This window comes from Nicotiana tomentosiformis, chromosome 2, assembly GCF_000390325.3.
Source record: "Nicotiana tomentosiformis chromosome 2, ASM39032v3, whole genome shotgun sequence".
Classification (NCBI taxonomy): Eukaryota; Viridiplantae; Streptophyta; class Magnoliopsida; order Solanales; family Solanaceae; genus Nicotiana; species Nicotiana tomentosiformis.
The window spans coordinates 9877197-10021375 of record NC_090813.1 but is presented as its reverse complement, the minus strand read 5'-3'; the positions used below and the strand labels follow the sequence as shown (position 1 = coordinate 10021375).

The following is a 144179-nucleotide window of genomic DNA, read 5'->3' as shown; positions in this document are numbered from 1 at the left end:
ACTTACTGAGTTTGCTTATAATAATAGCTACCAGTCGAGCATTCAGATGGCTCCATATGAGGTATTATACGAAAAGTGATGCCGATCGCCAATTGGTTGGTTTGAACCGGGAGAGGCTCGGTTGTTGGGCACCGATTTGGTACAGGATGCTTTGGATAAGGTCAAAATTATTCAGGATCGACTTCGTACAGCTCAGTCTAGACAAAAGAGTTATGCCGACCGTAAAGTTCGTGATGTTGCATTCATGGTTGCGGAAAGAATATTGCTCCGGGTTTCACCTATGAAAGGTGTAATGAGATTCAGAAAGAAGGGCAAGTTGAGCCCTAGGTATATTGGACCCTTTGAAATTCTTGAAAGGGTGGGTGAAATGGCCTACATGATTGCATTACCACCTAGTTTATCAGCGGTTCATCCGGTGTTCCATGTGTCTATGCTCCGGAAATATCATGGTGATCCGTCCCATGTTTTAGATTTCAGCTCAGTCCAATTGGACAAAGATTTGACTTATGAGGAGGAGCCGGTAGCTATTCTAGCCCGTCAGGTCCGGCAGTTGAGGTCTAAGAGTTATCCTTCAGTTCGAGTGCAATGGAGAGGTCAGCCGGTAGAGGCATCTACCTGGGAGCTCGAGTCGTACATGCGGAGTAAATATCCACACTTATTCACCAGCTCAGGTACTTTTTCTAACTTCGTTCGAGGACGAACGTTTGTTTTAGAAGTGGAGAATGTGATGGCCTAAAATGTCATCTTTAAATTTAATACTTAATCCTATATTCTAAGACCTCAAAAAATACTATTTATTACTCCTAGACTTGCGTGCGTAGTCCGTAAAATTTTTCAAAAAGTTTTTATGTGAAAAATGGATTAAAATATGAAATAGAGCCTTAAAACTCAACTGAATTGACTTTGGTCAATATTTTGAGCAAACGGACCCGGATCAATATTTTGATAGTCCCGGTAGGTCCGTATCATAATTTGAGACTTGGGCGTATGCCCGGAATTTAATTTGGAGGTGCCTAGCTCAAGTTATGACCATTTAACGGAAACTAGTAATTTAAAGGCTAAAGATTTCCAAGTTTGACCACGGGGTTGACTTTTTGATATTGGAGCCGGAATCCGATTCTAAAAATTTGAATAGCTCCGTTATGTCATTTAGGACTTGTATGCCAAATTTGAAGTCATTTCGGATTCATTTAATATGTTTTGGCACGAGATTTGCAAATTAAAAAGTTTAAAACTCACAGTTCGAATCGAGGTGTGAATTATAATTTCAGCGTTGTTTGACATGATATGAGACCCCGAGTAAGTCCGTATTATATTATGGGAATTGTTGGTATATTCGTACGGGGTCCCGAGTACCCCGAGAGTGATACAGATTGAAATCGGATCAAGAATTGGACTTAGGGAAAAATCTGAAATTTAGCCTTCTAGTGTAATCGCACCTGCGGATTTTTGACCGTAGGTGCGAGCTCACAGAAGTGAGCCTTCCATCGCAGAAGCGGCCTGGGCAAAAGTCTACAGGTGCGGAAACTTGAACGCATCCGCGCATCCGCAAAAGAGGATTCCATGATCGCAGAAGCGGAAAGCAGCGTAGGTGCGCATTTTTCCTCCGCAGATGCGAGGCCTCGCCTCGCAACCCCATTTCGCAGATGCGAGATTTTTCTCGCAAATGAGAGCTCGCAAGTGAGAGCCAAGGCACCGCAGGTGGTGAAATGTCTGGGCAGTGTTAAAAACGAAGGTTTCCGAGATTTTTCTCATTTTGGTCATTTTGAGCTCGGGTAAGGCGAATATTTGGACGATTTTCAGGGGGAAAAATTGGGGTAAATATTCCTTATCCTATATTGATTATATTTTATGATTTCATACTTATTTATATCATGAATCCGTGAATTTATGGAAGAAAAATCAGATTTTTATAAAATCTTTCAAAATCGAAAATTTAAGATTTGAAGGTTCATTTGACATCGAAATTTGATAATTTTTATATGGTTGGACTCGTCTCGGAGTGAGTGTTCATATTTCACAAGTTTTTCAGAGATTTGATATGTGGACCCCACTGTCAATTTTTAAAGTGAATTTCGGATTTTATCCGGAAAATTAGTAAATTCATATGGAATTAATTCCTATGATTCGTATTGAGTATATCGAATTGTTTATGAATAGATTTGACGCTTTTGGAGACAAATTCAAAAGAAAAAGTTGTGGTCGAGTAATTGATTGAAATTGGAAAGCAAGGTAAGTGTCATGGTTAACCTTGACTTTAGGGAATAGATCCCTTAAATTATTTGTTATGTGAAATGCATGTGAACGACGTATAGGCGAGGTGATGAGTGTCTATACGTCGTCAAATTAATTGTTGCATAATTATTTGAAAATCATAAATTGTTCTAAGATACGAATTAATTGTTATAATAATTGTTTCTCTCATATTCTTTGTCAAATATTAATTTTTGAATTTCTGCAATAATTGTTACATGCTATTTGATTTATGTGTCTTGATTGTTATTTGACATTTAACATACTAAATATTAAACTGCCTATTTTTTTCATAATTTTCACAATTAATTGCTAATTGTCATTGTTTGTTCATAAATAAATTATAATTATTGTGTGCCTTGATGCATAATAGTTTTTCATTGGACGTGATATTTATTGGTGTAAGTTTTATTACATTTAGGAGTTATTTAAAGTTATATTGGGGGAACGGGTTGCACGCCGCAACGAAAATAAAAGTAAATATGCATATATTGGGGAAACGGGTTGCACGCCGCAACGTAAATGAAAGTATATATATATATATATATATATATATATATATATATATATATATATATATATATATATATATATATGGGGGATCGGATTGCACGCCGCAATAGACTTATTTAAAAGTCAATATTGGGGGATCGGATTGCACGCCGCAACAAAATTGATTGAATTAATATATATATATATATATATATATATATATATATATATATATATATATATATATATATATATATATATATATATATATATATATATATATATTGGAGGATCGGATTGCACGCCGCAACAGACTTATTTAAAAGTCTAAATTAGGGGATCGGATTGCACGCCGCAACGAAAATTGATTGAATTAATAATTGGTTATGACTGTTGAGTTGGCTTCAACTATTATAAATTAGTTACCTGATTTATTTATATTATTTGCTGTTGTTACTAATATTGCGTACAGGTTAATGTAAGTGCCCTGCCTTAGCCTCGTCACTACTTCATCGAGGTTAGGCTTAGCACTTACCGGTATATGGGGTCGGTTGTACTGATACTACACTCTGCACTTCTTGTGCAGATTTCGGAGTTGGTCCCAGCGGCGTACTATAGAATTGCTCGGATTTCAACTACCTAGAGGAGACTTGAGGTATAATTGCATGGCGTTCGCAGTTCTGAAGTCCCCATCTACTTTGCTTTAGCTGTGTTTGTTTCCATACAGCTTTATTTTATTCAGACCCTTTATTTGTATTATTCTAGAAGCTCGTGCACTTGTGACACCAATTCTGGGATGGTATTTAGATTCCGTTATTTTTATGGATTATTCACTACATTTCAGACCTTACTTCCGCATTTGTTTCTTTGTTATTAATAAATATAAAAATTATTTTAAAATAGATTATATTATTCTAACGTTGGCTTGCCTAACAAATAAAATGTTAGGCGCCATCATAGTCCCGAAGATAAAAATTTCGGGTCGTGAAAGGTAGGGTAGGCGGGGTGGGGTCGGTAGGTGGGGGTTTGAGGGGTGTGGGATGGGTTAGTGGAGGTTGGTAGGGATGGCGAATAGGGTGGGAAGGTTGAAAAAGAGTTTTGGAAAATATTTTCCTTCTGTGGGAAAATATTTTTTCCTCTAATTAGAGGAAAATAAGTTCACGAGAAAAATATTTTCCAAAATATTTAATCCAACCAAACATGAGAAAATTGGAAAATATTTTACGAAAAATATTTTCCTTAGTACCAAACACACCCTATATCTAAAAATTTCCCCTCCCTTACATCCTCTTGTTTCATGATAAGATTAATCTAAATCATTTGATGAGGAAAGAGTAAAACTTTCCCTTCTGAATGCAGAAACAAAGTTGCATATATATATATATATATATATATATATATATATACACACACACACAAAAATTTATCAAAGCCTTAACATAATATAACAATCTGTAAAACGTTTTTGGAATGGAAAAAGATGCATAGATAAATGGGAAGAAATTATTTACCACACGCTGTTTTTTTAAATCTAATTTTGGGATTTCAGCTCTGATCTCTCATAGTTTTTATCCACTTAATTGATTTTATTTTATTTTACTTCCATTAGAAGCTGTATCTCCTCCTTGAAAACTAATCTCAGAATCTTACATTCAAAAATTAAAAAAATAAGAGTAAGTAGGAAATTAAAGGTAGCATGGAAGATGATTTCCGTGGTGGCCTATCACTTGATTCACTTTTGTACTATAAAGTAAGATTTGAGTGAGTTACAACTTACATGCATGTTTGTTTTGAAAAACTTAGGAGAGGAGGACGATATCATAATTAACATTCTTTACTGTTGATGTCAAAATGGTTGATGGGAGGTGTCTAGAATATAGTAATTATTATTCAACAACATAATCTTGACTATATAATAAGATCATGCTGATCTCACCATGAAGTTAATAATATATATTTGTCTCGCCAATATTAATCCTGTTATATCATAAAGTTCAAAAATCACATTAAAATTCATTAATTCCTCCCCGTTTAATCGTAAAAAGAAAAGAAGAAAAAGAATGCGACAAACAGAAATACTAAACACAACTTATTCTCCCCGTCACCAAAAAAGAAAAACAACAACTAAATAAGAAATAATAAAAAAAAAAAGAGAAAGCAAATTAAGAAAGATTAGAAGAAGGAAAGAATTCGATTGCAGTAATTGACCTCCGTGATTTCTACTGATATATGGCTTTGTTTTCAATCTATTTTTTTCACGTATTTAATTAATATCTCCTGTTTCATATGTAATAACTGAATTGTCGATATCAATTACTATTAATGGTTACAAGTTTTGTTTAGTTAAGAGAAATATTTGTTTTTTTATTATCGGGATCTTATGTAAAATCTTCTTGCCATTTGTGCTCTTAAAATTCCGTGACTCTTTGGCTTATATTTGGTATTATCAAAAAGAAATAAAGGTCAATCTTTCATACAAAATCAAGAAATTTTACAGACATCTTCGGGACAAATACCAAAAGAACACGAAAATAAAAAGAGAAAGTCAATGCCAATGTCGAGTGTTATAGAGAGTTCGACACAATTGACTCAGAAATTTTGAAAATTAAAGAGTTGGACAAGATATACTAAACTTTTTAATGACAATGATCTCTAGGCCAGCATATTCGCACTTTAACTATTTTATTGGGAATCTACTACCTTCCATCAGCACGGGTATCGGATCGCTCTGCCTGAGGCTTTTGGACAAGATATATTAATTATGTCAAGATCTTTTTATATAGCATAATATTCTACCAAAACATTAACTCATGGCTTTGGTGTAGTGATAAGAGTGCAACGCATGTCGCCTGATGTGTAGGTTGCGTACGGGTTCGAAACCCTACCATAGACGAACACCTATTTAAGTGCAGAAATGATAAAGAGGCGAGCCCATTATTTACCGAGAGTTCAAACCGGACTCCTCTGACCCTCGGGATTTCAAGTTTATCAAAAATAGTCTACCAAAACACATTAACAATAGCTGCATGAGAGAGGAGCTCTCCAACTTTACATATGTTTTAATCTATTTTCCTCCCTACTAAAAATTCGGGCAAAATTGTCCAAAAAAACCGACCAAAGTGGGCCGGTAATGGCAAAAACCGTCTAAAACGCGACCATTTACGTGTGGACGGTATTTTGAAGGTTGGAAGGGCATACCGACCAAAGTTAGTCGGAAATTACCGACCAACTTTGGTAGGTCAATTAAATTCAAAAAAAAAAATTACCGAAAAAACCTACCAAAGTTGGTCGGTATTTTAATTATGTAATTAAAAAATACACCATCTGGGAATCGAACCGGGGTCTGTACTGTGGCGGGATACTATTCTACCACTAGACCATTGGTGTATTTTGTTTTAAGACTGTCTTTTATTTCATTTATACTCTTTAATTGTATTTTCACACGAAAATAACTGACCAAAGTTGTCGGTTTTATTAAAAAATAAAATTACCGACCGAATTCAGTCGGTTTTTTAAAATGACCGGCCGAATTAACCGACCGATTTTGATCGTTTTTTTTAAAATTAATATTAACTTATTTTAAATGAAAAACCGACCAAAGTTGGTCGGTTTCTTCAAAAAAGAAAAATTGCGGGACTCAAAAATAGTTTCCCGCATTTTTGCGTCAAAGAAAATCGATCAAAGTTGGCCGGTTTCGTAAAAAAAAAATAAAAAAAATATTTTGAAAAACCGACCAACTTTGATCAATTTTTTGATCGATTGTTTGACCGACCAAAATTGATCGATCGATCATGATCGATTTTTGTCGAATTTCTAGTAGTGCATAAATAGTAAAGCATCGGATACAAAGCCTGTACATAGGTCTGCAACAAATGAGAAAATGAACCTTCTTTGTTGGTTTTTTGTTCTTAACCTTCTTCTTTAATTGGTACCCAAAAAAAGTTGTTGGGAGAAGTAAGATGCCAAAGATGAGAACAAATATCCTCTTCCTTTACGGCACTCCTCATAGGACTTGTTTTTACTCATGCATCTACTTTTGGTTCTATGCATTTGTCACATCCTTATCTTCTACCCTTGCCTTTATGGCGTTGAATCCCACCACTTTACATGTTGTGAGAGCTCTACGTCTATTATGGTCCATGGAGTAATTCTTGTTTGAACGACGATGGAGAAAGAAATATACACATTAAATAGAACGTAAATTTGACTTGTGTCTTTTCTTGAACCCAGGATTTATCGAAAATAGCTTTTTTACCTCACAAAAAATTGGAATAAAGTCTACGTAAATCCCACTCTCCCTAGACCGCACTTGCGGGATCGCACTGAATATGTCATTATTGTTATTGTTGTGTAAATTGGACTTGTGTATACATTGGTGGTAGGCCAGCCAGTATGTCAGAAATTCGAGTTCAATGCTATTAAAAAAAAATTAGATCTTGAACCTAGGTAAATTCTCAAAAGTTGAGGGTTTATATATCAAAATACTATGACACCTTTCATCGAACAAATATGGGACACTCTATAACACCCCGCACGTTACAACTGGAGCTTAATAACATAAAATGACGCCCAATATTGGATAAACAAACAATTGGATACATTTGATTTTTGATAACAGGCAAAGAAAATGGATATGTGCCTTAACTCAGTTCAAAAAGCTAATTCAAGATATAAGGATTGCGTAATACCTCATAAAGAGACTACATCTCATTCCTTCAACCAACGTGGAGGACTCTAACAAACACAACTAGTAGGCAGTAGTTCGAGTCACATAAAGATTAGCAAAGAGCACTATGGTCCTTTTGAGTGAGGGTGAGGTAAAAAGAGAAAGAAACTGCAGAAGTATCAGTCTTACTCCGACAATTAAATTACTTTGCGTCTTCTCCATTTTCCTTTAGGATCTGCTCTCCTTTAGTTCATGTATTAATATTTGCGTAAATTATCAATACACCATCTTAGTTCTTTTTTTTTTTTTTTCCCTTTCATGCATGCTAATTTATGACTTTTTGTATACGGGTGAAATCGGACCCATGAGACAGCCCGGTCTCCGATAAAATAAATCGAGTAAGGGACGTGATGACAAAGAGCCGGAATCGAAGTAAGGGACTCATCGAGACAGGTTCCGAGGGCACGACGCCCGCCCTCGAGAATATCGGGGTCGTGACCCCGGTATCAATCCAACTCTTGGAAGACTTCAGAGAGCATTATTAGGTGATCGAACATGATTAACAAGAGGCCGTGATATCCATGACCGGCCGGGTATCGCGGCGTGGATCTTGACACGTACCGGTGAAAATTCGGTGATTAGTTAAATGGAAGATTTTTTTACCTTTTATGGAATTGTACCTAGAGTAGGACTCCCCTACTATATAATGGAGGGGGGGTCTAATTATTCATTGAACATATTGTAACACACATACCACCTATTACTTTTTCTGTTATTCAAACCTCTTACGTTAGTTGATCAGTGTTTCATTATTATAAGCCCCGGATCGAAGACGAATACCTCACTGAGGCTGCCCTCGAGTCCAGAATCATCCCCCTCTTATTATCAAACGGTTTGATAATCTATAACATCTTTTATCTGTTTATTCTAGCATTCTTTACCGTTTGTATTGAATAAGTCCACGTATCCTTAAAACTACTTATAAATTTAATTGTTATTCATTTTTAGGGTAAATAGTTTGGCGCCCACAGTGGGGCTAAGGATAATAGTGGCAATTTGATACAAATTTTCATAATGCACCCTATTTTATACTTGTTCTTTGAAGTGTCTTTAATTTCAGGTCAAAGTTCAAAATGTCGAACTCCCAATCTGCACCTCTAAACGTGGACGTTGAGTCCGGTCACCACGGCGAGAATGACAATATGGTACCTAGTAATGAGGTGCCCCTTATCGATCCCAGCGGAGTTCCGGTCAAGAGCCCGATCGACGCTAACTCACATGTGGCTATCAATGTGAATCTGCCAACCGATCCTGAGAACGGTGTCTGCGGGGGAGTCTGATCGGTAGCCCAAAATACATATGACGGTGAAGGATATGGGATCAACTTGCGAGTGATCTTCGAAATGCTACAGGCCCAACAAACAGCTATAGCCCAGCTGCAGAACCAAAGTTGCGCCCCCAGTAGAGTTGAGCTCGAGCCGTCCCAGAAAATCACTCACAGAAATGAACCAATCACGGAGAGGCCGAGTGAAGTTGAACCCTGGACTAACCCCGAGATCATAAAAATGCCCGAGGAACTGACAAAACGGGTAGAATCGGGAGAAAAAAAAATCGAAGCCAATGACAAAAAGATGGAAACCTACAATTCTAGGGTCGACCAAATCCCAAGAGCACCACCGATATTAAAGGGCTTGGATTCCAAGACGTTTGTTCAAAAACCTTTTTCTCCGAGCGTAGCTCCGAAGCCAATCCCAAAGAAGTTCCGCATGCCCAAAATTCCTAAGTACAACGAAACAACTGACCCAAATAAGCATGTGACCTCCTACACGTGCGCCATCAAAGGGAACGACTTGGAGGATGATGAGATCGAGTCCGTCCTGTTGAAAATATTCGGGGAAACTTTGTCAAAGGGAGCTATGATATGGTATCACAACTTAACCCCTAATTCTATTGACTTGTTTGCTATGTTTGCAGACTCTTTCGTGAAAGCACAAGGTCGGGGCCATCAAGGTCGAGACCAGGAAGTCGGACCTTTTCAAAGTGAAACAGAGAGATAATGAGATGCTAAGGGAATTCGTGTCCCGATTTCAAATTGAACGAATGGACTTGCCTTCGGTCGCGGACGATTGCGTCATTCTGGCCTTCACCCAAGGACTCAATACTCGGAGCTCATTGGCTTCACACCTGTTGAAGCAAAATCTAATTGAATATACGGTTGTAACTTGGGACGGCATACGTAACATGTATCAATCAAAAATTAGGGTCGAAGATGATCAACTTGGGGGCCCTTCCGGGTCCGTTTATCCCGTCAGATCTATTGACACATCCAAAAGAGACATTGATCATGAACCACGATCAAATATGGATTGGTATCAACCATACAATGGAGACCAAAGAATCAATGAGTCTGGGCGAAACTCTGTGATAAGTGAAAGGAGAAGCGATCGAGGTCAAAATAACCGGGGACTCATGAGCAGAAGCAGTTTTGACAGGCCCATCAGACCCAAGGAAGCGCCGAAATTATCGGAGTACAACTTCAACAACGATGTTGCTGCCATCATATCTGCCATGGGGCGCATCAAAGACACCAAGTGGCCTCGACCTTTACAGTCCGATCCAGCCTAAAGGGACCCCAACCTAATGTGCTAATACCATGGCACTCACGGCCACAAAACTGAATGATGTTTTATACTTCAATGCCACACAATAAGGAGGGCAGGGGTGATTTGTGTGGTGTCCAATTTTCGCGTGCACTGATTATAGAAGGACCTGGTTCTTATAAGTGTTCTTTATATTACTGTTGCGGAAATAGTAAATACAAAAAGTAAAGAACACAAGTATTTTTACGTGGAAAACACCCGGCTCAAAAGGTGAAAAAATATACGACTACTACTCAGTAGAATTTTCCCTAACACTTCACTAAATCACTAACCCAAAACAACATTTACAAAAATCTTTGTAAACCTAAGGATTACCTCTAATCTCGCTGTGGCAACCGGCCTTTAACTGTTGCGACAAGTTCAAGTTAACTCTAACTTGAATACTGAGAGTACCTAATACAATTGCCTTTAGATAAAGCTGAAAGGTACAATCTGAAAAGCCCTACTACAATTGAACTAGAATAAAAGACAGACACTTGGAACTGGTTCTTCTATCTGGTTCATCTAGCTTCAGGTTCCCACACTTGAATCACACAAGAATTGTTTGCAAAATGCCTTGCTATTTTGATCTCAACTCACGTTTAACTTCAGCGTTTGTGCGTACATGTAGAATGAGAACATCCTGCAATATATAGAGTTAGTAGAATAAGAAATAACTAGAGATCTAATGCCACTCTTCCTTGGTGGAAGAGTTCTAGTTATCTTCAACTTCTAACCCTACCCTTATCTTGGATAAAGTTCTCTTCGAGTAAGGAGTCCTTCTATTTATCATTTATGCAACCTTTTCGATTAGGAGATATCAAATATAATGACTTAAGCTTATCTCCTTCACGTGCATCCCTTATGCTCGAATCTGCCCGTGTCTGTGTACACTGTGTATGGACCTGGTTCATGCTCGAGATCCTTTGTCAATCATCAAAGCAAACTTCACTTGGGCTAACACTGAAGATTGACGACAACTGAGAGAAGAAATAGCCTGGTTATTTAACAATGGACATCTCTGAGAGTTCCTGAGCGATCGAGCCAAAAGCCATTTCAGGAATAGGGACTCTAATAAGTAGATCGAGCAAGAGGAACCTCAGCACGTCATTAACATGATCATCGGTGGGGTCGAGGTCGCCCAGGGGCCAATGTTAAAATGCACCAAAGTATCCATCACAAGGGAAAAATGGACTCGAGATTACGTGCCAGAGGGAACCTTATCTTTCAATGACGAGGACTCTGAAGGCATCATGCAGCCACACAATTATGCACAGGTAATATCTGTACTCATAAATAAATCTTGAGTTAAACGTGTGCTAATTGATCCAGGTGGCTCGACCAATATCATCAGATTGAGAGTCGTAGAGCAGTTGGGTCTACAAGACCATATTGTGACTGCAGTCCGAGTTCTAAACGGATTCAACATGGCATGTGAGACCACTAAAGGGGAGATAACACTACCGGTGAACACTGTCGGAACCATACAAGAAGCAAAGTTCTACGTGATCAAAGGAGATATGAGATATAATGCTCTGTTCGGGAGGCCATGGATTCACAACATGAGGGTAGTGCCCTCGATGCTGCACCAAGTGTTGAAATTCCCAATGCTAAGAGGGATTAAAATAATTTACGGAGAACAGCCGGTCGCAAAGGAGATGTTCGCGGTCGACGAGGTGGTCCCGGTATCCGCACTTTCGACACCAAAGGGTCCGAGTTCGGTCACCAAGGAAGAGGCCAAATAGCAATCACCGATGCCAGTCCCGAACGAAGTAGAAAGACAAGGGACGGATAAGGATAACGACTACGGAGTTCATAGGTCTTTTATAGCCCCCGACGATTCTGACGCCACCAAATCAATGGTCGAGGAACTGGAGCAAGTCATATTGATCGATCACCTTCTCGATTGCAAGGTATACCTAGGCACGAGGTTAATCCCCAAGCTCAGGAAACAACTCGTTAAGTTCTTTATAGCTAACATAAATTGTTTCACTTGGTCCCACCTTGACATGACAGGGATCCCACCGGAAATAACTACTCACAAGCTGAGCCTGGATCCGATGTTCCACCCGGTCAAACAGAAAAAGAGGCCTCTATCTGAGGTCAGGCATTCATTAATCAGAGACGAGGTATCGAAACTACTTAAAATAGGATCCATTCAGGAGGTTAAGTACCCATATTGATTAGCAAAGGTAGTGGTAGTCCCTAAAAAAGGGAATAAATTAAGAATGTGTGTAGACTGCAAATATTTGAATAAGGCATGCACCAAGGACTCTTTCCCTTTGCCCAACCTCAATTGCATGATCGATGCCACGGCCTGCCACGAGATCCTCAATTTTCTCGATGCCTATTCCTGGTACAACCAAATTCGGATAGACGCGGGCGACTAGGAAAAAATGTCCTTCATCACTAAGTACGACACCTACTGTTATAACGTAATGCCATTCGGACTAAAACATGTCGGTGCCACTTACCAACGGCTAGTAAATTGGATGTGCGAAGAGCAAATAGGAAAATTAATAGAGGTTTACATTGACAATATGTTAGTTAAGTCCCTGCGAGCAGATGACCATTTGAAACATTTGCAGGAAACCTTCAACATATTGAAGAAATACAGTATGAAGCAGATGAACCCGAAGAAATGCGCATTCAGACTCAAGTACGGGATATTTCTCGGATTTATGGTCTCTAAACGGGGAATCAAGATCAATCCCGATAAAATCAAGGTAATAGAGGAAATTATTGTGGTGGACAATGTCAAGGTCGTTCAAAGGTTAACCGGGTGCATAGCCGCTTTGGGAAGATTCATTTCAAGGTCCTCCGATAAGAGCCATCGGTTCTTCTCGTTATTGAAGAAGAAGAAGAATTTCTCATGGACCCCGGAGTGTCAACAAGCCTTGGAAGAACTCAAGTGATACCTTTCGAGCCCGCCTTTGCTTCATACTCCAAAGGCAGATAAACAAATGTACCTGTACTTGGCGGTATCCGAGATAACGATAAGTGGAGTCCTAGTCCGGGAAGAGGAAGGTATGCAATTTCCTATATACTATGTTAGAAGGACTCTAGACGAGGCCGAAACTAGGTATCCTCACCAAGAAAAATTGGCGCTCGCTTTGCTAAGCTCATCCAGGAAGTTAAAACCGTATTTTCAATGCCATCCCATATGTGTCGTGACTGCTTATCCGTTAAGGAACATAATGCATAAGCCCAAGCTCTCGGGGCGATTGGCCACATGGGCCGTGAAAATCAGCAGGTGCGATATCGAATATCGACCCCGAACCGCCATCAAATCTAAACTTTTGGCGGACTTCACACCGGCCCTAATACCCGAGGTCGAGAAAGAGTTGTTGTTGAACTCAGGGACCTTCTCCGAAATCTGGACCCTCTTTACGGAAGGTTCCTCGAATGCAAAGGAGTCCGGACTTAGCATCGCATTGAAGATACCAATGGGTAATATAGTTTGGAAATCTATTAGAACTGTAAAATTGACTAACAACGAGGCCGAGTATTAGGCCATGATTGCAGGTCTCAAATTGGCTAAAAGCCTGGGGGCCGAGGCGATTGAAGCTAAGTGTGATTCCCTTCTTGTGGTGAACCAAGTCAATGGAACATTCGAGGTCAAAGAAGAACGAATGCGAAGGTACCTGGACAAACTATATGTAACGTTACACCGGTTCAAGGAATGGAATTTGCAACATGCACCTCGGGATCAAAGCAGCGAAGCCGATTCTCTTGCTAACTTAGGATCGTCGGTTGACGACGATGAATTCAACTCGGGAACGGTCGTACAACTCATGAAATCGGTAGTGGAAGAAGGCCACGCTGAGATAAACTCAACAAGCTTAACCTAGGATTGAAAAAACAAATATATAGATTACCTGAAGACCAAAAAACTACCATCGGATCCTAAAGAATCGAGAGCTCTGTGCACAAAAGCGGTTAGGTTCAGCTTGTCCTAAGACAACACCCTATACAGGAGAACGTTTGATGGTCCGCTCTCCATATGTCTGGGACTAGGAGATACCAAATATGTTTGAGGGAAGTTCACGAAGGCACTTGTGGGAACCATTCAGGTGTCGAATCATTGGTTCGCAAGATAATCAGAGTCGGCTACTACTGGATCTACATGGAGAAAGACGCAAAAGAGTTCGTGCTAAAATGCGACGGATGTCAGAGACATGCATCAATGATTCATCAGCCCGGGGAGATACTACATTTGGTACTGTCACCCTGGTTGTTCATGAAATGGGGAATGAACATCGTCGGCCCCCTGCCATGGGCACCCGGTAAGGCTCAATTTATATTGTTTATGACTGACTATTTTTCGAAATGGGTCGAAACCTATCCATTTGAGAAAGTTAGGGAGAAAGCAGTTATTGATTTTATTTGGGACCACATAATATGCCGGTTCGGAATGCCGGACGAGATCGTGTGCGACAATGGGAAGCAGTTCATCGGTAGTAAAATGAGTAAATGTTTCGAGGACCATAAGATCAAAAGGATCTTATCGACACCCAATCACCCTAGTGGGAACGGGCAGGCGGAATCTACGAACAAAACCGTACTCCAAAAACCTAAAAAGAGGTTGACCGACGCCAAAGGAAAATGGAAAGAAATTTTGCCTGAAGTCCTGTGGGCATATCGTACCACTTCAAAATCTTGTATCGGGGCCACCCCGTTCTCATTGGTCTATGGTGCCGAAGCACTAATATCGGTCAAAGTAGGAGAACCGAGTCTTAGGTTACAATATGCGACCGAAGAGTCAAATGATGAGGCCTTGAGCACGAGCCTGGAATTGTTGGACGAGAAGTGCGAGGCCGCCCACGTCTGGTTGGATGCCCAAAAATAACGGATCGAAAGGCATTGCAACCGGAGAGCCAACCTCTGAAACTTTAATATCGGGGACTTGGTGTTATGAGAAATGACACAAAACACCCGGAACCCGAACGAAGGTGAGTTGGGACCGAATTGGGAAGGTCCGTATCGAATTATCGAGTTTTACCCAATTTGGCTTTCTCAAGACCAAATGGGTATCACCCAAAACAGTTGATAAGATCTCAAGTCGGGTTATTGCTATATATAGGTTTAACCCTTTAGTTGGTTTAATCAATCTCTCAATTGACCCAATTCCTTATTAGCCTAGTTATCCTAGACCGGGTCCCTCTTTCTCAAGTAGAGACTAAGTCAAATAGGCATGAATTAATGTTTGCAACCAATAATTCTACAATTAAAGCATGAACTAAGCTAAATAATCAACATCCAATCATAAACAAACATTAAATTAGGTATCCATAAGGTTTATACACTAGGATTGTGTCATAACCCTAGTAAAAGTCTACCTATTCATAATGGGGTTTAAAGAAAATAAAGATGAAAAGCTAATTAAACTCATAATGGAAGATTAAAATGATGAAATCTAATGTTAAAATGCTCAAATAAGCTTAAACGTCCTAAAATAGCAAAGAGAAATGGCTACATCAGCTTTCTATGTTCAAAACTTGACCTAATTTTGTGAAACTCGTCTATTTATACATGGCTAAAAATCTCGGACAAAAATGCCCCTCGGGAGGTTTCTACGGCCGCACAATTCCATATGCGATCCGCCGATTTTTCATCTGGCAGGAACTGGAATTTCGCGGCCGCACATTTTAGAACTGCGACCGCGAGGAATTCTTCTGCGGTCGCACATTTCTGGATTATGGCCGTAAGGCCACACTTCTGCGGTCCGTGCAATTAGGACTGCGGTCGCAAGGCACTCTTCTTCGGCCGCACAAAACTTGTGCGGTCCGCAATTCACAAAAGCTCTTGGATTTGGTCTCTTTGCATACTCTTTGATCTTCGACTCTTAATCGAGCTTTGCGGCCACATAATTAATGTGCGGTCCGCACTTTGCGCAAATGTCTGCTATATTTTTCCTCTTTGTTTGCGGCCGCTGATGGAATTCTGCGGTCTGCAATTTTTTCTACGGACCGCACATTTGTGCTTCTACGCCTTTTATTGCGTTTTGCTTCGAACTACTACTTTTGGAGTCAGATTTCATCTCGGGAGACCAACTTTCAGCATTCCTGCAATTTTGCATAATTTCATTAGTTTCGGGAATACAATTCAATGCTTTTAGACTAAAACTAAAGCTAAAAGGCACTAATAAGCAATCATTTCAACGAGTCAAAAGTGAGCCATCCACACATCAGTTGGGACCAATAATTACCCACACTACTCACGTATTATCAACAAGGCGACAAATTAAACATTCATGCACATATAGTTCTAATGTGACATTGGAGCTTCAAGAATTGACTTTACTCATCAAAGACTCTTGCTCTATCATGTAGGTCATGGTGGATTCCAAACTCTTCCTCCTCTACTTTCCATTTTCCTGGCTCACTTAAGAAATTTAGCACTCAATCCAAAGATTTATGAAAGGTTCACTCATCTCTCTCAAGAGAATGTCACAAGTACGGCTTCAAGTACCATAGGCTTGCCCTCTTATGTAGATCGCCACTAATGTAAGCTCACTCGGCTTGAAATCAAGTAGGACTACTTTCGGGATGTAATGAAGGCTTTTGGTTAGGGTTAGATACAATATGGGTGAGTGGTTACACCTTTTCTTAAGCACTCCATTTTTCATTTCTCGGCTCACACTTTGCCAATTCTTTGAGGCACTTTCTTTTCCTTGGGGGAGTAGAGAGACTCATCACTCTTTCTTGATCATTACATTCATTTTCTCATTCTTTGATTTCTCCATGTTTGGTATCATTACCTCCCTTTGAATCCCTTCAACTCTTCCACTTATTCACTTTTTTGCATTTTTCTTTTTGTTCTTTTCTTTTCTTGCCTTTCCTTCTCATCATTTATTTTCTCTTTTTGTGCCTTGATATCTTTTTCAAGTTCCTCGTCCCTCCCCCAAACTTACGTTTTTAGCCATTTATTTCTCAAGAGTGTTAAGGAAAGCTCGGATGCCAAGAGAAGGTCATGACAAAACGGGTAAAGGCTTGTAACATGGTCATCAAATGAGAAAGGCTCGAGGCTCAAAGGGGTTGACTAGGTATAATGACATTGGTTGGCAATAGAAAACTCAAACGGGCCAAGGAGGGCCTACAATCACTTTTCAAACCAAGCAAAACTTAGGATTTCACCTTGAAACACATTCGGGGCAAGTTCTAGACCACTCGCATGGATACTTGGACTAGCAACAATTCATCTCACCCCTCACGCAACCAGATTGTTAAACATGCCAGAGTTGAGGGGCCACAACGACCACATTCAAGTTTAAAAATCACTATGGTTCAGTTAAACGACTCAATGCCAAAGTCAACACAAGAGTCACACAGTCACTAACTAGAGCTATTTCTTTCAAAAACCTTGTTTCTAACCATAAGCACGTAGTTAAGTGTGTTGGTACCAATTGAAGCTGACTGTTCTAGCATGACTTAATTAGGTTTTTTTATTCATTACTACTACTATTATTACCTAAACACAAAAAAAAATGAACCCATTCCCGTAAGAAAGTTGTTACGCCATCTATCGTTGGGACGAGTCACCCGGTTCACACAACAACTATCTTTGGAAAGAACTATGACATTAAGAAAACCAAAGGCTTATTATCTACTAGAACATAAAAAGAAGCTACTAAATCAAACAAAGAAGCTACTAACTCAAACTAAGAACTAACAAAGGAACAAAAATAAAGAAGCTAATAAACAAAATCTACTGAATACACATAATGAGAGAGAAAGGAGAGAATATATATAATAAGAAAGAAAAAAAAATAATATCAAGTTATTACTGTCCAAATGCCTCAGAATGTACCAAATATGATCAATAAACTCCACCCCCTGAATAAAGATAATCATTGTCCCCAATGTTGGTGCCACCAGTGCTGATGGTGTTACAGGATATAGGCCTGAAGGGTATGAGCCAATTAGCATGTCAAAGGAGATATCTCCGGCTGTAACAAGCTTGGTCACCTGTCTCCCGAGCTTGTCCACTAACTTCTTGCTGGCCTGGGACATTCTCATCTTCTTTACTTTTTTTCCCAGCTCTTCGATTACTGACTTGTGCTATACCGAGGTAGCCATGATGGTGTTCTGGTTATCTAGGATCTTCTTCAATGTCTCCTCAACTGTCGGGGTAAACTGAGGTACCTGAACAGTAGATTGTGCTGCAACAGTACTGGATAAGTCAGACAGTTTTGCAGTTGTTGTCTGCATCCAGTTGTTAAGGCTCACCAATGTCTGGGAGACCGCACCGCAGAAAGTGGGGCAGTAGGCATTGGCACCAGCTTCAAAGCCGAGGTGGAAGCTGTGGCAGGAACTGCAGTAGGGAATGAAGATGATGGTGGAGGCATAGCTGTGGCACTAGAGGAAGGATCGACCATAGTGGATGGAACATCAACTGCCTCCACAACTACCACAGCTGGCTCATCATACTGTCCTGTGGTGGTAGACGACTAACCTTTTCTCGTCGGGTTGTTCGCATCCATAGTGATTATTATGAGAAAGGCTTCTTCGGCCTCACCTTTGTATCAAAATTCCTTGGTTCTACCCCCGTATCCGTAAGATACTCTGTAATGGTGTTGGGGTACGGGTAGGAAGAGTCATCTTGCTGGGCGATCACTGAGATGTTGGCCTACATCACAGCACCCACATTGATAGGGTACCCGGCCATAATAAAGGCAACTAGGACTGCCCGAAGAATCGGCAAGTGAGTCTCAATTTGACTCGGGTCCAGTCTGTTGCAGACAAATGATTGCCACCCTTTTGCTTCCAAGCTCAGTGTGCTCCGGTGGATAGGAACCCCAGCAGTGATCCATGGTGGTGGTGGTCCTGGTGTAGCTAGAATCTCCGCTAACCAAGGACGAACTACATCCCCAAGTGCACACTTTTCCAGGTATTCTTTTGGCTCGACATCATCAAAGCCCAAGTATGTGTTCAGTGTGTGGTGATCAAATCGCACTTTGAGGTTTCTCATCTTCTTTACTTTTTTTCCCAGCTCTTCGATCACTGACTTGTGCTATACCGAGGTAGCCATGATGGTGTTCTGGTTATCTAGGATCTTCTTCAATGTCTCCTCAACTGTCGGGGTAAACTGAGGTACCTGAACAGTAGATTGTGCTGCAACAGTACTGGATAAGTCAGACAGTTTTGCAGTTGTTGTCTGCATCCAGTTGTTAAGGCTCACCAATGTCTGGGAGACCGCACCGCAGAAAGTGGGGCAGTAGGCATTGGCACCAGCTTCAAAGCCGAGGTGGAAGCTGTGGTAGGAACTGCAGTAGGGAATGAAGATGATGGTGGAGGCATAGCTGTGGCACTAGAGGAAGGATCGACCATAGTGGATGGAACATCAACTGCCTCCACAACTACCACAGCTGGCTCATCATACTGTCCTGTGGTGGTAGACGGCTAACCTTTTCTCGTCGGGTTGTTCGCATCCATAGTGATTATTATGAGAAAGGCTTCTTCAGCCTCACCTTTGTATTAAAATTCCTTGGTTCCACCCCCGTATCCGTAAGATACTCTGTAATGGGGTTAGGGTACGGGTAGGAAGAGTCATCTTGCTGGGCGATCACTGAGATGTTGGCCTACATCACAGCACCCACATTGATAGGGTACCCAGCCATAATAAAGGCAACTAGGACTGCCCGAAGAATCGGCAAGTGAGTCTTAATTTGACTCGGGTCCAGTCTGTTGCAGACAAATGATTGCCACCCTTTTGCTTCCAAGCTCAGTGTGCTCCGGTGGATAGGAACCCCAGCGGTGATCCATGGTGGTGGTGGTCCTGGTGTAGCTAGAATCTCTGCTAACCAAGGACGAACTGCATCCCCAAGTGCACACTTTTCCAGGTATTCTTTTGGCTCGATATCATCAAAGCCCAAGTATGTGTTCAGTGTGTGGTGATCAAATCGCACTTTGAGGTTTCTCACTTTTGTCACCTTTGTCCCCTTTTTGATATGCGCCACATTGGCGTAGAATTCTCGAACAAGGTATTCCTTAGCATCCACCACACTCTGGGTAAACCATATCTACCCTTTGTGTTCTCTAAACTGCCTCAGTACGGCCGAGTTATACCTCTATAATCTGTCAGTAAGAACTGTCGCTCAAGTGTTAGCAACCTCGCCGGCCACCATGTGCATAACTAATGAAAGTTGCTAGGCTGACAAATTGGTCCTCCCAAACCTCTCTCTTCTTTGTTCTTTCAATCCCAGCAGTTGTGGCATCTCCCCCTCTACCATCATCGGGTATGTCCTGAATGGGTGTATCCTGTGTCATAGGGACTGGTGCTGCTGAACGCTCAGAAGCCTGACTAGCACTTTTCGATCCCTCGAAAGTGTTGTGGGATGAGGATGGCTCATCTCTAAGTTGAAATCTCCCTGGCGGCCTGGACTCTACTGCCGGTTGCTCTTGTATAGAGGCTGAGGTGCCCTGTGATACGTCCCTAGACAGGGCATATGAACTCGTCTAGGAGAGTTCTGCACCTCTCCCTCTCCCAGCTCTTGTCTTTTTTCTGATTTCCTAATGTTGGGCAAGAGGTAAAGCTCTCTTGCCTCGTCCCCGAGAAGGTTCACCCTTCCCTTTGGAAGTGTTGTCTCTGCCTCTAGATCGAACCATTGTTTGTATCAAGCAAAGGCAGTTGTTAGTTGCAATTCAATATTCATGCATACACAAGAGATATGCAAGAATACTCCAGAAAACACAATGAGGGTCACAGACACAGTATGCTTGCATGGTAAGGATCTACGGTCCGCACAATTTTACTGCGGCCACAGATAAGGCCTTGCGGACCGCACAATTTAGCTTTACGGCCGAAAACGTGAAGTGCGGTCCGCACAATTTCACTTGCGGACGCATCTCAAAAACCCAAAATATGCCAACTCTCTAATGACAGAGAATTGACTGATGTGCGACCGCAATATGATTTCTGCGATCCGCACAATTAGACCTGCGGCCGCACATTTGAGTCACAAATTGTAGACTCTCTGATGACAGTGAAAGGGCTGTTCTACGACCGCAATGGGTATTCTGCGGTCCGCACAATTTTCTTGCGGCCGCAGACCCCTTATTCACCAATGAAACCCTAGATCACTTTCTGCGGACCGCACAATTAAACCTGCGGCCGTAAAATTTAAAAAGACACGAACAATCCAGTATTTCTATCTAGGTTTTGCAATTCTTGTGCAAATTTTGACATGGTAACATCATAAAGGCATGATAATACATTGACCCAGTCCCCATAGAACATGTACTAGTTAACCCACTACACATTTACCCCCACATGAATGCACAATTGAATTCTATTGACAAATGGCCTAAACATAATGAAAAAACTACAAATTAAATTAAAAAATGAAAAATTCTAACAAGGAATTTAAGCTTAGTAGATGTGAATGAGTGCAAGGGATGAGTGATCACAATTGTTAGGCGTGTGGGCAGATGATTCACTAAGAAATTTCAATATAGTACAAGTTTTGTGCTCAGAGAGGGAAAAGTGTAACAGTTGCCCTGGCCCTCTATTTATACTAGTGATTTTCTAAGGGAAGGAGGAGCAAGTGAGGCCGCACCATTTCAGTTGCGGTCCGCACTCTGTTACATGGTGAGCTTAAGTTGGTGTCTTGTCTGCGGTCTGCAGAATTTTGCGTGCGACCGCAGATTGACCATTTTTCTGACAGACCAACTTCATAGAGTTGGCATTTTCCACCTTCCATTTGTGCGGTCCGCAAGATAATTGTGCGGTTGCAGAGCACTTTTGCTGCAGCAACTATAAATGTGCGGTCTGCACAATTTAATTATTGTCCGCAAGTGTTGTAACACTTAGGCTAATTTTCGTCCACAATTCCTGTAAGGCACACTCATCCCTGTAGCACACTTCCAATCAAGTTAGCACAAAAATAACACCTAACTACAAAAGAAAAAAGGAAAAGAAACATGGGTTGCCTCTCAAGAAGCGCCTGATTTAATGCCGCAGCACGACGCAGAATACCATCAATTGAAATGAATGACCGCCACGATGTGGCTATCTCCAACTTTTCCGAAATAGTGCTTCACCCGGAGACCATTGACTCGGAATACTTCATTGTTTTTGTTCTTCAAGTCCAATGCACCATAAGGTTTCACACCCACATATTTCAAAAGGACCACTCCATTTAGACTTTAATTTTTCGGGAAACATCCTCAACCTTGAGTTGAACAACAATACGAGATCGCCACCTTGAAATCCTTGTTCCAAATGTATTTGTCATGAAGATATTTCATCTTTTCTTCGTATAAGGACGAACTTGTGTAGGCATGGTACCAGAATTCATCCAATTCATTCAAATATGCAACCCTCAAGTTAGCGGCTACATCCTAATCAAGAATCAACTTCTTTAGAGTCCACATAGCCTTGTGCTCAAGTTCCAGCGGAAGATGACAAGATTTTCCGAACACCAACCGGTACAACGACATTCCGATAAAAGTGTTTTGTAAGCTGTCCGATAAGCCCATAATGCATCATCAAGCGTCTTGGACCAATCCGCCCGGTTAGCATTCACTGTTTTGGAGAAAATACTCTTTATCTCCTAGTTGGATACTTCCACTTGACCGCTAGCTTGTGGATAATAGGGAGTTGTGACTTTGTGAGTTACACCATACTTGATAAGTAAAGTGTCGAAAACCTTGTTGCAAAAATGTGATACCCCATCGCTTATAATAGCCCGCGGAGTACCAAACCTTGTGAAAATATTCTTCTTCAAGAACGCCACCACACTTCTCGCTTCATTGTTGGGTAGAGCAACGGCCTCCACTCATTTGGACACATAATCCACCATGACCAAGATATAAGTATTTCCACAAGAACTCACAAAAGGACCCATGAAGTCAATACCCCACACATCAAAAATATCAATCTCCAAAATGGTGGTGAGGGGCATTTCATTTTTATTTGAGATTCCACCGGCCCTTTGACATTCATCATATCGTTTCACTAAATCACTTACATCCTTGTAAATAGTGGGCCAATAGAAACCACAACTAAGCACTTTGGTTGTCGTTCTCGCTCCACCATGATGACCACCATATGGAGAAGAATGAAAAGCCCCAAGAATTTCACCTTGCTCTTCTTCCGGTACACATATTCTAATCACCCCATCCGTACAAATCTGGAAAAGGTATGGTTCATCCCAATAATAATCTTGACAATCCCGTTTTAGCTTCTTCCTTTGGTTTGAAGAGCACTCATCCGGGATGATACCACACACAAGGAAATTTGCTAGATTTGCGAACGATGGCACCTTTTTTCATTAAAATAGCCAAGATTGCTCATCGGGGAAAAAGTCATTGATTTCAAGGCCATCATGCGGCCTCCCCTCCTCCAAACGAGACAAGTGGCCCGCCATTTGATTTTCACTCCCTTTTCTATCTTGGATGTCAATATCAAACTCTTGCAACAAAAGCACTCATCTCATCAACCAAGCTTTGGAATCTTTCTTGCTCATAAAATAACGAAGCGTCGCATGATCCATGAGAACAATAAATTTTGCACCCATCAAGTACGGGCGAAACTTCTCAATTGCAAACACAATGGCAAGGAGCTCTTTCTCCGTAACGGTATAGTTGACTTGGGCACAAATCAAATGGCATCCTCTTGAAGGCGAAAGTACCATAGGGACATGTAAATGTTGTTTTCTCTTGTTCCTCCGGAGCAATAAGGATTTGGTTGTATCCCGAATACCCATCAAGAAAGCAATAGAAAGCACGACCGGCCAATCTATCAAGTATTTGATCTAAGAATGGAAGTGGGAATGATCCTTCCTTGTGACTTTGTTGAGCTTGTGATAGTCCATACATACTCTCCAACCGGTCACCGTTCTTGTAGGAATCATTTCATCCTTGTCATTGGTGACCACCGTTATGCCCCCGTTCTTTGGGACATATTGAACCGGAGAAGTCCACGAACTATCGGAAATGGGGTAGACAACCCCAACGTCTAACCACTTGATAATCTCCTTGTTGACAACTTCTTGCATAGATTCATTGAGTATCCTTTGATGTTGATGGTTTGGCACCTTCCTCTAAGTTGATCTTATGCATACAAAATGCGGGTCTTATCCCCTGAATATCCGCTGTCCACCCAATAGCCTTCTTCCTCTTTTGTAGCACCGCCAATATAGAATCTACATGCACGTTAGTCAAATAAGAGGAAAGAATAACCGGTAAAGTAGAACAAGGGCCAAGAAATCCATACTGAAGATGTGGAGGCAATGGATTCAAATCCAAGGTAGGAGGCTCTTCAAAGGAAGGCTTTGTAGGAGGCGTTGTCCTGTTTTCAAGATCCAAAGATAGTTTTTGGGGTGCATAATTGTATGACCCTATTCCTTGAAAAGAGTTCACACATTCCATAAAGCCATCCGTCTCGTCATCATAAAAGTTGAGCAAGACGGCCTACAACATATCACCAACATGGATTGTGGTACTTGTATCATCAAAAATAACATCGGTCACCAAGTCCATGAAAGACCACACCTCGTTGCTATTTGGTTTCGACATGGACTTACACACATGGAATACCACTTTTCAATCACCCACCCGGAAGATGAGTTCTCCGGCTTCAACATCACAAAGATCCTTCCCCATAGCAAGGAAAGGTCTTCCAAGGATAATCGGCATCTCATAATCAACTTCACATTCTAGAATGACAAAATCCGCCAGAAGAATGAATTTAACAACACGAACCAAGACATCCTCAATCACTCCCAAGGGTCTCTTCATAGTACGATCGGTCATTTGCAATCTCATAGAGGTGGGTCTTGGTTGCCCAATTCCCAAGGTCTTGAAAACCGAATAGGGCATCAAATTGATACTTGCCCCAAGATCACAAAGAGCTTTAGCAAACTCGACACTTCCAATTATACAAGGAATCATGAAAGCATCGGGATCCTCCAACTTAGGAGCCATTGAATGCACAATTGCACTCACTTGATGAGTGACTTTGATAGTTTCAAAATTCATTGACTGCTTCTTCATCACGAGATCCTTCATAAACTTTGCATAACCGGGCATTTGTTCCAAAGCATAAACTAATGGCACATTGATTGAGAGACTCTTAGTCATTTGATAGAACCTTTTTAATTGATTCTCGCCATTTTGTTTGGCAAATCTTTGAGGGTACGGAGGTGGAGGCTTAGGCAATGGTGCCTTAGCCTTTTGTACTACCGGCTATGGTATGTCAATAATGTGATCCCTAGACGGGTTCACCCCCTCTTGAGTCTCTTCCACACTATCATCAATATCAATCCGAACTTCATCATTTGATTGCACCACATTATTCAGGACCTCTTCTTCTTAAACTACTTGTTCATCATCCACATGTTGCTTTTGACTTGAGGTGGGTGAATTCCCACCTCTTCCACTTCTTGTAGTAACGACCATGGCATGCCCCGTGTTGTTTCCAACCTTTGGGTTTACCACCGTGTCACTTGGTAGTGCCCCCTTAGGATGAGAATTTAGAGCTTGAGAGATTTGCCACATTTGAACTTCTAAGTTGCGGATCGATGTGTTGTGTGAGGGAAGTTGGGCATATGAATCGGCATTCTTTTCCATCATTTTCTTGAACATGTTCTCAATACGCCCCATCTCATTGTTTAAAGAACTTGCTCGGTTGTTGATACATTGGGGGCCTTTGAAAACCCGACCCCCGATTGCCTTGATTATTATTTCATCCGCCTTGATTGTTAAACCCCCCTCCCCCCCTCCCCCCAATTTCCTTGATTATTGACACTCCAATTTCCTTGATTGTTGTTGTTATGTCAATTCCCTTGATTGTTTCCACCACTCAAATTTCCTTGGTTGTTAGAATTCCAATTGCCTTGATTGTTTTGAGGTCGCCATTGTTGTTAGTTTGAGCCTTGAAAGTTGTTTCGTTGCCCTTGAAAGTTGTTCACATATTGCACCTCTTCTTCTTGTTCATTATAAGAATCGTCTTGATCAAAACCACTATCATCTTGCACATAATTCTCCACTCGATGTTGAACTTGTGGACCCTTGGTCCTTCTTTTGTCCACCATCATTTTCACTCCCTCCATGACATTGACTTGCTTAGGAGTTTTCACTTGTTGAAGTTGGGCCTTTGCTAATTGATTCATGCTGGTAGTTAATTCGGCAATGGCTTGCCTATGGTCATGCAACTATTTGTGAAGGTAGATCACGTTGGGATCACCTTGTGGAACATTAGCCCGGGATTGCCATTCCAATGATGTCTCTGCCATTTTATCTAAAATCTCACACGCCTCCGCATAAGGCGTAGTCATGAAGTTCCCATCAGCAAGTTGATTCACTACACATTGGTTGATTGTATTGATCCCACGACAGAAAGTTTGTTGAATCATATTCTCCGTCATATCATTATTTGGGCATTCCTTAACCATTGTTCCATAGCGTCCCCATATCTCGTGTAGTGGTTCATTTGTCTCTTGCTTGAATGCCAAAATCTCATCCCGAAGTGTAGCCATGTGCCCCGGAGAGAACTTAGAAATAAACTTTTCCGCCAACTCATCTCAAATGTGAATGGAATGGTTCAGCAAATGTTCCAACCAATCTAAAGCTTTCCCCCGTAGAGAGAGAGCAAAAAGCCTTAGCCTCAATGCATCCTCGGAGACATTTGTTTGTTTGCTCCCCCAACAATTGTCCACAAACCCCTTCAAATGTTTGTATGCATTTTGACTTGGAGCACCGATGAAGAAACCTCGTTGCTCTAGCAAAGTGAGCATCACATTGGTGATTTGAAAGTTACCCACCCTAATACGGGGAGGGACTATTGCACTAGCATATCCTTCATTGGGTAACATCCGGTGTGGAGCCGCTCGTGGTGAAGGTGGAGGTGGAGCGGGCACATTGTCATGAGGCACTCAGCCTCTTCTATTGGCTTGAGGTTCAAGAGAAACCTCATCAACTTGCTCATCCTTGAAGTCCACATCCCCGAAAGCAATATTTTCTAGCTCTTTGTTTGCCATAGTTGTACCTACTATTTATCAAACAAGTTAGTAACACGGAAGGAAAAAAAGATATTTCAAAAACACACCCAAATATATAGCTAACACCGTTTTTAACTCCCTGACAATGACGCCAAAACTTAATCACGTCCAAAGTACACCTCAAAAGAGATGTGGTACGGTCGTATGCAATAATAGAAACCCAACTAAGAGTCGGAGTCGAATCCACAAGGAGATAAGATGGGAGTTAGGGGTATATATTTAAATTTGAGCAATTGGATTATCAAGATTGCACTTCCACAACAAGGATTTGTTTTGTATTTCTAATGTCACACTAATGATTGCAAAATAAGGAAAGAAGACTAGAGATAATTGTTTTAATATTTTTTCAAATAGATAAAAAGCCTAGGGTTGTGGCCATGACCTAGGTGTTTGCCTAATGGTATAAAGACTTTAATGCTCATTTTGCCAATTAGGGTGTATTATAGCTCTCAACTCTCAATTATCCACTCAATACATCTCGGTCAGAAAGTGGCTTTGCTCAATTTGGCTTTCTCAACACCAAATGGGTATCACCCAAAACAGTTGATAAGAGCTTAAGTCGGGTTATTGCTATCTGTAGGTTGAACCCTTTAATTGAGTTAATTAATCTCTCAATTAATCCAATTCCTTGTTAGCCTAGTTATCCTAAACTAGATCCCTCTTTTTCAAGTAGAGACTGAGTCATATAGGCATGAATGAATGTTTGCAACCAATAATTCTACAATTAAAGCATGAACTAAGCTAAATAATCAACACTCAATCATAAACAAACATTAAATTAGATACCCATAAGGTTTACATACTAGGGTTGGGTCACAACCCTATTAAAAGTCTAGCTACTCATAATGGGATTTAAAGAAAATAAAGATGAAAAGCTAATTAAACTCATAATGGAAGATTAAAATGATGAAATCTAATGTTAAAATACTCAAATAAGCTAAAACTTCCTAAAATAGCAAAGAGAAACAACTACAGCAGCTTTCTATTTTAAAAACTTGACCTAATTTTATGAAACTCGTATACTTATAGAAGGCTAAAAATATCGGACAAAAATGTCCCTCGGGAGGTTCTGCGGCCGCACAATTCCATGTGCGGTCCGCATATTTCTTCATCTAACAGGAACTGGAGTTCTGCGGTTGCACATTTCTGAACTGCGGCCGCGAGGCATTCTTCTGCGGCCGCACATTTCTGGACTGCGGCCGCAAGGCCACACTTTTGCGGTCCGCACAATTAGGACTGCGGCCGCAAGGCACTCTTCTGTGGACGCACAAATCTTGTGCGGTCTGTAATTCATAGAAGCTCCTGGACTTTGTCTTTTTGCATACTCTCTGATCTTCGACTCTTAGCCAAGCTTTGCCGTCGCATAATTCATGTGAGGTCCACACTTTGCACAAATGTTTGCTAGATATTTCCTCTTTGTTTGCGGCCGCAGATGGAATTTTGCGGTCCACAATTTCTTCTGCAACTGCAGAATTCCTTCTGCGGACCGCACATTTGTGCTTCTACGCCTTCGATTGCTTTGTGCCTCGGACTACTCCATTTTGAGTCGGATTTCATCTCGGGAGACCAACGTCCAGCATTCCTGTAATTTTGCATAATTTCATTAGTTTCGGGAACACAATTCAATATTTTTAGACTAAAACTAAAGCTAAAAGGCGCTAATAAGCAATCAAATCCCCACTTATCATTGCGCTTCGTTGAACAAGCATGGCGCATCCACCACGTTCATTTTTGTCTGGTCTTCTTCGGTTACCAGGTACCGGAGGTAGCTAGCTATCGTGTAACGACCCGACCGGTCGTTTTGAGTATTACAACCCCGTTTTCCTATTTACTGCTCAAATTGGGCTTTACAGTTGTTGTGTGACTTGCCGAGGTAATTGGTTCGGGTCCGGTGAGGTTTTGGAATGAATTGGAATACTTAGTTTCAAGGTTTAAAGCTTAAGTTAAAATAGTGACCGGATATCGACATATGTGTAAACGACCTCAGAATTTAATTCTGATGATTCCAATAGCTCCGTATGGTAATTTTGGACTTAGGAGCGTGTCCGCAAAATTATTTGAAGGTCCGTAGTGAAATTAGGCTTGAAATACCGAAAGTTGAATTTTTGAGAAATTTGACCGGGGGGTGACTTTTTGATACCGAGGTCGGAATCCGATTCTGTAAATTAGAATAGCTTCGTTATGTCATTTATGACTTGTGTGCAAAATTTGAAGTCATTCCGGATTGATTTGGTGTATTTCGGCACAAGATATAGAATTTGAAAGTTCAAAGTTCATTAGGCTTGAATTGAGGTGCGATTTGTAGTTTTAGCGTTGTTTAATGTGATTCGAGGCTTCGACTAAGTTCGTATGATGTTTTAGGACTTGTTGGTATATTTGGTTGTGGTCCCGAGGGGCTCAGGTGAGTTTCGGGGTGGTTTCGGACCATATCTAAGCCATTCTTGCTGGTTTTTTGCCATAGAGGTATGCATTGCGATCGCGAACAAATGGTCGCGATCGCGAAGAGCAATTTTGCTGTTTGGGCACTGTGAATCGCGATCGCGGAAGCCGTTTCGCGATCGCGTAGAAGAAAATTCTGCTGCACTGACCCAAATTTAGAAGCTTATATCTCGCAATTTATAAGGAATTTGGAGATGATCCAAAAATGAAAGTTGTAGCCCTTGATGTCTAGTTTTCAAAAAGTTAAACCATTTGTAATTTGGAGTTTTGTACAAAATGTTATGACCATTATACTAGAGGCTGTCTGGAAGAGTTAGGGAGTTTGTTCTTCGCGATCGCGAAGAGCAATTTTGGGGCTGAAAAATTTTGTGCTTCACGATTGCGAAGCATTTTCTGCGATCACGAAGAGTAAATGCCTGGAGGAAAGATATATTTTGAGGTTTCGGCCATTTTAACACATTTGGAGCTATGGAGCTCGGATTGAAGCGATTTTTGAGGCGATTTTCACCATATGGATTGGGGTAAGTGATTCTAATTCGGTTTTGGTTAAATTACACGAATCTATTATTGTTTTTATCAACAAATTAGTGTTTTGGGTTGAAAATAGTAGAAAATGTCATAGACTTTAATTGAGTATTTGAAGGCCGGGTTGTGGTCGGATTTGAGTAATTTTGGTATGGTTGGATTCGTGGTTGAATGGGGCTTCGGATTTTGTGAGTTTTATCGGATTCCGAGATGTGGGCCCCACGGATGATTTTTGGGGTGTAATTTCGGATTTTTGAAAAATATTAGTATTTTGATATGGAATTTATTCCTATAATTTTTGTGAGCTGAATCAAATTAATTGTGACTAGATTCGAGCCGTTTGGAAGTTGATACGCGCATAATGGAATTTCTGGAGCATTGCTTAGCTTGCTCGACATTGGATTTGGCTTGTTCGAGGTAAGTAACTTTTCTAATCTTGGAGTTGAGGGTATGCACCCTTAATATATGTATTTTGTGAATTGTTGGGAGGTGACGCACATGCTAGGTGACGGGCGTGTGGGCGTGCACTATAGAAATTGTGATTTAATTGTTTGTGTGGAATTTTATAGTTAAATTATCTTGGCATTTTCCATGCGGTTTTATGTGTTAAAGAAATTGAGCTGAATAACATATTAAAAATCATGTTGAGGCTATGTGACAGTATTATTGGGACCCACAGAGGTCATATTGCTGTGAATTATTGTGTTAAATTAAAAATTCATACCCAGTCATATTCATTTCATTGCATATCATATCTCGGTCTCTGTTGTTATTTATTGATACAACATATCATCATTTTGGACTATTTTCATGACATTGTGAGCCCGAGAGACTGGAGAGATTGATGACTAGGTGAGGCCGAGGGCCTGATTTGTGAGGATATTTATGGGATCGGGCTGCACGCCGCAGCAGGCCATGTTGGCTTTATATATATTATTATTGCACGTGAGTTGGCCGTGCAGCACGTGAGTTGGCCGTGCGGATCTTTATATTATTATTGCATGTGAGTTGGCCGTGCAGCACGTGAGTTGGCCGTGCGGATCCTTATATTATTATTGCACGTGAGTTGGCCGTGCGGATCCTTATATTATTATTGCACGTGAGTTGGTCGTGCAGCATGTGAGTTGGTCGTGCGGATCCAGATATTTATATTATGACACGTGAGTTGTGCGTGCAGCGCGTGAGTTGGCCGTGCTTATAGTGCTTGTGCTGTAGGAACCCCTCATAAGTCTGTACACCCCAGTGAGCGCAGTCGACTATAAACAGGGATCGGGCTGCACGCCGCAGCAGGTATTGCATAGCGCTGAGTGATTGAGTGTGCTGAGCACAGTGAGAGAGAATACGAGACAATGAGATTGAGTACTCTGAGACTGTGAGTACATGAGTGCAATCTATGAGATACGTTGCATTGGCATGCACACATGACATATATGTATAGAGATGTATTTTCCTCATGCTGTACGGTATCACATTATTCATGATTTTCACACATGTTGACAGATGGGCATAGTGATGCATTTGTTTTACACTGGTTATCTCGGAAAGAAAATGAGATATTTTATTTACTATTGAAATGATTTTTGGAAGAATTACTGTTCTCAAATTATTCATATTTTTGGCAACTTCGGCAAACGATTTGGGTTTTCACTGATGTATTTGAAAGGAAGAACTATTATTTTTGAAATCATGATTCGGCCGAGCATTTTTATCTCTGTGCTTTTTCTGGTACTATTTGTTTTATGTTGTTATGGACTGTTATGGACTAGTAGTTTTGGACCCGACCTTGGTAGAAGCTCGTTACTACTTTCAACCTACGACTAGGTTTGTTACTTACTCGGTACATGGGGTCGGTTGTACTGATACTACACTTCTGCGCATTTCGTGCAGATGTTGGCTACTGTTGTTGATGTGCTCGATGGTTGCGGGATCTGAAGATGTACCTGCGTTCCTGTTGTAGCTGCCTCTTGTTCAGGGTAGCCTTAGATTTATAAAAGCTCTGTTTATATATTATTCAAACAGACTATGTATTTATTTTATTTTCACTTTGTACACTCTATTCTTAGAAGCTCATGTTTTGTACTACCAGTTTTTGGGGAGATGTATTGGTTTTAGATATTTTCTTTTAATTAATTTCATTGGAATTGGATAGATGAAAATTGGCTTACCTAACGGGTTGGGTTAGGTGCCATCACGACTAGTGGGATTTTGGATCGTGACAAGGTGGTATCAGAGCTCTAGGTTCATAGGTTCTACAAATCATGAGCAAGTGTCTAGTAGAGTCTTGTGGATCGGTATGATGACGTCCATACTTATCTTCGAGAGTCTACATAGCATTTAGGATATATACTTCCCATCTTTATTTCCTTATCGTGCGAGATTGATTCAGCTTGAGACATAACTCTTTGAATTCCTTCCACGTATTTGTATGCTCAAATGAGCGCTCGGTATCAGCTATGCATCGCCGACTTGTGATTTCATGAACGAAGTCGAGATGAGTATTCTATGTTTTGGTGATGGGCCAGTCTGGAGGACTTGAGGTCAGGTTTAGACCGCAACTTAAGCTCGGTTGCTTCGGTTGTAACTTGTGCAATTGGACTCATATGTCCGGTGATGACCCTACAGTGGAATTTATGGCTCGATGAGCGGTGGAATGTCGGTATGATGGGTATGATGTGACTGTGGTATGTGTTAAGAAGATTTGAACATAACGAGTAGTGTTTCCTTAAAATGTAAAGGGAAGGCCATTGGGTGCTTGATTTTTAATTTGATGTGACGTACAGTCTCGAGTGTGAATGTTTTGAAAGATCTTTCACGTGTTTAAATTTTGGGACAAATTAAACTCTCATGTCTGGCTAATGAGTTTGGACTCAGATAGACTAAGTGATTGCATAGTAATTGTGACTGCAAAAGGGTATATCAAGATACCAATTTGAGGTTAAGCAGGTGGGTTATTCCTACGGAGTAATCTACGTAGGTGTATTCCTTATGATGTGAGTGGAGAATTTCTTTTCTGCCAGTGGGGCATATGTGTGGAGATTTGAATTTGAATTTGGCTGAGAAAGTTTACTTGAGTGTCAAGAGAATGATTGCGAGCTTAGCGAATGATTTGGGGTATTTTTATGGTTGGCGTTGCATGAGTTTGAGAAGAAGTTTCATTTAATTGACTGTGGCATTATGACAGTAATAGAGTATTGGTATTGTGAGTTATGGAATATTTTAATCTATGGCTTTGAGCCAAGTGGGGGAGCCTACTATTGAAAATTCAATTTCATGATTATATGTAAAGGTTTAGTTTTGGGATGAGGCATACTGGTGGGTTAGTTATGACTTGCAAAAGTTGAGATCGATGATGGCTCGAATAAGGAAATTCCTAGATACGGGTTATATTGCACTTATGAGTATATGAAAATCGTGGGATGAGTGAGTTGTTATGGGTGAATGATGTAGTGCGCACGGAGTATGAATTTGATAGGTGGTGTTAAAGTAGAGTTACTTCTTTGAGTATTGTTGTGCTAATGGGGCACGTGTCTTTTGGCCCATTTGGGCGGTGCAATTAAATTTGAGCAAAGTGGGTGACTCCCGAGAAAATTCTAATGGGTATGAGAATTATATATAGCAATTGAGAAAGTTTCCGGACTTGCGTATGGTTAAAATCTGAGATTTTTGTTTGATGGTGCCTGGACTTGCGGGAATTCTGTATGACTATGGATTCTACAATTTTATATAAGGAAGGTAAGAAGAACAATTTCAAATTCACATAAAGTATTCTCAGAGTAAGGGTTACAGTTGTAGTAGTTTTGAAGGTACTTAAGAAGAGTACAATTGCTTATGGGCCGTAGGGCGTTATGGTTCTATGTTAGGTTGTGGGGTGATTTGTGGTTAAATATCGTGGTGTTTTAGCAAGGAGGAGTATCAATTTGGAGGCAAATTCGGAAGGGACTCGGAGAAATAGGACAATTGGTAGTAGACTGGACCAGTATGGTAATGGTAGGATCGGTCCTTTGGGTAATTACGACGTGGTAAGACTTTACAGATGTTTTGGTGGCAATATTCTTGGGTTTGGTGACCTGCGTGGCTTGGTTGAGTTGGAGAGATTTGGTCCTGATGGCTTGGTTGTGCAAATGGATTCCAAAGTATTCTTGAGGGTTTCTACTGGTGTGGAGAACGTGTTGTGTATTGTGATTTCCTCCTGGAAAGAAGCAAGAAAAAGGTTTCTAACTAAAAGGGTATGTAAATTATTGGTGACTCAAATTTGATAATGGGATTCTTGTGCTTGTCACATGATGGTATAATAGATGTGGTGTGTTGTGTGGGATTAAGGTTGGCGTGTGTAAGGTCATGGTTTGGCTTTGAAAGGGAGGTCATAAATTCTTAGAGGGCATAAACAGTTTTCGATGTTTAGATTAATGCTATAACTATTTGGTATTGAGTGAGTAGAGTGTACATTTCAAAAGGCGCACTATGTTTTGAATTATGGATATTTCATAGGTATTGCGGCATTTTTCTGGTTGATCGACTGCTAATGTTCAAATTTTGCCTTGTGGCACAGAAGAATTTTAGAAATATTCCTCGTGGAATGATCGTGTATGACAGATGTGTTAGACATTCGGGCGGTGGAGATGGGACTAGAAATGGTGGTACGTGTGTTCTATGGATTTGGAGACTAGGAGTTGTGAGGAACAAATTATTTCATGGTTGTGGACTGTGAAGTTGTGGTCGGAGCTAGCCAGATGATAGAATGTATTATGATTCATTCATTATGGATTTTCGGAGGGATTTTTATCTATTTGTGGGTAACCAGAGTGATTTGGGGGTCCATTGATAGGCCCAATTAGGATGTGTATTCTACACCGAGCCGGGATGGTTGGCTCCATACTGTTATTGTTGAGGGACGTGTCATTCAGTTGATGTTGAACTTATTCGTGCTCTGAAATGATCTGTGAGTTACTCTTTTATTCTACAAGAAGTTGTGATTCATTGGTTATGTGTACAGATGGTGCGGTTCTATTTGAGCCTTATAGCGGAATTTGAGCGTGATGAGTATTTGGGTATTGCATGAGCGATAGCGTAATGGTTATGTCCTTTCAGGTTTTGTGTGGCATTTTTGTCATTTGTCTCTCCGTCGTTATTAATTTGGAGCAGGGTGGCTCGGGGTATATAATATGAACCTTGTGTTAGAATCGGGTGATGGTTCTACGGTGTATGATGAATTTTCACCGTTTCGTTGTGGCGGTACTTGTTAATCGGGCGGGGCAGTTCTCTCATTTGAGTCATTTTCCATGACTGGGTACATTTGAATTGTTGCTTATTGGTGCACGGATTGCACGGGTTGTGGCTCTGATTTATATTGGTGCGGCATATTTGTAGAATAGATGTGTTTAGTAAAATAAGGTCATTGGACCTGGAATGGGTACTATTAGGTTTGAAACGGTATATTCGGGAGAAAAATATTGAAATTCGGCTTAGAAAGTGATTATGGTTCTGGTTGGGGCGAGAGAGCTCTATAACTTGTTGATCTGATAAGGGGTCCTGTGATTTCTGCGTGTTTCTTTTATTATCAACAGTGTATGAAGGTTTTGGGATGAAATTTGGTTCGATATGGGGTTTAATACTAGTACTTGGTTGGTTTTGGAGTAGTTACTGTGATCAGGAATGGTGCTACGAGCATGTGAGTTATGTAATATGCTAGGTGATTATATTCGTGGTTATAGTTATAGCTCGATGCAGCTTGTTCGGACTTATACAATGTGTAGATGTGAGATTCAGGTCTTGAAAAAAAATTTGGATGTTAGAAATTTTGCTCCATGGGTTTTGGGCTAAGGTTAAATTAACGATTTTCAGTTATATTGTGTGGTCAGGCCTGTATAGAATAGGGTGACGTGAGATCACCCCGAGTACATGTGTGGTAAGATGGAACAGTGATTTGATGGCTTGGAAACAACTCTTGGCACGTTCGAGGATGAAAGTATGTTTAAGTGGGGGAGAATGTAACGACCCGACCGGTCGTTTTGAGTATTACAACCTTGTTTCCCCATTTACTGCTCAAATTGGGCTTTACAGTTGCTGTGTGACTTGCCGAGGCAATTGGTTCGGGTCCGGTGAGGTTTTGGAATGAATTGGAACACTTAGTTCCAAGGTTTAAAGCTTAAGTTAAAATAATGACCGGATGTCGATTTATGTGTAAACGATCTCGGAATTTAATTTTGATGATTCCAATAGCTCCGTATAGTAATTTTTGACTTAGGAGCGAGTCCGAAAAATTATTTGGAGGTCCGTAGTGAAATTAGGCTTGAAATGCCGAAAGTTGAATTTTTAGGAAGTTTGACCGGGGGGTTGACTTTTTGATATCGAGGTCGGAATCCGATTCACTAAATAAGAATAGCTTCGTTATGTCATTTATGACTTGTGTGTAAAATTTGAAGTCATTCCGGATTGATTTGATATATTTCGGCACAAGATATAGAATTTGAAAGTTCAATGTTCATTAGGCTTGAATTGAGGTGCGATTCGTAGTTTTAGAGTTGTTTGATGTGATTCGAGGCTTCGACTAACTTCGTATGATGTTTTAGGACTTGTTGGTATATTTGGTTGAGGTCCCGAGGGGCTCGGGTGAGTTTCGGACCATTTCTAGGCCAGTTTTAGTTGCTGGTTTTTGGCCACAGAGGTATGCATCGCGATCGCGGACAAATGGTCGCGATCACGAAGAGCAATTTTGCTGTTGGGGCACTGTGGTTCGCGATCTCGGAAGCCTTTTTGCGATCGCGTAGAAGAAAATCTTCCTGCACTGACCCAACTTTGGAAGCTTATATCTCACAATCTATAAGGAATTTGGAGATGATCCAAAAATAAAAGTTGTAGCCCTTGATGTCTAGTTTTCAGAAAGTTAAACCATTTGCAATTTGGAGTTTTGTACATAACGATATGACCATTATACTGGAGGCTGTCCGGAAGAGTTGGGGAGTTTGTTCTTCGCGATCGCGAAGCATTTTCCACGATCGCGAAGAGCAATTTTGGGGCTGAAAAATTTTGTGCTTCGCGATCGCGGAGAGTAAATGCCTGGACAGAAGATATATTTTGAGATTTCGGCCATTTTAACACATTTGGAGCTATGGAGCTCGGATTGAAGCGACTTTTGAGGCGATTTTCACCATATGGATTGGGGTAAGTGATTCTAACTCGGTTTTGATTAAATTACACGAATCTATTATTGTTTTTATCAACAAATTAGTGTTTTGGGTTGAAAAAAGTAGAAAAATTCATAGACTTTAATTGAGTATTTGAAGGCCAAGTTGTGGTCGGATTTGAGTAATTTTGGTATGGTTGGACTCGTGGTTGAATGGGGCTTCGGATTTTTTGAGTTTTATCGTATTCCGAGATGTGGGCCCACGGGTGATTTTTGGGGTGTAATTTCGAATTTTTGGAAAATATTAGTATTTTGATATGGAATTTATTCCTATAATTTTTGTGAACTGAATCAAATTAATTGTGACTAGATTCGAACCGTTTGGAAGTTGATACGAGCATAATGAAATTTCTGGAGCATTGCTTAGCTTGCTCGACATTGGATTTGGCTTGTTCGAGGTAAGTAACTTTTCTAATCTTGGAGTTGAGGGTATGGACCCTTAATATATGTATTTTGTGAATTGTTGGGAGGTGACGCACATGCTAGGTGACGGGCGTGTGGGCGTGCACTATAGAAATTATGACATAATTGTTTCTGTGGAATTTTATAGTTAAATAATCTTGGCATTTTCCATGCGGTTTTATGTGTTAAAGAAATTGAGCTGAAAAGCATATTAAAAATCATGTTGAGGCTATGTGCCAGTATTATTGGGACCTACAGAGGTCATATTGCTGTGAATTATTGTGTTATATTGAAAATTCATACCCAGTCATATTCATTTTATTGCATATCATATCTCGGTCTCTGTTGTTATTTATTGATACAACATATCATCATTTTGGGCTATTTTCATGACATTGTGAGCCCGAGAGACTGGAGAGATTGATGACTGAGTGAGGCCGAGTGCCTGATTTGTCAGGATATTTATGGGATCGGGCTGCACGCCGCAGCAAGCCATGTTGGCTTTATATATATTATTATTGCACGTGAGTTGGCCGTGCAGCACGTGAGTTGGTCGTGCAGCACGTGAGTTGGTCGTGCGGATCCTTATATTATTATTGCACGTGAGTTGGCCGTGCGAATCCTTATATTATTATTGCACGTGAGTTGGCCGTGAAGCACGTGAGTTGGTCGTGCAGATCCAGATATTTATATTATGGCACGTGAGTTGTCCGTGCAGCACGTGAGTTGTCCGTGCTTATAGCGCTTGGGCTGTAGGAGCCCCTCAGGAGTCTGTACACCCCCAGTGAGCGCAGTCGACTATAAACAGGGATCGGGATGCACGCCGCAGCAGGTATTGTATAGCGTTGAGTGATTGAGTATGCTGAGCATAGTGAGAGAGAATGCGAGACAATGAGATTGAGTACTCTGAGACTGTGAGTACAATAGTGCAATCTCTGAGATACATTGCATTGACATGCACACACGACATATATGCATAGAGATGTGTTTTTCTCATGCTGTACGGTATCACATTATTCATGATTTTTCACACATGTTGACAGATGGGCATAGTGATGCATTTGTTTTACACTGGTTATCTGGGAAAGAAAATGAGATATTTTATTTACTATTGAAATGATTTTTGGAAGAATTACTGTTCTCAAATTATTCATATTTTTGGCAACTTCGGCAAACGATTTGGATTTCCACTGATGTATTTGAAAGGAAGAACTATTATTTTTGAAATCATGATTCGGCCGAGCATTTTTATCTCTGTGCTTTTTCTGGTACTATTTGCTTTATGTTGTTGTGGACTAGTGGTTTTGGACCCGACCTTGGTAGAAGCTCGTTACTACTTTCAACCTACGACTAGGTTCGTTACTTACTCGGTACATGGGGTCGGTTGTACTGATACTACACTTCTGCGTATTTCGTGCAGATGTTGGCTACTGTTATTGATGTGCTCGATAGTTGCGGGATCTGAAGATGTACCTGCGTTCCTGTTGTAGCTGCCTCTTGTTCAGGGTAGCCTTAGATTTATAAAAGCTCTGTTTATGTATTATTCAAACAGACTATGTATTTATTTTATTTTCGCTTTGTACACTCTATTCTTAGAAGCTAATGATTTGTACTACCAGTTCTTGGGGTGATATATTGGTTTTAGATATTTTCTTTTAATCAATTTCATTGGAATTGGATAGAAGAAAATTGGCTTACCTAACGGGTTGGGTTAGATGCCATCACGACTAGTGGGATTTAGGGTCGTGACATATCCCGACGGGGGCGGAAAGAACCTGAGCATCCTCTGGGACGGTGATAACTACTGATCCCTTCAGGCCAGGGTCCGTGCTCGGAGCGGGGAACCGGTTGATAAACCTCGGGCTCGAGTTTGGCCTACCGACCTTCGAGGATGGACTTTTCCTCGACACCTCTAAGTCACCCAACCCGGAAAAGTCTTCCAGGACAGTTGAGTCTACGCCATCAAAGAAGCATCGGAGGGGACCGTCCGCTCCATGAGCCCCTTCATTGGATCACTCCTTCGTCGTTCGGGCTTCATCGAACTTGGACTCTGTGAATGAGAGCGATCCCGAAATTTCTATTACACCGGGCGGGGTGGAGCCGACGACTTGAGAGGTCTCGACCCTCACCTCTGTACGAGCTTCGTCAACTTGAGAGGGATTAGCCCCCGTCGTTTCCCCCTCGGCTGCCACTTGTTCCTCAGGAACGGACGGCTCGTGGGCCACAAAAAGGTCATCCTCCTCGGGCTCATCCCTGAGCCGGAAGAGCGAATCTGAGTCAAGCACACAGGAGCTGGAGCTTTCCTTTGGCTTACGGGCCAACCTTCTCCTCGGTTTCTTCTTCTCCGAGCTTGGGGAACTCGGGGTCCTCTTCCTTTTCTTCTCTCCTGTTGTGGTTCCGGGCAGATCCTTGCCCCCTGCTAAGGGCCTAAGCTCGATGGTCTTAGGCAAGCCTGCAAAAAAATAAGAGAAGCAATGAGGGCATAGTATTGAAAAATAATGTCAAGTGCTACTTACTCGGAGAAAGGAATCATACCGTGAGAACGGGCCTCCCAGCAGCCCTTCGAGAGCTCGCGCCACGAGCGTTTGGCATAAGGCATCTGCGAACAAATGCCTCTGATCCACTCCTTGAGCCGAGGAATGGCGTTTGGGACTCGAGCGAGGGTTGCACCGCAGCAAACACCGATGAGCAAAGGGAAGATAAAACATAAAATCAACATGTTAAAGGAGTTGTACTTACGTGATAAGTTCCACTTTTCGGGGAACGGCCTCCACTCAGTAGGTATCAGGTCGGCGATCTTTACCCTGATAAAGCATCCTTGCCAACCCCGATCCCGGTCCTCGTCGATACTTGAAAATAGGGTCGTGCTGGCCCGGCGTACAAGCTTTATCAGTCTTCCACCCGGGAAGATTCGGGGACTGTACAAGCGAAGTAGATGATCGATGGTGAATGTACATGAGTCGATTTTGTTCACGAAGAATCGGAGGAGGATCACGATCCTCCACAGCGATGGGTGGATTTGGCCGAGGCATACATCGTACCTCCTGCAAAAGTCCAAGATGACCGGGTCCACCGGGCCCAATGTAAAAGGATAAGTGGAAACACTCAGATATCCCTCAACATGGGTAGTGATGTATCGTGACACCTCCTCGCATCGGCCTTGAACCGAGGAGGGATTTTCGACCTTGAAGTCATCATTAACCGAACACCCCGGGGGACGAACATTCTCAAGGGGGTTCAGCTGGTGGTTCATCAATTGCCGCACCCGTAGCGGACCTCTCAAGGATGACCACGTCAGGGGCGGTCTCCTCGACCTCAGTGGTCAGCTGCGTAAAAGAAGGAGCATCTTTATGGGGAACGGTCTTGGAAGTCTTTGCCATTTTTTATCTGGATAAAAAGTTTTGAGGTATGAAGGAGAATGAGGAGATGAAGGGTGAGAACTAGCTAAGAAAATCAAGCACACTGGCTTAGGTGAAGGATAAAAGAAAGGTTGTAGTTTGAAGAACGAAGGTAAGAATACTGAAGAATGAAGGAAGGCAGTAATATCTCGAAGGATCGAAGGCAGAAGCTTGGTCCAAAGTAAAAAATGAACAAAAAATGGGGTATTTATAGAGGATTCGCATCGTTTCGCATCCAAGAGCGACCTGCCTACGGCTGAAACGCGTTGGGGGTCATTATGACGCGACTGACGGGACGTTTCGCTTTCTTTGTCATTTTGTGTCGCATCGTGTTGAAGAAGAGATCGGAGAACTCATGTCGTTCCTTGTCGTTTCCGTAAAACTTACTCTCCAAGAAATGAGGGGACTATCTGTATACGGGTGAAACCGGACCCATGAGACGGTCCAGTCTCCGATAAAATAAATCGAGTAAGGGACGTGATGACAAGGAGCCGGAATCGAAGTAAGGGACTCATCGAGACAGGTTCTGAGGGCACGATGCCCGCCCTCGAGAATACCGGGGTCGTGACCCCGGTATCGATCCAACTCTTGGAAGACTTCATAGAGCATTATCAGGCGATCAAACATGATTAACAGGAAGCCGTGATATCCGTGACCGACCGGGTATCACAGCGTGGATCTTGGCACGTACCGGCGAAAATCCAGTGATTAGTTAAACGGAAGATTTATTACCTTTTATGAAATTGTACCTAAAGTAGGACTCCCCTACTATATAAATGGGGTCTGATTATTCATTGAACATATTGTAACACGAATACCAAGGCAATACAGGAGTATTACTTTTTCTGTTATTCAAAGCTCTTACGTTAGTTGATCAGTGTTTCCTTATTATAAGCCCGGGATCGAAGACGGATACCTCACTTCCACATCTTTTATCTGTTTATTCTAACAATCTTACAGTTTGTATTGAATAAATCCACGTATCCTTAAAACCACTTACAAATTTAATTGTTATTCGTTTGTAAGGATAAACACTTCTCTACATCGTTTATGAAAGTTAGCTTCGTAAATGACATATTCAAAACTCTAAAGCGCATAAAATAGTTGAAGAAAATATGGAGTATAACATTGTTATCTTTCTGTAAGTAAAAAAATTATTCATAAATCTTTTCTTAACATAATTTCAGGACTTAAGTGTGAGCAATTCCAAATCCTATTGAACCAAACTTCTGAAGAACTGACATCTCCAAAGTGCACTCTGAAGGCAATAAATGAGCTGTAAACATTCAGAAGAGCAGAGCCATAAACTAGGACTCTTTGTATCTACAACTACCCACAATCGTATACTTCCTCAGCAGGAAACAAATGTTTTGTACAGTTCTTAGGCAAGTTTGAAGAACATGTAAATGCCTCGTGAAATTAACCCCAAGAGCTGACATGCTACAACGTATAATCCTGAGGTCCTACAACATGTTGCAGAGGATAAAGCAATGGCTTGTATTCAACAATTATGATGAATACCACTAGTTTGTACCATCTTACAGACTATTAAGTAATCATTCTACCTAATTACCATAATTCGAATATCACCTACGGGTTCATTGACTCAATAGAAGTTCATTTAAGAAGTTTATTTCAAAAAACATCTAAGACAGTAACATTAAATTGAGTTTGCTCCATAAAGATATAGTAGTTCCTTCACCTTTTCATACTGTTATTGTCTTGCAAATTACCAACCCATGCACGATTATAATTCTATCTTCCACAAAGGTACGTATAATCGTTCTTCTAAGTCCTCCCCTTACTTTGTATGCGACACGAGGGTTCGCACAGTCCTCACCTGGACATGCATGCCAGAGTCAGTATGTTTTACAGCACAAGACGATGATGGTACAGTGGAGTTGGTCCAAAGTGACTTTCATGTCAAAAATGCAATATAGACATGCCAAAGGCATCAGAGATACAAGAAGTTTTAGGCAGTACCGGTGGCTCAGACCTCAAGAAAATGGCAACCACAGAACCAGAAGCCGTCCCAGATCGGTTGCAGATAAAGTCTCCTGCAGCCAATGTAGTCCATTGAGCATGGAAGCAACATCCTCAGTAGTCACATATATCCAGGTTCACCTGAGCATATGGACAACCTCCAAAGCCTGATACAAAGGAACCCACTATGACTCAGCGAAGACAAATACTATTGGCAAATCGACAATTATGTTGTACATCATTTAAGTCTAAAAGCAAATATAAGCATATACTCCGCATCGAAAGATTGTCTTACAAGTTTGAATATGACCTAACATGGATTAACAAGATGTTAACTCATATACGACAATAATATAAATGCAAGATGTGCAAGGATAAAATATCATTGAAAGATTATTTTGCAAAAGCTCTCCAGAAGCACTCCTCATCTCCCTAAACTTCTATTATTACTTGGTGCTGCCTTTGTTTTGGTTTTCTGATTGCATTATTTAGTGTTAGTTTTGTATTTTCGCTTCGGTTGTCAGATTGGTTTGCTTGTTATTGCCCCTCCCTTTTTTCCTTCCTGAGCCGAGGGTCTACCGGAAACAGCCTCTGCCTTCTTAAAGGCAGGAATAAGGTCTGCGTATACTCTACCCTCCTCATACCCCACTTGTGGGAATATTCATACCCTGTATGTTGTTGTTTGTCTCCAGAAGCACTCCATAAACAACAAATTGTTGATTATGCCATTAGCACACACAAAGGTCACTTTCTCAAAACAAGTAGCGTAACAACATGTCACGCTGTATTATCTTTACTTTATCAAAACAGGCTGCAACAGAAACAAGCAATTTTATAAGTTCTTGATTCATTCATTAGGTACAATTTTCTTCTCCTTATTCAGTCCATCTGTTGAACCAACTTCTACTGTTATTCAGGAATCAGAGTTAAATCCCACGAATTGCATTACTATTTATATGCTTCCACATTACTAGGATAGTAATTTGTGGAAATTCAAGGAACTTAAATGACAAGGATTTCAGGAAAGACTATGCCTTCACACAACATAGATCAGCAATTCTACGGATCAAATAAGTCAAGGAACCTAAATACTCCAATATTGACAAACATTAACAAACAGCAGTTACCATGTTTTAACATCCTTTACATGCCATAGCTGCTATAATAACAATTAAGAATACAAAAGAACCACATCTTGTTCGAACAACCCCAAGAGCTTGATTAAAGACCCTCCTTTTTCATCTTTGCCGTAGGAATGCTCCCCCTACAATGTCCTTGTTGTAAGGAAGTATGTCATTATTAGCAAAAAGGGGGGGAGAAAGTTGTATTAATTGACATATTTGATCCCATCACACCCTTCTGTTTTCTCATTTCAGTGACATCCTCACTTAGAAAACACCTCTTGTTTCTTGACGGGGCAACTGTTCATGAACATAATCAGCTTAGGTAAGTTATATATGAATAACTACAGTGAAACACTTAAATATTTGGAACTAACCATTTGTTATATCACACAAAGGAGGACCTCCTTTTTCTTTTTCGATCCCATTCCCTCTGACATATGCGGGATAAACATTCTTCGTAGAATGTCATTTTTTACTATTCTAGCACAAAGTAATGAAAAGTACAAAATAAAGCCAATATAATGAAACATATATATGATAAGTAATATAAAACGACTCTAAACAGAGTCTTGTCTACCATTCTAGTACAAAATAAAGCCAATATAATTTTTGGCTAAAGAAGAATTCGAAGTCCAAGCAACTAATTTAGTGATGAAAGAATGCATCACGATGTGACTTCGAGAAACCTATTTTCTTTAGTCCAAGATAATTATTTGTTAAGAGCTCTAAACATACTCCAAAATTAGTAGTAATTGACATGGTGGCTTATAATCTACGATGATTAGGTCATGGCCTTCGTAAGTAAATCTGCGATACATGGATTGAAACTCCAAAATGTGTATTTTAATTGATTCTTTTTCAACAATGATATATCTACCATAATTATATTATATATAAATAAGGTTAAATACAGCAAAGCTAAAACTACTGATCAAAGTTCATACCATTGTTGTCAAAGAAATTTATAATTCTCTATCCATACTGTCTTTTCAGCAAATAGTCTTTTCATAAACTATCTAATGCAATTCCTTCATAATCTCCAGTAACATTCCAACTCTGTTAGTTCCCAGACATGAAAATTTCTTCTAAACTGAAAATTACAGCAACTACTACCTCAAACATCAGCAATTAGACAACTTCTATGGACTCCTATGCTGTATAAATCAAGAAAGGAAGCAACTAAGGTAGTTTCCCAATACCATATATCTAAACAAAAACTAATTCTTCTAAATCACCAAGTTTTAGCCTGATAAACTCCTAAAAATTACCCCCTGGACTATCAATAAACTTCCTCATAAATTTAGAATAACTTATTATTGCTGATAATTAATTGTAGAATAATTTGTGGGAGTATAATCAACAGAAGACTAAAAGCCACATTCCATACCTGAGCCATGATAGAAGAATCTATCGTATAACCTACTAACCCAATCCATTTTACCATAGCAATTGTAACATTGATTGGAAAAAAAATGGTAAAAGTTTATAGCTTCCTAACCACCAAAATATAAATCAATACATAAAAACTTTTGGATAATTGGCATGTGACTTTGTTGAATGCAAATTGGCATGTGACTTTGTTGAATGCATTAAAATAATCATAAATTGAAAATTAAGTCAACTTCCAATATTGATTACCAGGAGCAACGTTTATGTATTCATCTTCAGTTAAATATGTCTTACTCTTCAACGGTGATTCTCGATGACTATATCAATCATCTTCGTCGTCTTCAGATCGGACGCAACTTTCTGTACAACACCGTAGTAATTCCAGTAGCCAACTCATCAGAAATAGAATAACTACTACGCTAAGAAATTATATGACTGATCCTGGAGGAGTTAGCCTCACGCACACTTCCTAATCTGCATTTATTCATGTTTATATTAGTTATAAAGTGTACAAACTGTACAAATCAGGAAAGGCAACATCTAAGGTAGTTTCCCGATACCATATATTTTATGAAAATCTAATTCTTCTAAATCACCAATATTTAGCCATATAAACTCCTGAAAATCACCCCTAGACTATTAATAAACTTCCTCATAAAATTTAGAACAACTTATTATTGCTGATAATTAATCGTAGAATAATTGGTGGAAGTATAATCAACAGAGGACGAAAAGCCACGGTCCATACTTGAGCCACGATAGAAGAATCTATGGTATCACCTACTATCCCAATCCATTTTATCATAGCAGCTGTAGCATTGATCGATTTTTTTTTTTTTTAAAAGTTTATAGCTTTCTAACCACCGAAATATAAGTCAATCCATAAAAAAAATTGGAAAATAGGCATGTGACTTTGTTGAATTTCAATAAAATAATCATAAAACCTCCAAAACTCTTGAAAATTAAGTCAACTTCCAATATTGATTGCCAGGAGAAAGCAACATTTATGTCGTTCATCTTCAGTTGAATATGTCTTACGCTTCAATAATGATTCTCGATGACTATATCATTCATCTTCATCATCTTCAGATCAGATGCAACTTTTTGCAATTACATGTTTCTGAAGATGGAGTACTCTACCCTTCAATTTCAAACTTTGTGTCTTGAACTAATTTTTGCGGATCTGAATTGCAATATGACCCGATAAGCTCACTATTGCGCAGTTATAGAGTTGTGCTGCCAGAGCGCAAGCAGCACACAGTAGTGGTGTCATTTTCTTCAGAATGGCAACACAATGGTATATCCCAGAAATTAGGATAACCCTCAATAAACATCAGTGATTCAATAAGCCTTTTACCTCAATAGTGGCGTTATTTTCTTCAGAATGAAAGAAATGACACTGCTTTGGCATTTGCAAATCCATGTAGAATACAAATAAATGTTTTCGCCGAGCAAACAAACACATCAACCAGAATTAGCGTGATGGCGAGTGTTTGGAAATGTCAGCAACTCCAAGCATTGAACTATCCATAGAATGTCATTATTAAAACTTTTTCTCAAAAAAAAATTCCATAACATCTTCACTTCCCACTTTTTTATAGGAAGCCTAAATATCTTTCTTCTGTCTAATTAATATAAAAACTTCACTACTTAAAGGTAACAGGTTACAGTTAACAAGCTTCCCAGCGCTTCCAGGTCTCACGTGTCGACAGTTCCTCATTCTAATTTTGAAATAACTCAAAGAACAAGACAACACCCTTGATCCATTAGAAATATTTTTTTTTGGCCACAGTTCTCCATCTCCGGCGTTAATGCCATATTCCTTTTGTTCCTCCTAAATTTTTGTATTTTTATTTTAAAAATCAAAACCAAAGTACCTCTTGAGCTTACTTTGCATTGGGCTATAACCCAAAGTAGAATCAAAGAAGGCAACAACTGCTCCTTCTGGAAGGTTGGCATCAGCGATAAATTTTGCGGCACTACTTGTGTTATATTCCCTGGAGCAACATTACCAATTGATATGCCTGTAGTTTTCAGACCATTTCATCTCTATGAAGACTATTGAACAATTTCTGCTCCTTATTTTCCATGATTTCAGTAGCAGGAAATTCTAGTTCTAGAGTAGCCTTGCATTTTCTATCATTGTCATATGGTTCTTCCTCTTCATCCAAAAATAGCCCTTTCTGAGTAACATATAGATTTAAATGCTTCTATCACCTTGGACGTAAACTGCAAGGAACCAAATTTTAGTTGGTTGTTGTATTTTGATCCTATGGTTTTTAGCATCATTCCTCTTTTCTTAATAATCGACTCAATTGCCTTGTCCTGCATCCTAGCTTGTTCTATAGCATGACTTAATGTAGAAGGTCGAAACAATTTTACGTACAGGTTGTAAGCCCTCTAATGAAACTAGATAAGAAATAAGCTTTATTCAAAGCAGGATTTTTAACCAACATTTGAGCTCTCCGTGTTTCAAATTCCTCTAAGTAATCATCAACTCTTCCCTTCTCAGTCAATTTATTAAAATTCCAAATGCATAGATAGACATTTAAAGTCTCAACATAGGAAATTTCTTGCTGACCTTAAAATTTGACCGTTGCAATACAGGCACCAGAGCACTACTATGCTGAAATTGAAACTAAAGAAAGAATGATTAAGTGCTCATATTCATAAATGTTTCAGATGATTCGTGAGTGAATTTTACAAGAACACTAATATCAGAATAAAAATTACACTACGGCATAATATGTCTATCTCCGTCAACAAAATCTGGGCAAAAGATAAAAGAGGGACGAGGAATACTTTACGCACCTCAAGAAATTTCGTGAAGAGTATCGCCGCCGCCGACCGGCAAAACATTTTTGGCGGCATCGAAGTATCGGCGAAGGAGCCAAAAAAATTTGAACCATTTCTCGATTTGTGCGTGTCATCCTTGCGCAGGGGCCATGCTAATCTTCTCTGTATCGTTCCAATTTTATCGGATGTCCCCGAAGGGACAAACTCCACTGTTGAGCTAGGGTTTTTATTGTGCCGTAAAATTCTTCTCTGTTCGATGAGGGAGAACGAACTACAAGTGTAAATACCGCTTTGAGTCCTAAAGTTAAGGAACTGAACACCTTCGTCCTATTTTAAGAACGTTTATTTCAACATCAACCCCTTATGTATCCATTCACTTGATAAAGTTCCCTCTGCACTTCTGAAGATGTCAAACTTACCCTCTTTTTCATATTATTCTTTAACCCAAGATGTCGAGAGAAGTAATGATTCTGCAGAAGGTCATGAAATAATATTTGATAATGGGTGGTGGCCGAGGGTGAAACTATACTAGTGGAAGTGCGATCAACTAAACTCCCTTCGTCAAAAAATTATATCATATGTATAAGTTAAATATTATTGATTAGGGATATATATAGTATTAAGGTGACAGTTCAATTGAACTCATAACTTTCGATTGAGAACACAAATTAATTTATGTGTAAAAATCTATTAAATTATCATAAGTAGTAGATATTAACTCATACTTCTAAAAGTATAATGAGTTCAATACTAAAAAATTTAAAGGTTAAAATTATAAAATTTAAATTCTGAATCTGTCTCTGCAATTATCTATTAGCTACAGAACATCCTTGACAAAGCTAGTCCAGTAGTGAAGGATGTTCAATATAATTTCAATGTTAAAGATTTGAGTCTCCCAATTTACCATGGCTAAATACCTACATAGCATTTTAAACTTGACACCATTTGTAAACTAAACACTTCAACTTCTTTAACGAACTTTACCTCGAAAAATGTGTTTCTTTTGAACACCTATGCCGACAAAGCCAAGAGTAGGGGTGTACACAGGGGTCGGGTTAGTTCGTATTTTTCAATTATCAAATCAAACCAATAATATCGGGTTTTTAAATTTATAAATCAAACCAACAAAGTCGAGTTTTTCAATCTCGATTTTTCGGGTTTTCGGATTTTTTTCCGATAAAGTCTTCATAGCATAAAATATGTAACTTGTGCTCCAAATATTTCTTAAATCCTAGTAAAATAAAAATATATAATGTGTTTTCCAAGAAACTAACACAATAATATGAGATAAGTCATAGCATTATACTAAAATATTCAATAATAAAGATAAAATAATAAAATTATATAAAACAAATATTGCTAATTAATAAGCCATAATAAAAATTAACATAATCTTAAAATACTATATAGGTCATGCTAAAATAAGTATAGCTAATAAGTACTAATATTAATTACATAACTAAGCACTAAATAAAAAGATAAACTAAGTTATACATTTTCATTATAAACCAATGTAAAACTAAAATAATTATCCAACACTATCGTCATTCCTAGTATTGAATTGAATTTCTTTTGTTAGTATTAGTATTAAATTGAACTTTGTTTGAGTTACTATATTTATGGGATGTAAAATTTATTTACCATTCAAGAATATTAAGTCTAAACTTGAAATAATACGTTAAAAGATAAAATTGTGAAAAAGTTTAAAAAATATTTATAAATTATATTACAATAAATATTTATATATATACAATATTTTTAAACATTATATAAATGTACTATCGGGTTGGTTTGGTTTCGGTTTGATTTTTTTTAGTTAAAACCAAACCAAACCAATTATGGTCGGGTTTTATTTGCCAATACCAAACCATATCGGGTTTTTTTTCCCGATTTGACTCGGATTATCGGTTTGGTATGGTTTATCAGTTTTCTTTGTACACCCCTAGCCAAGAGCATGAAATACACCCCTATTGATGTGTTAAGTGAACCAGTTATTAAATAACATAGTATATTTTGAAAGAAAAAGAATTGATAAGTATAACTAAAAAATATTTAAACAAAATACCACAAAAGAAAAAAAAAAAGAAAAAAAAGACAAACCCCGCCTCCACCCCTAGACTATCTCCACACTCCTATTTCCGTCAACTATATTTGGGCAGAACATAAAAGACGGACGAATTTCATGAGTGAATTTTACAAACATCATCGCCGGCTAAGGGACAAAAAAAATTTGGACCATTTCTCGATTTGTGCGTGTCATTCTTGCATAGGTGTAATGCTAATCTTCTATGTATCGTTCCAATTTTATCGGATGTCCCCGAAGGGACGAACTCTACTGTTGAGCTTCTGGAAAATGGTCTTGTGTTTACTCGCCCTTTTCTAAAAGCCCATGACCAAATGGGCTGGTGGACTATATTACGAATAATCTTTTCTCATGGCAAGTGCTACTTGAAATATATATATTTTTGGGAGAAAAAGTGACATTTTTTGCGTCATGAAAATAGATTTATGGATACTATTACTAACTCTATTTACTATAAAAGTCGAGACACATTTTTCAAGTATGACGTGATTTCTTATGTGATTTTTACCAAATTTATATTCGTTTGATCCATATCCAAGTCTGTTCGAATCCTCTAGTATTTATATGAAGTATTATGATTAGTCTGTCGATAGTAACTCAAAGTTTTTGTTCTGCATCCACAACTTCCATTATTTATTCTTCGCAACAAAATTAAATAAAATTATTGGTTTAATCATATGTCATAATTTAGCTCTCTTTTTTGTGTGTCATGATTTAGTTGCTATAAACTAGTGATGGTATGATTCCGTTGGTTCAACTGTCTAGTAAACACAGATTTTAACCTTGTTAGGATTCCTTGCAACAATGAAAAATAATGATGTTCTGAAAATGAGGTCAGAACATATATGGATTAATTAACTAATTCCGGTTAAATGATAGTAGTAACATTTCATGTAAAAGCAGTGCGAATCTAATTCCTCAAAGAGTTTGAAGAACTTTTTATTTATAAAATAACTATAAATCTAAAATCCGAATCCCATCCAAACTCAGTGTGTTAAAAATTTCTCCATGTTTTCTCAAATATTTAAAATCGCTTGGCAAGTCTCAAATGAAAAGAAGAAATGTCTTGTTTTCCCAGCTTCGAGTACTAAGCACAGAATTGGGGTGATTCACACGAAAAGAATGAATTGAGGACACTGTTTATATTTTATCCCCATTTAAGATTTTTTTTTTAAAAAAAAAATAGCGTTGCTCTATACAACTAGAAGAATGAACAAAATTTTGCTCGTTTAATTGTTTAAAAGTTTTACTGGACAGCCAAAACTTGGTACTATAAATTATTCACAAGTATTACCTCACGATCAAAACTTAATACTATCGATTGACGATTGTTCACGAGTTTTTTAGGACGGTCAAAACTTGGTATTGTTAAATTGTTTGTAAATTTTGCCAAATTGGCAAGTCTTGCATGTGCTATTCAATGGCTCACAGATTTTCCCAGACAACCAAAACTTAATACTGTCTTCCTTTTACTTATCTTGTTAAATTGTTAACAAGTCTTGCCGGATAGGCAAATCTTGTATGTGCTCAATTATTCACAAGTCTTGCCGAATGACCAAATTTTAGTACCATTTTCGTTCTATCTATCTTGTTAAATTATTCAAAAATTTTGTAGAATGGGGCAAATCTTAAATGTATTATTTAAGTATTCACAAGTTTTGCCGTACGGCCAAAACTTACTATCTATTCTACCTATCTTGTAACTTGCATATGTTATTCAATTGTTCACTAAGTTTCATCAGACCTTATTCACATTGTTTTCCAAGCATATTTGCAACTCTTTTACCTGGTATATTTGTAACTCTTTTATCGGGTAGTTTGCGTTTTTCAATTAAAACCAATGTTGGAATTGTATAAAATCTTTTGCCATCAAATAACGTGAATGGAACATGAAACGCCAAGTACTCAGACTAACCAATTGAACAACTTCGTCCAATGAGGACTACCTTTATTTAGTTTAACAATTTAAATCAACCAATAAGCATGAACGAGGAGGATGAGAGATTAAGAGCGTGAAGATGGAAACGAGTCTACTGCTGGGTTATATTTCAATGTTTTTAAGAACGGGGATAAAATATAAAAAGTGGCTTAAACATCCATTTTGGAATAAAATGTTGATATTTTACATGGTTTAATCTGTAACTTTTTAACCTTACAAAAAAAAAAATTAACTTTTACGTCATTCAACTAATAATACAATTTCATGATGAAGCTACACAAACACTTGGCATCGGGGTATCGAAAATCCATTTTGGGATAAAATGTTGAAAACTTGAAATTCCATGAAAAAGAGAAGACTGGCATTCATTCTTTACTTTAAACGTCTCAAACCAGAGCATAACATTTCTTTAGGCAAGAATATCTTCAAACTGTAACTAGATCTCAAGCTACAGCTCACTTCACAAATTGAATGATACATAAAATAGATGGAAGCAGAGCAATTTTTCCTTAACATCTTAATACTCTATCTTTTTACCTTCAGATCCTGTATGATTGTACACTTACGTACAACAGAACAAATTCAATTTTCCCTATAACTAAAGGGATGAGAAAATTGGGACACCTGGTAAAGTAGCTCCAGCTTCTACTATGAAAATGTTTCCTGAAACATATTCTGAAGAATCGTGGATTAAATAACGCACCACTGAAGTCAAAGCCGGGTCTGATGTTCCATGAGTTCTCAAGGGAATGGTTCTCAATGCAATATTGTGGAGCCAGTCCTTTTGCATGAGGCCCTCTGTTATCTCAGATCTGAAAAGTCCTGGTGATATTGAGTTCACTCTGATCTTGTATGGTCCCAATTCAAGGGCCATCATCTGTCATATTGCAAATTAGAAAAAGAAGAAAACATACAAACGTCTAACTAGTATGCAAACAATCTACACTTGACCAGAAACAGACTGCAGGCAGGAAATTTCCACAAAGAAAAGTTGAAATGGATGAGACCTTGTAGGACTTGATAAGATAACAAGAATGACTTTAGATATCATTGGAAAAGTAGACCATCTAGGACTCTAGGTAGGTTGTGTTGTTAACCACTAACAACCATCAAGTATAAGCCAGAATGCCACAAGTATTATCTATGAAGTATACAATGCCCTCTGTAAAAGAATCAAAACCAAATGCTTGATCTGCGTGAGGCATCACATATACTTTTAAGATGATAGTGAAACTTTCATATCTGTCACAATTGGAAATAGAATCTGCTTAGATTTCTCATTGTAGCTTAATGCCTGTTCTAGTTTTTGAATTAATACCTCCATATTAACCATGATCAATTTCACATTTCTGGCTCCAGCATACGTTCACCAGAGAATGGTGTGGCAACTATCCTAGAGGAACTCTTCCTAAGTGCTAATGCACTATCTATCTATCTATATATATATATATATATATATATATATATATATATATATATATATATATATATATGTTTCCAGTGCATTTAAATGCATTCTCTAACAGTATATATGCATTTACCTTCCTTCTTTTCCCTCTTTCTTATTGGAGCTGCCAAAGTTAGAAACGTGATCTCAAGTATTGAATATGCATTTCAAGCTACAAATGAAACTGGTTAGCTTAAAAGAATCATGTATGCTTGTCTTCATATAATTGCATGCAATGTCAATGAAGCTAGGTTAAAAAACCAAGACACTACCTTCATCACAGTGTTAAGAGCAGTCTTTGAAGAAGCATAAGCAAGACCTCCTGGTAATTGCCCACGATTAAGACCAGCAATAGAAGAGATGTTAATAACAGATCCTCCTTGATTAGCATCGCGCATCCGTATACAAACATATTTGGACACCAACCATGCCCCTTTTAGGTTCGTTCTATAGATGTTATCCCATTCCTCCTCTGATAAATCCAGTGGAGAGTGCACGCTGCCTATGAGATACAACTAACAAATTAGACGTCATATAAAGCCAATTACCAAAAGATGAGAAAATTCTTCCATATAAGAATCACTCACAAGTCAAACCAATACCACTTTGACAAACTCATACATGATGTATGATTTTTACATGAAACCAACATTTCAATATACATGTAAATTATTCCATAATCGACTTTGGTTTTCAGATTCTAATCTTGATTTAATACTATGAGCATCACAACCTCCCCCACCCCCCACCCCCCACCCCCCCCCACACACACACAAACAACAAAATTAAAAGAAAAACCTTCTCTTCTGGAAATCAACTGGAAAATCGTAACCTTTCAAAAACTTAAAACTTGCACCAGACAGAAGAATCTTCTTCTTTTAAAACATTAATACCTTTCAATGACAAGCTTGCAGGAAACTATTCTTAAATTATTGTAATTCAAATAGCTTTCTGCTATCTGCCCCAAATTGTTATTCATTAACTCATTAGTTAAGTCTGCGAGCAAATCAAAATATTAATCATGGGAAAGTTCACTTACATAGTGCAATGTTAAAGGGCATCCCACATTCATGCAGGGTCCGGGAAGGGCCGTACCCTAAGAGGTGTGATATAAACAACATACTCTAATGCAAGCATTAGTGGCTGTTTTCACAGTTCGAACCCGTGACCTATAGGTCCAAGACAACTTTACATAGTGCAATGTTAGTTGCATCATTTTTCTTTTTCCGTTTTGCTACATAACCTTTCACCTACGTGATAAACAGTAATATCCACCAGAAGATACAAATGGCTTATTTTTTAGATTATCTTTTGCTCAATTAAACAGTAATATCCACCAGAACAAATAATGTTTAATGTTAAACAACAGTTCAACACAAATCATCTTTTAATTGTTAATTTCTTAGTCACGAGATTCATTAGTTTCCAACATTATGCAATCAATTTTAACCATTTTTTCATAGATTTTGAAAACAAAATCTTCAAATCCCAAAAATAGCTTTAGAGTAGTTTTTGAAGTTTTCTACTCACAAAACTACAAATTCTTTTCGAGTAAAATGCATGTCCAAACACAACTTTCAAAAATCATTTTTCATCTCATCTTCAAAAACTCATATTTTAAAGTTTCAACCATATCTATGTGCAAACGCTAGCTTGGTTTCATCTAATATCACGCAATCAAAGTTTCAAAACGACGCCGTAAAATAGTGAAGAAAATTCGAGAATAATCATGAATCTCACCTCTAACACCGGCGTTATTAACCAAAGCATCAATTCGTCCAAAGGCGTCCCAAGCTTTCTGCACGGCGGCTTCAATGATCGGACCATTGGCGCTAACGTCAAGCTCTATTGCTACGGCTCGTACTTCCTGAGTCAAACTTGACTCGTTCGAGTTTGAACTGAATCCATTGATCTCATCACAGAGAGATTTCAATCGATCAACACGGCGAGCAGCGGCGATGATTCTACAACCAGATCTGGACAAATTGAGGCAGAATTCTCGGCCGATTCCCGATGATGCGCCGGTGATCATCACCACTTTACCGGTGAGTTCTCGCCATGGCTCCAGCTGGCAAGCCACTTTAGCATGGTTCTCCATTAATTATTTTGGTTTGTCGGCACGGAAATATTAGTGAATAGTACCTTAGATATATAGAGAGAATGTAGGTTACAACTTAGAGTCAACATATAGTCGGCCCTTGGAGTTTTTTTAATTCTTATTTAAACATTTTTATTTGACTCATTGACTAGTAGTTACTTACGTGTGATAATGACATAGCTAATGTGACAAAAGTCAATATATTTAACAGAAACGTAGTGTAAATGATAGATACGGTGATAATAAACATAATATTATTTTTATGATATGTAGGTAAAACTGATTAACTTTTTAGTTATAATTTTTTTAAAATTAATTTTCTGTAATACTACTTAGATAAAATTGTTTGACTTTTAAGATGAAAATATTTGAACAACTTTGATACATCAACAACGACGACTCAGTAAAATCCCACTAATGAAGTTTGGGATTTGAAAAACTTTGATACAATAAAATAAAAATTGACAAATGTAAGATTATTATAAAAGAGAGTTTTTGAAGTTGTGTTAAAAAATGATAATTAGAAAACCTGGTTGTTCTCAATTAAAAAATTATAGATTTGATTGAAACTTGAAAAAAGAGTTTTTGAATTTGTGTTTAAAAATAATTTTTGAAAGTTGAAGTTGTATTTGTATATGCATTTTATTTGAAAAAAAGTTGAACTTTTGTGAGTGAAATAAAAAAATTCATCCAAAAATTGCCATAAACTAGTTTTTGGAAACTTAGAAATTTTTTTAAAAATAATTTCCAAAACATGATCATTTTTCATAAACAAATAATATTTTTTGAAATTTTTTTTAAAAAAAATAAACCAAAATCTATGACCAAACGGGGAGTATTCTACTATTTGGAACAGATGCTCGATATTAGGGGGAAAAATAAAAAAACAGATGCTCGAAAAGGTTTAGTCCTAATTAAAAACATGCTCGATTGACACTTGTATTATATTTTACGGACAATATGTCAATATTAAAGAATAGGAGTACTAAACATGTAATGTTGTGACTGGCTTGTTTGAGCTTATTAAATTATATTATTTTAATAAAATTCTTACTACCACATTATTTATCATCTCAAATTCAAATAAGTCTTATCCTTCTACATTTTAGACATAATTCTTTTTCTTTTTTGTTCCTTGCTTGTAAGTTTTGCATTATTTAATAAGTACTTAATATTGTTATATTGTAATGTGATATTTTATTACCCTTTTAATAATTATCAATAAATATTAAAAAATTTATTCTTGAAATTTAATATATTTTTACACTATTATCATCTTACTCGGATCTCTTTCATCATTTAAATCTATTAATAATATTTTTGAGTATTATTTAATTATTAAATTAATTTATTTTTAAATAAATTTAAAAATATAAGTATCCTCGCACTATCTCTATTTTCCTCTACATGTATTCTCTTCCCTGCTAAAAACTTTTAATTATCTTTTTACATAATATCACATTTTATTTTAAAATATAACTTTGAATTAGTCCAAAAGTTAATACATAAGTTCTTTTATAATGTCTCAAATCTATTGAACTTTTTTATAATTACTTTTTGTATTACGTGTATTTATTTTGTTTTCTCTTTTAGTTTCAAGATACAAATTTGGCTTTTAATTTTTATTAGTAAAATTACCTACATGAGATATTTCTTTAGTATATTTAAATTTTATTTAGTATCAAATTTTTATTTTTCTTTATATAGCAAAACATCAATTTTGTGATCATATTCATATTTTGAGCTTCTCTCATCCTAACTTTAAGAACTTTCTAATCTCAAGTTTAAATAGTCTTTTCCTTTTATTTTCAATATAGATTTTTTGAAAATTTTAATTAATTTTCTTACTTTTGCTATAATGTTATCTAATATGTAATATTATCACATTTTTATGTGATTTTTTATTAACTTTCCACTTTATTTAATATTTTTATCCACTACTATTTTTAATATAATATAGATAGATATATGATTTTTTATATTAAATTAAATTATTTTTTTATTTTTAAACTATTGATTTAAATTCTTAAATTGCTTAAATTTATCAATAATATTTTTAAGTATCGTATATTTACCCAACCTGCCACTTGCTCGTCCCTCTCTTATGAAAATGGTCTCTCCTCTCCCGGAGGCTTAGACTCATGTCTATAGATTCCCTACTTTTAAGTAATTCTTAGTATAAATACTCTCACATTATCTCTAATTTATTTTTATTATTCAATATTTTTTATTTTTTATTTTACCTATTGTCACACCTCCTTTTTCCTGGTGATTGTGAAAAAATAGGAGTTTTCTTTAATTTAAGTGATATTATTAAAAAGGGACTAACTTTTTATTTATTTTATAGATTCGCCGCTTGGAATAATTTATTAAGGTGTTTCAAGTCACCGATTATTTTAAAATTCTAATTTAAAGAAAAAATTAACTCTGTTTAAGTCTGCGAAACACAGAAGACCGGGTAAGATATTTTGTTAACCCGGGAGAAGGCGTGACATAGTTTTAGCACGGTCGCTTTACAATTTCACGCATCCTAATTATCTAACTATTACATGTTTTCAAACCTACGTGCCTTTTATCTTTTACCGCTTTTAACTTTATATTTTAAATAATTATAAAGTTTATTTGAAATAAGTGACGAGCGCAAAACATAACACCAAAATTAATGCTCGTTGGCCGAAGATAGTATAGTAAAATTATCGTCTCCACAGATTGAATTTAAATAATGTTCAAATAACTTATGGTTTAACGCTATTCAGGATGATCAACACTTGATTTAAGGTAATTATAAACTACAATTAACTACTAAATTAAGATTACGACTAATTAGACTTTATCATAGAGAGTGGGAGAGTTGAGCTAAAATGGATTGTAAGCAATATGAGAAATAAGGGTTACGACAGGATATGTGTAGGATAACTATTCGGGATCTAACTCTTATTGAGTTCACTTCTAAGGTTCTAATGATTCTCACGAATTCACTCCATAATTAGCTTAAGCGTAAGGTCAAGACTATTCTTTCGATTTAATTTGGACTCTACAGAATAAACCAATATGAAGCACTGTGAAGATATGCAAGAACACGTTAATGGACTAGTCTTTAGAAAAACGTCTCTCGAATATTCTCCTAACTTGATTTAATCAACAATTAAAAAAGCTCTTTCGATTACTTAGAAAAATCACTAAATTAAACCAAACAAAATAACCATCAGTTCTAGTCTGTACAACATAAGTTGCATAGTGAGCACTTGTTGCTTTTGACTATTTTTTACTACTCTAGACTGATATATAGAAATGACAGCTTGAAGGGGTCTATATTCTTCATTCTCCTTTATAGTTGTAGCTTATGATTGCAACTCCTTCAAACAGTTATACTACCTGTTTTACAGTAACCATGCAGCATATCATGTAAAGATGTTGAAAAAAAATATGTAACAATGTGATTATCTTCTTTTTCCTTATTTTTGCTTTTGATAAATATTCACTCTTCCCCATATTTTTCTTCTGACTGTGCTTTGAATTTCTGTAACTACATACTGCTTTGGGTAAAATATTGCTCATGGATTGGGTATCCTCTTTGAGGTAGGATGGACATGATCAATTGATCATACATATCGCATAAGATTGCATGTGATTTATTAATTGTAGTATTTGATCATTGAGTCGATAATAAGGATTGGAGCTTACGTTGTTGCTTGAAAGAAGAAATTGAAGCGAGTTGATATAACCTTTATTAAAGTAGTTTAACTTACAAAAGCACGCATACAAGATGTTTGATAAATTACTTGAAAGGGTTAATATATACTTAATTGGAGCGAGTGAGTACATATTAACTTAGAATTGTTTTAGCTAAATTTTAGATGAATTATTCATGATATATGTGTGTGTATTTTTAGATTTTTATGTTACATTTATATGTCTTTTTTCATGTTGAAAGTTCATGAAGAATAAAGAATCTTTAGAAATATTTTTGAATGTTTATTTCCTGCTTATGCCATGTTTAATACTTAAAGATATCATTATGAGTAGATACAGATTGTTACAGAAAAGATTTAGACTTGAATGGTCAAGAAAGTTGAGAAGTTAATTTAGACCCTAAAGAGGTCACACAAAAAAGTTTATTACTTTAAGGGATTATCCTCTATGAGAAGGGGTCATCGTCTATGCCGAGGGTCCTAACCAAGGCATTGACCTGAAACTTCTTGTGCCAAAATAAGAAGCATTCGAGCCGAGGGTCTCGTTGCTAAGAAACTGTCTAACTAGGCTAAGATATGATACATGAGCGTTGAGAACCATGAAGCGAGTGGCACCTCATGGATTGGACCTATTCGATCAGGTTGGAATCGAACTCATGCCGATCACACAGTGATTAAGACAGAAATAGGTCAGGATAGCTGGAACACCCTAAGCATAGAGTAAAGTATTTGTCAGATAATAAAGAAAGAAAAGAAATTATTTTAGAATATTCTTAACCTATTTGTCTGCAATTATTTTAGAATTGTTCATAGAAGCTTTATGCCTTCCATGCTTTTAGAATATTTTTTTGCATGCATATTTTAGTAACTATAGTTCCCTGCTTTAGTGGGGGGTTGTTGAGACTCCTTGAGTACAGTGGATGATACTGACGTTCTCTTTTGGGAACCTGCATTGGCCTGCAGTACAACGTAGGAACCGATTTTGCAGGCGAGCAGACTACATGTTAGAACTTCCCTCACTTCCAGTGCTATTGGTAAGCTCCGCTTTTGTTCGTGGAGTATTCCTTTGTGTCATCCTTAGCTATTTCCTTTTTTACTTGGAGAATTAGCCAGGAAATCTCATGTCCAGAGCAGTGCACCAGTTTATCAGTAGAGGCTTCATCGACATAGTCAGTGGGTTAAGATTTAGACATTTTGCATAATTAAATTTTTAGCATTCATCAGTTATTACGAATAAAGTTTTGGAGTTGATTTATTTTAGACATACTGATTATTAAAAAGTATTTGATTAAGATATTGTCTTGTTCTATATATAATGTTTGAAGTATAATAGTATTGATAAGCGCAAATGGTTCGCTCGGTCAATTTCAGAGATCGGGTGCCGGTCACGACCTATTTAGAAAATGGGTTGTGACACATACTTTTCTTATTAGTCTATTCCAAAAAGAATGACACATTTTTATATTCGGAAATAATTTAACTTTAAATCTTTTATTTTACTAATTCTATCCTTAATGAGAAGCTTTTATAGACATATAAATGTCATGGCCCGCCCCACACAATGTTTGCCCCTTAAACTTTTAGGACCATATGTTCCAATAGTCTTCTTTTTTCTTAAACTTTGTACCAAGTGGAACTACATCATCTAAATTGAAACAGTGGAAGTAATAAATTTCGTTTCAATATGGCATTCTCTTCATTTTTGTCATATACTGTGCGCAGAGTATAAGTTAATATCCATATTTATGGAGGACACTAAAATTCGTCACATATAAATGATTTTTGACACACTAGACTACTCTAAAACTTAGGCATAGAAAAAGAGTAAAATCTACTTTACCCCCTTAACCTTTAAGTGTTGGGAAACTATACCCCTTCACATTTTGAACGGGAAAAGGAATCCCCTTGTACAATATTTTTTTGGTGAGCATTCTTTTTTAAAATAATTTTTTTTCTCTCTCTATCCTTTCAAAGGTGAAGTATAATATTTTTTTATCAAAACCAATACTGGAATTTCGTCAATCTCGCTTGTAAATTTAAGATAGTTTTCTATTATATTGAAGCCATTATTAAAAATTTGCAATAAAAGAAGAAAAAAAACTTGCATACAAAATTTAAGAAATATGCTGAAGCACATTCACCATGAATATTTTAGCATTTCAATTTAAAGGGAAAAAGATACACTGAAATAGTCAATTCTCTGACATATATATTAGAAGAAAGAATTGCTGCTATATTAAGTTAGTTATGTATTTTCTTTGTAAATTAGATTTATCATACTAATTTTTTTTTAAAGTTTACTTATTTTGAAAATATTTTTATTGAACAGAAATTATAGTTGATAATGTCACATTTGAAAATTTATTATGGAGACATTTTTGCATTATATCATATCTTAAATTATGAAGGAAGAAGGCTAAAGGGGAACTCCATAAATTATATAGATCCTAACTGTTTGTCATATCTTGAGCTTTTGGCTATGATGAAATAACTTGGTTATTCTAAAAATTATCTATTGAAAAAAGAAATGATTTAAAAAAAAATTATTTCACCGGAAAGCTATTGCACAAGAGAGTCTCTTTCCCATTCAAAACACGAGGGGATATTGTTTCAGATCCTTAAAGGTCAAAGGGTAAAGTGGATTTGATCTAAGCAAAGCCCAAACCGAATATTTTAGGTCAAACTCAATTAGAATTCGAAAAAAATAAATGTGAATTTGTTATATCATAAAGATATGTGCAAGTTTCTTGAAAGCCTTAAGGGAAAAGAGAATTGATGGTAATTTTTGAAAAGAGAATGAAAAGGAGAAAAAGTAATATTTATCTTTTAAAAGAAATAAATACTTTTGGTAAATGTTCTTTGTCCCAATCAGAATCTAAAAATTTACAATCAGGTGAAGTAGATTGCTTAGCTTATATGGAGTCATGTTGGTCCCGAAAAGTTATTCTAGTGATTATAAATAGTGAATGTAGCAGCCATAGAAGCAGTCGTCTATGTTGCAGGGAGGGCTTAAACTCAGCTTCAACTAACAGAAATGGAGAACCCCAAGAGCAAAAGAGATCAAAAAACACAGCCAATATATATTTTTTTTTAAAGAGTCTGTCAGACAGCCATTAGACCATCCCATCCCAGCCATTGGATAAAAAATATTATACTTCACCTTTAAAAAGATAGAGAGAGAAAAAAAAATTATTTTAATAAAGAATGCTCACCAAAAAAATATTGCACAGGGGGATTCCTTTTTCCGTTCAAAATGTGGAGGGGGTATAGTTTCCCAACACTTAAAGGTTAAGGGGTTAAAATAGATTTTACTCTTTTTCTACGCCTAAGTTTTAGAGTAGTTCTCTTCTAGTGTGTCAAAAATCATTTATAGGTGACGAATTTTAGTGTCCTCCATAAATATGGATATTAACTTATACTCTGTGCGCAGTATATGACAAAAATGAAGAGAATGCCATATTGAAACAAAATTTATTATTTTCTCTGTTTCAATTTAGATGATTTAGTACCACTTGGCACAAAGTTTAAGGAAAAAAAAAGATTATTGGAACATATGGTCCTAAAAGTTTAAGGGGCAAATATTGTGTGGGGCGGGCCATGACATTTATATGTCTATAAAAGCTTCTAATTAAGGATAAAATTAGTAAAATAAAAAATTTAAAGTTAAATTATTTTCGAATATAGAAATGTGTCATTCTTTTTGAAACAGACTAATAAGAAAAGTATGTGTCACAACCCATTTTCTAAATAGGTCGTGACCGACACCCAATCACTAAAGAAGAATGGCCTTTCTGAACTTTTTAATCTTTCTCTATATCTGCACCCTTGGTAATTGAAAACTTGAAAGATACTATTTATTCCATAATATCATGTGGACATATAATATTTATGGAGCAATTAGAATATCGACATTCAGGAACTAATTAATACCCTTCTCTATGTTCTTGTAGGGAGAGATGCAGTACCTTAAAAGATTAGCGATTGCGGAGCATGCTGCAAAGGCAACTCGAGACGTCTACCAATCTTATTTCTTTCACTTTGTCTGAAGGTCGAAGAAGCACGGACACTCTAAATGTAGGCCGTCCTGAAATGGCTTTTCATCAAGGAAAACAAGATTTCAATCTGGATCGTCCAGGTCCAGTGGCACTAGCTCATCGCTAAATCAAGTAAAGAGCTAATTGGACTGGTCTGATGGCATAGCAGATAAGAGGATAAAGAAAAGCGAATCCAGTACATCGATCAGAATGAAAATGGATTAGTGATGCCCCAGCAGTTCCCAAGGAAATGGACGGAGCTCATAAGTCTAGTTGCAAAAGGGCACTATTCAATTTGTAAAGAACTTTAGCTGATAAGTATTAGTTTCCTTTCTGCGTATATTTGAGAAAAATTGTTCTGAAACATGCTGCAGTCATTTGAGTCTGTGACAGTGGCTCAGGCTTAACTTTTGTTGGCAGAGGTGAATATGGAAATGGGCCATCCCATCCTATATAGTGAATCACCAAAGCACAGTGAACAAAATGGCAGGACAAAAGCTTTAGGAAATTTAAAAAGTGATTATCTGTTTACTCTTTGAAAATCATGTGGAGAGGATGTATAGGCTACTGGTTGAAACCATTTTGCAACTCGTGCTACTATCTATATATTGGCTTCTCTTTTCCATAATCAAATGCATTATCTGCTCAACTAGGTGATTTTAGTATCATATAGATCAAATCTAATTTTGGTTATCAATTGGGTGTCTGTTAAGTAATTTTAGTTCATTGTTAGATATTGTCTGCAATGCCATTTCAATTCTCATCGTTCAAAAATCATAGAAACTTGAGGATCATATATTAGCTCTTTATTTCTATGTCTATACTTCATATATTATGGTTTTATTCAGTTTAAGCATAAAATTGCATAATTAAACATTTACTCTTCAAATTAAAGCACTTTTATTATAATAATAATAATAATAATAATCATTAGGGAAAAGGCCCAAAAATAACCTTGTGGTATTCGAAATGGATCAATTATAACCCCAACTGGATTTTTTTTTAAATGCTTTTAAAAACTGAAAAATATATATTCTGTAAAAACTAGAAAAAGTAAGGAATTTGCAAAATATATATTTTTAAGTCTTTTCAGTTTTTTTAAAGTATTTGTTTTGTAAAAACTGAAAAAAATAAATAAATTAAAAAACTGAAAAAAAAACTCTCCTAAAGCAGTGGACTACATATGCATTAGTTTTAAAAAAAATAAAAATATTTTGCAAAATCTTTTTTTTTTCAATTTGACGGTTCAATATTTTTTCGGTTTATTTTTATAAAATAAAAAATCTACCATAATTATCGGTACAGTTATAGATTTATATAAAAACATACGGTTTTATTAAAAAAAACTTAAAATCGGTTCGGCACGGTACGATTATGTCGGTTTAGTCGGTTTTTAAATATTCATTTACAGTTATATGTCGGTTTTTTTTAAAATAAATTTCCAGTTTTTTAAATTTTTTTCAATAAATTTCTAGTTTTTTTAATTTTTTTTTTCCAGTTTTACAAAACAAATACTTTAAAAAATTGAAAAGACTTAAAAATATATATTTTACAAATTCCTTTTTTTTAGTTTTTACAGAATATATATTTTTCAGTTTTTAAAAGTATTTTTAAAAAAATAAAATTCCAGGGCATTATTGATCCATTTTGAATAACACAAGGGCATTATTAGACCTATTTTATAACGGCAGGGTCATTTTTGGATTCAAATTTAAACGGGGGTTATAATTGATCCATTTCGAATACCACAAGTTCATTTTTGGGCCTTTTTCCTAATCATTATTATTATTATTTATTATTGTTTTTGTATTCAAAAAAAATATAGTCTAATTTTTAATTTCAAAAGAAAGCCAAAAGAATGGCAGCTTCATTGTGAGTGATTGCTCCCACATCGGTGGTTTGAAGGCAAAGGGAAGCGAAAGGCTTAGTATAAGAAATGGGCTGAGAGCACTGAGAAACATACTTACCTGGACGGGGTCAATGGGCGATCAATAAGGCCCATGGCCTAGGTTGGTGACCTCCATTGCACTTAAGGAGGGGTGCCCGCCTAAGGTCGACTCAAGTGGTCGAGCCTACGTCATAATTTGTGGTAGTGGGGGCCTGCGTTCGCGCGGCCCCTACCCAATTCTAGCCCAATATTTTTTGGCCCATTATGTAATATGGTAAAGCTTGTTACTTTATATCGTTACTCTTCATGTTTCTGTAAATTGAGATAAAAATGCTTCATCTGCCGAGCGATTATGACAACTAACGATTTATATCAGCTATAAATCCATCACTTAGAGCTGATAATACAAATTTTAAGAGAATTGAGGTATTCTTCCGTTATATAGAGCACATACTTTTATAGTAGAAAAATGAATGAAAATTATTTTAGATATTGAATAGTAAGTAGTTTCACTTTGTCTTGGGAGTAAGGAGTACTTAATTTGACAAGCACCTTACCACACTTTGAGATGTGTAAGCACCTTACCACACTTGAGATGTGTAGGGATTATGAGCAAACTAGTAAATACAACTCAGTAATTTGATAAAATTCTTAAATTGCAAGAAGCATGTTGAGACAGTAAAATACCTAACATCTGTCTCAAATTATTTGTCATATATTATTTTATACGTTCCTTAAAAAAATATAATAATTAAGAGGTATATTTGACGATTTTACCCTTATTTATGTCTTATTGGTATTTAAATCATCATTATATTACCCTTATATTTGACTATTTTACCCTTATAAGTGTTTGTAGTCTTCAAAAACAATTACTACTAAGGGTAAAATAGGAAACGACAATTAAGTTTGTCTTGAGCTTCTAAAATGACAAATAATTTGAGATAACTATTTTTTAGAAATTATGACAGATAATTTGAGACAAAGAGAGCATATAATTAACAATAACTGGGTAGTTAACACTTTCCTTAATTCCTTTTCAGACTTTGACATTAATTTAATGCGGAAGAAAGTAGAAGATATGAGGAGTGGTGGAACCAGAACTTAAGGGGAATAAAAAAAATACTACATGAATTTAAACTTGTGATCTAAACCAAATTTTGAATCATCATTGTCATTTTTATTAAAATCTTTCCTTATGTTAAAGAATTTTAATAATCTATATATAACCAAAAACCAATTTTGTCCTATTTGTATATTATACAACAACAACAATATACCCAGTATTATCCCACATCGTGAGGTATAGGAAGGATAGTGTGTATGCAGATCTTACCCCTATTTTATGAGGATAGAGAGACTGTTTCCAAATAGATCATCGACTCCCCTATTTGTATATTATAATTTTTTGAAATGAGATTCAATTGAATCCTTGGCTCTACATAGCTATGCGCCTGCATATAACGAGTTGCATTTATTAAGTTGATAGTTGTGCGACCATAAAAATGGAATGATGAAAATATTACTGAATAAACAAGTATCTTGATTTGAAATCTAACTTAAGAAATAGAAATTACATTACAATTGATCACATGTTTTTGTAGCTTGATTTTCACACCCAGTCAAATCTCTGTATAATATCATTATTTTGTTACGATCTTTTAAGCTTTTATAGTGAATGACTGTTATACACTTATAACAATATTCGACATTTAAATACTTTCTGGCTATTATGAACAAAATAATCAAAATTTCTTTCTTTTTCCTTTTTTAATGTTACATATAAAAAATAGAAATTATTCAAATTAAAAATCTCAAAAGATATGCATATTTTATTAGTTAAATATTAAAGAAAGCTAATATGTTATTAATAAATTCATAACTAAACGTATGAATATTGAAACTCTAATGCAGATATTCTAAAGCTACAAGAAAAATAAATTCATTTAAAATTAATGAACGAGCCATGGAAAAGATATGTACAAGTCTCGAATCTTAAACATTATACAAGATGAAAACTTTGTTCAGTGGAAAAGATTATATATGCGGATCTTCAAATATTATACATTATGCTAGATAGAATCTTTTGTGCAATGAAATGAAAATATACAAACATATCTATTAATTGAATTAAATTCAGCCTTTAATTATAAAAGTATGCACTAACATAATATTTTTTGTTGCAAGTGACGCACTAAGGGCTTGTTAGTGCGAGGTATAAGGGATAATTTATCCTGAAATTAAATTTAAAATGAATTTATCTCACGTTTGATTCGAATAAAATTGCGGTATAACTAATCTCGGGATTAGTTGTCTCTAAATTGTAGTGTTATTTTTATTCTTATGTGAGGGTGAGATAACAATCCGAGATAATAATCATGTGATAACTTGTTTCCCAACCAAACGACCTTTAAAGTTTCAAAAATTTGATCAAATTAAGATCTTTAAGCTTATTTTATCGGTAATTTTTGGAATTCTAATGCTAGAAAGATGTTTGTTGCTGTTACAAAATAAAAAATTAATTAAAAAAATATAGTTTTTCTAGTGAATGATTGTTTTATAAAAATACTGTTACAAAGATGTCTATTATTTGCATTTATATTGTTTTGTTAAAAAAGTAAACGACGGTCTTAAAATAAATTGGGGAAAAACAAGGATTTAAACAACTTTAAAACACCGTATTAGCCCCCTCTAAACATCTAGTTTGGGAAAGGGATTAGGAAAACAGTTTGGTTTTTAAATAGAGACCAATTGTTTTCCAACAAACTTGTTTGTTTCTGACTTGCGAAAAATTGATCTCGCTGAGGAACAGAGAAGTCAGAAGAGGCAGGACTTAGCCAAAGTGGTAAAATAGTAAAGGGAAAAAACTCGTTGTAATCGCTGCAAAAATGAACGTTGGCCCATCTGGTTTCAGTACGTCTTAATCCCTCATCAATTTCTATCTATATACACTTTATTTTGATGCATGAATAATAGCAATTGATTTCTAATTCTAATTTTCACTTTGATGTTGTAATTTTGACAATAGACAATGCGCCAGTGACAAGGGCATTAGTAATTGCCTGTACCCTCTTCACCATCATATTTGGTACCCAAGGCCGTGCAAATCAGCTGGGTTGGTCTTATCAGGTACTTTTTACTTTCTGGGTTTCTCTTAATTTCGATTCTTTTTCGTTTTGATAATTTTTCTAGTACTGTGAATTAGGTCTTGTTTTTTTTCTGTGTAATTTTACTGAATGGGGCTAATTATTGAGTTGAATTAAGTTTTAGGGTTTCTAGAACTGTGAAAGAAGAATATAAAGATTGGATCTTTAGTGCATATTGACCCAAAGGTGTGGCCTAGTATCAATGAAGATTCAAATCTCAATGGAGACATAAAACACTAGGTGATTTCTTCGCAACTGTCTAAGCCTTGATGAATAAAATTACCGGCTACCTGTATTGGTGGGAGATAGCAGGCACCTCATGGAATTAGTTTAGGTGCGCGCAAACTGACTCGGGTGCTACCGTCATAAAAAAAACTCTCAAAAACCAGATGGAAATGAACACATCTATAGTGTACACCCAATATGTTTTACTTTTTTTTGTGCATAACTGCAATTGGTCTTGGAGATCTCATAGATTTGTGTTTCAAATGAGAACCACGTCTGATTTGATCTTGTGTTCATGAAAGAGGTTTTCTAGGTTTGACCTTTGTCCAATTATAAGCCTAGTGGATGCTGCTGATTGGTTGTTTAAGGTGTACACATACTTTCTTTTTTTTGAGAGGGGGAGAGGGAAGGGAGGTTGAGTAATTTTGTGGTTGTTGCCGACTTTTAATGTCTAAGAGCATACAAGTGCACCCTGTTTGCTCATCAGGTCATGAATGCTTATGTTAACAACATTTCTGGTCATTTTCCATTCACCAATATTTACGTTTTGAGGCCATGATGAAATAGGTTATATTCTATATTTCTCGAACTTGAGATGGGTTTGTCACTACATGAAGCTACTACGGTTTAGTCCCTGGATAAGATAAATGGCTTGTTTATGAGCATAAACTCCTTCGCCCAACTTGATAGCAGAGGGTAGACCTTGACTAAGCACAATTAGCAGATACAACTTGCTAATTTTGAGTCCACATGTATTAGACTACGTCAATTGATCAAGCTTGAGTACAGGTTTGTCTATGGATCTAACAAGATCACATTCAATTTTTAGTAGCCTTTTAATGTCACTCGAGGGGTCCTTAAAAGTGGTCATACCAATGTCTTATCCACTTGAAAAGAATACATGTAACATTGATATCAAGTGGTTTTATTTGTACCATGTAAGGTGGTGTTAATGCAACCACAATTCGTTTGTGATTATGACACCGACAAGCTATGTTATCCAATAGTAATGCAGATTTTATATGGTTTCCTGATAGGGTTGCTAATCGCCTAATACTCTTTACCGATCGTCCAATAGCAATACTAGATCGTATATGGTCGTATCCTATGTTACTCCAAACATCCGAATCTGAAGGGATATGAGCTCTCCCAATTCCACGTAAAGACATACGTATAACTTTTTTGTAATAGCAAAGGATATCCCACACAACAACTAATGGTTTTAGAAGCACCCAACTCCATCTATGAGTTCCGGAAACTTAAGGGAAAAAGGTTCTAGTATATATTTTCATTTTATAGCTCATCTCTTATGAGTTTTGGAACTTAAGAAATATAGGATTCTCTTTTAACGTAGTACTTATTTCATCTCAGCTCATCCATTCTGAGTTTGAAATTTTGCAGAATATAGGATTCTCTTTTCTCCTAGTTTACATTTTTGTATTATACTCCTCCCTTTTCAGTTTATGTGTCTTAGTTTGACTGGGCACATAGTTTAAGAAAGTAAGGACGGCTTTTAAATCTTATGCTCTTAAACTAAAGATGTATGTAATGTACCAAAAATGTTCTTGAATCTTGTGGTCTTAAATATGCCATATGGAAAGTTGGAGTAAAAGAGTTACTGTCTAAGTTGCTCGGACACGGGTGCGGATCTAGAGGTCGGACCTTTCGAGATGTAAATTCTAAGATTTGGTGACAAGGATCCTAGTATGGATACGGGTGCGGGGATCCGGCTAAAAATAATTCAAAAAAATAAAAATATAAAAATATATCTAAATTGTGAGAAATTTTGTGGAATACTTATGTATAGCTTGTAATGTGTGGATTTCTTTTTTATTCTCTAGATAGGTATGCTATTTTCTTCAAATTTACCCTAGTTTTGGTTCTGATTTCGAGAATCAAATTGTATCTCATCTCGAATTTTCCCGTCCGTCGCGGTCAAAGTACCAAAAATTGTTTGACCAAATCCGGTACGGATCCCGTACCCACACCCATACTAGTGTCGTGTCGACACGGGTACGGCACCTAAACTGCCGTGTCGGAGCAACTTAGGTTACTGTATATAGAAAGAGGGTTTCTTTTTATGACAGACTAAAATGGAAAGTAAGAGACATATTGAAACGGAGGGAGTAGCAGATTTGTTCTCTCTTACTGTCTTATTAGGTATAATCTCATTGTTTCAGTAGGATTTTGGGCATGCTCTTAGTGGATACCTTAAAGAGTATATTAGATATGCTAATTGATGCATCTATTTTTGCTTGTGCCAGGATATTTTCCAGAAGCTTCAAATCTTGAAGCTGATCATCTGTTTTTACCTTTTCATCTACTCCTGAACTATTATTTGGATTATATCTGCTATACTACTTCCGTGTCTTTGAGAGGCAAATCGGTTCGAACAAATATTCTGTAAGTGCTTATTGGGGTAGTAGTTTTTTTTTTTTTGGATAAGTTATTGGGACAGTACTATCTTCAACTTCCTAAATTAGCTAATGGAAAAATAATACAAGCTGCAGGTGTTGAATCAACTACTGGGCAAATAATAAAAGCCACAGTAGATACTGTTTTCATTGTCTTTTCTACCTGTTTTTTCTTTTTCTCTTTTACATTGTGTAGTTTATGTTTTTACCTCTTGTTCTGCAGGTTTTCCTGCTGTTCTCTTTTGTACTCTCTTTATTGCTTGCAGTTCTTGCTCTACAACTTATTAAAGGTATTGGTCATTTCTAATCATCAGATATGAATAGATAGAAAGTGTTTAGAGTTTCTTACTGGGTTATTCATCCTGATGCTTATTTAATAAACCTTCAATCAGTTGAAAGAACTAATAATTGAAAGCAGTTTCAGAGCAATGAGGCTAGATCATACAAAAAGAAAAAGGTTTAACATAGAGAATCGGCTCTTTAGGCTCCCAAACTGGTGGAAGCGGGGGATGAGATGTGGCTAATATGGGAGATAAGAAATTGCTGCGGCGTGCATCCTGATCCCCCCTCACACGTATATATATATATATATATATATATAAAATAACACTCACAACACGACACTCAGGCCCCAACTCAGTCACCAATCTCTCCAGTCTCTCGGGCTCACAACGCTCATACTAAGCAGCCCTAATCAATGATACAAGATGTGACAACATACAATAATAGAGACTGAGATATGATATGAATGATGAATATGACTGAGTACATAACTGCAATTAAGAAAATAACTCAACAACGAAGAACAACCAGTGTGGGTCCCAATAGTGCCAGCATATAGCCTAAACATGATTTCTAACATAAATTACAGCTCAAGTGCTCTAACACATATTGTACGGTAAAAATGTTCAGATAAGATAGCTACACAGTTCCATGGAATCGACTAAATCATAATTAACACGGTGCATCACCGAGCATGCGCGTCACCTCAATATCAATCACATAATACGTAATTCGGGGTTTCATACCCTCAACACCAAGTTTAGAAGTGTTATTTACCTCGAACAAGCTAAATCCAACACCGAGCAAGCCAAGCGATGTTCCAAAAATGTCATCCTGCGCGTACCGACCTCCAAACAGCTCGAAACTAGCCAAAAACAATCCAAATACATCAAATAATACCAAAGGAAACAAACTCAATCGATAAAGGTTGAATCTTTGACCAAAAGCCCAAAATCAACCCAAAAGTCCAACCCGGGCCCGCACTTGGGAACCCGACATAACTCACAAAATTCGATAACCCATTCAATTACGAGTCCAACTGTAACGACCCAACCGGTCGTTTTGACTTTTAGAACCCCGTTACCCTAAATAAAACTTCTCATATGTGCTTTAAATAATTTATGACTTGTGGGGATGTTTGGTTCGGGATTTGGAAGTGTTTGGGTTGAAATCGGAACACTTGGTTCCTTAAGTTGGCTTTAAAAGGCCAAGTTTGACTTTGGTCAACATTTTGAGCAAACAAACTCGGATCAGTGTTTTGACAGTTTCGGTGGGTCCGTATCGTGATTTGGGACATGAGCGTATGCCCATAATCAAATTCTGAGGTCCCTAGCTCGAGATATGAAATTTTGATGAAAAATTAAAATGTTTAAGTTCAAATAGTGACCGGATGTCTAATTATGTGAAAACGACCCCAGAATAGAATTTTGATGATTCCAACAGCTCCGTATGGTGATTTTGGACTTAGGAGCGTGTTTGGAATTTTATTTGGAAGTCCGTAGTTAAATTAGGCTTGAAATGGCTAAAAACAAGAATTTAAGTTTGGAAATTTGACCGATGAGTTGACTTTCCGATACCTGAGTCGGAATCCAGTTCCGAAAATTTTCATAACTCCATTATGTTATTTATGACTTGTGTGTAAAATTTGAGGTCAATCGGAGTTGATTTGATAGGTTTCGACATCGAATGTAGAAGTTGGAAAGTTTAAGTTTCATTAAACTTGAATGGGAGCATAATTTGTGGTTTTAGCGTCGTTTTATATGATTTGAGGTTTCAAATAAGTTCGTATGATGTTTTAGGTCTTGTTGGTATATTTGGTTGAGGTCCCGAGGGCCTCAGGTGAGTTTCGGATGGTTAACGGATCAAAGGTTGGACTTAAAACAGCTGCTGCAATATTTCCTTTCTGCTGGAAATTCTGGCCCAAAATCGAGACCCAAAATTGAGCTCCCAAAAGAAATCGAGCTCCCAAGATCGAGGCCGAGGATCGATGCAGAGGATCGAGGCAGTGGATCGAGGCTGTGGATCGAGGCTATGGATCGAGGCTGCCTGGACAGAATTATAAAAGAGGGCATTCGTCCCATTCGCCATTTTTAACAACTTGGAGTTTGAGTAGAGGCGATTTTTGATAGATTTTCAAGGAAAAGACATTGGGGTAAGTGATTCTAACTTGGATTTGGTCTATAAACATAGATATATCATTGTTTTTGGACAATTTTAGAAATCTTATAGAAACGAATTTTTGAGATTTCGGTATCGATTCGGAGTCGGATTTGAGTGAAACTGGTATGGTTGGACTCGTAATTGAATGGGTTGTCGGATTTCATAACTTTCATCGGATTCTGAGATGTGGGCCCCACAGACGAATTTTTAATTAATTTCGGGATTTTTATTAAAAATGTAGTATTTTCTTATAGAATTGATTCCTATAATTTTTAGTGATTGTATTGGATTATTTTGGCTAGATTCGAGCCAGACAGAGTTGGATAATCGTGGAAAAGGCCTTATAGTGGATTAAATTGGAGCAAGACGAGGTAAGTCTCTTGTCTAATCTTGTGAGGGAAAAATTACCCCATAGGGATTAAATTGAATAATTGTTGCTAATTGCGGGGGCTACGTACGCACGAGGTGACGAGAGTCCGTGCGTAGCTACTATTAATGCTAAAGTGCGGGTAGTTTAGGACTCAAAGCATGAATTACTTGTGTAAATTGTATATATACTCTTATAATAAATATAAGAAATTGTTCTTCCTCCTGAATTTGTCTTATAATAAATATACTCTCCTTCCGGAGGCACATAAGAAAATGTCCTCAATTTCTTGTAGAGCGGGCCGAACGCCTCGGCAGGATAGATGCTTCTATGGATCGTGTCGCACGTCCCTCGGTAGTGTACACGAAAGTCTGGATCGAGCCGTACGACCTCGACAGAAATCGTGCTTAATAATAATAATAATTACACGATACTTGGACAGTTTATTACAGCTTGTAAAGCAATTTGATAAATTGAAAATTTATTGAAATTGAATTGCAGCTTGTAAAGCTATTTGATAAATTGAAATTTTTATTGAAATTGAAGGATTTAATTAATAGATTAGAAATTATTTGAATTGAAGGAATTTAATTAATATATTGAGAATTATTGGAATTGAAGGAATTTAATTACTTCTGCTGGTTCAATAAAATTATTGTTAACTCTGTGAATCACATTGATAGAAATATTTCTATTTTCATGATTATTTAATATTATTGACCCATAGTGAGTGTCATAGGCGGCCATCTCGTCTCTACCTCTTCGAGATTAGGCTTGATACTTACTGGGTACACGTTGTTTTCGTACTCATTCTGCATTTGCTGCACATTTTATTGTGCAGGTACATATATGTATAGCGGCCTTGTGGGCGCAGAGGTGTGGTTAATAATTGTGGGGACATAGATGAGCTGCATTCTATATTACGATCCGCAGCTAACAGAGTCTCCTTCAGAGTTATTATATTTTTCTGTCTAATTTGTATTCTAGACAGATGCTGTATTTTATTTTAATTCCCTAGTAAATGCTCATGCACTTGTGACACCGGGTTTTGGGATGATTATGGGTTGCACTGTATTGAAATTTTTTAAATATATTAGTACGTATTTGGTAAATGTCATCTTCTGCTATTTAATTGAGAGGAACAACTATGACTTCAAAAATATTAAAATGAGAATTTATTTAGTATTTATTGTTGGCTTGTCTGACAGCGGTGTCCGACGCCATCACGACCTATAGGTGAAATTGGGTCGTGACACCAACCATACTAGTTTTACCCAAATCCGACTCCTAATCGATATTCAAAACTCAAAACTCACTCTATAAAACTTTAGGCTAAAATCCTCACCCCTCCCCCCAAATTTCTCTTTAAAATTCATAATCCAAATACCAAAAATGAAGATAGAATCACGAAATATAATCACAAGTGAGTCAAGAATGCTTCCCAAGTCACATGGTGAATTTTCTCTCTAAAGTTGCCCAAACCGAGCTCCAAAATCCCAAAATGTGAAATAAGAACCAAAACTTCGACCCAAACTACTCATGCCCTCAAACTACCGAGCAAAGTGCAAATGCTCGAAATAACCGGTCTGATCGTTACAAAATAAACTTCAACCCAATGGATTATTATGAAAGAGGTGACTTAGTGTTGTATTACCGGATTAAGGGTAGTTTAGACTATTTAACATTAGTTAGTTAGAGGTTAAATATTAGTTAATGAATTGTACAAATATGGTTATTTGTACAGTGTTAGGTGGTAAATAACAAAATATCATTTCTTATTTCCTCTTCTTCAACTCAACTTCTTCTAGCTAGGGTTTGCTCCTCTCGACCCATAGATTTAATATGGTATCAGAGCAATTAGACTAGGAATATTTGGTCTCATTTATCAATCCACACTGCTAATTGTAGAGTAGCCATGGGAGACACTTTTGAAAACATTACGACTAATGTCGCCGCAGATGTAGATGCAGGTTTTGGTAATACTCAAGCTAACGAGGAATTTAGAGTCCATTTGCCTCATTATCACTCATTGTACCTTGGACCTACTGATACGAGTGGAACTCAATTGATCTCATTTCAACTAACATGTATTGATAACTATACTATATGGAATCGATCTATGAGGATAGCTTTGCGATGAAGAACTAAGCTAGGGTTGGTAGAAGGAACATGGAAAAAAGAGAAGTTTCGTGAAAATCTGTGGGAACAATGGGAGAGATGCAATGCAATTGTACTCTTGTGGTTAATGAATGTTGTAACTCCACAACTTGTTAGAGAAGTAGTGTTTGGAGCTAGTGCGCAAGCTGTTTGAGAAAATCTGAGAGAGAAATTTGATAAGGTAGACAGTTCTAGGTCTTTCAACCTACACAAAGAGATTGTAACATTATACCAGGGCACTTCTTCTGTTTCTGTCTTTTACACTAAAATGAAGGATCTCTGGGATGAATTTGAGGCATTAGTACCAGCTCCTTGTGACTGTGAGAAGTTTATGGATTATGTTTCCTTCATGAAGAGATAACTGTGAGAAGTCTATGGATTATGTTTCCTTTAAGAGACAACTGTGAGAAGTCTATGGATTATGTTTCCTTCATGAAGAGACAACTGTGAGAAGTCTATGGATTATGAAAGCTGAGATTGAAGCACTAGAAAACAATCACACCGGGGGCATAGTTCCACTTCGTATAGGGAAGGTTGTAATTGGCTGCAAATGGGTGTATAAAGTCAAATACAAGGCCTCAGGTGAAGTGGAGAGATTCAAAACTAGACTAGTAGCTAAAGGGTATAGCCAAAAAGAGGATATTGATTACCAAGAGACCTTTTCACCTGTAGTAAAAATTGTGACAGTTAGAACTATATTGTCCATAGCTGCAACTCAAAAATGGAACATCCATCAAATGGATATGTACAATACATTTCTTCAGGCTGATCTCTTTGATGAGATCTACATGTAGTTGCCACCAGAATTCAGAAGCCAGGGGGAGTCTCAGCTAGTATGCAGGCTTCTTAAATCCCTGTATGACCTTAAACAGGCCTCTAAGAGCAGTGGAATGAGAAACTCATAGAAGCCTTGTATCATTTTGGTTTTGCTTAGAGTCAATATGACCATTCCTTGTTCATCAAGAAGACAACTAAAGGCACTATGATAGTACTAGTATATGTGAATGACATGCTAGTTACTGACACCACTATGCAGTTTATTGAGGAAACAAAGGCAACTTTACAACAAGCATTCAAAATGAAAGATCTAGGAGAGTTGAAGTGCTTTTTTGGTATAGAATTTGCAAGGTCTTCAGATGGGATTCTCATGCATCAAAGAAAGTATGCTTTAGAGATTATCCGTGAGCTTGGCCTTGGAGCAGCAAAGCATGTAACTACTCCACTTAAAGTTAATGCAAAATTGACAACAAAGGAGTATGATGATCACTTAAGGACCTCAAGTAATACTCTGGATGAACTACTACCAGATCCAGGAGTCTATTAAAGGTTAATAGGAAAGTTATTGTATTTGATTGTGAAAAGACCTGATTTAGCATTCAGTGTGCAAATGCTAAGTCAATCCTTCAACAACCAAAAAGATCTCATTTGGAAGCAGCAATAAGGATTGTTAAATATGTCAAGAATCACCTAGGGCAAGGTATTTTGATGTCCAACAAAAACACAGGTACACTAGAGGCATACTGTGATGCAGACCGGGCTACATGTTAGCATTCCAGGAAATCTGTGACAGGGTTCTTGATCAAGCTAGGTGATTCCTTAGTCTCTTGAAAGTCTAAGAAGTAGACAATTGTCTCTAGAAGTTTTGTTGAAGCAGAATATAGGAGCTTAGCAGCCATAGTTGCAGAATTGGTATGGCTAGTAGGACTGACAAAGGAGATAGGAGTTGTGGTTCAGGTGCCTGTAAGCATTCGTTGTGATAGTAAGACAGCTATAATAATTGCTTCAAATTCAGTATTTCATGAACGAACAAAAAATGTAGATATAGATTGCCACCTCATAATAGAGAAGGTATTGGAAAGGCTAGTTGCAACCAAGTATGTAGGAACAAGGGAATAGCGGGCAGATTTGTTGACAAAAGGGTTGAGCAGAATTCAACATGAGCAATTGAGTTTCAAGCTAGGTGTGTTTAATATATTTACACCACCTAACTTGAGGGGGAATATTACGAAAAAGGTGACTTGATGTTGTATTACTAGATTAGGGGTAATTTAGACTATTTAACATTAGTTAGTTAGAGATTAAATGTTAGTTAGTGAATTGTATAAATAGGGCTCGTTTGTACAGTGTTAGGCGGTTAATAACAGAATATCGTTTCTCATTTCCTCTTCTTCAACTCATGTTCTTCTTCCCTCTCTTCTAGCTAGGGTTTGCTCCTCTCGATCCATAGATTTAACATGGACGTCCTTCAATTTTCTCTCTCTCTCTCTTGAAAATCCTCCGCTTTACTTATTTTACATGGTGGAACTTTATAAATAGATGGTGGAAAATCTCAGTGCCTACAAAATTGGCCTGTCTTTGGAATGTTACCTGGCCTTATACGAAATGCTCACCGTATCCATGAATTTGTAACTATTTTTCTTGGAGAAACTGGGGTATTTTTGAGTTCCATGGTCCTTTTCTTGCCAACCTAAATGTTTTAATTACTAGTGATCCTGCAAATATCCACCACGTCCTTAGTGGAAATTTCTCCAACTATCCAAAGGGTCTTGAATTCCATAAAATATTTGATATTTTAGAAAATGGAATCTTCAGCGTTGATTCCGAATTATGGGAGATTCATAGGAAGACCACCATGTCTTTAATGATCCGTGTCAAGTTCCAAACTTTGTTAGATAGGAACATGTGGGACACTATTAAAAAAGGACTTCGACTAATTCTTGATGTTTTTGCAAAATAAGGCACCCCATTTGATTTGCAAGACATTTTTCAGATATTCACTTCTGATTCTGTTACCAAGTTATTACTTGATCATGATCCGACAAGTTTGTCCATTGGTTTACCTCATGTGCCATGCGAAAAAGCTTTCAACGACATTGTGGATGCACTTTTGTACAGACATATCTTACCAGAAAGTTGTTGAAAATTGCAAAATTGGCTTCACATTAGTAAAGAGAAGAAGCTTGTTCAAGCATGGAAAGCTATTGATCAATTCCTATATCCTTGCATTTCAAGTAAGCAAGAGGAGTTGATGAACGAAACATTCAAAGACGAGGACTTTGACATGTTAAGTGTCTATGTTAATGCATACAATCAATGGCAGACTGTAATTTCGGGCAATGTAAAATAATTTTTTAGGTACACTTGTGTGAATTTGATGTTTGCTGGGAGAGACACCACAAGTGCAACTCTCACTTGGTTTTTCTGGCTCGTACCTAAAAATCCCTTAGTAGAGACAAAGATTAGGAAAGAGATTCAACAACAACTGCATCTAAAAGAAGATAAAAACCTCAAGTATTTCAACATAGAAGAAACACGAAAACTGGTCTATCTACATGGTGCTTTGTGTGAAACTCTTAGGCTATTTCCATCAGTTTCTTTGGAGCATAAAGTTCCACTTGAATTTGACATACTTACAAGTGGTCATTGTGTCAGCCCAAACACGAGAATTGTGCTCTCATTCTATACAAAGGGGAGATGGATTTTAGAGCAAGGAAGTATCAAACACAATTTCTCGCATTTAATGCGGGTCCAAGGAATTGTTTAGGGAAGGAAATGACATTCATTCAAATGAAAATGGTGACAACCAATATCATATACAATTATCATATCCAACTAGTGGAACCACAAACAATTTATCTAAAGGCTTGTATTATTGTTCAAATGAAACATGGTATGAAAGTTAGGCTCGTCAAAAGGGTTCATCTTGGTCCAAATGGAGAGACGTGCTAGATTGGTCCAAATAGAAGTGATCTCATCTTTTCATATGTTCGAGCAAAGACCAAAGATCTTATGTGATTGACTTGACGGAATAACTTAAAAAATAAAGAAGTATCGTTAATCTATTTATGCTAGTTCCATTCGTGAAGTACTATTTGTGAAAATAAGATACCGTTGCATTACATAATCTCATTCAATCTCCTCATATGTGGTGATATTTGACTGTACATATAGTTTAAGATGTTAGCTTTTATTTATCAATTTTAGTGGTAATAGACGAAAATATAAAGATGATGGTTGAATAATTAGTTGATTGAGAAAATATCATTTCAAAGTCAAAATTTTTAAAGAGAAAATGAAGTCTAATTAAGTTGTGAAAATAATGTTCGAAATAGATCAATATTAAGTAATTTAAAACGTTCAAAATAAAAAGTGTAATACAAACAATTCTATATCTATATCAACTTTCATTGCTTTTTGTATATGCATGGTTGATGTAATAATTCTTTTATCCCACCTTCAATTCTTTTCCCTGCGACAAAGACGTCTCTATTTTTTTTTCCTATACTTGTGGAGCACACGTGTACAACTACTGTCACAGACAAATGGAGCATCACTTTTACTGTTTTCTCGAGAGAATTTGAAGAATGTGGTCAGTTATTCTCCATCGTCTTGTTCATGGCAAATTTGGATATTTTATTTTATTTATAAGTTTGACCCAGAAAGCATTCTACGCTGTGTTGTATATAAATCTGCAACACAAAGAGGGGTGCTTAGGCCTAACCTCAAATTACAACACTGATTATCAAAACAATCAATACAAAAACTTATAGAAAGGGAAATCATATGGACAAAAATCTTACAAATAACAACTCTCTCCCTCCATACATTAATTCAACTAACAAAAAAATAGTTTAATTTTGTCTTACCTAATCCTAATGGTAGGAAGTTGCCATCTATCTAACTGCTTAGCATTAATTGTTAGACAATTGATGGAAGGGCTGGTCGGTAGATAATTCCATCTTTTAAAATGAGGCCTAATATTAGATAAACAAATGATTGGATACATATGGTTTTGATAACATGCAAAGAAAACAAATATGGGCCTTAACTCCAAAATCTAATTCACGATCAGATGTGAAGATTGCCTAATACCTCATTAAGAGACTACACATCGCATTCCTTAAACCAACGTTGAAAACTCTAACAAATCCAACTAGTAGGTCAGTTTCAAGTCACATGAGGGTTAGCAAAGAGCACTATGATCCTTTTGAGTAAGGGTGAGGTTAAAAGAAAAAGAATTAGCAGATTTGTCATGCAAATATGTTATGTAAATTGATAAACCGAAACCGTACCTAAACAGTACCGAACCAAATAAGAAATACCGAACTACTTGGGTACGATATTTGATATACATAATTAATAAATCAAATACCGAAATACCGAACCGAAGAAGAAGAAAAGAGTTATTGACAATTACTGCTAATAGAGAGTTAATCAAAATAAGAGTATAAGGAAATTTGCAGATTAAGAGAAACTAGAAGAGGAATGGAAGTTATTACAATGAAAAGGAAAGAACGAGGAAGAAAACATAGAGACATCTCATGGTCTCAAAAAGTTCTTAACTCTTGATTCATGATTTACAATATACATCTAATCTTTAGTTTTTTTTACAGATTCTTATTTTTAGCTGTGTATTTTATTGTGGAACTTTAATTTTGTTCTCATATGTTCTCTTGTTTTTAATAATGGGGTTTGTTGGATCGTTCAAGATTGTATCTTTGAAGTTTTTGATCGTTCATTCTCATATTTCTAACTCTTCTTTTTTTCTTTTTCTCTTTTTTAATTCTTATCTTTTTGCTAATTCTCATACCTCTCATGCATATCTGTATTTGGTTCCTTTTTGCTGTCATATTTGCATCTTTTTGAACTTGTGTTGTAGTGATCTTTCTATTGGTATTTGTCTCTAATTTTCAATTCGGATAAACTAAATATTTTATTCTCTTCAGATTGTTTACATTCAATTATGGCGGATACTACTTTGGGACGAAATAATGCTAAGTGGGATGAATATACACACATTAAATTCATTGAATTATGTGAGAAAGAAGTTAGAAAAGGAAATAGGCCAAACACTTACTTGTCGAAAGATGGATGGAAGATTATGGTAAATGAGTTTAATAAGAAGACGAGTTTACAATATACTAGAAAATAAATGAAAAACCATTGGGATCAGATGAAATCCGAGTAGACTCTTTTTAAACAGTTGATGAGAGGTGAGACAGGTTTAGGATGGGATCCCACAAGAAAAACAATTATTGCAGATGATGATTGGTGAGAGCAAAAAATAAAGGTACATTGCTGTGTTTTTTCTATAATTATTTCATAACTCTTTTAATTCTTAATATCATTTGTTTACTTAAAGCAATTTTAATTTTTTTTTATAGGAGAATTCTAAATACAAAAAATTTAGAAACAAAAACCTCTCTCTGATATGGTTCCGTTATGATACTCTATTTACTGATATTATTGCCACTGGAGAGAGAGCACGTGCAGCGAATCAAGAACAAGAGTCTGAAGTTGGGTTAGAACAAGATGATGGAACAAATGATGTTTATGATAATGACATAGAACAATGAAATGATAAAAGGAGTGATGAAAGTTACGACTTGCAGAATATAGATTCAATTACATTTCCTGAGCCATCACTTAGAAAGCGAAAGTTAATAGACGGCTGTGGCATTAGTAGTCAATTGAAAAAGCGCAAGACAAAAAGTAATTCATTATCGCTAAAAGAGTAGATACACTCCTTAATTAAGTTTATATCTAACAAAAGCACATCTCGTGCAACATCAGAACCAACCATTGAGAAGTGCATGGATATTTTAGAAAACATTCCTGGTATTCTTGTAGGGAGTGATATTTTTAACTGTGCTGTGAACTTGTTGACGCAGAAAGAGATGTGACATGCATTTATCAAATTGTCTACTGATAAAGCTAGGAAATCTTGGTTGGAGTATAACCACAGACGATTATTCGTGCCGAACAATCCATCTAATCCAGTATGAGAAGTTATTGTGATGACTTAGCCATATTACACTAGCATTATTAGATATTATTTAACCTGTTCTTTAAACTATATGCATGGAAGTTAATAATTTTTTTATATTTGGTGTCGTGTTCAGACATAATGGTGATATGATTGTTTCTTGTTTAGACATTATATGTCTTTATTTTAATTGATGGCTATCTACTTTAGAGTTAGCATTTGTCATTTTTAATTAGTATATATTTTTTTATTATAATTGATGACTCTCTACTTTAGAGTTAGCATTTGTTATTTTTAATTCATAACAGTATAAGTATCTATTTTTTTCCAGTTTAATGGCTTGCTGGAATATTGACAAATTGATATTTAGTCATCCAAGTGACTTGTTAAACGACGAAAATGAAGAAGAGGAAAGTCAAGAAGATAAGGAATGGATGGCACTATGTCAAATCGCAGGTAAGAGTATATTGATATATTATGAGAAATACATTTGGAAGGAACCATGTCGTACATCTAAATGTACTGGGAATATATTTATCCATGAGATATTACATGAAAATGAGACTCGTTGTTAAGGAAATTTTTGACTGAGGAAGTCGGTGTTTCTTGATTTAATCAAAGATCTAACTGATAAATATGGTCTTAAACCCAAACGTGGGATGTCTGTGTATGAGGAGTTAGGGATGTTCTTGATGATATGTGCACATGGTACAAGGAATCGGTTGGTACAAGAGATTTTTTAGCACTCAGGAGAAACAATTTATAGGCATTTTCATAGTGTTTTAAAGGCCATTGGTAAGCTTGCAAGAGATATAATTCAACCACATTCAAATTATAATAATGGTGCGGGAGATCACAAGCCATGTAGCCAACGATGTCTCCCTTTTTTTAAAGTATGTTACCATTTTTTAATAATTATATTATTGTGTTTTTACAATATAACTCAAAAACCTTTTGCTGTAAAATTACATTTAATTTATCCATGTATATATTTTTAGGATTGTATCGGAGTACTTGATGTCACGCATGTAAAAACAAAATTACCTCAAGGTCAAGAGATACTATATATCGGGCGCAAAGATTACCCTACTCAAAATATTCTTGTTGTTGTCGACTTTAATATGTATTTATATTTGCATGAGTTGGGTGGGAAGGAGCGATTCATGATAATCGTATATTTGGTAAGGCTCTTCGTAGACCCAAACTGAACTTTCTATATCTATATGGGACAAATATTATCTTGTTGACGCGAAATATTCACATATGAAGGGATATATGGCACCATACAAAGGGGATACTGTGAGATACCACCTTGCAGAATTTCATCGAGGTGCAACACGTCAATTGCGAGCCCCAGATGGACATAAAGAAATGTTCAATTATTTACATTCTTCTTGTAGAAACATTGTAGAGTGAACATTTGGGGTATGGAAAGTAAGGTGGTCTATTTTGAGAGATATGTCTTTCTATCACATTGACACTCAAAGAGATATTGTACTGGCTATAATGGCAATTAACAGTTACATTAAAAAGAAATGTAAAGTGGACCAAGAAGCCGAGAATGAGAGATATGTGCCATTTGTTGATCCTGATGTTGGAAGATCTGCACGCGTCAGTGTTGCAAATATAGAAAATGTGGAAAAATAAAGGAGATAATAATATTTGGATGGAAATTCGTGATCTAATTGCCCAAGAAATTTATGATAGTTGAATGTTTTAGTTTAATTTAGCATAGACAATACGCATAAATTGTTTGTTTTTTCACTTCAAATATTTTATCCTATTTAGGTTTATTTATTTACGGATTTTTTTTATCAATTTATTAATTATTATAATATAACTTATGATTATATGCTTATCATAAAATAAATTATATTTATCATAAAAATTATCTTATCTTATCACGAGTATATTTAAAATAAATTGACAAATAGAATATTTTGTATTTGAATCGATCTCGAATCTAAAATTTTGAAGAAATTACACCCTTATAAGTGTAAACAGTTCTAAGGTTATTTAAGTCATTTTAACGGAAAAAGAGCTTATCAACACTTTTTTATCAAACACTGCAGTAGCTTATTATCAATTTCAGCACTTGTATCCAAACACGTAACTGCTTAATTATAAAATCGATTTCAGCGCTTAAAAGTGCTTTTTAGCACCTAATGCTTATCAGCTACTCCAAATCAGCTAATCCAAACGGGCTCTTAAACACTAATAACGGAATCGAATTTATACTTGCACCTAAATTGCAAAGAGCTTGGCCCACATTAACTTCACCAATTCGCACGGGAGGGTAATACAAGAAAAGGCTCATTTTGTGAGGGGGTATTTTTAGGTTTTGTGGCGGTTTTTGACCCCTACAAAATGAATTGTGGCGGTTTCTAAAAACACCATAGTTGCCTTCGCCACGAGCATTTCTGTGGTAATTTTGTAAAACCTCCACGACAACTGCCACAATATAAATTTTTAATTTGTGACGGTTTTTAAAGGCAATTAGCGACGGTTTATAACATCCAAAATATGATCTCAATATTTTTTAAAAAATAATGTGAGGGTTATAAACCCCCACAATTTGATCTCAATCTTTTAAAAAAAATAATCAGTGACAGCTTATAACTGCCACAATAGTGGAAAATTTTAATTCAAGGATTCAATAAATAAACTCAATAAGTCATACAACATAAATCCATTCCATTAAGAATATCTATAGTAACAAACATCAACACATTCAAATTCATATCACACTAAAGTTATAAAAACACATATTTGATAATTTAAACATTATACATTCTACAGCTGTCCATAATAAGTAAATATACAGATATGCTAAGTATTTGCTTGGTGATTTGTATTGTTATCACCTGATCATATTCTCACATCCAAAGAATGAAGCAGGCTCACTCTACATATCATATTGCTGAAACAGAGAATTTTGATCAAAAACTTATAAAGAAATAAAATTTTGCCAACAAGCTAAAAGGAAGATCTTAGTATATTAATAAACGAAAGGTCTTATTCTTCTTACAAGTAAATCTGTTACTTGATCTAACAATAGCATTGAACTGAAGTTGTTAGATACTCATGAATAAGAGCTAAAGTACAAATCTATTTCCTTGGATATCATCACAACACTTACATCCACATACTATTTTACTTGATAGCATAAATTCTTGCCATATATTCACGAAAATCACAATGTAACTAATAAAATATAAATTAACCACTATAGGCTTTCTAACATTAGAATCAAATAAATAAATTATAAGCTGTAATCTATCCCAATGATTAACCAACTTGCATCGAAACTGAAGGCTAATAACACTAGAAAATTGAAGTAGAAGAAATGGACTGAATAAAATAGGAGTGGTCTGATAGGAGTAGTTAGTTAAACAAACCAAGCATGTTAAAATTTGTTGGATCCAACTTCAAACAAAAGAAGCAACAAATTAAAACGCGCAAAACTTTTTCTAAGGCATGAATTCCACTAGTATCTGTATTATCCGCAAACACTACAAGAGAATATATAACAAATTACTCTTAGTTACTTAATGTGACCTGGGGGAAAGATATGAAAAGATTTAGGAGATGAGTTAACAAGCATAACTTACCACTCAATACCATCATAACAGCATATCAATCTGTTAAACCAAAATATGCATAGATTAACATTCAATCAAGTTGGCTTCATCAAAGTTTGTCCATAGAATTACTCTACAGTAAGAGATCCTCTTATGGGGAACACATACGAATACAAGATATAAAAAATAAGGTGAATCAAATGTGAATACCATTTCTGAACATACCTTTAAACCAAATGAATGTCATCTCTAAACATACCTGTAAACGAAATAAATAAGCACTACTTAAAGATGCAATATTGTTACCTTTAGATAAAACACCATAATAAATAAAAAGTTTATTCAGATTTGTATGTATTTGTTGCTAAATAAGTAGCAGTATTTGTCTCGACTACATCATCAATTAGATGGTCTGTAGCTAGTTATATCCTAACTCTTAGTATGGCTCATTCTCATAACCTTCATCTTCCACAACTTCTTCTGTATCATACAAATCTATTGGATTTAGGTTTACAAAAAGCACTCTATCCTTAATTGAAAACATCATCTACGTAGTACACCATATTTATTCTTGAGATACTTCGATGTAAGGCTCATGTTCTTCACCCTCAATCTAGAGTAATTATATAGAAAGTTGGAGTTCATTTTCTTTTTCCAAATAAATAAAATATTAGTAGCATACAAATAATTTACCTGCCTAATGATCTTTGTCTGCTAGAAATATTCAAATTTGAAGGCATATATAAAATAAGTTCAAAAACTTATGTGAGCCGTAGATAAGCTAGTTTTTACAATAAAATGAATCAACTTACCTGATAGCGTTTTTGAAATTACACCATGTCCAGTACTCTTAGAAACGTGCACATCTGCAATAATGATATGATACAAGACATATTACTAGAGGAAGTTTTCATCTGCAGTAATTCATTTTTTATGGAAAGTGAAAAACTAAACTATTAAAGTATGATCTAGAGAAGAATAAATCTGTCACCATAGCAAGTAAAAGAGATGCATTCATTGAAGACCATGTACTGTCTTGATATTCCTCAATGTAGAAGTGAGAAAAACATTAGCAAGTTCCCTGACTGAATAATCCGCAGAATAAAATGCATTTATGCTCTCCCAATTCCCATATTATATTAATTTGTGGGTCAATCAATTTCAACATCACACAACAGAACTAAATTCTAATTGGAATCTGGAAAAAACTTTGCGTTAAATAAAGGAGCTTCTTACTACAACACTGAGTAATCTGTAGCCAGAAGCAAAACATCTAATGGTCTTCCCTCGAATGTCAACACTCTTTAAAAAAGAGAATAAATTTCAAGCTAGATTGTCCATAAGGGTTTCATTACTGGTTCAAGCAATAACTACAACTGAAAAACCCAAATTCTACTGCTACTGAGATAAAGAAAATAAATGAAATTAAGAGGAAAAGAAAAAAAGAAAAAAAATCACCTTTAGATGAGCAGTGACATTCTGAAGTTGATTCGCCCAAATGGATACTTCACTTCAGAAATTCCCAAGACACAATGCAATACCAATAAATCGTATTCCTAACCTGAAAATACCTTAATAAAAAATTACTTAAATTGAAATAATGGAGCAACACAAAAGACATAATCCGTGATTCAAAAATCAGAGCAGGAGCCATAAATTAAGATGAAGAATAATACTTACAAAATGTAACTAATATGGATAGAAAATTGAGATAGAGCGCATATGAAGGGAAGCAATGCACTAGAGAAGAAGCAGTTCAGCCGAGGTGTTGAAAAGGAAAAACGTAGGGCTAGAGGCATAATGGAATTAAAACAGGGAAAGATTCGGGAAATATTTTGGAAAAGGAAGGAGAACTTACCGCGTTTACTTTTCGAGCAAAAACAAAAGGAAAATTAAGGCAACAAATAAGTTTTTGAGAAAATTAAGTATTTTTCCAACAATAAAAATAATATTTTTGAACATAATAAAATTGCTAAAATCCCTAGATAAAATAAATGTAACAACTAGTTACGGATGTATTAATATCGTACTAATTATTTAAAATTTTAATTAATGAAATATGAATATCTTTTTAGATGTTTAATCTAAATATATTTTTTATCTTTTAAATATAAAAAAATTGAAAAAACTATTTTTGGGTAATTTTGTTTATAACAACCAAATAAGATCTAAATTTTAAATGTTAATATAGGTGTATAACAACTAATCGTTATAATAGGCTAAAACATATGGACATATGAGACTGTTATAAAGAGGTTTAACAATATTGTTTTTTCATTCTACTATTTAGCTACTAGTGTCATATTCTTCATAATTGTGAAACAAATTCATCCACAATAAAATCAATATCTTAATATTGAGAAATGACAAATAAAGAGAGGAAAAAATGCCTTTGAGTTTTTAGAAGTTGAAAATTAAACTAAGATTAATTAGTATTCCTAAAATGTCTATGATATTTGTTAGTTTATATAAATTTGTCTAATTATGATTCACGGACGAAAACATATAGGAATAGATTTTTTAAATTCCAGTCAAATTTGGTTTGTAATATTATAAATAAGTGCGTAGCTACATAATTTCTAAGGTGGATAGATATCATCGATGTAGAGAGATTTAAAAGTTTATAAATAAATAAAAAAGTCTCCTACCATGTTTTCTCTCTAGTTTGATAAATTTTGTCCATATAGCCATTGTTGAATTTCTTGCATGTGCTTAAACAAAGAATATGAACGGCTATTTGTGTAAAAAGGGGTGTAGCTACATAATTTCTAAGGTGGAGACATAGCTTCTGTAATGATCCAACCGGTCATTTTAATTTTTAGAACCCCTTTCCCTAAAATAAAATTCCATGTATGTGCTTTTATTGATTTATGACTTGCGGGGATAGTTGGTTTGGGATTTGGAAGTGTTCGGGTTGAAATCGGAACACTTGGTTCTTTAAGTTGGCCTTAAAAGGCCAAGTTTGACTTCGGTAAACATTTTGAGAAAATGACCCCGGAATCGAGATTTGACGGTTCAAATAGGTTCGTATTTTGGACTTGGGCGTATGTTCGGATCGGGTTTTGGATAACCCGGGAACGTTTTGGCGCTTAATAGTAAAAATTAATTATTTGAAGGTTTAAAATTCTTTAAATTTGGTTTGGAGTAGGTTTTTGAGTAATCGAAATCCGTTTGGAATTTTGAGTTTGAGAATAGTTCCGTATAGTGATTTAAGACTTGCACGCAAATTTTGGTGTCATTCCGAGTAGTCTGAGTATGATTCGACGCATTCAGAGAATTTGGAAAACTTGAAGTTCAAAGTTTGATCCCATTTGGTTTTGGGGTGTGATTCTTGGATTTGTTGTTGTTTTACTCGTTTTGAGAGTTCTAGTAGGTCCGTATTATGATTACAAACTTGTTGGTGCCTTTGGACGGGGTCCCGAGGGGCTCGAGTGTATTTCGGACCGCCCGGAGCTAAATTTGGGAAACCAGATTTTCCAGTTCTGGTTTCCTTCTTCGCGTTCGCGAGGGAGGTCTCGCGTTCGCGAGGGAGGTCTCGCGTTCGCGAAGGGAAAACTGGAGCAGGCAAGATTTTCTCTCCGCATTCGCGAATAATGGATCGCGTTCGCGGTCTCCACGGATGATTTTTGAGTTAATTTCGGATTTCATTGAAAAATATAGTATTTTCTTATGAAAATGATTCTTATAATTTTTAGTGATTGTATCGAATTTATTTTTCCTATATTCGAGCCAGACAGAGTTGGATGATCGTGGAAAGGGCCTTCTAGTGGATTAAATTGGAGCAAATTGAAGTAAATCTCTTGTCTAATCTTGTGAGAGGAAAATTACCCCATAGGTGACTAATTAATAAATGTTGCTAATTGTGGGGGCTACACGCACGAGGGGACGAGAGTTCGTGCGTAACTACTGTAAATGTTAAAGTTCGGGTAGTTTATGACTCAAAACATGAATTATTTGGGTAAAGTGTATTCTTTACTTAATTAAATTATTTGACGTGTATATATATATATATATATATATATATATATATATATATATATATATATATATATATATATATATATATATATATATACATACACACACATTGTGAATTGTTAGGGAAGATATTGAAAGATGAAAATCTCATATGTTTAATTTTCTGTTTAAAGTAATTAATTGTTAAACCTCTCGAATTGATCTTATAATAAATATACTTTCCTTTTGGAGGCACATAAGAAAATGTCCTCCTTTCTTGTGCAGCGCGCCGAACGCCTCGGCAAGATAGATGCATCTATGGATCGTGTCGTACGTCCCTCGGCAATGTACACGACACTCTGGATCGGGTTGTACGACCTCGGCAGAAATCGTGCTTAATAATAATAATAAATACATGATTTCACGATGTTTTTAATTTGCAGCTTGTGAATTTAATAAATTGTTTGGAAGTTGTTGAAATTGGAAGAATTTAATTATTCCAGCTGATTTAGTAAAATTATTGTTAATTTTGTGAATCATGATGAATTAAATAAATTTTATTTTATTTTATTTATTATTGTTGACCCTTAGTGAGTGTCAAAGTCGACCATCTCGTCTCTACCACTTCGATATTAGGCTTGATACTTATTGGGTATACGTTGTTTACGTACTAATACTACACTTGCTGCACTTTTTGTGCAGGATCGGAGACATGTACTAGTGGAAGACCTATCATCGCACATCCTCGTTATCCAGATGCGTAGTGGTGAGTTACCTTTCTGAGCCCTCCTGCAGCTACCAGTGCCTCTCCTTGTATTTTCATTCTGTCTATTTTTATTTCAGATAGTATTTGAAGTTTTGTATAATCTACTAGATGCTCATACACTTGTGATACCAGGTCTTGGCACACACATTGGTAAAATTTGGTGTCTTATTATTTTTTTTGGATTTAAATTTATCGGTATCTTTTCATTTTACTTAAGACTGCAAATAAAATAATAAAATTTCATGGAAAATTTATTCTGGAAATAATTGATATATGTTTAATTTATTAGTTGGTTTGCCTAACTGTAGTGTTGGGTGCCATCACAACCTATAGATGGAATTGGGTCGTGACAATTTCGATGTAGAGATATTCAAGAATTTATAAGTGAATAAAAATCCTCGTTCTCTATCTAGTTTGATAAATATTTTTCTATATAGCCTTTATTGATTTTTTTTACTTGTGGCTAAATTATTTGTCGGGGTATTTCAATCCTTCATTAGCTAAAGATGAATATACAAAATAAAAAAATGTCTCAAGACAATAAAAGAAAAAATAATAACTAATATATAGAGATAATGGAAAACCTCTGTTTTTGTGTCTACTTTTTGTAGGGATAGAATGTTGGGGAAAAGACAAAAAATGGCAAGGGTTAAAAATTGGCATAAATTGCATCAATTTGTAGAAATTTAACTAAAATGTGCAATTTGATTAGATTTTCAAAAGATGGTAGACAAAATGACTAAATATTGCATGAGTTAGTGGCCTCCAATTTGTATCGAATGGCAAAGATTTTGCAACAATTAAATTTGCATTTCTGGGGGTATCAAAAATTTTCACAATAAAACTGCCACAATACGAATAATTTTGTAAAAGTTAGAACAAACGCCATAAATTGAAAATATAGTGGAGGTCTTTCACAACCCCCACAAATAAACCACCACAAAAAGAATTATTTTGTAGGAATTGACGCAAACGCTACAAAACAAATGTATATTAGAAGTTTCTTATAACTCTCATAAATTAATCGCCACAATTTATCAGTTTTTTTGTAGTGGGTGAAGCTGTTTGTTCCAAGATTTTAGTACCCTCCATTTTTCCATTCTGCTATCTTCCTACTAATACAAACTCATCCATCATTACAATAGCATAGAGATATGATTCTTTTCTCAAGCCCTCGCGATTTTAGTTACAAAAGAAGTTTTTATCCTAGCATTGTGGCAGCTGATATATAAATAATTATGCAGTTTGTGGGATCTATCCCTGATTCCCAAATAAAATATTACTAATATTAGCCAATTAGTTATTTGTAGCAAAAAAAGGTCAAAATTTTGATTTCTTTTGAGTGAGTGTTATTAGAATAGATTTGGTACATCTTAAGGAACTTGAATCTCAATTTTGGAATAATTTGATGAAGTTTTGAGGTCAATTAAATTAAAAATTCGAAGTAAAAACTGAACATGAAAAAAATGCTATGTGTATCACATATGTATCATATTTGTATCAATTGTGTATCACATGTATCCCTGTGTGTGAGATACATGCCTGATACATGTTTGATACATGTGTCGCAAAAGAATTTTTTGAACTCGATTTAATTACGAATTTTGATACAAAACTAGTCCAAATCACCTCCATTCTTCCTTAAATTTTGTATATTGACTTATCTATATGTTATCAATGAATTTCAACTATACCCATTGGAAAAGTTCCTTTTTTGCTTAGATTTTTGAAATATTTTTTTATTTTTTTTGTATTTCATCATCTTATTTGCTACCTTATTCACGAAATTTCCTTTCCGTCTTGCATCTAATGTTGTTAATCACACTTAAAAATATGAAATGAGATTTTATACGTGATTCTTTGAGAGAAAGAACCTTATTTATTTGATTTTTTAATTTTTATATGTGTTTGACTAGTTTTAGTAAGTCTATGACTAATATCTAGAGGTTGGTAAGTTAGACTTATTTGGGACATTTGTGTAAGTTTCCCTAATCTTTTATCATGGTTATTGCTTGAAATTTTATTAAGGTTGAAGGCTTGAGGTACGACGAAGGGTAATTCGGTAATTGTTCCTTGCTTTATGGGTAAATTGGTATGTGATTCTTTCCTAGATAGCATGTGTGCTGTACATAGTCCCATAGTACTCGCTTATACTTTTACTTTTCGTTTTTCAATTGTTTCTCAAATATTTTGCCTTTCTGCTCTTCCCTCTTTCAACTGTGAGCTCATTGATTTGGTAAGTTTTCTTGCAATCTTTCTTTGTTTTTGGCCTATATGTTCGATAAAAATCAGGATTTGATCTTCATTGTTTCTAAGTTTATCTATCCTTCTTCTATTTGAATTTGGTGTGAGCACTCTGGTTTGGTGACATTTATATTGTTTTTCTTTGTTTATTGCACTTGTTGTGCTGGTTTTGAAAATATATGTTAGTTTTCTATTAATTTGAACAATATCTTGGTAGGACTTTTACATGCATGTCAGTAATTGTCTATATTTTGCAAATGCATTATGAATTTTGTCTTTTGCCAACTAAATTAGTTTAGAATTAAACCGTTCTACTAAAAATTTGACTTGTCAAAATTTACTGCTGGAAGATTGGATCACACGCGAAAAAGGAGGAGATTTTCATTTGGATGAGACGAATTTGCATGTTAGCAAGTCATGCAACAACAGAATCATGGTAATCTTTCACGTAGGATTCAACTGAGGTAACTCAATTAAATAAGCGTGTTAATCTTTAAGCGTGTTAACTCAATGAATTTCCTAAAAGATCAGATAATGTTATCTATAGAAGGTCCAAAAATATGATGAAATTTATTGTTACGTGTGTTGATACCGTAGCAATTGGATTCTGAAGGAGTCAAGAAAGACAATAATTTCAATCTGTAAATAAAAGTTCATGAGTGTGATTGTTTTTTATTTATGTAAAATGGTGACACAACTAGGATAAGTGAGTTGGCTAGTATTATGATGTGCCATATCTGTTTTTCAGGCATTTAATTCACTCAGAAGAGTAACATTTGCACTCAATGTGATGTTTAAAAATACGGACGGAAAGCTTCTTTTTTTTTTTTTCCAGTTGGATATGTGCTAAATTGCAACTTTTCACTTTGTAATGATTATGAAATTGCTAGTGTGGTAAAATAGTCTTTCCATTATTTTTGTTATTGTTTCTTCACTGCATTTTTAAGCTATGAGAAGCTTCTTTTTATAATAGTTGCCTTTGCAGCTTGAATATGTGGGATTATTTTATTTTTGGGAAACTCCATTGACATCACAACGGTGAGCAGTATTCCTTTACTGAGGTTCCTTCATTATGGAGTTTGTACAACTTCCTTTTTTGAGGTTCCTTCACATTTTTAGTATGATAATTTTTTTTTTTTTTTTGATTTCTCACCTGGTGTTCGATATCCGTATTGGAGCCCGACTATATTCGGATTCGTGCCGCGTAGGATCTCATTCGAGGAAAAGCGCTCCCTATCAAGGATTTTTGACCCATTGCTCGAACTCAAGACCTCTGGTTAAGTCTCATTCACTCCACTGCAACATATCTTTTGGTGGTTTAGTATGATAAATTTCAAAATGTCCATCTTTATAATAGTAAAGAGTGTTTTATCGAAAGGATTTTTGGTCTTTCGCTTTCTCTCATTGGAAAATTGTATTAAGTACTTAATATTGTTATATTGTAATGTGATCTTTTATTACCCTTTTAATAATTATCAATAAATATATTTAAAAATTATTCTTGAAATTTAATGTATTTTTACACTATTATCCTCTTACTTGGATCTCTTTCATTATTTAAATCTATTAATAATATTTTTGAGTATTATTTAATAATTTAATTTATTTATTTTTAAATAAATTTAAAAATATAAGTATCCTTGCACTATCTCTATTTTCCTCTATATACATTATCTTCCCTACTAAGAAATTCTAATTAGCTTTTTATTTGAATATTTTACCAATACTCAAAATAATATCACATTTTATTTTAAAATATAACTTTGAATTAGTCAAAAGACTAATACATAAGTTCTTTTATAATGTTTTAAATCTATTGAATTTTCTTATAATTATTTTTTGTATTACGTGCATTTGTTTTGTTTTCTCTTTTAGTTTCAACATACAAATTTGGCTTTTAATTTTCATTAGTGAAGTTACCTACATGAGATATTTCTTTAGTATATTTAAATTTTATTTAGTATCAAATTTTTATTTTTCTTTATATATCAAGAAATTAATTTTGTGGTCATATTCATATTTTGAGCATTCTCATCATAACTTTAAGAACTTTCTAATCTCAAGTTCAAATAGTCTTTTCCTTTTATTTTCAATATAGATTTTTTTATTTTAATTATTTTTCTTACTTTTGCTATAATGTTATCTAATATGTAATATTATCACGTTTTTATGTGATTTTTTATTAACTTTTTACTTTAATTAATATGTTTATCCACTTCTATTTTTAATATAATATAGATAGATATGTGATTTTTTATATTAAATTAAATATTTTTTAAAAAAAATTAAAATGTTGATTGAAATTCTTAAATTGTTTAAATTTATCAATAATATTTTTAAGTATTGTATATTTACTTTATTTTATTTTCTAAAGTAATTCTTAGTATAAATATCCTCACATTAGCTCTAATTTATTTTTATTATTCAATATTTTTAATTTTTTCTTTTATCTATTGTCAGACATCCTTTTTCCGGGTGGTTGTGAAAAAAAGGAGTTTTTTCAATTTAATTGATATTATTTAAAAGGGACTATTTTTTTTATTTATTTATAGAGTCGCCACCTGGATTAATTTATTAAGGTGTTCCAAGTCACCGATTATTTTAAAATCCTAATTCAAGGAAAAAATTGACTTTGTTTAAGTCTGTGAAACACATAATGTAATGACCCGACCGGTCGTTTTGCTTTTTAGATCCCCGCTCCCCTAATTAAGACTCTTCGTATGTGCTTTTACTGTTTTATGACTTGCAGGAATGGTTGATTCAGGTTTGGAAGTATTCGGGTTGAAATCAGAATACTTAGTTCCTTAGTAGTGGCCTATAATGGCCAAGTTTTACTTGAGTCAACGTTTTGAGTAAACGACCTTGGAACCGGGATTTGACGGTTTCAATAGGTTCGTATGATGATTTTGGACTTAGGCGTGTGTTCGGATCGGGTTTCGGACGATCCGGGAGCGTTTCAGCGCTTAATATTGAAGTTGGCGCGTTGAAGGTTCTTCAAGTTCTTTAAGTTTGGTTTGGAGTAAGTTTTGGTGTTATCAAAGTCCGTTTGGGATTACGAGCATGGAATAGTTCCTTATGGTGATTTATGACTTGCACGCTAAATTTGGTATCATTCCGAGTAGTCTAAGTATGATTCGACGTGTTCGGAGTAAGTTAGAAAAACTTGAAGTTCATAAATTGATTCAATTTGGTTTTGCGGTGCGATTCTTAGTTTTGATGTCGTTTCACACGTTCTGAGGGTTCGAGCGAGTCCGTTTTATGTTTACGAACTTGTTGGTATGTTTGGTCGAGGCCCCGGGGCCCACGTGTTGGATTCGGAGGGTTAACGGAGCTTGATTGTACTTTGGAGAAGAGCTGAAGGTGGATGGCATCTGGTGCGTTCGCACCTACAGTGGGAATGGCCGCAGGTGAGGCGCCTCGTTCGCAGAAGCGAAAGTGACTATCCAGGACTGGATGCGCATGTGCAGGCGCGAGTTTCTTTCCGTAGAAGCGGGCTTGCAATAGCGAGACTTTGTCCGCAGAAGCGAGAGGGGCTTGCCTGGGAAAGGTCTGCACCTGCGACGATTTGTCCGCAGAAGCGGAGTCACAGGTACGAAAATTGTTGGGGTAGTGAGGCGTGCATTTATATCAGACTTAGGTTCTTTTTCTCTCATTTCACTTGGGTGGTCGATTGAGGATCTCTTGGAGAGGGATGTTTCGCCTACCATCGTGAGGTAAGTAATTACTACTTAATGTGAGTTTAATACGCAGATTTTGGGTATATTCCTAACATGTGAATTGTAGAAATTATAGGTTTAGTTGAAAACCCTAGATTTTGATAAAAATGTGATTGGACTACGAAAATGATTATGAAATTGTGTAAAAATTATATATTTGGGTTCGTGGGGTTATGAGTAACATTTATCTTCAAAAAATTTTGGAATTTGGATACGTGGGCCAGGGGACGAATTTTAAGAATCTTCCAATTTGGGTTGGGTTATGACTCTAGAAGCTAAATTATGAAATTTTGAGTATGCATTGATTAATTTATATAATATTTGACTAGTTTCGGATTGTCCGGCATCGACTTGAGGATTTTAGAGTGATTTGGGGATCGAAAAGTGGACTTTGGAACGAGGTAAGTCTCTTGCCTAACCTTGTAAGAGGTAATTTACCCCATATGTGTTTTAGATTACTATTTGCTATTAATTGTGGGTTCTACGTATGCATGAAGTGACGAGAGTCCGTGCGTAGCCACAAATCATGTTTATGTCCAGGTAGTTTTAGGAATCTATCATGTAATACTTGTATTAATTACACTCTACTTGTTAATTTAAGTGCTTAAATTATATTGAAACTTGATAAAGGATTTGTAAAAACCGAACTTCACTTACTTTGAGTTTCGGCGGGTCACTTGACCGTTGATAGAAATTGTGCCTTCTTGTGCATTAGTCTTGTGATAACCTTAAATCGGAGTTCGTAGAGTATTCTCTCTTCTTGTGGAGCGGACCGAATGCCTCGACGGTATAATAGATGTATCTATGGTTCGTGTCGGTCGACTCTCGGCAGTGTACATATTATTATGGTTCGGGTCGTACGACCTCAGCATAAATCGTGCGTGATAATGCTTGGAGTCAGATTACACTTGATATTACTTTCATGACTTGAGAAATTACAGTTTACTTGATGACCCGTATTTGTTGAAGTTAGTATGTGCTAATTAGAGATTTTAAATTGACTTCTAGTTAAAGAATCCCTTATTTACTATTTGTTACTTGTTATTATTATTGATATATTCCATGCACATTTAGAATTTCTGTATTTTATTTATCGGCCCATAGTAAGTATCGACGTCGACCCCTCGTCACTACTTCTTTGAGTTTAGATTAGATACTTACTGGGTACATGTTGTTTATGTACTCACGCTACACTTCTTCACAAATCGTGCATGATCTGAGGCAGGTGCATCTGCCAGTCATTCAGGCGCATACTCCCATTACCCCGATGCATAGTGGTGAGCTTCTCTCTGTGTCCGTTCTGCAGCACCCGCAATTTTTTTTTTGTATTTACTTTATGTCTATCTTATTCGAGACAGTAGTATAGGTGATTTTGTATTTTATACTAGTTGCTCATACACTTGTGACACCGGATTTTAGGAGTATTCTAGTAGACACCGTATGGTTTTGAGTATTAAATTCACCGCATTGACTCTCTCATTAGTTTATGTTATGTTTTACTTTACTATAATTTTTCCATTAATAATTTTCTTAATAAATAAAAATTAACTACTTTGAAATTATTAAAAAGAACAAATATATGATTAGTTCACAGTTGGCTTACCTAACGGTGACGTTGGGCACCGTCATGGCCTATAAGAAAAATTGGGTCGTGACACATAAGATCGGGTAAGGAATTCTGTTAATCCAGAAGATGGTGTGAGACACTCCCGAATTTCGTAGTTTTAGCGCGGTCGTTTTACAATTTCACTCAGCCTAATTATCTTATTATTACATGTTTTCAAACCTATGTGCCTTTTACCTTTTACGCTTTTGACTTTATATTTTAAATAATTATAGAGTTTATTTGAAACAAGTGATGAGCGCAAAACATAATACGACATACAATTTGAATATAATTTTTTGTTGTATAAATTTTGATCAAAAGCTATAATTTATATATAACGTAATACAGAATTCAGTCAAAAAGCTATAATTTATGTACAACGTAATACAACTATGTTGGTTGTATATATCTTATATGTTATTTGTATACATGGCATACAAAAAATTTAAAATATATATATTTACGTCTTTTTTTTTCGAGTTTCAATACGAAGTTTAAACTAAAATCAACTCGAACATTCACCAAATATTCTTAAAATTGAGATTTAAACTCCAAAAGATATTCCCAAATATTATTAATCCTAATCCAAACAACTAATAATTTCGCTATACCTAATTTTTAAATTTAAAGCTTCGAATCTTTTAGTAGCTGCCAATGACGAAATTGTTATTTGTTTGGAACAGATAATGAACCTACCATCTTAAATATCACAATTGTTATAGAGTTTATGGTTAGAGTAAAAGATCAAGCTAATAAAGCCATTGGAGATGATATGAAAACTCTAGCAAACAAAGTGGATGTTAGCTTGAGTTTCAACGTAATTTTATGTAAAATTACTTATTTGAATAGGTAACTATTAGAGATTGAAGATGATGAAGCTTTAACAGTGAATTTTGCGTAAATACAGTTGGGAATTCGACTATACTTTTAATGAGGAGAGAAAAAATGGGGAAGATGGAGAGAGAAAATAAGAAAAATTGGAGTCTAATATATTATTTTATATATAAATAATAAATATGTATACAAACTACATAATTAACTACTAACATTTTTAAAAACAATAAATAAGTTTATAACGTAGGTAAAAGTTCCTAATAAAAAAGGTTCAACAAGTGGAACCCAACTTCATTATTGGACTCCATCCAAAATAGAGTAGTCTAAACACGGAGGAACAAGGGGCTAAAGCATTCATCCAAATTTTACTCCAAACATTATATGGATAATACATAATTATCCCCTTGGTTTGTCCCACTTTATCGGTTAAAACAACAATTGAGTAAAATCTCGCAGGTGAGAGGTTTAGGGAGGGTAGTATGTACGGAGATCTTACTTCTATTTCGATGGAGAGAGAGGTTGTTTCCGAAAGACCATCGGCTCAAGAAAACAAAAAACACGAAAAAAGACAATATATCAGTACCAATAACAGATACCATAAAAATAATAACATCATCATAAAATCAGAAAATAGACACGTTAGTTTCAAAATATGACCCCTTATATTTGTATGAAATGTAATAAATTTCACCTTCTTCGGCCAACCATACTTCTATTTAATAAAGAAGTGCAAACCACACTCTCTAATGCCTGCAACCTCCCGTGCGAACTTTTACTGCAGACCAACCTCCATTAGCTCACCGGAAAACTTTTGCTAGCTGAAAATGGAGACCAACACCGGACCATTATTGGTGCTTGAATCTAGTTTGAAAGTAAGCAGCTTACATGGAGACCGAAAACACCCATTTCCCCAACCAAAGCTCTCCAACAATGGAAGAAGCCACCAAAACCCTCAAAATTCTCTCATCTTTCTCAAACCATATTCAAGCCGGAAAAAATGGATTTTCTGAGAAGTTGAAGTCAAACTGGTAAAGGGTCAGATATATCACTCTACTATCAAAAATTATTTAAATTTATCCTCCGTTTTACTAGTAGTATATTTGTGTTCCTACTATTATACTTTGGTTCAAAAATATACTTAATTTGGACGGAATGACACGTGTCAGATTTGTAACAAAAAGACCCACCCCAAAAATTTTAAATACCCCATTCACTTAAAAATTACCCATTACCCGACTCAAATTGCCCCACTTAAAAAATCCTAAACGAATTTAACCCTTATTTCATCTCTTCCCCAAGCTCCGCTTCTCCCCACCATAGCTGAGCTTCTTCAGCTTCTATGACATAAAATTACACACACATAACCCTCAAAACCAATTTTCACAATCTAATCCCATGGCGTTTTGCACTAGAGTTCATCTATTGCGCTGCTATCACCACCACTTCACTATTACTACAACACCATCCTGTTTCTCGGGGCTCCGTGAAGAGATGTAAAAAAAGATTCCTTTTCAATGAATGAATTTTGTATTTGTACAGTGTCCCGTTATATACAACAAAGAGAAGAATCTCTATAACTAATTTTCTCCACGTGTTCTTCTCTTATTCACCTAAGCCTAACAAACTAATGAAAGAATAATAAATGAAAAATATATTTATAATATTATTATCCAGCTAATATGGTTCTAGAAGGTTGTGGTTTCTTCCTATTGTGAAAATCATCTGTACTCAAATTAACACGTGTAGGTGCCAGATAAAATTCCTTATTTTGTGATAAAGGATTCTGATTGGTTTGTGCATTCATACGCGTGAGAGGCTTAAAGATTTAGTTTTTGTGTCTTTGCTTCATTTCATTTGTTTGGTCTGATAGCATACTCTTCTCTTCTCTCTCTGAGCCTAATCTTTCCATCTTCTGTAAATGAGTCTCTTTAAGATTTTTGGTGCCAACACCCCTCCCACCTCCCCCAAGTTGGAGGGCTAAGGAAGCACACCCAACTTGGGAAGAATGGAGTGATGAAGAGGTCCAGTGAGCGGCTTGGTGAAGACATCAACGATCTGAGATTTAGAAGGAACAAAAGTGAGTGAAATTAAACCGGCCAAGAACTGTTGTCGAACAAAATGGCAGTCCAAATCCACATGCTTAGTCTTTTCGTAAAAAATGGGATTTTTGGCTATGTGGATTGCTGCTTGGCTATTGGAATAAAGGGAAATGGGCAGTGACGGAGAAATTGATAGATCTGTAAGGAGTCGAACAAGCCAAGTAATTCTGCTACTACACGCCTCATAGATCGATATTCGGCCTCGGCGGAGGAAAGAGATATCAAAGATTATTTCTTGGACTTCCAAGAAATAGGAGAACTACCGAGACTAATGTAAAACCCGCTAACTGATTGGCCCGAATCGGGGCAAGAAGCCCAGTCGGAGTCACAAAATGCCAATAATTGTAGTGAAGGATCCGAGTTCAGGAAGAGTCTTATATCAGGAGTAGAAAGTAGATATCGGAGACAATGAATGGTTGCATCGAAATAAGGTCGGTTAGGACTCTGCATGTATTGACTGAGGTGTTGAATGACAAATGAAAGATCTGGCTAGGTGTTAGGTAAAAAATTAAGCTTTTTCAATAACCGGTGATATACTGTTGGATCCGGTAGAAGCTCACCAACATCTCCCCTAAGCTTTAAGGATGGATCGTGTAACGATCCGACTTGTCATTTTAAGAATTTATGCCCCGTTCAGTGGCTTAAGGTCTCGAGCAGCCTCAAAATATGCATTATGACCCGCGGGTGTGATCGAGTTTGGTTTACGGATGATTCAGAGTGATTTGGGATACTTAGTCCCTAAAACGGAAGCTTAAGTCTTAGAATTTTAACCGTAGTCGTAATTGTATGAAAACGACTCCGGAATGGATTATGTCGGTTCCGTTAGCTCCGTTTGGTGATTTTGGACTTAGGAGCATGTCCGGACTGTGAATTTGAGGTCCGTAGTTGATTTAGGCTTGAAATGGGAAAAGTTAAATTTTTGGAGATTTGGACCGGAAGTGGACTTTTTGATATCTAGGTCAGAATCCGATTCTGGAAGTTGGAGTAGGTCTGTAATGTCAATTATGACTTGTGTACAAAATTTGAGGGCAATCGGACGTGATTTGATAGGTTTCGCAATCGATTGTAGAAGTTAAAGTTTTAAAATTCATTAAGTTTGAATTGGAGTGCGATTCATGATTTAGATATTATTTGATGTAATTTGAGACCTCGAGTGAGTCCGTGTTAGGTTATGGAACTTGTGGGTATATTTAGACAGGGTCCCAAGGGCCTCGGGTGTGTTTCGGATGGGCTACGGACCATTTTCTTCTATTTTTGAACTGCTGGTTCTGGTGTCTGATATCCTTCTTCGCGATCGCAAAGATCCTTCTGCGTTCGCGAAGTGTCTCTGCTGATTGCCTCAATTTCCTTCTTCGCATTCACATAATACGCCTCGCGATCGCGTAGCTCTACACATTTCCTTCATCGCGTTCGCGTTCGCGTCCCCCAATTCGCATTCGCGTAGTGTTATTTTGGAAGGGGAATTATTTGTCCTTCACGTTTGCGAGCTTACTTCCTCGATCGCGTACTTCTGCTTTTCCCTTCTTCACGTTCGCAACTCTCTATTCGCGTTCGCGTAGAAGAAATTAGGAGCTGGGGGCCGTTGGCTATTTCTTCTTCGCGTTCGCATCAATTGCCCTGCGTTCGCGTAAGCTCCTGCCTATTGTTCATCGTGTTCTCGTCCCTTTACTCGCGATCGCGAAGGGTCTTTCGTGGCAGCCTCAATTCTCTTCTTCGCGATCGCGATGCGTAGTCAACTAGGCAGAATTAAAAGTCTCTAAAATAGGGGTTTGAGTTCATAACACAAAATCAAATTGGGAGCTCGGTAGAAGGCGATTTTTAGAGAGATTCTCGCGTGGGTGTTTGGGGTAAGTGATTCTTATCCAGCTTTGATTAATTTCCATGATTATACCTTTGAATCCATCATTTAATTCGGATTTTAAAGAAGGAAAATCAAGATTATTTGTAAACCTTTCCAAAAATGAAAATTTAAGATTTGGAGGTCGAGTTGTTATTGGAATCCGATAAAATTAGTATGGTTAAACTCGTATTAGAATGGGTGTTCGTATTTCATGAAAATTATGTCGGGTTCCGAGGGTGGGCCCCACGTTGACTTTTGTTGACTTTTTGGAATAAAATTTTAAGTCGACGAATTATTATCCGGAATTGTTTCCGATGAATTTTAATGAAGTTATACAATTAATTTGGATAGATTTGAGCTGTTCGGAGATCAATTCAAGCAAGAGGGCTATTTTAAAATATTGGCCTAACTTCAAAAAGGTAAGTGTGTTGCTTAACCTTGAGGGGGAAATTACCCCTTAGGCATCGAGTCTTATGTGCCATTTGTAAAATGTGAAAAGCCGAGTACGCAAGGTGACGAGTACGTACTCGGGTTTATATGTACAAAATTTATTGAGTTAAAGTCTTGGGAATATTGTGTAATAAATTGGATAATTGTTGGCATATATTTAATTATCTAGTTGTCATGCCTAAAATCACATTTATTGAATTTTTATATATGATAATTTGATGTAATTATTACTTGTATATCTATGTGAATTCCGTGAGTTTGATGGTTTATGTTCTTGGAATTTAGTTTTTATTATGAATTTTTCCTATGCAAATAATTAATTAAGCAAGCTTAAGAAGATGTGTAACATAATTACCTGAATTTGGATTATTGAAGGCTTTGTTTTATGCTGAATAATTTCTATCTATGTTGGTTATTTTTGTGGTGTTATACACATTGTGTGGAGCCTTCGGCCATTTGTTGTGAGATTAATTGATTTGGTTGTATCTTTGAAATTTGGTTATGGTCATTGGGCAAATTGTGATATGAATTGATTTTGTTATGTTGCCGTGATAATTTTCCGTATAAATTATTGTATTGTATGAGTTATTATTTTGAGGATATAAGGGTGGCATTTCACCGTTGCTATTATGTGGGTATAAAGGTGGCATTTCACTATTATTGTGTTTGTTGGAATATTGTCTGGGCGGAGTGATAAGGGTGGCTATAGGAGAGATAAGGGTGACTATTGATATTGTTTGGGCGGAGCGATAAGGGTGGCTATAGGAGCGATAAGGGTGGCAATATGAGCGATAATGGTGGCTATTGTCAAAGACGATATGTGATGATGTGGGGTTGCAGTGTTGATGAATTTTATGTGATATTGTGATTTTCTTGTGTTTATTTTTATACCTTGTACAATTTGTTTTGTTGTTGGTAAATTGATAGCAATCTTATTTATGTTGAAATCGAGAGCCTGTGGCTATTGCCATGCGGATTATAAAATAAAATGTGGGCACGAGGTATCGTGAGTAAATAATGAGGATATTTGGCACATGAATTGTCCGTGCAGTTGTGATATGAAATGTGGGCACGAGGTGCTGTGATGAAATGATAATGATATTTGGCACGTGAATTGTCCGTGCAGTTGTGATATGAAATGAGGGCACGAGGTGCCGAGAAAATATGATGATTTAATTATGGGCACAAGGTACCGTGAAAATATGAAAAATGGGTTGAGACCCGTATTTACGAAAAATATAAAAATGGGCCGAGACACGTATTTTTATGATTTTGAAATGAGGTGTCACATGGTGACTCTTTAATGGAAAGAATTATATTCAAAATATTTAATTAAAAGGATTTTTATTCAAGAAGAATTATATGAAAGAATTGTATTTGAAAGATATTTATTCGACGAAATTATATTTGAAAAAAGAGTTTTATTCGTAAGAATTATATGTGAAAGATATTTAATTAAAAAACTTGATTTAACTGGGTGTAATTGTATTTATTAATTATTGAGCGATATTAAATGGTGATTTTATTGTCTTACTGTGCATATCATTGGTTGTTTTGTATTGCCTTGATGTTATTTGTTTCCTATTATTTTGTATATTATATTGCACAGGTTAGTCTTGATACTTACTGGGTACCGACCGTGGTGTACTCATATTACACTTCTGCACATTTTTGTGCAGAGCCAGGTATTGGAGATATCGGGCTTGGGCAGAGTTAAAGCGGGATCGTAAGGATTCAAAGTAGAGCTGCTTGGTCGTCGCAGTCCCTTGGAGTCTTTTCATTTCATTGTACTGTTAATTTTTAATCAAAAAGTATTGTATATTCGGTCCTCGTGATCATTCCATGAATTCAGTTAGAGTTCGTGACTCAGTACTACCAGTCTTGGGAAGGTTGTATATTTATATTTGTTCCACTGTTAGTTTTGATTACTTATAAAAAAAAATGGCTTCAAAATGTAATTAAAATCGGCTTACCTAGTCTTAGAGATTAGGTGCCATCACGATGCCTGTGGTGGGATTTTGGGTCGTGACAGATCGAGTGGAGAAGAAGCCGGTCGTAAATCAAAGCATCCAAATTCAGATAAGAGCTCTAAGGTAAAAAATTTCTGGCTTACAATCATTCCACCTTTTTCTCTGATAATTTCAAGTCCAAGAAAATAACTTGCTTCACCAAGATCTTTAATTCTGAATTCTGAGTTAAGAAAAGACTTGAGAGAGTTTTTTTCAATAGGATCATCCCCTGTGAGAAGAATATCATCGACATATTCTGCGACAATGGTAATACCAGAATCTGTTTTCTTAAAAACAAAGAGTAATCATTAAGCGAGTGAGAGTAACCCTTGAAATTGAGTGCACCAGTGAGCCTTACATACCACTGCCGTGAAGCCTGTTTTAGACCATATAGTGATTTCTTCAATCTGCAAACATGATTAGGACTAGGTAGAATCATACCAGCTGGAAATCTCATGTAGACTTCCTCATGTAGGTCCCTATGTAAGAATGCGTTATTGATATCTGGTTGAAACAATTTCTAATCTTTTTTCATAGCAATTGTGAGAAGACACCTAACCATGGTCATTTTAACCACTGGGGAGACTGTCTCGGTGAAGTCTATTCCTTCTCTCTGAATGTCTTCTCTAATAACAAGTCTGGCTTTAAAACGTTCTATACTCTCATCAGACTTGTACTTTACCTTATAAATCCATTTACAAGGCAGAGGTTTCTTCCTCTTAGGTAATTCAACCACTTCCCAGGTTTGATTGGCCTCTAAGGCTTCAAATTCCTTGGCCATGGCTTCCTGCCAACTGGGATGTACAGTTGCCTGAGTGTAACTGGTTGGTTCAATAATATTGGACATAGAATATAAAAGGCTTTGATTGGTAGACAAAAGAGCTAAAAAGGGTAAAATATTAGGAGTAATGGGAGCTACAAAATAAGAAGATATTAGATCAGTTAAATGTATAGCATTGCATACATAATATGCCAGATAGGGTGGTTGGTTGTGTTCTATAGTGGATCTCCTTAAAGCTACTGGTGCAGGAGAAAGAAGGTGAAGGTGTGTTTGAACTAACTGAAGGTGCAACATGAGTAGTGGATTTACTAGGGTAAGGGGAAGAAGAGGTGGAAAGATTTGTAGGAGTAGGAAAAGGATAAGAATGATTAAGAATAGGAACATGCTTATCATAATCTTTAAGTGAAGTAGTTTCAATAGGAAAAATAGGTGTTTCTGGACTATAAGAGTGAAAAGGAAAGATATCCTCATAAAATACTACATCCCTTGAAACAATTATTTTCTTGGAGGTCAAATCTAAAAGCTTATAACCTTTTTTGCCAAAAGGATAGCCTAGGGAAACACATTTCTGTCACGACCCCAAATTCCCTCCGTAGGAGGTCGTGATGGAACCTAGTCTCTAAGACTAGGTAAGCCTATCAATGCGGAATAATCATAAATATTTGAAATAAATAAACTACAATTCAAATAATTATAACTCCCAAAATCCGGTAGAAATAAGTCACAAGCTTCTAAGAATTCACCCCTCAATATCTCTATATATATTAAGGTCTAAAGAAAATAAGGAAGCAACACAATAATGATAGAAGGGGACTCCGGAGTCTGCGAACGCTAGCAGATATACCTCGAAGTTTCCGTGCGCAGGTAACTCACTAACGTCTAGGCTAGTAAGATGTACCTGGATCTGCACAAAAGATGTGCAGAAGAGTAGTATGAGTACACCATAGCGGTATCCAGTAAGTGTCGAGCCTAACCTCGGTAGAGTAGTGACGAGGTCAGGTCAGGCCCTACTGGAAAATAATAACTTCATGGTAAAATATTTAACAATATAATAAAATAAAATGACTATGGAAATGAATCAAATAGTATGTCACATTTAATGACACCAAATAATTACAAATAATATCTTGTGGAATCAAAACAGAATTCCTTTCAACTTTATGAAAATCACAACAATTAATCGAAGGCAACTATGGCCATAAATCAATATCAACAAGGGAACTACCGAGGTACTATCCCGTAGTCCCAAATCATAAATAAATTCACAATATTTCATTTCCTTATCTCACCGTGGGAGCCTTCACAATTTATTTTAAAGGAAATATTTTTTTTCGTAATAGCATCCCGCGTTTTAGCCATCCTTATCACACCGCATGACTTCTAATAGTTCCCCCTACTAGCCACGTATATTAAGCCACCCTTATCTCACCGCATGCATTTCAATACCCAGACCTTATACCACCGCATGCGTATCAATATCACAATATATCATAATTTTCACCTCAAGTGCCCAATTATTTCAATTTGCCAAAATAAATCAACAACGATATTTTTTCACAATAAAGAGCTCACGGCTCCATCACAATGAGTACAAAAATCTTACAAAAATATTCAAGAATAAATAATTTAGCAAAATAATATTTCAAAATCTTTAATACGTTGCTTCAATACCAAATTTAAAATGTCAAATACTTCATATTAATAATATTTAATTTAAAGAAAATCAATTTCAAATAATGCGCATAATAAAAGAAATCAAGTTTCAACTAAACAAGTAAAACAATTAGCAGGAAAATGTCAAGCAAATTTAAAGTATATAAATCAAATCAATGATGGAGAATATAACAAGATTTAATAATTTAATTAATATGCAACAGTGATCTTCATAATTTAAAAACATAATCCTTCACATTTAGTCCGTGTACACACTTGTCATCTCGTGTACACGATTTTCATCATATTACAATTAATACCAATCCTAGGGGAAATTTCCCCCACACAAGGTTAAACAAGTCACTTACCTCGACTTGCTCTAATTTAATCATGTAGTATGCCTTTTCCTCGATTTTTCGACTCCGATCGACTCGTATCTAGTCATAATTAATTCGATACAGTCAACAAAAATTATAGAATCAATTCCATAAGAAAAAACTATAGTTTTCAAAAAAATCCGAAATTAACTCAAAAATGGCCCGTGGGGCCCATGTCTCGGAATCCGATGAAAGTTACGAAATACGAACGCTCATTCAACCATGAGTCCAACCATATCATATTTACTAAAATCCGACATCAACTTGATCTCTAAATCTCAAATTCTCATTTTGAAATCCCTAGGCCCAAATCCTCTAATTTCACCCCAAAAATATGTAATCTATTCGAAATATTCAATGATAATCCAATATAATTGACTAACAATGATCAAATGTGACGTACCTCAAGATTTCCCGTGATTTCTCGCTCAAAAATCATCTCACCTGCTTTTGGAAATGTCAAAAATGACAAAATTTCTCGTACCCTTCTGTTTTGTACACTGCCCAGTGCTTTCGCACCTACGGACAAAATTCTCGCACCTGTTGTCCCGCATCTGTGGTAAAATACCGCATCTGCAGTAATTGCTTAGCCCAACTGTCGTCGCTTCTACGAGCTTTGGACCGCATTTGCGCCTTCGCAGGTGCGAAAAATTCCATCGCACATGCGCGCCTGGCCGCACCTACGCCCTTCCTCTCGTTTCTGCGCAACATGAGCCGCATCTGCGGCATCGCACCTGCGGCCAATTTCTCGCAGGTGCGATTACACCAGAAGACAGAAATGTTTTCCAGATTTCTTCCAAGTCCGAATTTGATCTGTTAACCATCCGAAACTCACCCGAGACCTTCGGGACCTTAACCAAATATACCAACATGTCCTAAAATATTATACGAACTTGTTCGCGCGATCAAATTGCCCAAATAACACCTAAAACTACGAATCAGATCCCAAATCAAAGGAAATTTCCAAGAAAATCTTAAAACTTATATTTTCACAACCGGACGTCCGAATCATGTCAAATCAACTCCGTTGCTCACCGAATTTGGCAGACAAGTCATAAATATTATAGTGAACCTATACCGGGCTCCGAAACTAAAATACAGACCCGGTTTCCATAAATCCAACATCATTAATTTCTTAAAAATCATAAGCTTTCAAACTTTTAATTTTTCATCAAAATTCCATATATAGGGCTAGGGTCCTCGAAATTCGATTCCGGGCATACGCCCAAGTCCCAAAACACGTTACGGACCTACCGGAACTGTCAAAACACTGATCCGAGTCCATTTGCTCAAAATGTTGAGCAAAGTCTTTTAAAGCTCTAATTCACATTTTAATCCATTTTTCACATAAAAACTTTTCGAAAAATTTTACGGACTGTGCATGCAAATTCAGGAATGATAAATAGTGTTTTACGAGGTCTTAGAACACAGAATTAATTATTAAATTTAAAAATAATATTTTGGATTATCACATTCTCCACCTCTAAAATAAACGTTCGTCCTCGAACGGAGTTAGAAAAAGTACCTGAGCTGGTGAATAAGTGTGGATAACAGTTGCACATATCATGCTCGGTTTCCCAAGTCGCCTCTTCGACCGGATGACCCCTCCACTGAACCTTCACGGAAGCAATGTTCTTTGACCTCAGCTTTCGAATCTGCCTATCCAAAATAGCCACTGGTTCCTCAACATAAGATAGATCATTGTCCAACTGAATCGAACTGAAGTCTAACGCATTAGATGGATCGCCATGATATTTCCGAAGCATGGAAACATAGAATACTGGATGAACCGCAGAGAGACTAGGTGGTAGTGCAAGTTTGTAAGCCACCTCTCCAACTCTCTCAAGAATCTCAAAAGGCCCAATATACATAGGGTTCAACTTGCCCTTCTTCCCGAACCTCATCACACCCTTCATAGGCGAAACCCGGAGCAATACCCGCTCACCAACCATGAATGCAACATCATGAACCTTCCAATCCGCATAACTCTTCTGTCTAGATTGGGCTATACGAAGTCAATCCTGAATCAACTTAACCTTTTCCAAGGCATCCTGAACCAAGTCTGTACCCAATAGTCTAGCCTCACATGGTTCGAACCAACCAACTGGAGACTAGCACCGCCTACCATACAAGGCCTCATACGGAGCCATCTGAATGCTCGACTGATAACTGTTGTTGTAAGAAAACTCCGCAAGTGGTAAGAACTGATCCCAAGCACCCCCAAAATCTATCACACATGCACGAAGCATATCCTCCATTATCTGAATAGTGCATTCGGACTGCCCGTCGGTCTGAGGGTGAAATGCTGTACTCAACTCTACCCGAGTACCCAACTCATGTTGTACTGCCTTCCAGAACCGTGATGTAAACTGCGTACCCCGTCCAGAGATGATAGATACCGGTATGCCATGGAGTCTGACAATCTCGTGAATATAGACCTGAGCCAGCTGCTCCAAAGAGTAATGTCACGACCCAATTTCACCTGTAGGTCGTGATGGCGCCCAACACTACGGCTAGGCAAGCCAACTTAATAAATTAAGCATACATTGATAAAATTTAAAACCAAGAGAAATAATAAAACCCAAATTCTATCAATGTGTGTGCCAAGACCTGGTGTCACAAGTGTATGAGCATCTAGTAGATTATACAAAACTCCAAATACTGTCTGAAATGAAATAAACAGAATGTAAATATAAGAAGAGACACTGGTAGCTGCAGAACGACTCAGAAAGGTAGCTCACCACTATGCCTCGGGATGACGTGGATATGTGATGATATGTCCCCCACTAGTACTTACCTCAGATCCTGCACAAAAAGTGCAGCAAATGTAGTATGAGTACGTAAACAACGTGTACCCAGTAAGTATCAAGCCTAATCTCGAAGTGATAAAGACGAGATGGCCGACTTTGACACTCACTATGGGTCAATAATAATAATTGAAATACAACTAGGATATTTAAATCAGCATGGTTTACAAAATTTAAAATAATTTATTTAATCAGCGAAAATAATCAAATTCCTTCAAATGCAACAATTCTCAATATATTAATTAAATTTCTTCAATTCAAATAATTTCTAATTTATCAATTAAATATCATTTACAGGAATAATAATTAATTCTTTAACAAGCAAGAATAATAATTCATTAAATTCAAAGGATTTTTCAATTCATCAATTAGCTTCGTAAGCTGAAATAAACTATTAAAGTATCGTGTAATTATTATTATTAAGCACGATTTCTGCCGAGGACGTACGACCCGATCCAGAGTATCGTGTACACTGCCGAGGGACGTGCGACGCGATCCATAGATGCATCTATCCTGCCGAGGCGTTCGGCCCTCTCCACAAGAAAGGAGGACATTTTCTTATGTACCTCCGGAAGGAGAGTATTTTTATTATAGGATAAATCCGGGAGGAAGAATAATTTCTTTTAACAATTAATTAATTTAAACAGAAAATCAAGCATATAAGATTTCCATCCTTTAATATCTTTATCTAACTATTCACAATATATTCATATATATCATTTAATAATAATTAATCAAGGAATATAATTTACACAAGTAATTTATGCTTTGAGTCCTAAACTACCCGGACTTTAGTATTTATAGTAGCTACGCAAGGACTCTCGTCACCTCGTGTGTACGTAGCCCCCGCAATTAGCAACAATATTCAATTTAATCCCTATGGGGTAATTTCCCCCTCACAAGAATAGACAAGAGACTTACCTCATCTTGCTCCAATTTAATCCACTAGAAGGCCTTTTCCACGATTATCCAACTCTGTCTGGCTCGAAGCTAGCCAAAAATAATTCGATACAATCACTAAAAATTTTAGGAATCAATTCTATAAGAAAATACTATATTTTTAATAAAAATTCCGAAATTAATTAAAAATTCGTCCGCGGGGCCCACGTCTCGGAATCCGGAGAAAGTTATAAAATATGAACACTCACTCAATCACGAGTCTACCCATACCAAAATCACTAAATTCCTATAACAATTCGGCCCTCAAATCCTTAAATCTATCCAAGAGGGTTTCCAAACATTTCCAACTCAATTCACCAATTAAATGATAAAAATAGTGATGGATTCGGGTAATTTAACCAATATTGAGTTAAGAACACTTACCCCGTTATTTTCTCTGAAAATCTCCCAAAAATCGCCTAAATCCGAGCTCCAAATCGTTAAAAATGGAAAATCCCATTTTCAGAACTTAAACTCTTTGCCCAGTGATTTCTTCTACGCGATTGCGAACTTCCTCACGCGATCGCGTAGCACAAATTTTACTGCCCAAACATTAACCCTACGCGATAGCATCGAGTCCCACGCAATCGCGATGCACCAGGTTCCGACTCTACGTGATCACATCCCTCTTCACGTGATTGCGTAGCACAATGCGTGGCCCATCTTCCTTTCAAATTTCCACTACGCGATCGCAAACAATGACACGCGATCGCGATACACACACTGGCCAATCCTACGCGATCGTGGACGTGTCCACGCGATCGCAGTGAACAAATTCCCAGTTGCCCAAATTAACCCTACGCGATCGCAACCCCATTCACGCGATCGCGTAGAACAAATCCACCTCTGCCTAACTTACTCTATGCGATCGTAGACCAACTTACGCGATCGCGTATAAGGATACCACAAGAAAATACCAACAGTTATCAGCAGTGTTCCAAAGGCCAAAAGTGATCTGTTAGTCGTCCGAAACTCACCCGAGCCCCTCGAGACCTAGACCAATTATACCAACAAGTCCCAAAACATCAAACGAACTTAGTCGAACCCTCAAATCATACCAAACAACGCTAAAACTATGAATCATCTCCCAATTCAAGCTTAATGAAACTTAAGATTTCCAACTTCTTCATTCGGTACCGAAACCTATCAAATCAAGTCCGATTAACCTCAAATTTTGCACACAAGTCATAAATGACATAATGGAGCTATGAAAAGTTTCAGAACTGGATTCCGACTCCGATATCAAAAAGTCAACTCTCCGGTCAAACTTCCAAACTTAAATTTCTATTTTAGCCATTTCAAGCCTAATTTAACTACAGACCTCCAAATAAAATTTCGAACACGCTCCTAAGTCCAAAATCACCATACGGAACTGTTGGAATCGTCAAAATTCTATTCCTAGGTTATTTTTTCAAAATGTTGACCGAAGTCAAACTTAGCACTTTAAGGCCAACTTAAGGAACCAAGTGTTCCGGTTTCAAACCAAACACTTCCAAATCTCGAACCAACATCCCCGCAAGTCATAAATCATTAAAAGTACATACGGGAAGATTTATTTTAGGGAACAGGGTTCTAAAAGTTAAAATGACCGGTTGGGTCATTACATTCTCCACCTCTTAAATAAATGTTCATCCTCGAACGGGTTTAGAATTGTACCTGGAGTGCTGAATAAGTGTTGATATCTGCTCCGCATGTCTTCCTCGGCCTCCCAAGTCGCTTCCTCGACTGGTTGGCCCCTCCACTGGACCTTTACTGCAGAAATTCTCTTGGACCTCAACTGGCGAACTTGTTTATCAACAATGGCAAATGGCTCTTCTTCATAACCCAAACTCTTATCTAACTGAACTGTGCTGAAGTCCAACACATGTGATAGGTCCGCATGATACTTCCGGAGCATAGATACATGGAAAACCGGATGAACTCCCGATAGACTGGGAGGCAATGCAAGCTCATAAGCAACCTCCCCAACTCTTCTCAATACCTCAAATAGGCCTATAAACCTTGGGCTCAGCTTGCCCTTCTTCCCGAATCTCATAATTCCCTTCATCGGCGAAACCTTCAAGAGAACTTTTTCACCTACCATAAATGATATATCACGCGCTTTCTGATCTGCGTAACACTTCTGTCTAGACTGTGTTTTACGAAGTCGCTCCTGAATTAACTTTACCTTTTCCAATGCATCCCTTACCAAATCAGTACCATATAAGTTAGCCTCACCGGGCTCAAACCATCTGATAGGTAAACGACATCGACGGACATATAAAGCCTCAAATTGAGCCATCTCGATGCTGGATTGGTAACTGTTATTATAAGCAAACTCGGCCAAAGGCAGGAAACGATCTCACTGACCTCCAAAGTCAATCACATATGCCCTGAGCATATCCTCCAAAATCTGAACTGTCCGCTCTGACTGCCCGTCTGTCTGCGGATGAAAGGCTGTGCTGAGCTCTACACGGGTCCCTAATTCACTCTGTACTGATCTCCAGAAATGTGAAGTAAACTGAGGGCCTCTATCTGATATGATGGAAATTGGCACACCGTGCAACTGAACTATCTCCTGAATATAAATCTGGGCCAACCTCTCTGAATTATACGTAGTCACAACAGGAATAAAATGTGCCGACTTGGTCAACCTGTCAACAATCACCCAAACTGCATCAAACTTCCTCAAGGTCCGCAGCAACCCAACTACAACGTCCATAGTAATGTGTTCCCATTTCCACTCTGGTATGGTCATCTGCTGAAGTAGGCCACCTGGCCTCTAGTGCTCATATTTAACTTACTGGCAATTTAGACACCTAGCTACATACTCAACTATGTCCTTTTTCATTCGTCGCCACCAATAATGCTGCCTCAAGTCACGATACATCTTCGTAGCACCTGGATGAATAGAATACCGAGAACTGTGTACCTCCTTCAGGATCTTTTTCCTCAGTTCATCCACATTAGGAACACACAGACGATCTTGGAGTCACAGAACACCATCTATGCCAATAGTGACTTCCTTGGTACCACCTCGTAGTACCATTTCTCGAAGAACCATTAAGTGTGGATCATCATACTGGCGAGCCTTAATCTGTTCAATAGTGAAGACTGAGCTACGACACATGCAATAACTCGGCTAGGCTCTGAAATATCTAGTCGCACAAGTCTGTTGGCCAAGGACTGGATATCCAAAGCTAATGGCCTCTCTTCTGCTAAAATGAAAGCCAAACTACCCATACTCTCCCCTTTCTACTCAAGGCATCTGCAACTACATTTGCTTTACCTGGATGATATAGGATAGTAATATCATAATCTTTTAGTAATTCCAACCATCTGCGCTACCTCAAATTTAGGTCCCTCTGCTTGAACAAATACTGCAAACTGTGATGATCAGTATAAACTTCACAGGACACCCCATAAAGATAATGCCTCCAAATCTTAAGGGCGTGAACAATCGCAGCTAACTCCAAATCATGTACCGGATAATTCTGCTCGTAGGGTTTCAATTGACGTGAAGCATATGCCATAACTCGCCTTTCCTGCATCAATACACAACCCAAACCAACGCGTGAAGCGTCACAGTACACTGTATACATCCCCGAACCGGAAGGCAACACTAACACTGGTGCTGTAGTCAATGTTGTCTTGAGCTTCTGAAAGCTCACCTCACAATCATCAGACCATAGGAACGGAGCACCCTTCTTGGTTAATTTGGTCAAATGTGCTGCAATAGATAAAAAGCCCTCCACGAACCGACGATAATAACCTGCTAAACCCAGGAAACTCCTGATCTCAATCGCCGAAGTAGGACGATGCCAATTCTGAACTGCCTCAATCTTTTTGGGATCAACTTTTATACCCTCGCCCGATACAATATGTCCTAAAAATGCTACAGACTCAAACCAAAACTCACATTTAGAGAACTTAGCATATAGCTTTTGTTCCCGCAATGTCTAAAGCACTATTCTTATATGCTGCTTATGTTCCTCCTTACTGCGCGAGTAGATCAAAATGTCATCAATGAAGACAATGACAAAGGAATCAATATATGGCCTGAATACCCTCTTCATAAGATCTATAAACGATGTCGGGGCATTAGTCAAACCTAAAGACATTACCAGAAACTCATAATGACCATATCTAATATGGAAAGTAGTTTTCGGAACATTCGAATCTCGAATCTTCAACTGATGATACCCTGACCTCAAGTCGATCTTAGAGAACACCCTAGCACCCTGCAACTGGTCAAATAGATCATCAATGCGCGACAACGGGTACTTGTTCTTAATAGTGACTTTGTTCAATTGGCGATAATCAATACACATCCGCATTGTTCCATCCTTCTTTTTCACAAATAATACCGGTGTACCCCAAGGCGATACACTCGGTCTGATGAACCCTTTGGCTAGTAACTCTTCAAGATGTTCTTTCAACTCTTTCAATTCTTTCGGAGCCATGCGATACGGTGGAATAGATATAGGCTGAGTATCTGGAGCCAAGTCAATACAGAAATTAATATCCCGATCAGGTGGCATACCTGGAAGATCTGAAGGAAATATATCGGAGAACTCCCGAACTACTGGCACTGAATCAATAGCCGGAGTCTCTACAGTAGTATCCCGAACATAGGCTAGATAAGCCAAACAACCCTTCTCAACCATGTGTTGAGCCTTTATAAAAGAAATAACCTGATTAAATGAACTAACCGACGAACCCTTCTACTCCAGCCTAGGCAAAGATGGAATAGCCAAGGTAACAATTTTGGCATGACAATCTAGAATAGCATGATATGGAGATAACCAGTTCATACCCAGAATAATTTTAAAATCGATCATCTCGAGCAATAAGAGATCTGCTATAGTTTCATAACCACAGAATATAATAATACAAGACCGGTAGATCCGGTTCATAATAACAGAATCGCCTACAGGAGTGGACACATAAACATGAGTACTCAAGGACGCACGAGAAACACCCAGGAATGGAACAAATAGAGATGACACATATGAATACGTGGATCCTGGATCAAATAATACTGAGGCGTCTTTGCCGAAAATAGAAATAATACATGTAATCACTGCATCTGAGGCCTCTGCATCTGGTCTAGCCGAAAAAGCATAGAACCGAGCTGGAGCGCCAACTGGCTAGCCTCCACCTGGCTGACCTCCACCTCTAAGACGGCCCCTACCCACATGTTCTCCACCTCTGGGTGGTCGGACTACTGGTGGAGTAACTGGTCCGGTAAGCATAGACTGCTGACCCTGCTGTACTGGTCTACCCTGAAGCCTGGGGCAAAACCTCCGCATGTGACTAGGATCCCCGCACTCATAACAACTCTTCGGTGCGATGGGCTGCTGACTAAGTGTCTGGCCCTAGGGAGCTAAATACCCACTGGGAGGACCCTGAATAGCTGGTGGGCGGTAGGAACTCTCTGTTATAGCACTGAGATAAGGTCGTACTAGAGCACCTCGAGGAGGTGGTGGTGCTAGAAATGGGGGTCTGCTGGACTGCCCCCTCACGAACTGACCTCTGCCCCCAGACGAAGCACTTCTGAACTCTCTAGAGTACCGAACCGCTTATCTCTCATAATCTGCTCTCGGCTCCGCTGACGCACACCCTCAATCCTCCGGGCTATCTCCACAACTCGCTCATAAGAAGTACCCATCTCAACCTCTCGAGCCATAGTGGCCTGAATGCCAGTATGTAAACCGGCTACAACCTTCGCACTCTCTCCGCCTCGGTAGGGAGTATCATAAGTGCATGGCAAGATAATTCAAAAAACCTCGCCTCACAATCAGTCACTGACATCTGACCCTGCTGGAGTTGCTCAAACTAAAACCGCAACTCTTCCCTCTGGGAGGGTGGAATATACCTGTCCAGGAAGATACGGGTGAACCTGTTCCAAGTCATGGGATGAGAATCTGTTGGTCTGCCAAGAACATAATACTGCCACCATCTACGGGCTCTGCCCTCTAGCTGAAAAGTAGCAAAGTCTACCCCATGAGACTCTAATATCCTCATGTCGTATAGTCTATCCTTGCACCGATCAATGAAGTCCTGTGGATCCTCATGTCGCTCACCCACAAAGATAGGAGGATGTAGTCTAGTTCATCTGTCCAATAATTTCTGAGGATCGGTGACTATAGTTGGCCTAGGCTCAACTGTAGCTGATGCCACTGGCTGGGCTCCACCCACGGGTAGTGCACCCTGGGTCTGATATACAGCAGATGCTTGTCCATGAGCCTGTGCGGTAGGGGTCTGTGCTCCCCCGCCCGCCTGAGATGTGGCTGGGTCTGCCGGAAATAAATCGGCCTGAGTCATATTGTCCATGAATCGCAGCATACGACCCATGACATCCTGAAATCCCGGTGCGGATGTGAAATCCACCAGAGTTGGCTCTGCCACAGGCACCTCATTATGTTCCTCAACAATGGGGTTCTTTGCTGGACCCATTGGTAGCATAACTGGAACAGTCCTGGGACGCCCTCGCCCTCTACCACGGGCTGGAGCCCTCCCTCGGCCTCGGCCTCTAGCAATTGGGGAGTAGCTCTTCCCTGTCTGGAACTTCATTCGAGCGCGTTCTCACCATCTGTGAGAGAATAAGAGAAGGATATTTAGTACTACATTAATTGCACGATGGAATATGAAGAAAGGTAATTTCCTAACACCCTGTAGCCTATCGAAGATAAGTACAGATGTCTCCGTATCGATCCGCAAGACTCTATTAGGCCTGCTCATAACTTGTGAGACCTACGTGAACCTAATTCTCTGATACCATGTTGTCACGATCCAATTTCACCTATAGGTTGTGATGGCGCCCAACACTACGGCTAGGCAAATCAAATTAATAGATTATACAAAACTCCAAATACTGTCTGAAATGAAATAGACAGAATGTAAATATAAGAAGAGAGATTAGTAGCTGCAGAACGGCTCAGAAAGGCAGCTCACCACTATGCCTCGGGATGATGTGAATATGTGATGATATGTCCTCCACTAGTACTTGTCTCAGATCCTGCACAAAAAGTGTAGCAAGTGTAGTATGAGTACGTAAAAAACGTGTACCCAGTAAGTATCAAGCCTAATCTCGAAGTGGTAGAGACGAGATGGCCGACTTTGACACACACTATGGGTCAATAATAATAATTGAAATACAACTAGGATATTTAAATCAGCCTGGTTTACAGAATTTAAAATAATTTATTTAATCAGCAAAAATAATCAAATTTCTTCAAATGCAACAATTCTCAATATATTAATTAAATTCTTTCAATTCAAATAATTTCTAACTTATCAATTAAATATCATTTACAGGAATAACAATTAATTCTTTAACAAGAAAAAATAATAATTCATTAAATTTCAAGGATTTTTCAATTTATCAATTAGCTTCGCAAGCTGAAATAAACTATTAAAGTATCGTGTAATTATTATTATTAAGCACGATTTCTGCCGAGGACGTACGGCCCGATCCAGAGTGTCGTGTACACTGCCGAGGGACGTGCGGCGCGATCCATAGATGCATCTATCCTGCCGAGGCGTTCGGCCCGCTCCACAAGAAAGGAGGACATTTTCTTATGTACCTCCGGAAGGAGAGTATTTTTATTATAGGATAAATTCGGGAGGAAGAATAATTTCTTTTAACAATTAATTAATTTAAATAGAAAATCAAGTATATAAGATTTCCATCCTTTAATATCTTTATCTAACTATTCACAATATATTCATATATATCATTTAATATTAATTAATCAAGGAACACAATTTACACAAGTAATTCATGCTTTGAGTCCTAAACTACCCGGACTTTAGTATTTATAGTAGCTACGCACGGACTCTCGTCACCTCGTGCGTACGTAGCCCCCGCAATTAGCAACAATATTCAATTTAATCCCTATGGGGTAATTTCCCCCTCACAAGATTAGACAAGAGACTTACCTCGTCTTGCTCCAATTTAATCCACTAGAAGGCCTTTTCCACGATTATCCAACTCTGTCTGGCTCGAAGCTAGCCAAAAATAATTCGATACAATCACTAAAACTTTTAGGAAACAATTCTATAAGAAAATACTACATTTTTAATAAAAATTCGTCCGCGGGGCCCATGTCTCTGAATCCGGCGAAAGTTATGAAATATGAACACCCACTCAACCACGAGTCTACCCATACCAAAATCACTAAATTCATATAATAATTCGGCCCTCAAATCCTCAAATCTATCCAAGAGGGTTTTCAAACTTTTCCAACTCAATTCACCAATTAAATGATAAAAATAGTGATGGATTCGGGTAATTTAACCAATATTGAGTTAAGAACACTTACCCCGTTATTTTTTCTGAAAATCTCCCAAAAATCGCCTAAATCCGAGCTCCAAATCGTTAAAAATGGAAAATCCCATTTTCAGAACTTAAACTCTCTGCCCAGTGATTTCTTCTACGCGATCGCGAACTTCCTCACGCGATCGCGTAGCACAAATTTTACTGCCCAAACATTAACCCTACGTGATCGCATCAAGTCCCACGCGATCGCGATGCACCAGGTTCCGCCTCTACACGATCGCATCCCTCTTCATGCGATCGCGTAGCACAACGCGTGGCCCAACTTCCTCTCAAATTTCCACTACGCGATCGCAAACAATGACACGTGATCGTGATACACACGCTGGCCAATCCTACGCGATCGCGGACGTGTCCACGCGATCGCAGTGAACAAATTCCCAGCTGCCCAAATTAACCCTACGCGATCGCAACCCCATTCACGCGATCGCGTAGAACAAATCCACCTCTGCCTAACTTACTCTACGCGATCGCAGACCAACTTACGGGATCGCGTATAAGGATACCAGAAGAAAATACCAACAGTTATCAGCAGTGTTCGAAAGGCCAAAAGTGATCTGTTAGTTGTCTGAAACTCACCCGAGCCCCTCGGGACCTCAACCAATTATACCAACAAGTCTCAAAATATCAAACGAACTTAGTCGAATACTCAAATCACACCAAACAACGCTAAAACAACGAATCATCTCCCAATTCAAGCTTAATGAAACTTAAGATTTCCAACTTCTTCATTCGGTACCGAAACCTATCAAATCAAGTCCGATTAACCTCAAATTTTGCACACAAGTCATAAATGACATAATGGAGCTATGAAAATTTTCAGAATTGGATTCCGACTCCGATATCAAAAAGTCAACTCTCCGGTCAAACTTCCAAACTTAAATTTCTATTTTAGCCATTTCAAGCCTAATTTAACTACGGACCTCCAAATAAAATTTCGAACACGCTCCTAAGTCCAAAATCACCATACGGAGCTGTTGGAATCATCAAAATTCTATTCTATGGTCATTTTCTCAAAATATTGACCGAAGTCAAACTTAGCACTTTAAGGCCAACTTAAGGAACCAAGTGTTCCGGTTTCAACCCAAACACTTTCAAATCCCGAACCAACCATCCCCGCAAGTCATAAATCATTAAAAGCACATACGAGAAGTTTTATTTTAGGGAACGGGGTTCTAAAAGTTAAAATGACCGGTTGGGTCATTACAAGTAAGTAGTAACCATAGGAATGAAATGAGCTGACTTGGTCAATCTATCCACAATCACCCAAGCTGCATCGAACTTCCTCTGAGTCTGTGGGAGCCCAACAACAAAATCCATAGTGATCCTCTCCCATTTCCATTCTGGAATCTCTAGCTTCTGAAGTAATCCACCCAGTCGTTAATGCTCATATTTCACTTGTTGACAATTTAGACAATGAGCTACATACTCCACTATATCTTTATTCATCCGCCTCCACCAATAGTGTTGTCTCAAGTCCTGATACATCTTTGCAGCACCTGGATGAATGGAGTATCGCAAACTGTGAGCCTCCTGGAGAATTAACTCACGCAAACCATCTACATTAGGTACACATAGCTTACCATGCATCCGTAATACATCGTCATCTCCAATAGTGACTTCCTTGGCATCACCGTGCTGAACTGTATCCTTAAGGACAAGTAGATGGGGGTCATCATACTTACGCTCCCTGATACGATCATAAAGAAAAGACTGAGAAACCACACAAGCCAAAACATGACTCGGCTCAAAAACATCCAGTCTAACAAACTGGTTGGCCAAGGCCTGAACATCCAAGGCTAAAGGCCTTTGTGCTACCGGTAAATATGCTAAGCTGCCCAAACTCTCCGCCTTACGACTCAAGGCATCGGCCACTACATTGGCCTTCCCGGGATGATAGAGAATGGTAATATCATAATCCTTAGTCAAAGCCGTCTTGAGCTTTTAGAAGCTCTCCTTACATTCTTGGGTCCACCTGAACGGAGCACCCTTCTGGGAAAATTTGGTCGTAGATGCAGCAATAGAAGAGAAACCCTTTACAAATCTGTGATAATACCCTGCCAAACCAAGGAAACTCCGGATTTCCATAACTGAGGATGGTCTGGACCGACTCTGCACTGCTTCAATCTTCTTCGGATCTACCTTGATTGCCTCGCACGAAACTAGATGACCCAAAAATCCCACTGAATCAAGCCAAAATTCACACTTTGAAAATTTTGCATATAACTTCTTTTCTCTCAAAATCTGAAGCACAGTCTTCAGGTGCTATTCATGATCTTCCCGACTTCGGGAATACACCAGAATGTCGTCAATAAACACAATGACAAAAGAATCAAGATAGAGCTGAAATACATTATTCATTAAGTGCATAAATGATTATGGGGCGTTGGTCAGCCCAAAAGACATCACAAGGAACTCGTAATGATCGTACCGAGTCCTGAAAGCAGTCTTCGAGATATCTGGCTCCTGAATCTTCAACTGATGATAGCTTGAATGCAAGTCGATCTTAGAAAACACTCTGGCACCCTGAAGCTGATCAAATAGGTCATCAATACGTGGCAATGGATACTTGTTCTTCATTGTAACCTTGTTCAGTTGGCGGTAATCAATACACATCCGCATAGAACAATTTTTCTTCTTTACAAATAAGACGGGAGCACCCCAAGGCGATACACTGGACCGAATAAAGCCCTTATCCAGCAATTCCTGTAACTGTTTTTTTAATTCTTTCAACTCCTTTGGGGCCATACGGTATGGTGGAATAGAAATGGGCAGAGTGTCCGGTAACAAATCAATGCCAAAATCAATATCCCTGTTGGGTGGCATACCCGAAAGATTCGCTGGAAATACATCGAGAAAATCCCTTACTATAGGAACTGACTCCATGGTAGAAGTATCAACACTAACATCTCTTACATAGGCCAGATACACATCACACCCCTTCTCAACCATTCGTTGAGCTTTAAGAAATGAAACAACCCTGCTAGGAACATGATCTGAGGTACCTCTCCACTCTAGCCGCGGTAGACCTAGCATAGCCAACGTCACCGTCTTGGCGTAATAATCAAGAATAACATGATAGGGCGACAACCAGTCCATGCCCAAAATAATATCGAAATCTACCATAATGAGCAATAATAAATTAGCTCTGGTCTCAAAATCAATGATAACAATTAAACACGACCGATACACGTGGTCCACAATAATAGGTTCACCCATGGGTGTAGATACATAAACAGAAGAACTCAAGGAATCACGTGATATGCCCGAATACATGGTAAAATAAGATGACACATAAGAATAAGTGGAGCCTGGATCAATTTAGACTGATGCATCTCTATGACAGACCGGAATAATACCTGTGATAATAGAATTAGATGCAATGGCATCTATCCTAGCAGGAAGGGCATAATATCTGGCCTGGCCTTCCCCTCTAGGGCGACCTCTAACTGTCTGACCTCCACCTCTAGCTGGCTATGCAGGTGGAGTGGCAACTGGTGCAGTAATCATGGCCTGAGAAGCCTGAGGGCCCTGTGGAATAGGTGGGGCTTGAGAAATCTGTGGAGGTGCACCCCTCCTAAATCTGGGCAATCTCTCATAATATGACGAGTGTCACCACACTCAAAACATGCCCTCGGAGGTCGTGGCTATTGGGACTGGCTCGGGCCTGATTGACTAGACTGCCCACTGAAAGCACCCCGTACAGGAGGTACAGTAGACATTGGCGGTGCATAATATGGAACCTGAGGTTTGGGAGTAGCCGGAATACCACTGAAAGCTGGAAGTGCTGAATGAATAGGACGGCTCACATAACCTCTACCATGATGGGCTGCAACTGGGGCACGAGAATTATTATATGTGCCAGAATCCCGGGGTCTCTTAGCTTCCCTCTCTTCCCTCTCCCGAGTCCGCATACCTTCCAATCTCCTAGCAATTGACAACACATGTTTGTATGTGATGTCCATCTCCAGCTCTCGGGCCATACTGTAGCAACTAATGCTGGTGCATGCCTAGCCAAATCACTGAATCGGACCGCATATTTAGACACAGTCATAGAACCCTGGCGCAACTGCTCAAACTCTGCGCGCCATGCATTTCTAAGACTCTGAGGAACATACTCCCTTAAGAACATATCTAAAAATTGAGTCCAAGTGGGTGAAGATGCCTCAGCGGGACTATCCAACTCATATGCATGCCACCACTGGTAGGCTGCTCCTCTAAACTGGAATGCCATGAAAGAAATCCCACTGGAATCCACAATACCCATAGTACGAAGGATACGATGACATTCCTCCAGAAATATCTGTGCATCCTCTGAAGCTAAACCGCAGAAAGTGGGAGGGTGGTACTTCTTATACCTCTCGAGCCTAAGCTACTCTCCTTCTGAAACTGATGTCCTAATCTCAGGTCGAACTGGGACAATAGGCTGCACTGGAATAACCTCTGGGCCATGGTCAACTTGGGCCCGTGGTTCTGGAGTACGGGCGGCGGGAGTCTGTGCTCCTCCCCCGGCCTGATATGTGGCAGGAGCAAGTGGAATTAACCCTGCCTGAGCTAGAGTGCCAAACATGCTCAAAAACTGGGCAAGAGTCTCCTGAAGTGCAGGAGTAGTAACAGGCATCTCAGGTGCCTGTTCTCTAACTGGAGCTACTGGTGTCTCTGGTGCAGCAGCTCGTGCAGGTGCTCTGGATGCACCACGTGGTCTTCCTCGGCCTCTGGCACGGCCTCTGCCCCGACCCCGTCCTCTTGCGGCTCCAACATGGGGCACGAGTGTCTGATCATCGGATCCAGTTGTGCATGTCCTAACCATCTGTGAGAGAATAGAAAGATAATGGTTTCAAACTTTGAAGTCAACAAATGCGCACGGTAAGGAATCAAAGAAATGAATATTTCCTAACAGTTTCATAGCCTCTCGAAGATAAGTACAGACGTCTTCGTACCGATCCATAAGACTCTACTAAACCTGCTTGTGACTCATAACACCTATGAACCTAGTGCTCTGATACCAACTTGTCACGACCCCAAATTCCCTTCGTAGGAGGTCGTGATGGTACCTAGTCTCTAAGACTAGGTAAGCCTATCAATGCGGAATAATTATAAATATCTGAAATAAATAAACTATAATTAAAATAATTACAACTCCCAAAACCCGGTAAAAATAAGTCACAAGCTTCTAAGAATTTATCCTCAATGTCTCTATATATATTAAGGTCTAAAGAAAATAACAAAGCAATACAATAATGATAGGAGGAGACTACGGAGTCTGCGGACGCTGGAAGATATACCTCGAAGTCTCCGTGTGCAGGTAACTCACTGACATCTAGGCTGGTAAGATGTACCTGGATCTGCACAAAAAGATGTGCAGAAGCATAGTATGAGTACACCACAGCGGTACCCAGTAAGTGCTGAGCCTAACCTCGGTAGAATAGTGACGAGATCAGGTCAGGCCCTACTGGAAAATAATAACTTCATGGTAAAATGTTTAACAATATAATAAAATAAAATGACTATGGAAATGAATCAAATAGTATGTCACATTTAATGACAACAAATAATTGCAAATAATATCTCGTGGAATCAAAACAGAATTCCTTTCAACTTTATGAAAATCACAATAATTAATCGAAGTCAACTATGGCCATAAATCAATATCAACAAGGGCACTACCGAGATACCGCCTCGTAGTCCCAAATCATAAATAAATTCACAATATCTCATTTCTTTATCTCACCGCGGGAGCCTTCACAATTTATTTTAAAGAAAATATTTTTTTCAGAAATAGCATCCCGCGTTTTAGTCATCCTTATCACACTGCATGACTCTAGTAGTTCCCCCTACTAGCCACGCGTATCAAGCCACCCTTATCTCACCGCATGCGTTTCAATACTCAGACCTTATACCACCGCATACGTATCAATATCACAATATATCACAATTTGCACCTCAAGTGCCCAATTATTTCAATTTGCCAAAATAAATCAACAACGATATTTTTTCACAATAAAGAGCTCACGGCTCATGCCAACATAAATCATCAATAATATTTTTTCACAATAAAGAGCTCACGGCTCTATCACAATAAGTACAAAAATCTTACAAAAATATTCAGGAATAAATAATTTAGCAAAATAATATTTCAAAATCTTTAATACGTTGCTTCAATACCAAATTTAAAATGTCAAATACTTCATATTAATAATATTTAATTTAAAGAAAATCAATTTCAAATAATGCACAGAATAAAAGAAATCAAGTTTCAACTAAATAGATAAAACAATTAGCTGGAAAAGGTCAAGCAAATTTAAAGTATACAAATCAAATCAATGATGGAGAATATAACAAGATTTAATAATTTAATTAATATGCAACAGTGATCTTCATAATTTAAAAACATAATCCTTCACATTTAGTCCGTGTACACACTTGTCACCTCGTGTACACGACTTTCATCACATTACAATTAATACCAATCCTAGGAAAAATTTCTCCCACACAAGGTTAGACAAGTCACTTACCTCGACTTGCTCCAATTTAATTACGTAGTATGCCTTTTCCTCGATTTTCTGACTCTGATTGACTCGTATCTAGTCATAATTAATTCGATACAGTCAACAAAAATTATAGAATCAATTCCATAAGAAAATACTACAGTTTTCAAAAAAATCCGAAATTAACTCAAAAATGGCCTGTGGGGCCCACATCTCGGAATCCGACGAAAGTTATGAAATACGAACGCACATTCAACCACGAGTCCAACCATACCATTTTTACTAAAATCCGACATCAACTTGACCTCCAAATCTCAAATTCTCATTTTGAAATTCTTAGGCCCAAATCCTCTAATTTCACCCCAAAAACATGTAATTTATTCGAAATATTCAATGATAATCCAATATAATTGACTAACAATGATCACATGTGAGTTACTTCAAGTTTTCCAGTGATGTTTCGCTCAAAAATTGCCTCACCTACTTTTGGAAATATAAAAAATGACAAAATTTCTCGGACCCTTTTGTTTTGTACACTGCCCAGTGCTTTCGCACCTGCGGACAAAATTCTCGCATCTGCGGTCCCGCATCTGCGGTAATTGCTCAGCCCAACTGCCTTCGCTTTTGCGAGCTTTGGACCGCATCTGCGCCTTCGCAGGTGCGGAAAATTCCATCGCACATGCGCGCCTGCCCGCACCTGTGGCCAATTTCTCGCAGGTGCGATTACACCAGAAGACAGAATTTTTTTCCAGATTTCTTCTAAGTCTAAATTTGATCCGTTAACTATCCGAAACTCACCCGAGACCCTCGGGACCTTAACCAAATATACCAACATGTCCTAAAATATTATACGAACTTGCTCGCGCGATCAAATTGCCCAAATAACACCTAAAACTATGAATTAGACCCCAAATCAAAGGAAATTTCCAAGAAAACCTTAAAACTTATATTTTCACAACCGGACGTCCGAATCACGTCAAATCAACTCCGTTTCTCACCGAATTCGGCAGACAAATCATAAATATTATAGTGGATCTATACCGAGCTCCGAAACTAAAATACGGACCCGGTGTCCATAAATCCAACATCATTAATTTCTTAAAAATCATAAGCTTTCAAACTTTTAATATTTTATTAAAATTTCATATCTCGGGCTAGGGACCTCGGAATTCGATTCCGGACATATGCCCAAGTCCCAAATCATGTTATGGACCTACCGAAACTATAAAAATACTGATCCGAGTCTATTTTCTCAAAATGTTGATCAAAGTTAACTCAGTTGAGTTTTAAAGCTCTAATTCATATTTTAATCCATTTTTCACATAAAAACTTTTCAGAAAATTTTACGGACTGCACACACAAATCAAAAAATGATAAATAGTATTTTACGAGGTCTTAGAACACAAAATTAATTATTAAATTTAAAATATGACATTTTGGGTCATCACAATTTCACTGCTCTAGGCTCAAGTTTAGATCTAAGATGAGAAAGAGTAGATGCTTAACAAAGGCAACCAAAACATTTAAGAAAATCATAGGATGGATCTTTCTCAAATAAAATTTCATAGGGAGATTTGAATTTTAGAACCCTAGATGGGAATCTATTGATGAGAAATGTAGTAGTCAATAAACAGTCCCCCCAATATTCAATAGGCAATTTGGATTGAAATAATAATGCTCTGCATGTTTCAAGAAGGTGCTTATGTTTTTGTTCGACCATTCCATTTTGTTGTGGTGTTGAAACACAAGAAGTTTGATGCAAAATGCCCTGAAAGGATAAAATCTTTGAGGCAGTGATACCGGTACCTAATTCTAAAGCATTGTCTGAACGAATGACCTTAAATTTAGTGTTAAACTGCCTTTCTATTAAGACAAGAAAAGATTGCAGAACAGAGAAAGCATTGCTCTTAGTTCTTAACAAATAGGTCCATGTTCCCCTGCTATAATCATCCATTATAGTAAGTAAATACCTATACCCTTCATTAGTATCAATCTTATAGGGTCCCCAAGTGTCAATGTAAATAAGTTCAAAAATAAATTTAGTGGTAATGTTGCTAGAATAAAATGGCAATTTAGCCTGCCTGGCTTGAGAACAAATATCACAGGGAACATTAAAAGAAGACAAAGATTTGAATTGAAATTATGATATGTTTTGCATATTAGATAAAGGCATATGCCCCAACCTTCTATGCCATAGGCTTACATTAGAGTTGACTCTAGCAGAACAAGAAATTAAATAGGAGGCAATGTCTTTCCTGAGATTATTACAAGCAGAATAAGACTGAAAAAGTGGTTGATTCCCTGAATCTAGACAAGAACTGATAGAGGCAGAATTCAGGATGTAGAGACCTTCCTTGACTCCACCAACTACCACTGGCCTCTTTATTGAAGGGGCCTGCAATATTGCACCAAAGGATGAAAAAAGTAAGAGACATTGAAGCTGTTTGGTAAGTTTTTGGACTGATAAAAGATTGAATTTGAAATCTGGAACAAACAACACATTATGTATGGTTAAATCTGGCAGAACATGCACACTACATGTTTGACTGGCCTTAACTTTATAGGAGTTTGGAAGATTAACATAAACATATTAAGCTAAAGGTTTGATGTTGAATAAAAGTGAATAATCAAAGGTCATATGCTCTGAGGCTCATGAGTCTAGAATCTAGGAGTTAGAATTGTTGTGAGAAAAACATGAAAGACAATTTAATTGAGGAAAGCAAGAGAAACAGTTTACAAAGAGTTCAACTGTACCAGCACAATTGGCAGAAACATTTGCCTCAGAGATTTGTTCACCCTGTTGCTCAATCTTCACCTGTTGAAGTAGTTGAAAAATCTGAGAAAACTACTCTTGTGTTACTGCTTTTCCTGTTGAATTTCCTTCCATTCCTATGACTGACTGAGTTCCACTCTCATCAACTACAGCTGCAGCATTGCTGTGTGCTCCTCCTTGGTACCTCTTGGATTTAGTAAACTTGAAAGTTGAGGGGAAACAAATGATCCTATAACGTTTATCAATTGTATGTCCAGGCTTCTTGTAGTAATTGCAGATCTGATTGTTTTTCTTGCTTTCAAAATTTGTTTTGAACTTGCCTTCATTGTTTTCATATCTCTGATAGTTTAACTGCTGGTTTTGCACTAGGAAGGCAGACTCAACTGAATGTTGTGCTACATGTATCTCCCTCTGATTCTCATCTTGAATAAGCAGGGATTACGCTTGATTGATATTGGGAAGGGGTGAGATCATCAGAATATTGCTTCTCACAGCATAGTAGACTTCATTGAGTCCCATTCAAAATTAGATCAAACGACCATCCTAGAGGGATTTCATAGTCCTTGTTTTACCTCCACAAGTACACTCACATGTGCAGTGAATGCATATATTCAGAGTGTCTAATTTATCCCAATTTTTTTTCACTTTGGTGTAGTAACCTACTACATCTGAGGTTCCTTGCACAAGGTCACTCATTTCTTTCTCCAATTGATAGAGTTGAGCACCATTGCATTGCCCAAATCTGACTTCAAGTTCTTTCCATATGTTTTTTGTTGTTTTGGAGTAAAGCACACTCTTTGCTATATCATTCGAGAGTGAGTTCAACAACCATGAGATGACCATGTCGTTGCAATGATTCCATGGTTTAAACAGATTTGAAGATGGATCAGGTTTAGCACAACTTTCATCAATAAAGCCTAGCTTATTTTTAGGTGAGAGTGCAATGAAAATGGCTCTACGCCATCCTCCATACCCTTTTCCATCAAACACTAAGTTGACAAGCATTATTCCTTGTGAGTCTGAAGGATGGAGATAACAGGGGTGAGTGGAATCAGTGATTGCTAGGGCTGGTTGAGTGAAAGCTGGAATAACAGTGATGGGTGGAGTAGCTGAAACTCCTGAGTTATCATCTGAAGAGTTTGGTGCCATGGAGATGAAAAGGAAACGACTGAGAAGAAGATGAAATTTTAGGAAATTAGATATATATTGCTCTGATACCATGAAGAGATGTTAAGAAAATTTCCTTTTCATTGAATGAATTTTGTATCTTTACAGTGTCTCGTTATATGCAACAAAGAGAAGAATCTCTATAACTAATTTTCTCCGCGTGTTCTTCACTTATTCAGCTAAGCCTAACAAACTAATAAAAGAATACTAAATGAAAAATATATTTACAAAATTATTATCCAGCTAATCTGGTTCTAGAAGGTTGCGGTTTCTTCATATTGTGGAAACCATCTGTACTCAAATTAACTCGTGTAGGTGCCAGAAGAAATCCCTTATTTTGTGATGGAGGGCTCTGATTGGTTTGTGCATTCATACGTGTGAGAGGTTTAGAGATTGGGTCTTTGTGTCTTTGCTTCATTTCATTTGTTTGGTCTGATAACATAGGCTTCTCTTCTCTCTCTAAGCCCAATCTTTCCATCTTCTGTAAATGGGTCTCTTTAGGATTTTTGGTGCCAACACTCCGAAAAGCATTTTCGAAGCTTCGGTTCCTAAGCAATCCGACTGGCGACTGCCTGGCGGAAGGAGGAGGAAGAGAAATAGTGGTATTCCCATAATTAAATTTGTTATACATTAGCCATAAATCTTGATTTTTCTTAACTTCAATGTTAGAAATAGTTAAAGAGCTCAGTGCAGCACTTCAGAAGCTATAACTTTTATTAGCGAATTGGGAGGTGAGATTTGTACACAGGAGCTAAACCACCATTGGAGAAGCTTTGGAGCTTGAATTTTCAAAACCCATATCTGAAAGCAAAATTGAAATTATGGGTAAAAATTGTTTGTTGTTGCTGATTTGAGTTTATAAAGTAATCATACCACCAAGTTGTTGAAGAAACTTAGAAACACCATTGTTATGGTTCTAAGAAAATTTGAAGAAGACGAAATGGGTTCCTCTGATTTCTTGATCTTTTGCTCAAATTGGTCATTGACAACACTGTTGAAGTTAATGGCAATGAGAAGAATGAAATAGGCATGGTGGTAATTCGTTGAACCATTTGCTGAAGTAATTCTTTATGTGTTTCAGTGTCTTTTTTTCAATTAAAAAAGAGAACAAAAAAGAGATTCTGACGGGTTGGGTCAGGTAATGGGTCTAATTAGGGGCAGATCTTAAGTGAATCAGGTATTTAAAATGGGGCTTGGTCTTTTTGTTCCTGACCTGCCACGTGTCATTCCGTGTCCAAATTAACCGTATTTTTTAACCAAAGTATAACGGTAGAGGCACAAATATATTGATAGTGAAACGGACGATAAATTTAAATAAATTTTGTTAGCAGAAAGGTATATCTGACCTTTCCCGCCGGCAAAATTGTTGGCCTTCCTTTCTTCCTTTTCCTTTTTCTTCAAATGGAATTGAAGGTGGTCGGCGGTGACAAATTTTTCCGGCGATATTCGATTGTTCCCATTTCATTGTATTGTTTGAGTTTCATATTGGGGAGCTTCGTTTGGTTTAATTAATATTTGAATAGAGATTCTTATTGTCAATCTGAATCGCTAATACCATCACTAAGTGATGAAAATTCTCATGATGGAGTAACATAAAGAACCTTTAAAACAAGAATAATGGGCAACTGAAGCTACTTGTTACAGTTGCTTGGGTTGACACAATAGAAAGATAAAAGAATAAGAGTAGTTTACACTTAATACAACTTATTTAGTACTTAATTAAATAAGTTACAATTATTTTTAGAAAATTATATAAAATACAATTTATTTTAATCTACAACTTTTCATATCCCTAAAATCTCTCCCGAGATTCTCTTACCTAAAACTATCCTAATATCTCTCTCTTGAGATTCTTCTCTCTCACCTAAAATGTATTTATCCATATTAATTTTTTCCCAATTTCTCTATTAAAAGATTCCTAATGTCCCTAATATCTTTCCTCCCTTTTACGTATATAATATATCACTCCCCTCCCCCCCCCAATCCTTCCTCCACCCCACTACAAAATTCTTATACCCTTCTTCATACACCATTATAGTATATTTTTTATCATTTAATTTGGCTTCTCTGTACAATTACTAATGATATATAGTAGTATATTATATATTATATATTATATATTATATATTCTATACATGATATTATATACTTATATATGTGTATATAGTATAACATAAATTAAAGGTAGACACTGTAGTAAAATTATTCTATGTTGGATTTTAAAAGTATTACTTAATATTTGTATATTGTATAATTACTATGATATATATGTATTACACAGTGTATTATGTATTTATATAAAGTATAATTGTTAAACCTAATAACTCCTCATGTTTCTTGAAGATAATTTTCTCTAATTAAAATGATGTTGATAGTGATGAATTGACTGTAGGAAAATATTCCTACGATAAGTATATCAAAGTGGGGAATAAAATTGAAAGAACAAAAGAACCCCAAAATGTAGAACCTAGTTTAATGATGGATGCAACATATTTTTATGGAGGATACCTCCTGATAATGAGATAATATTATTATGGTAACCTATAGCATTTATAGTAATAATTTTTAATTAACAAAAAAGAGAATTTTAAGGGACTAATTATGGATACGTTTCAAAATTAGATTCCTTTTTTTTTATAGGTATTTTGCCGTATTTTAGGGTATATGTTTTATACATTTATTATGTTTATGTTGTAGAATATGTTATTATTTTAATTGTTGTAAATTCTGGAATTTATTATGAATTCATACGTAAACATGAAAATTTCCTGAAGAATAAAATAAGGAAAAAAATTGGAATGAGAGTGAAAAAACTAATTTAAAGAATAAAATAGTGCAAAATAAAAATTTTAACCTTCTGTTTTCTTTTTGACATGTTCCTCAGGAAACTGATTATTACTCTCCATCTCACGTAGGCTCAAGGGATGGAATTTATTACATCTATATTATGTTAATATTACAGAATACTTACTCAACATACATTTCACAAAAATTAGGAACTGAAGTCGGAATTTATTTAAAAAATTGGCATAACTGAAACCTACTGGAAAATGACATTGAACAATCGCTTTGAAAATAATAGTCAAATAAATATATATATATATATATATATATATATATATATATATATATATATATATATATATATATATATTCCTTATTTGAATTATGTAACATACCGTATTTGTAAAAATAATATGTAGTAATACATAACATAAGAAATTCATGTTTTTTAGGTTTAAGAGTCTTTTTGTTTGTTCTTAGGTCTAAACCCTCTTTGCTATGCGGCTAACTTGTGCAAAAAAGAAAAAATGTTTTGACTATTTGCATGCTTAATGATGAGGTTTGAGCTTTTCGTTTTTTTACGTTAATTTCTTATTCATGTTGTTGTTGTTGTTTTGTTTTTGTCGATTATTTATGTATTTCATTGTGAATCTGAATCTTTTTGCCTATAGTAAGCATTTATTATGTCGTATTTACAAGCATTTGTATCTTGTATGAACCTACATATCATGGTGGTCATAATTATAATCTATTATATAGTTCCTTGTTTTTTCTGTTTCCTTTCTTCTTTATAGGAGTAGTGTGTTTTTGTGAGACCCCAGGTGTTTCTCTCTTCTCTTACGTAATATACGTAACGTGGAGTGGTTATATTAGGTATATATGATTGGGTATAGCATATTGGGAGAATAAGACTGAAAATGTGTGGTAATATCAAGGAACTAAACTAAAGCTTTAAGTCAAAGAAATCCCTTAAACAAAGGTTCATGGTTAAAGAAATGGCTCGGGTAGCACCCCGCGCGTTCGGAAGGTTTAAATTAACTTGCACCTGTGGGATAAGACTAAGAGTGTATAATATGCTAAGAATAATGTGTTATGAGGTATTATAATATCACACTGGTCACATGTTAAGTTTTGGAGTCAAGCAAGTTGCGAAATAAAGGTCGGCAAAAGTTATCGTAAATTTCTCTAATAAATTTTTTAAACTTTGGGTCAAATATATCAGATCATTTCTCCCAATATATAAAGAGTTATGGGACCCACAACCTATTAAATCGAAGGTCTACGAGTCTAGTTTGCAACCAAATGAATCTCACATCAAACCGACATTGGAGTAAAATATTATGACTGTTTTACCGCGGACGGTCCGGGCTAAAATCGGGTCGCGAACCGGGTCGGGTCAAACAAGTGGTATAAGTCGGAAAATCCGACTTTTAAGACCCCAAAATATTTTATCTTCGTCCCAAAATAGTGAGAAAGCTTAAGAGAGGGTTTCATGGTGTTCTTGAGTGATTAAGGTGCGTTTTTAACGATTTCTATCGTTAAAGTTTGCCCCCGTGCCTAGAAGTGCAATCTCTACGCTTTACAATCGTTTTCCCCTTCTATTAGCTGTGTTTAGAGCTATTTTTGGAAGATAGTAAATTGTTGTTCTTGCTGGTTCTTCAGGATTTATACTTGGTTTGCCAAGGTAATTATCTTGGGACTCTTTCATGATCGTTTTTATAAAGTTATACGGGCGTTTCGTCAAGTTAGGGTCATATGGCAAATCTGCCAATTTAAACTCATTTATAAACTGTTTATAAGTGCGTATAAGCTGCATATATACAATGGTTTCGAAGCTTAGGACGTAAGGAACAACTTTCGTGAAGGAACTACAGGCATTCGGACGTTCGTTGGAGAGGTATGTTAAGGCTAAGCTTCATCCTTCCTTTTAGCACAATTTTGGGAAATTCCTAAGACGCCAAATGTGATATTTTACTATTCTGTTGCTAGAAAGACCTTCTGTGAAAGGCATTGGTATCATAGCTGAAGTATTTTCATGATGCTATTAGGTTGATATTCCACTCGTTCGGTTAAAAAGGGTATTCGACATCTATATATGTCATTTTGTCGGCTTTCTTAAATATATGTCCATATATATGAATTCTTATTCGTCTTTGGGTTGTGTGACTTAAAAATAAAGGCATTTAGTATTTGCGATCAGTCCTTCTTCCTTGTTAAAGTGTATTTTAAAATCTCTAAAGTGACACGTCGATTTCAAAATTTTTAAATATAATTTTTATGTTTAAACTACTAAAACTTTTAATTTTTTTTGAAATACTTTCTTTTACTAATTATCAAGAAATTAGGTATAAGGACTAAGTGAAGCACCTTAAGCTTTTTATGAACATATTCAGAGTTAAGTTATCTTTCTAAAAGTCGAGTTAAGTTTTCAAACTTATTAAAAAAGATATGAGGTTCCACGAGACATTTGTATGCGATACGAAGGTGATTATGAGATTATGAGAATAAGAGTACCAATGAGCCAAGGTTGGCTAAGTTCTTGTTATGGCCTATTATGTGCATTCAAAGTTCATATCATACATGACATATTATGCATGGACTTCGAGCTATAATCGGAGGTAAGGGGCCTATTTGCCCGAAAGACTATATATATTGTACAGATGGCCACAGGTTGGCAATATGATACCGGTTAGCTACCGGGAGAGACCGCCATTGCTAGCATTTGGTTGGGTATGTCATGCATTTATATCAATATATATGTATTCACGACATACGATTACACGAGCATACCATGCATATTTTATTACTATGAGGTCGGATGTCGGCCATGGAGGCTATCAGAGTTTCAGTGTCAGGTGGTATCTTTATTACCTTTTTACATCAGCTATGTATGATTCTACTTTCTGCCTTACATACCAGTACATTTTTATTCGTACTGATGTCCCGTTGCCTGGGGACACTGCATTTTTGTTTCGTGCGTGTAGGTCCAGGTAGGGACTCTGATCGACCCCTCCGTTAGGATATCGGGGTTCAGCTGTGAATTGGTAAGCTCCACCCCTTCATGGAGCTTTCATAGGATAGTTACTTTTGTTGTACAGTTTGGGTATAGTTGGGGCCTTATCCCGATAGTGCTTATGACACTCTTAGAGGCTATTGTGGACACAATATTCTGGGTTTCTTTTTTTGCTGCTTTTAGTCTCCAGCCCATAGGCTTGGCATGTATATATAGGTGTGTAGGCATGTATGTCTTCAGTCGCGGCCTCGTTGGCCAGCTAGTATTTTATTATTTTGGCTTGTCTACCTATGTTTATATGGCTTATTGTTATTCATGTCATAACCTTACGGTCCAGGCTTAGTATTTCAGATGGTGTGCTGCCCGATCTGTTGGGCCCCCAGTCTAGTTAGCTAGTATGTTTAGTGACTAACTCGATCGAATACAGTATTGAGTGCCAGTCGTGCCTCCCCTAGTTTGGGGTGTGACAAACTTGGTATCAGAGCAGGTCGTATCCCAGGGAGTCCACAAGTCGTGTCTAGTAGAGTTTTGCTTATGGGTGTGTTGTGCACCACACTTATAATTAGGAGGCTATGAGGCATTTAGGAATGGTTACATTTCTTTCAATTAATAGATCGTGCTATAGAGCGAAGTTATAAGAACATATGAAATCTAAATCGTGATTTGTGTTTCCTATCTAACAGGCTACCTACGCTCAGGAGATGGCACAGCGAGAGATAGGTATGGATCCGGGAGAAGGTACCAGTCGTTCCCCACCGGGTCAGAGGGATAGATTTCCCTTAGAGGCTCACAGTGAGTCTCCTTCAGTATTTATTTAAACAGAGGGAGCTGAACCTACGACAAAGAAGATGGCTAGAATTACTAAAGGACTATGATGTTGATATTTTATATCATCCCAGCAAAGCTAATATTGTTGTTGATGCCCTTAGCCGGAAGTCCATGGTCAGTCTAAGCCATGTTGAAGCTGATAAGGTCAAGATGACCAAATATCTATGCCAGCTAGCTAGTTTGCAGGTGCGTTTGGTAGATGCAAAGGGTGGATGCATTCTCGTTCAGAATACGGCAAAATCTTCTTTTGTTACTGAAGTGAAAGAGCGACAACACGAGGATCCTGAGCTTATAAAACTGAGGGAAAGTATTCCACGACAGCGACAACCTTTATTTGAGCTAACTGGAGATGGAGTCCTTAGATACCAGGGCCGCTTATATGTACCGTCAGTAGGAGAGCTCCGTGCCAAGATTCTTTCAGAGGCCCATTATTCTAGATATGCAGTTTATCCCGGAGCAACAAAGATGTATCGGGACCTTCGACAGATCTATTGGTGGAATGGAATGAAAAAAGATATCGCGGAGATGGTAGCCCAATGTCCCAACTGCCAGCAAGTTAAAGCCGAACATCAGAGGCCTGGAGGCCTAACTCAGTGTATTAAGCTTCCATTATGGAAATGGGACATGATAAATATGGACTTCATCACTGGTTTGCCTCGCACTCCACGGAGGTATGATTCTATTTGGGTAATTATTGATAGGCTTACAAAATATGCTTATTTCCTGCCAGTCAGGACGACATATTCAGCCGAGGATTATGCCAAGCTTTACATTCGAGAGATTATTCGCCTTCACGGAGTGCCATTATCTATTATCTCTGATCGAGGGGCTCAATTTACAACATATTTTTGGAAATCTTTTTAGAAGGGTCTAAGCACGCAGGTAAATCTTAGCACCGCTTTTCATCCGCAAACTGATAGACAGGCAGAGCGTACTATTCAGACAGTTGAGGATATGTTACGTGCCTGCGTGCTAGATTTTAAAGGACGTTGGGATGATCATCTATTCTCTGCATTTTAGGCTTATGACATAATCCTATTCTCTGCATTTTAATTTTGTTAGTATTTGTTTTGTCAGTGTAGACTGAATTCTTGGTGTTCCTTTGGATACGTGTGATAAGATTTAAATTATTATTGACCTTTTCTTTTTGTAGTTTTTATTAGTGTTTAGGCTTATAATTCGATTATAATGAGCTGAATGAAAATACTTTGGTATAATTGACAATTATATCTTCATAATTTAAGTTAAAGGCTTGATTCGATACGATTTACTTTCATATACTCCATCTTATTCAGATTCTCGAATTAATCAGATAACAAGTTTAGTTTATTATGAAATCGATTAAACTATTTTCTTCTATCATATGATGTAGGGAAGATTTAGGTCTTCAGTTTATTAGAAATGAAATAAATGCATATAACCACAATTCAACATGTCCACCAAGTTGTGGTAGCTCTTGATTCAACTAAAAGTGTAGCACCATATGTGTTTGGTTGATAATGCTCTTAAGATTTTTTTTTTTCTCATTTATTCATCAAAGAAGGTTGATTGATTTTACTCACTGTTGGTTTTCTCCTTTTATTCATTTTATTATAAGGTTAAATATAGCCTGAAGTCTGCTATGGAAACCATAATTTATATGCAATTCTTGTATCATTTGGCATATCTTTTGATTTTTTGTCCTTTTCTTTTGATTGTGTTTTTATTTTAGGGGTGAGAGAGAGGAAATAAGGGAATAAAGAAAATAAGAAAAAAGAACAGCTATAAAAGCATTGATAATATTAGGGCTTCTGAATAGTTTACATATATAGAACACGCAAAAGACTTCGCTATTCAATTATCAATTCATTAGGCCTTCTTAATAGTTTACATTGTTGATTTACTCACTTTCTAAAAATAAATAAATAGTACTTCATATCATGGGTAGTAAAGCGCAAGCAGATTAAATTAAAAAATAATAACCATTATTTAGTGGAGAAGCAAGCAATGAATTCTTGTTTTTTTTTTTTTTTACATCGTACAAGTTCTCTATTATATATTTAAGAGATTTTTCTCTTGTCTATATTTGAATTGTGCGTTAATTTATTTTTATGTTTCGGACTTGAAAGGCTTTAATATGTGACTTAATTTACAATTTTTATACAGATTGGTTGGTCTATTTTAATTCATAATAGAAATTCAATATTATTTTCCTTTCTACGAGTTTGTTGCAGTTCAGCATTTCTTATCCATTTCACAGATGATTAATCTATATTCAAGAAAATGGTCCATTTTTTTATATGTATATTCTTAAGATAGTGAGAATGATATTGGGGTATATCTTTTTGTTTGAATTTCTTGTGAATATTTATGGTTTTCTGTGGATTCTTAAGTTCTTTTATTCAGTGTGTTCTATAAATTTTTCTCCTTTTCAATTTTTTTTCCTTTAGTAAGTGAATTTGAATCTCCCCCCCCCCCCCCCCCCGCGCCCCTTTTTTTGTGATTAGTGAGTTATGTAAATTATTATTTTTTCAAGTATAATAGTAGTTATGTATGTAGGAGAACATATCAAAGAGAGTTGGAGATTGGGGAATAAGAAGGGAAATTCAAAAAGAGCCAGATTTACAATTGGTCAATCAAAAATAGTCACAGTTTCAAAAGTAATCGAAATTTAGCCACTTTTCATGTAAAGATAAATTTAAACGAAAATACTGTTCAAAATCCGAAAAATACTCCAGCATAATATACTGGAATTTCAGCATAAGTATATTGGAACTCCAATATATTATACTGGAGTTCCAGCATAAGTATACTGTAACTCCAATATATTATACTGGAGTTCCAGCCTAAGTATACCGGAACTCCAGCATATTATACTGGAGTTCCAGCCTAAGTATACCGGAACTCCAGCATATTATACTGGAGTTCCAGCCTAAGTATACCGGAACTCGAACATATTATACTTAGGCTGGAACTCCAGCATATTATACTGGAGTTCCGGTATACTATTCTCTGCATTTTAATTTTGTTAGTATTTATTTTGTCAGTGTAGACTGAATTCTTGGTGTTCCTTTGGATACGTGTGATAAGATTTAAATTATTGTTGACCTTTTCTTTTTGTAGTTTTTATTAGTGTTTAGGCTTATGATTCGATTATAATGAGCTGAATGAAAATACTTTGGTATAATTGACAATTATATGTTCATAATTTAAGCTAAAGGCTTGATTCGATACGATTTACTTTCATATACTCCATCTTATTCAGATTCTCGAATTAATCAGATAACAAGTTTAGTTTATTATGAAATCGATTAAACTATTTTCTTCCATCATATGATGTAGGGAAGATTTAGGTCTTCAGTTTATTAGAAATGAAATAAATGCATATAACCACAATTCAACATGTCCACCAAATTGTGGTAGCTCTTGATTCAACTAAAAGTGTAGCACCATACGTGTTTGGTTGATAATGCTCTTAAGATTTTTTTTTTCTCATTTATTCATCAAAGAAGGTTGATTGATTTTACTCACTGTTGGTTTTCTCCTTTTATTCATTTTATTATAAGGTTAAATATAGCCTGAAGTCTGCTATGGAAACCACAATTTATATGCAATTCTTGTATCATTTGGCATATCTTTTGATTTTTTTGTCCTTTTCTTTTGATTGTGTTTTTATTTTAGGGGTGAGAGAGAGGAAACAAGGGAATAAAGAAAATAAGGAAAAAGAACAGCTATTAAAGCATTGATAATATTAGGGCTTCTGAATAGTTTACATATATAGTTAACGCAAAAGACTTCGCTATTCAATTATCAATTCATTAGGCCTTCTTAATAGTTTACATTGTTGATTTACTCACTTTTTAAAAATAAATAAATAGTACTTCATATCATGGGTAGTAAAGTGCAAGCAGATTAAATTAAAAAATAATAACCATTATTTAGTGCAGAAGCAAGCAATGAATTCTTTTTTTTTTTTTTTTACATCGTACAAGTTCTCTATTATATATTTAAGAGATTTTTCTCTTGTCTATATTTGAATTGTGCGTTAATTTATTTTTATGTTTCGGTCTTGAAAGGCTTTAATATGTGACTTAATTTACAATTTTTATACAGATTGGTTGGTCTATTTTAATTCATAATAGAAATTCAATAATATTTTCCTTTCTACGAGTTTGTTGCAGTTCAGCATTTCTTATCCATTTCACAGATGATTAATCTATATTCAAGAAAATGGTCCATTTTTTTATATGTATATTCTTAAGATAGTGAGAATGATATTGGGGTATATCTTTTTGTTTGAATTTCTTGTGAATATTTATGGTTTTCTGTGGATTCTTAAGTTCTTTTATTCAGTGTGTTCTATAAATTTTTCTCCTTTTCAATTTTTTTTCCTTTAGTAAGTGAATTTGAATCTCCCCCCCCCCCTCCCCCGCGCCCCTTTTTTTGTGATTAGTGAGTTATGTAAATTATTATTTTTTCAAGTATAATAGTAGTTATGTATGTAGGAGAACATATCAAAGAGAGTTGGAGATTGGGGAATAAGAAGGGAAATTCAAAAAGAGCCAGATTTACAATTGGTCAATCAAAAATAGTCACAGTTTCAAAAGTAATCAAAATTTAGCCACTTTTCATGTAAAGATAAATTTAAACGAAAATACTGTTCAAAATCCGAAAAATACTCCAGCATAATATACTGAAATTTCAGCATAAGTATATTGGAACTCCAATATATTATACTGGAGTTCCAGCATAAGTATACTGTAACTCCAATATATTATACTGGAGTTCCAGCCTAAGTATACCGGAACTCCAGCATATTATACTGGAGTTCCAGCCTAAGTATACCGGAATTCGAACATATTATACTTAGGCTGGAACTCCAGCATATTATACTGGAGTTCCAACATAAATATACTCGAACTCCAGCATAATATACTAGAGTTTCAGTATAATATACAGGTCCAGCATAATATGCTGAAAGTTCATACACAGGTGCACCGATCTCCAGTATATTATGCTGGAACTTTCCGTGTTGCAGCAAAATAATGGCTATTTTTTAATGATTTTGCAAACGATGACTATTTTTGAATGACCAATCTGAAAACTGGTTAGTCCGTGCTATTTTTATGAATAAAAAGAGGTGGACAGGTAAATCTTTTACTTTCTTTACTGAACTATTCTTTAAAGCCAATATTTATCGAGTTATTATTTTTAATATTTTATTATAGTTAAAGTTATAAATACTTCAGTTTGTACTCAGATCAATCTTTTTGCTCTCACCCCCAACCATATATTTATTCTACTTGTTTATTTTCTTTCTGTAATTTTCTTTTTGACACGATTTAGTGATGGAGGACAATATGAAGTCATTACATAGGATTTGTTTTCTAATCTCATAATTAGTAGTTATATTTTCTAATCCAAGTTGTTATGCATGTCAATGTGTTAATAGTTTTTTTTTCATTTAAATGAACGTTGTATTTATCTAGGCATCAATTTCTATTACGCATCATTTTTACTTTATACATTTTTTATTATAGACGTACAATACTAAGACTAGCTTCTAATAATATAGGAGAGTTATAGGACAATAATTATATATTATACCAAAATTATACTATTTTATATATGTATAAAGATAATAATTATCGTTTTGTATGTATAGTAAATATTGAATATGTAAAGTTTTTAGTATACTTACTTCCTTATATTTTAAACCTCACTAACCAAACAACACTCACTAACCAAACAACACGAAATTACCAACCTCACTGACCCAAAATCGATTTCCTGCTACTCTTATCACTTTATGAGATAGCTGACAAAAGTAAATTTGTGGCAAACAGCCATAAATTTGCTGTTCTTAAAGTATATTTTAATTCTTTAACATTCTTATATGCATTTTTTATTCTGTTCTTCACCTTATAGGCATACCAATTACCAAAGTCAAAAAAATTTCTTTGACTATAATCTTTTCAATCATTTTAAATATCTTTCTTATAAAAACTTAAGGCAATGATACTTTTCATGTTTTTATATTTTTTTAAAATAACAAAATGAATAATATTTTGATATCTCACTCAAACTCGGAAAGAGAAAAATTGGATCTCCAAAAAAAGGTGCTTCTCACTTTCGACAGCAAGAAAAGGGGTAGACACTGGTAATGTTTGTAAGGAATG

General features: G+C 36.8%; 3 protein-coding genes, 4 long non-coding RNA genes and 3 other non-coding genes across 23 annotated transcripts; 5 read left to right on the top strand and 5 right to left on the bottom strand.

Annotated features, from left to right (window-relative positions):
• Positions 1–42479: 42479 nt before the first annotated feature.
• LOC104085959 (uncharacterized) lies at positions 42480–48741 on the bottom strand. The gene is made up of 2 exons (XR_683991.4): positions 48307–48741; positions 42480–43149 (listed from the first exon to the last, which is right to left on the bottom strand). It is a non-coding gene; the product is annotated as an uncharacterized lncRNA (long non-coding RNA).
• Positions 48390–48492, bottom strand: LOC117274149 (U6 spliceosomal RNA). Its single transcript, XR_004504233.1, has one exon. It is a non-coding gene; the product is annotated as a U6 spliceosomal RNA (small nuclear RNA).
• Positions 48742–50515: 1774 nt separating the features above from the next.
• Positions 50516–50618, bottom strand: LOC117274150 (U6 spliceosomal RNA). The gene has a single exon (XR_004504234.1). It is a non-coding gene; the product is annotated as a U6 spliceosomal RNA (small nuclear RNA).
• A 2034-nt stretch (positions 50619–52652) lies between these two features.
• LOC104085971 (uncharacterized) lies at positions 52653–55955 on the bottom strand. Its single transcript, XM_009590103.4, has 3 exons — positions 55501–55955; positions 54033–54262; positions 52653–53190 (listed from the first exon to the last, which is right to left on the bottom strand). Exons 1-3 carry the CDS (start codon positions 55856–55858, stop codon positions 52912–52914), a joined length of 867 nt encoding a protein of 288 aa, XP_009588398.1. The 5' UTR covers positions 55859–55955; the 3' UTR covers positions 52653–52911.
• Positions 55956–65543: 9588 nt separating this feature from the next.
• On the top strand, positions 65544–65705 carry LOC117274148 (U1 spliceosomal RNA). The gene has a single exon (XR_004504232.1). It is a non-coding gene; the product is annotated as a U1 spliceosomal RNA (small nuclear RNA).
• Positions 65706–68154: 2449 nt separating this feature from the next.
• LOC104085978 (rhomboid-like protein 20) lies at positions 68155–84669 on the top strand. 14 transcript variants are annotated; one of them, XR_011413652.1, is made up of 5 exons: positions 68155–68385; positions 68501–68601; positions 71108–71246; positions 71481–71547; positions 83321–84669. XR_011413652.1 is itself a non-coding variant. In XM_070194955.1 (4 exons), the coding sequence occupies exons 1-4, from the start codon at positions 68361–68363 to the stop codon at positions 82930–82932; spliced, it is 231 nt and encodes a 76-aa protein (XP_070051056.1). In that variant the 5' UTR covers positions 68155–68360; the 3' UTR covers positions 82933–83160. The 14 variants fall into 14 exon arrangements, 4 of the variants coding, with proteins under 4 accessions (XP_070051056.1, XP_070051054.1, XP_070051053.1 ...); XR_011413647.1 differs by lacking the exons at positions 71108–71246; positions 83321–84669 and adding exons at positions 81950–82293; positions 82895–83160; XR_011413648.1 differs by lacking the exons at positions 71108–71246; positions 83321–84669 and adding exons at positions 81950–82293; positions 82388–82826.
• LOC138906370 (uncharacterized) lies at positions 75636–80061 on the top strand. Its single transcript, XR_011413657.1, has 2 exons — positions 75636–75816; positions 78354–80061. It is a non-coding gene; the product is annotated as an uncharacterized lncRNA (long non-coding RNA).
• Positions 84670–93571: 8902 nt separating the features above from the next.
• On the top strand, positions 93572–94949 carry LOC117279961 (uncharacterized). Its single transcript, XR_004510412.2, has 2 exons — positions 93572–94001; positions 94523–94949. It is a non-coding gene; the product is annotated as an uncharacterized lncRNA (long non-coding RNA).
• A 34618-nt stretch (positions 94950–129567) lies between these two features.
• LOC138906369 (uncharacterized) lies at positions 129568–132529 on the bottom strand. Its single transcript, XR_011413646.1, has 2 exons — positions 130211–132529; positions 129568–129851 (listed from the first exon to the last, which is right to left on the bottom strand). It is a non-coding gene; the product is annotated as an uncharacterized lncRNA (long non-coding RNA).
• A 5603-nt stretch (positions 132530–138132) lies between these two features.
• On the top strand, positions 138133–139481 carry LOC138904328 (uncharacterized). Its single transcript, XM_070192829.1, has 2 exons — positions 138133–138488; positions 139394–139481. The coding sequence occupies exons 1-2, from the start codon at positions 138133–138135 to the stop codon at positions 139479–139481; spliced, it is 444 nt and encodes a 147-aa protein (XP_070048930.1).
• Positions 139482–144179: the final 4698 nt, after the last annotated feature.

Excerpts from the sequence above, each read along its gene's own strand:
- LOC104085971 (XM_009590103.4), bottom strand. The coding sequence starts at position 55,858 with ATGGAGAACCATGCTAAAGTGGCTTGCCAGCTGGAGCCATGGCGAGAA. Across the intron at positions 54,263-55,500 it reads TAATAACGCCGGTGTTAGAG|GCAGCGTGCACTCTCCACTG; the intron begins GTGAGATTCATG and ends TGTATCTCATAG. Across the intron at positions 53,191-54,032 it reads CTCTTAACACTGTGATGAAG|ATGATGGCCCTTGAATTGGG; the intron begins GTAGTGTCTTGG and ends GCAATATGACAG.
- LOC104085978 (XM_070194952.1), top strand. The coding sequence starts at position 68,361 with ATGAACGTTGGCCCATCTGGTTTCA. Across the intron at positions 68,602-71,480 it reads AGCTGGGTTGGTCTTATCAG|GTTTTCCTGCTGTTCTCTTT; the intron begins GTACTTTTTACT and ends CTTGTTCTGCAG. Across the intron at positions 71,548-74,907 it reads TGCTCTACAACTTATTAAAG|GTACATATATGTATAGCGGC; the intron begins GTATTGGTCATT and ends TTTATTGTGCAG.
- LOC138904328 (XM_070192829.1), top strand. The coding sequence starts at position 138,133 with ATGGTCAGTCTAAGCCATGTTGAAGCTGATAAGGTCAAGATGACCAAA. Across the intron at positions 138,489-139,393 it reads TATCCCGGAGCAACAAAGAT|GGAAGATTTAGGTCTTCAGT; the intron begins GTATCGGGACCT and ends CATATGATGTAG.